This window comes from Artemia franciscana, chromosome 13 (assembly GCF_032884065.1).
Source record: "Artemia franciscana chromosome 13, ASM3288406v1, whole genome shotgun sequence".
In the NCBI taxonomy this organism is placed as follows: domain Eukaryota; kingdom Metazoa; phylum Arthropoda; class Branchiopoda; order Anostraca; family Artemiidae; genus Artemia; species Artemia franciscana.
This window is the reverse complement of record NC_088875.1, coordinates 44,907,410-45,051,588: the sequence shown is the minus strand read 5'-3', so window position 1 is coordinate 45,051,588 and position 144,179 is coordinate 44,907,410. Positions and strand designations below refer to the sequence as shown.

The 144,179-nt window shown below is 34.1% G+C and overlaps 2 protein-coding genes across 2 annotated transcripts; one reads left to right on the top strand and one right to left on the bottom strand.

The window, feature by feature from the left end:
* The first annotated feature begins 37,552 nt into the window (after nt 1-37,552).
* Nucleotides 37,553-38,194, top strand: LOC136034335 (uncharacterized). Its single transcript, XM_065715468.1, has one exon. It carries the CDS (start codon nt 37,553-37,555, stop codon nt 38,192-38,194), a length of 642 nt encoding a protein of 213 aa, XP_065571540.1.
* Nucleotides 38,195-66,414: 28,220 nt separating this feature from the next.
* Nucleotides 66,415-143,291, bottom strand: LOC136034985 (uncharacterized). The gene is made up of 11 exons (XM_065716554.1): nt 143,185-143,291; nt 127,647-127,889; nt 124,546-124,708; nt 119,487-119,629; nt 114,234-114,443; nt 111,082-111,298; nt 106,078-106,232; nt 91,819-92,058; nt 86,035-86,141; nt 75,894-76,035; nt 66,415-70,380 (listed from the first exon to the last, which is right to left on the bottom strand). The coding sequence occupies exons 1-11, from the start codon at nt 143,231-143,233 to the stop codon at nt 70,217-70,219; spliced, it is 1,833 nt and encodes a 610-aa protein (XP_065572626.1). The 5' UTR covers nt 143,234-143,291; the 3' UTR covers nt 66,415-70,216.
* Nucleotides 143,292-144,179: the final 888 nt, after the last annotated feature.

Here is a 144,179-nt window from a genome sequence, read left to right as displayed (position 1 = left end):
TGAAATCTCCCGCAAGCAATATTAATGTGCTGCCAAAGGGTTTCGACTTCCCTCGCAAATCTTTCAAGCATTGATCCAGAGCCTCGAGCGATTTTTTGTGTGCCATTGTGCACTCATCCCAAATAATAAGTTTGCATTGCTGCAATACTTTACCCATCCCAGATGATTTGGAAATATTGCACGTGGGAGTTTCTGTAGAATGCAAATTCTGAGGCAATTTCAAAGCGGAATGAGCAGTTCTTCCACCAGGCAGCAATGTTGCGGCTATTCTGGACGACGCAATTGCCAACGCTATATCATTTTTTGATCGAATTGATGCCAGAATCAGTTTTATCACAAACGTTTTACCAGTACCTCCTGGCGCATCCAAAAAGAAAATTTCTCCAACGTTGTTATCGACACAATGCATTATCGTATCATAAATGTCTTTTTGTTCTGACGTTAACTTGGAAATGTTATTTTGTACATGCGACAATAGATCACTCGTACTGTAACTTTGTTCACGATCCAATTCTACACATGTCGAAACAGCAGCGATACGGTTAGGTGAAGGCATTCCCAAATCCTGAAGAGGTTTGTTTGCCATACGTACGCACAAATCTTCTATAATAACTAAAGTGTAGTTATAAATTTCTGATGTAAAATCAGAAGTCCTGTCTGACGTCTCTAACTATTTTCGATGGAGTATATCTTCGGACATTTTTGACTTATATTTTTCCCATAACTCTGTAGGAGCTGATGGAGAGCAAGTTGTTAAAATGATGCCAAACAATGCACGAATTTGACTTGGAGTTGACGTTTCGCACGCGTCATTGATGCAGCTATCCCAGTGATGGTCATTCTCCAATAAATTCAGAGCTTGGCATGCACTACGGTAAGTGTCATGTATAGTACCGTTTACAGTTCTCAAATACTCAAAGGATGTCGGACCGGGTACATTCACCAAAAGCAAGCGTAGAAAGAAGCATTCATGTTGATTGGGGTGAACGGTGTAGAGTCTTCCTATCGTGGTATCTTTGAAGATGGTAGGTTGGCCGTCGACTGACTTACCCTGTTTTCGACGTTCAAATACTTTATTTTTAGTATTCCACGTGTAATACGAAGGCACTTCAGTATATAGCAGTTTTTTTGCAAAAGAATCATTTTTGCAAAGCGAAAAGAAACCGGTTAACTTTGTATCCAGTGGATTCAGGGCTCTTTGTTGCACGTTGGTTTCCGAGAAATAAACACGTTGACCATTCTGTAAATGTACCGCTAAATGAACAACAGCTGGACTACGTTCATGTATCGGAAATGAAAGAATTCGCCAAACAGCTTCATTACTGCTTATGTATCTTCCAGCCTGATATTGTACGATTTCGTCGATATCTTTGATTTCGGGCTGCAAGCCAAAAACTGCCATGTCACTGCCTTTGTTGACGTATTTACATATGTATTTGATTGCCTTTACGGAGTTACAGTATTCAACGTTTATGTGTGCATTAAATGTTTTTGATAATAACGGGGAATATGAAATAACCCACTGGTTATCTACTTCGATGGTGGTACCGTTACGCTTCTTTATTATTGCTCTTTTACCGCCATCTTCAGTAGATCTTCTTCTATATTGTGGGTAACTATCATTGCCAGTAATTGTGTTGGATACTAAAAGTCGAGGATATTGCTTTGAGCACCTTCCTTTGGCCATGCATGGTGAATTTTCGTTCAGTGCACCGCAAGGTCCATGTATCATATTTTTTACAATAATATCATGTAACCCCTTATCGACATTTTCATCAGGTATTTCAGCGGAAATCACATCATCAATTTCGTTCGAAGTAATTTTTTTATGTAGCCAGATTATTATATGTGCGTGTGGCAAACATCGTTTTTGCCATTCCACTGAGTACATTCAGCATCGTACTGACCCAAACACTTCAAAATTTACTATGTAGTTTATCAGTGATTTCAACTTTTGCCGGAAGACACGGGCCGTAATGTCATGTCTATGAACCGCCGATTGTCCTTGAAGTAAAAGCTGCAGTATCTCGTCCCAAGATTGATTACATGTAAATGTAATAAATAAATCTGGACGACCATAGAGACGAACATTCGCAATAGCATCTTGAGCATATTCATGCATATGACGGAGACTGCCAGCATATGACGAAGGTAAAATTGTTAATCTTCCAACGTTTGTGGTATTACCGTCATTTATTACTGCATCTCGCAAATGAATGTATTGTTCAGAGCGGAGCTTGGTCTGATTCAGGCGGATATATAGCAAACGTTCTGATTCAATTTTAGCATACATATCAACGACGAATTGGTGAAACAATTGACAGCATTTTAAAATATAATTTTCTTCATCCTGCCGAATCATTAGTCTATAGGAATAATAATGCATTGCACTGCATTTCTTATTCATTTCTTTGTTAGTGGCTGGATTCATCAATTTAATATTAAAGTGATAGCCGTCGGCTCCATCCCAAAAAATGATAGGATATTGTAGGGCATCGTAGCATCGATGAGTTTCAGCAATTCCTAACAACTGAGCGTTTCGCTTATGAAGAATAATATCTCGAGGTAAAAACTGATCACCGACCATAACGATTGCCACTTCGTCGATAGTTGGAGCATTGTATCTACGCACATGTTGGCCAGGAGGCGTTTTGTCAGCGGAAATAACAATTTTATGCGTATCAGTAGGCATCAAATCGATGGCTGTTTTTGACAGACGCACTAAATTATTATTTTCGTGGAAAAGATGTTGCACTTGGGAAACGATTGTCCTTTCAACGTTGGGAGAAATTTCGCAACGTGCATTCAATTCAGAATTTCTATCACTGATGAAGTACAATTGTAAAAATTTATGATTCTCGCCTGAGAATGGTAGAAGGGACCCTGCTCTATGATAAATTTGCTCTTTTACTTTGAAAGTAGACATAAATTGATCTGGATTTTCGATTTGGGCCCCAAACGACGTCATTTGGAAATATGAGTCATATTTTCTGATTTGTGACAAAAAACGCTTAGATTCTGACGTAGTTCCAGTAAGGAAAGTCTTCAATGGCTCTGGCGGTGCAGCCAATAGAGGAAGTTTAACTTTTCCTGAGGCGCAACACATTCCCATTGTTTCACCATTGAATTTCAACGCCTTGCAATAGGGATAAATTTTAGACATAGTCCCGATTTGAACACATCTACTCAAGCTATAATCATCGACTGGGCTGTACCTGAATGCCAGGCGATAACTTTCAGGTTGCTCTGATTCCTCGGCACCCTTTCTTTTCTTACTTTCTCTATCAGCAGCAAGCCTGATTTCTTGCTGTTCTTGTGATTCCTCGGCACGCCTTCTTTTTTCACTTTCTCTTTTAGCAGCAAGTCTGGTTTCATGTTGCTCTGGTAGTTCCTCGGCATGCCTTCTTTTTTCACTTTCTCTTTTAGCAGCAAGTCTGGTTTCATGTTGCTCTGGTAGTTCCTCGGCACGCCTTCTTTTTTCACTTTCTCTTTTAGCAGCAAGTCTGGTTTCGCGTTGCTCTGGAAGTTCCTCGGCACGCTTTCTGTTCTTTCTTTCTCTATCAGCCTCAAGCCTGTTTCCTTGCTGTTCTTTTGATTCCTCGGAACGCTTTCTTTTCTTACTTTCTCTATCAGCCTCAAGCCTGTTTCCTTGCTGTTCTTTTGATTCCTCGGCACGCTTTCTTTTCTTACTTTCTCTATCAGCAGCAAGTTTTTTGGCATAGACTCTTTGAGCAGCTTCCTCGGCTGTTGCCATCGTAAGTTCATCAGTCATTTTACAGTTAAACATTAATAGATTTCTACGTGAACGCATGTCTTAAATATCTTTAATGACGTCACCATCATAACAAAAATGACGACAACTAACTTCATGACGTCAGTCAACACACAAACATGACGTCACCCGACAGACAGACCCACACATCCACAGACAACTTATATATATATATATATATATATATATATAAATATATATATATATATATATATATATATATATATATATATATATATATATATATATATATATATATATATATATATATATATATATATATATATTCCGAGAGATATATCTGATATGAGACTTTCATTCAGTCTCAGAGAGATGAATATCTCTCTCAGAGATATTCATCTGTCTCAGACTTCGGTATATACCTTTTTAACCTATCTAAGACTCTAGTAGATCTCCTATAAGTTCGGCAAAAGTACCATTTTCTCGGAAAATTCCTTTTCTTGCATCTCCAACTTTTGAATAAAAATTTTAAACGTTGAAATTGATAGCTTGCCCCAAAACTAATGGAAACAAAACAAAGGAATAAAATATTTAAAATGAAATGATGGAATGTAGAATATCATCATAAAAAATCAATGATTTGAATAAAATCCATAAAATACTTTATTATTTTCTCTCTGAACATGGCCTATATTCTACTTTGGGGTCAAAGACAACTTTTAACAACCTTGCCATACATTCCATCATTGATATTACTGGGTTCATTGACTTTATCTGTTTATAAACTAACGATGGTACTAGCAACGTTTGCCGGCGCTTGGTTTTTCATGAATTCATCTTTATAATCCTTGGTGATAGTGTATGTCAATGTCCTTTTTATTTTACTTGCGTTTTCATCGTCTATTATGAAATTATTTTTACATAGATTGTAGTTTCGGCACATAGACAAGATATATCGTATGACATTTTTGTTGGAGTAGGCATGTATTCTTTTGAATGCTAATACAAGAAAGATAGTGATAGGATCGATCAACGGATAATGTGTTACCACCAACAGTGGCAAGAAGTTGACCTACGTTTTTAACTAAAAGTTTTACGTTCGTATTCTCTTTTTGTGCATTCATCTCTGGAAATGTTACCAGCATCACTAATGTTGAATTTTCGGTATTGCATAGGAAATTAACACCATTTTGTTACTATTAAACAGACCTTAATGATGTTAAGACTGTTTTAATTTTGGTTTTAGTTTTTAATTTTCACACATTTTATTTTTAGTTTGACTTTACATTTATATTTCGCTCTGCTGATTATGGCTCTTAGATATACAGCCGAAATATTCAGCTAGTAAATTTCGCTATCTTAAAATTATTCCACGATGTTTTACCTTGTTCATAGTTATATGTTACATTCCCTTTCACGGATAATTAGCCAGATTCGTTTGAAAACATGTTCGGTTATTGACCTCATTACGATACTACAGTTACCCTTCTTCTAATTCTAGTAGTAGTAGTAGCCTAATAATAACAATAATTTATTTTCAAAAAACCAGAAACAAAATCTGGTTTTCAAAAAACCAGAAACAAATTGCTGGCACACCAAGAGCGTCGGTTTTGAAGGTGTTCTGCTAAAAAAAAAAAGGGGGGGGGGAAATCACAACACATATACGATATAAGGAGTTTGAGAGTGAAACCGTGTACTAAAAAAAGATTTTACATAATTGTTTAACATATAATATAACTACATAACATCATGATCCCGAAGCAAAATATTAAATAGCAATTACAAACGCTTAATAAATAAATAATGTCTCTTTTTACCCATGCAATATTATCATTTTCAACTTTATTCAATCGCAATCTGTTTCAAAGATATACTTACCAAACAATCCCTAACGTTGACAAAAACCCCGAATGGACTAATGCATAATTCCTTAATACTTGGGCTAAGCTTTTCCTTAAGCTTATCCCCTCTATGCATAGCTGAAAAGCAATCTTTCTTGAAACTAAGTGAGGAGCCTCGATATCTCCTCTTGTCCGATTACCTGGACTGTACGCCAATAGCGAGTAGCCTATAGTTTGTTTCTTAAAATACCGATAGTAAGTTTCTGTGTCCAGCACACTGGCCCGAATGTCTGGAGCATTGTAGGCTGTATCCTAAACATAATTTTAAAAAAAGTATGACTCTGAAAGAATTTCTTTGAAGTCACTCTTTCTATCTTATTTTCTTGGGTATTGGCATTTTAATTATTTCTTTCAGATAATTTTATGCTCATTTCTGCCTTCGGACATGTGTAATGTAAACATTCTGGCGTTAAACCTTGTGGTAATGAACATCTCATATGTCTGTTTTTTCTTATGCCATAGGACATGAACATCAGAGCGTTTTATGAATTATACTAGCATATCTTATCACCAAATTCATAAAACTAAGTTGAAACTCCTGATTTTGGAAAGAAAAAATGTTTCCAATTGATTAACAGTGGGTTCGAAACGATTTCTTCTTACTTTAATCCTTTTGATTGGTTGAAGTCCGCTTTGGAAAAAGCTGATTTTTAACACTGAAGTCTCAGTTTGTATAAAACAAAAACAGTTGAGACTTACACTCTCTCCTCTGCTTCTTCTTAAACAAATGCTGGAACATCTTAGTTTCCACTTTTTTTACCGAACAGAAAACAAAACAAAAATCAGTCTTTTCAGTTGATCATTTCAAAAATTTGCCTGCATATTGATTTGTATAGGTTCTGCAAAATCATGAGAAGAGATCAACCTCTAGATTGCCTCTCAATGTATCCAGCTTTGATATTACCTCCTCCAGTGTATCCAAAGTCACTTAGAGCTTAGGCTATAGATGAACACTTTGAAAAGTCTTTGACCTACTGAAAAAAAATACTATATAAATGCAAAAAAAAACTTAAGAATGGCAGAAATCATAAAGCCCACGCTGATCATCAAAATTACTAAGTAGTTAAAACCAACACCCTCGTCTCTCTTTTTTTTATGAACAGATACTAGATCATTTAAGTTTCCACTGATTATTTGTTGTTCATAAGAAAACAGAAGCAGGTCTTTTTAATCGGTCTTTTAAACCAATTGGCTGCGTATAGGTTCTATAAAACTATGGCTTCGTAAAATCTGTAGATTTTAAAATCTAAAGGATCTATTCCTACTACAGACCAGATAGGCTGTAGAATATAAATATAAATAATCAATACTTTTTCTTAATCAGTGTCAAATAGCAGCTCTTTTACATTTTGAAATTCATACAAACACGCACTTTTGGTATTTGGTTACTATAATCTGTGGTTTGTTTGGTACTACTTTGCAGCAATTACTGCATCCCATTTAGACCCATGCACACATTCTTTAGACCATTCAGTATTTTTGAACCCATTCATCTACCCTTAACTTAAAAACGACCAACACTTAATTATTTTCCCAGTAGGGGAGAGGGGGGCGAAACCATACGGGGGCGAAACCGTCCGTTGGACCTCTCGTCCAAAGTCTTTGAACTAATACATTCAGAAAATCACTGCTAGATGCCATTCATGTAGCACACATTAGGCGGAAGTTTTGAATATTTGATGCCAAAGACTACTGAGATAAGAGGTAAAGAAGTTTTTATATACTCTCTGGAAATTTTGACACCTATAGTCCTCGTCAAATATTTTCCAAGCTATTTTAGCTACAGGTTCGTAAGTTAGAAGGATCATAAGAGGTATGTTTCCGGTATTTTCCTCGTAATTTTCATCAAGAAATGTCTGGCGGTTTCCAAAAAAAGGTAAATTTTCAAAATGGCGTCAATAAGGGGTGACTCCGGACAGTTTTTTGGGGGCGACTCCGGACACATTTCGTGGTGTCCGGTTTCACCCCTTGCTGATGGAAGTATCTCCGAGTCTGGAATTGAAGTAGCTAGGTCTAGGAAATTACCAAATATTTCAATTTTATTATAGACAAGGAATAAGAACTTATTAAATTCAACTTTCAAAAAACAAAAACAATATTATGCCCAAACAGAGAGCAGAGCTCGTAAGGCTGGGACAGTATAAATGCATAGAAAAAACACAACATCTCGTCATAAAAAAAAACATACAAGATACAAGTTAACAGAGGAGGTCACCCCAGCGCGAGAATCCCACAACAAAATATATATTAAAATCTATTATTCATCAATCCAGACACCCAGGCAAAGAACTATTTTTGAAGTATGTTTTCTCAAAGAAAATCAGCTCACAAAACTTTGGGACATTTCTCTCTCCGTGCTTGACATTTTAGATTTTGATTTTACAGATGGTTAGCACCTATATTCGAAAAGGGGGTGGCCCTCCAGATCCAGAATTATTGAAGCGTGCTGTGAGACAAGTCTTAAATGAGAATTCATCTTTCTGATCAGCCACGGAAGAATTTTCTTTGAAGAAGTCTACCCTTGTGGATGCCGTGAAACGCTACAAGAGTAGAATGCAAGATCTTGAGAAGGGTAGCCCAAGTGCAAACAATGATAATGATAGTGTTCGAGAGAGTTCCAAGTTCGTTTTTACTCCCAAACAAGAGAGAGATCTTGCTATATACCTCGAAAACTGCTCAATATTGAAACACGGACTAAATCCAAATGCAACAAGAAAGTTAGCCTACCAATGGGCAACAACTCTGAAGCTCAAATTCCCACCAAGTTGGGAGCTGAATGAAGGAGCAGGATTTGACTGGTTTAAAGTATTTATGAAGCGTAATGCCAATTTGTCCATTAGAAAACCGGAAAATACAAGCCAGGCTTGTGCTGCCGGCTTCAATGCCACTGTAATTGGTGCCTTCTTTCGTAATCTTCAGGGACTGTATAGCAAGTTACAATTTCGTCCTGGTAGGATTTGGAACTGCGACGAAACAGGAGTACCCACAGTTTTTCAGGCTCCAAAGGTGATTGCTAAAAAGGGGACAAAACAGGTGGCATAGACCGTGTCGGCAGAAAGAGGGGAAAATACCACAATGCTGTGCTTTGTGTCTGCAACTGGTCAGACTATTCCATCAGCGTTTGTTTTTCCAAGAGTCAAGGCTCCTGAGAGAATGTATCAAGATGGACCACCAAGATGCATTGGCTTAGCCCATCGCAGTGGATGGACGACCTCGGAAAATTTCGTTTGTTCATTGTAGCACTTCCAGAAAGAAGTTAAACCTAGCAAAGAGAATCCTGTTTTGCTCTTGTTCGACAATCATGAAAGACATATTTCAATTGAAGTAGTTTCCTTGAGCAAAGATAATGGCATTCATCTTCTGTCCTTTCCTCTCCATTGCTCTCATCGCATTCACCCCCTTGATGTTTTGGTTTATGCACCATTCAAACATGCCATCAGGGAGACATTAGAAGTGTTAGTGAACTTCAGACTGACGAAGAATTTTCTCCTGGAAATTTGTGCTTGTGAGGTTTATGGCGAAAAAAAAACTCTGATAAACATCAAATTTTTGAACATCAAAACATCAAAAACATCAAATTTTAAACATCAAAAGATTGCAACACTATATTTGTGAGATTGAAGAAGTGAGTGGCAGATTAGCTAAAATAAACTACCTCCGCAAATCAAGTGAAAAGTCCATCTTCCCAGAATGGCCTGATTTTACTGAAACTGATTCTGATGATATAATTATGAAGTTGCCTACTCCTTTTGCTGCAAGAGGGACAGGGCGATCAGGCAGTCAAAGGCCTTGTATTTGGGTTGTGACTTGTCTTGCTATGCCATAAAATAATAATGTGAAATACCTTTAGAGTTCTTTTGATATTTCAGTTAATTCTGCTACTTTTATATTATCTGAATGCAGTGTTTGAATCGTTAACTAATAGATGTCTGAAAATGCCCCTCATGTGTCCGAATTCGCCCCACGGTAGGGGCGACTTCGGACACTTTAAGACGTCATATGTTTTTGGGTCTCACTGAGAAACGACTTGATGGAAGTCATTGAAAAAAAAATCCTAAGAAAGATGAATATTTAAGCTTTCTGTTCATGTAAAAACAAAGTTTGTATCTTTAGAAGAATAACTTATAGGGGTCAAAAACTCAAAAACGTACGGTTTCGCCCCCCTCTCCCCTACTTGGAATTACATACTCAAATATTCCGATTAGCCAAAATCATACAATAAAGGCAAAACCATAGTGGGGCTTCCTCTACACGGTAACTCAAGCCTTGAAACCCCATCAATAACAGACTTGGATCCTTAGGCTCTCGCAAATATGTGAGATCAACCTTAGGACTGCGTCTCCAGCTACATCTCATATAATCGGCTTTGGCTTTACACGTCTAGCAGTCTACACCTAAAGTCATTTAGATCTCAGCCTATAGATTAAGATTTGAGAGAAGTAAACCAATGAGAGTGACTAAGTAACACCAAACAGCACCAAAAACTATCCTCGGTGAAAATCTAATAGATGATAGAATTAGAAATAAGAAGTGGTAGTGTAGTTCGTTTTTCCCCTACCCTATATTAGGTGCAATTGAGCGTACCTGACAGATATCTGGAAGATTACATTTGCATGAACAATTTACTGAGGTCCAGAAATTAAAAAACCGCATTATTGTGGAAATCAAATAGACAACGTATTTGTGGGGAAAAATTATCTTCAAAAAGCACGGACACAAAGCAGTTTTTCACTTCTTTTTTTTTTTGGTTCGATTCACACTTAATTTTGTTTCCCTTGAAAGAACTTAGGATAAAAACCCTTAAAATTCTTGTCGGGTTGACCATGTTGAATGCGGAAACAACTGTTGGAACCCACTGCGAACAAAGTTAAAGCATGTTACTGGAAAAAATATCTAGGATTGACGGTTTGATTTTCCAATCGTAGGGAAATCAATAAAAATTAAATCCTTCCGATGGATTTTTCCTACAAATGATAATTCTTTTATCCATGACTAGAAAAGGAGCATATTCGCTACCATTGTATTTTTTTTTGTGTGTGAGTTTAATATTCTTCATCATTTGGCTTTATCATAAGCATCATTTGGTTATATCATAAGAAAAGGGAGATAATTATAAAAAGGTGTATAAATGGGTATCCTAAGCATGAGTATGGGTATAGAAGGCCTGAATATTTGGAAATCTATTAATCAAGGTTTTGGGTGTATTTATCAACTATCTCTTAATATTTAATGAATTCCATAGTTCGGCTGTAGTTCATCAAATGAAGTACCATTGAAAATTACAATGTAATATTGATGGGCAATCAACACTAAACTTCAATTTAGATTCCCTAAAGAAGAACTTATGAGGTCGCTTCTGTGTATTGAGTTTCTCCACTGGCTTGCCTTAGGTGAGTTCTCTTGTTTTAAGGGGTATATCTAGATTTACCCTTGGTTGAGATGGATTCTTCATGCAAATGAGAATTCCTAGTCGAACTCTAATTTAAAATCAGATTAAGATGAGAAAAACCTACTGATACAGGCAAACTTTAGTTGAGTCCACACAGTCCTTTGTAGATGAAAAACTGCTAATGAAACTATTTAATGCCCCACAGTTTTTTAATACCCTAGATGACCTTATTATTAAAGGCAAAATTCGGATGAAGCTGCACTCTCCTTTATAAAACACAAACTATCAACAATCTAGTTGATAACTTTAATTCCCTAAACAAGAACTATTTAATGACCTAAACAAGGAGGGGCCAGGGATTTTCAACACCCCCTGAAATGTTTTTTCGATTCGTAAAAACGTAACAAAACTGAATAGAAACAAATTTCATATGCGCTTTTTGAAATTTTTGGAAACCCCCTCCCACCCCCCAAAAATCCTGTATAACCTCCCTCCCCCCACAAAAAGATCCTGGATAAAGCCCTGGCTCTAAATGTGCAAAGCTAAATTCAGGTGAAACTGGAATTTCTTTTGTAAGAAAAACCCTGTTTTTTTTTTAATACCCCCAATGACATTACTATAAAACATGACATTCAGTTGAATCTGCTATTTCCTGTATTCTGGAGGCTATTAAAATACCATAAATGACATTTTTTTTGCGTCAATTTAGGTGAAGCTACAATTTCCCTTGAAAAATAAAAACTATTGAATATCCTGGATCCATTCTATCCCCAAATAACGTTATTTTGTATCCTAAATGAAGTTTTTCATCTCCCTAAATGGATTAAAAGCAATTTAATACCCTAAATTATAATTCCACAATCCGATTGTTAATTTTACAATAGGATTGAGATGAAAATCGTTTTGCGAAAAAGCTGATATTAAGGTGAAGCCACACTTCATTAAAAAAAAAAGTATCCTGGAGGCACGTACTAACCTCTCTTTACAGAAAACTGATTAAAATTTTGGCGTCACTTTAGATCATTTTAGGTATTTTTGCTTCATTTTTGGTCTTTTTTTTAGTCAATTTGGGTGAAGCTACAATTTCCTTTGTAAAATAAAAACTACTGAATACCCTGGATCTATTTAATCCTAAATAACGTTATTCTGTATGGTAAATGAAGTTTTTTAACTCCCTAAATGGATTAAAATCTATTTAATACCCTAAATGATAATTCCACAATCCGATCGTTAGCCTTACCATAGGATTGAGATGAAAATCAGCTTTCCGAAAAAGGTCAAATTAAGGTGAAGCCACACTCGTTAAATTAAGTATCCTGGAGGCACGTACTTACCTCTCTATAGAGATAAACTGATTAAAATTCTCTGACATATTCAAACACTAACAAAAGTTCGTGTTTTCCTTTATTCTTATGCACAACTTTATAAAAGTAAACAAATCCCTGAATGTCATGAAGGTTAGTCAGTTAAAAGATTCTTTAGTACCTTATATATTTTCAAAGAAGTTTCTGGAGCTGTTTCTTCAAAATGAGCTCCAAGGTCACACAAAATTCGAAATACGCACAAAATGGTTCATAGCACAAAATTTTTCTAAGTGGTTCCAAGACATCCAATACCTTCCCCTATATCCTTTAGTTCGTAAGTTTAATTTCATGAATTGAATAATAGTTTGAAAATCTATTTATCAATAATTTGAAAATCTTGTGGATTCATGAGCAAGTAACATATTTGTTGCAATTTTCACTGGACAGTCAAAAAGAAAACATAGAAATGTAAGATATTACATTATATAGTTAATTAATAAAAAACTTTGTTTCAGGGGCGGCTTGAAAATTATCTTAAAGTTAAATCTACGGGGCAATAGTTCAAATTTTTCCATAGTGGTTCATTGTTTTTTGTTTGACAAGTCAGTTCAAGGCTGCTTTCATTTTGAAATTTGAAAATCTAATTTTGAATCTAATTTTGAATTTTGAAATCAAAATTTTAAAACCTATCTATCAATAAATTGAAAATATTGTAGATTCATGAGCAAGTAACATATTTATTACAGTTTTCAGTGGACAGTCTTATGAGCCAGCTTTATTTTTTGTCGCATATTTGCGGCTGGCACTTTTTTAAGGTTTAAAAACGACTTGTCGGGAATCACAATCACATTGTCGGGAAAGGGCTGCTTTCATTTTGAAATTTGAAAATATAATTTTGAATTTTTAAATCAAAATTTTAAAATCTATGTATCAATAATTTGAAAATCTTGTAGATTCATGAGAAAGTAACACATTTGTTACAGCTTTCAGTGGGCAGTCTTATGAGCCAGCTTAATTTTGAATCTAATTTTGAATTTTGAAATCAAAATTTCAAAACCTATTTTAAATAATTTGAAAATCCTGTAGATTCATGAGCAAGTAACATATTTATTACAGTTTTCAGTGGACAGTCTTATAAGCCTGCTTTTTTTGTCACATATTTGCGGCTGGCACTTTTTTAAGATTTAAAAACGGCTTGTCGGGAATCACAATCACATTGTCGGGAAAGAACTGCTTTCATTTTTAAATTTGAAAATCTAATTTTGAATTTTGAAATCAAAATTTTAAAATCTATGTATCAATAATTTGAAAATCTTGTAGATTCATGAGAAAGTAACATATTTGTTACAGCTTTCAGTGGACAGTCTTATGAGCCAGCTTAATTTTGAATCTAATTTTGAATTTTGAAATCAAAATTTCAAAACCTATTTGAAATAATTTGAAAATCTTGTAGATTCATGAGAAAGTAACATATTTGTTACAGCTTTCAGTGGACAGTCTTATGAGCCAGCTTAATTTTGAATCTAATTTTGAATTTTGAAATCAAAATTTCAAAACCTATTTTAAATAATTTGAAAATCTTGTAGATTCATGAGAAAGTAACATATTTGTTACAGCTTTCAGTGGACAGTCTTATGAGCCAGCTTAATTTTGAATCTAATTTTGAATTTTGAAATCAAAATTTCAAAACCTATTTTAAATAATTTGAAAATCCTGTAGATTCATGAGCAAGTAACATATTTATTACAGTTTTCAGTGGACAGTCTTATAAGCCTGCTTTTTTTGTCACATATTTGCGGCTGGCACTTTTTTAAGATTTAAAAACGGCTTGTCGGGAATCACAATCACATTGTCGGGAAAGAACTGCTTTCATTTTTAAATTTAAAAATCTAATTTTGAATTTTGAAATCAAAATTTTAAAATCTATGTATCAATAATTTGAAAATCTTGTAGATTCTTGAGAAAGTTACATATTTGTTACAGCTTTCAGTGGACAGTCTTATGAGCCAGCTTAATTTTGAATCTAATTTTGAATTTTGAAATCAAAATTTCAAAACCTATTTGAAATAATTTGAAAATCTTGTAGATTCATGAGAAAGTAACATATTTGTTACAGCTTTCAGTGGACAGTCTTATGAGCCAGCTTAATCTTGAATCTAATTTTGAATTTTGAAATCAAAATTTCAAAACCTATTTGAAATAATTTGAAAATCTTGTAGATTCATGAGAAAGTAACATATTTGTTACAGCTTTCAGTGGACAGTCTTATGAGCCAGCTTAATTTTGAATCTAATTTTGAATTTTGAAATCAAAATTTCAAAACCTATTTGAAATAATTTGAAAATCTTGTAGATTCATGAGCAAGTAACATATTTATTACAGTTTTCAGTGGACAGTCTTATAAGCCTGCTTTTTTTTTGTCGCATAATCGTGGCTGGCACTTTTTTAAGATTTAAAAACGGCTTTTCGGGAATCACAATCACATTGTCGGGAAAGAACTGCTTTCATTTTTAAATTTGAAAATCTAATTTTGAATTTTGAAATCAAAATTTTAAAATCTACTTATCAATAATTTGAAAATCTTGTAGATTCATGAGAAAGTAAACATATTTGTTACAGTTTTCAGTGGACCGTCTCATGAGCCAGCTTTATTTTTTGCCGCATATTCGCGGCTGGCACTTTTTTAAGTTTTAAAAACGACTTATTACAGAAGTTTTTAAAATCACCTGTAAAAAATCAAAAATCTTAAGTTTTAAAAATCACCTATATTGCAAAATAAATCTAAAAATTAATCATGCAAAAAACCTACAGGGGTATTTGGATTTATTTCCTAAAATAAAGCGTTTTTCTCATAAGAATCCTTGGATGGGTCAAACCTCACAAAATGCATTTGGAGAAATTTCACAAAACCAGGCAAGACTGCTGAAGCATAAAGCAAAATACTGTGATGCCTCAAAACGATGAACTATGTGATATACATAACATCGCTGACCACATGCCTTTTTGTTCATAAATAAAACGAAAATATAGAAATATATGATATCAGATTATATATTTAATAAATAACAAGAGGCTGCTTTCAGAGGCTGCTTAAAAATTGTCTGAAAGTTAAATCCTCGGGCAATAGTTAAAATTTTGTTACTGTATTACAGTGTTTTTCTGTTACAGTGATTTTTGTTGTATATTCGCGGCTGGCACTTTTTTAGTGTTTAAAAACGACTTGTCGGGAATCACCCATATTACAAAATAAATCTGAAAATTAATCATGCAAAAAACCTAGAGGAGTATTTGGATTTATTTCCTAAAATAAAGCGTTTTACTCATGAGAATCATCGGATGGGTCAAACCTCACAAAATGCATTTGGAGAAATAAAACCAGGTAAGACTGCTAAATCATAAATCAAAATATTGTGTTACCTCCAAACGATGTTCTATGTGATATCCATAATATTTCAGACCACATGGCCTTTTTGATCATAAGTGAAATGACAACATAGAAATATACAATATCAGATTATATATTTAATTAATAAGAAACTTTGTTTCAGAGGCTGCTTAAAAATTATCTGAAAGTTAAATCTACGGGGCAATAGTTCAAGTTTTTTTGTTTTGCAAGTCAGTTTAAGGCCACTTTCATTTTAGTATTGTTTAATTGGCAGTGCTTAAGTATGCCACTAGCATGGGCACCCATAAGAAATTTTTTTGCGGGGACTACCTGGTCTAATCGACACTTCCAATGTTGTATAGCAGAAATCTCAAAATAAAATATAGGGCAGAGTCATTCAGCCAAGGGCTGGCACCCCTACCCCCCATTATGGGTGCCCATGGCCACTTGGTAAGTGCACTGTTTCTTAAGACTGTATGTATATTTGTGTTGAAATAAAGTTAAATAAGAAGGCCAAAGACTTCGATGAATCTCTCATTGCCTTCCCAATACCACCTGTACGTTGTTTTCTATGGCACTTGGTATCTACCAAGTGACATATAGCGATCGAAAATTCTGTCGGTCGGTCTGTCTCGGTTTTGCTAGTTTATGCACTTCCAGGTAAGGTAGGACGATGAAATTTGGCAGGTGTATAAGGAATCAGATTAAATTAGAAATTGTTGTTGCCCCAATTCGACCATCTGGGGGGGGAGGGGTTAAATCGAAAAACTAGAAAAAATGAGGTATTTTTAACTTACGAACGAGTGATGGGACCTTAATGAAATTTGATATTTAGAAGGATGTTGTGTCTCAGAGCTTTTATTTTATATTCCAACCGGATACGGTGACACTGAGAGGAGTTGGGGGGAACCTAAAATCTTGAAAAACGCTTAGAGTGGAGAGATTGGGATGAAACGGTTGGAAAATAGGCACAAGTCCAAGATACGTGATTGACATAACTGGAACGGATCTGCTCTATTTCAGGGAGTTGTGGAGGGGTAATTCAGTTATTAGAAAAAATGAGGTATTTTTAACTTATGAAGGAGTGATCGAATCTTAATGAAATGTCATATTTAGAAGTACCTTGTCACTCAGATCTCTTATTTTAAATTCCGACTGGAGCTAGTGTCATTGGGGGGGGGGGGGGGTGACGGAACCGTAAATCTTGGAAGACGCTTAAAGTGGAGAGATCAGGATAAAACTTGGTGGGACGAACGGGGATCAGATCTTAATGAAATTTGATATTTAGAGGAATCATGGGCTTTAGAGCTCTCATTTTAAATTTCGACCAGATCTGGTGACGATGGGGTGTTGGAGGGGGAAACCGGAATTCTTGGAAAACGTGAAAATTGAGGTATCTTTATCATACGAATGGGTGATGGGATCTTAATGAAAATTGATATATAGAAGGATTTTATGTCTCAGATGCTCCACTTTCAATTCGAATCGGATCCGGGGATATGGGGTGTTGGAGGGGGGAAACAAAAATCTTGGAAACCGGAAATCTTGGAAAACGCTTAGAGTGGAGAAATTGGGATGAAATTTGATTGGAAGAATAAGCACAAGTTATATATACGTGATTAATACAATTGGAACGGATCCGTTCTCTTTTGGGGAGCCGGGGCGTGTTAATTGGGAAAAAATAGAAAAATTGAGCATTTTCAGTTTAAGAGCAGGTGACCGGATCTTAATGAAATTTAATATTTAGAAGGAACTCATGTCTCCGAGCTCTTATTCCAAATACCGACCAGATCTGTTGACATTGGCGGGAGTTGGAGGGGAACCTGGAAATCTTTGAAAACGCTTTGAGTGGAGAATTTAGGATGAAACTTGGTGGGTAGAATAAGCAAATGTCGTAGATACGCGATTGACGTAACCGTATTGGATCCACTCTCTTTGGGGGAGTTAGTGGGTGGGGTTCAGTGCTTTGGCGAGTTTGGTACTTCTGGACGTGCTAAGACGATAAAAATTGGTAGGCGTGTCAGGAAGCTGCACAAATTGACTTGATAAAGTCGTCTCCCCCGATTTTACCATGTGGGAGGCTGAAGGGAGAGGAAAAATTAGAAAAAAATGAGGTATTTATAACTTCCGAGTGGGTGATAGGATCTTATTGAATTTTGATATTTAGAAGGACCTCGTGACTCAGAGCTCTTAATTTAAATCCCGATCGGCATTAAGCCTCCGATTTTCCTTTTAAATCCGTCTATTCATTCTTATAATTTTGCTAGAGCTCGTACCATATGAGCTCTTGGCTCTTCCGGCCTCGTCACAAGTGCCACATGAGCTCTTAGCTCTTGTTAGAACATACTGGCTTTCCATTAGGGCTGCAGCGACGGTTGCAACCTGGTAAAGAGTGAATCACGTCTCATTATAAACGAATATTTTGAAAAAACTGCCTAGTGAGAAATAATGCTATTTGTAGCTGATTCAGGAATGATAACTATAATTTGGATAACCTTAAGAGTAAAATGTTACTGCCAATATACATTTTTATAGGATTTCCGAAAAAGAGCCTGAAACCCCGCAAAACGGTATTGTTTAGACATGAGAAGGAAACCTTTGGAATCACTATACTTTAAATATTCTCACTATAGCCCCCCCCCCGTTCTTGAACTACAAGAACAATCACTTTTTGCATGGAAAGCACTGATGTCTCTATTTTTTCTTCTTTTTCCTTCTCCGTCTCTAGTGGGGCAATGGAACAACCTCGAGTAGCGTTTCCCAAACTATGGGCCGCGACCCCCCAGTGGGTCTCGAGCGATAGTTAAGTGGGTGGTGGTAACGAGCATTCATATTGGTAATACTCAGATTCCGTAGTGATGAGTAGTGGTACGTATTTGTTCTAATTGAAATGGAAAAAAGTACAAGTGATGCAAGAAAAATACAGTGAATACAAGAAGAAAAAAAGAAAAATTATCGACTTAGATAATTTTTATTACTTACATAACTACACCTGAAAGTTGTTTTTTTACAAAGTTTTTTCAATAGGAAAAATGTGTTTGCTTCCGATTTTTCTTCACTACAGTTTCAGCATCACTTCAACTTTATTTACTTTTAATCGCAGTGAGTTTCATGCATCCAATTTATTTCTGTTATTAGTTTTAATGTAAAGCATAGCCAAAAATCTTACATCATACAGGTCTAAGGTAGTAAAGAGGAGGGAGGCTTTCATAGCTTCATCAAACAGGTATGGGTAGTTATCAGCAACTGAGAGCCAGTATTGCGATTTTTAGAGGTTTTGCGAGTTCATGGTGATAGAGTAGATCTGAAAATTAGTGTTAAGAAGACTAACTCGCTAAAGCTAAGAATAAGTGACGATGAAAAGGTAATGTTGGGTAACGAAAAGATTGATCAAGTGGACAGCTTCACTTACCTTTGTAATATTATTAGTAAAGACGGTGGTAGTAGCGAAGATGTTAAAACTAGAATAGCCAAGGCTCAGGGTGTTTTTTTGGCAAGTTTGGAAGAATAGCAGAATAAGACTGCAAACCAAGATTAGAGTATTGGAAGCTACAGGGATGACAGTGGTCAAATATGATTCTGAAGCATGGGTGCTCAAAAAAATGAATGAAGCTAGATGTTTTCCAGGGGAATTGCCTACGGATTGTTTTGGGTACCTTGCTGAGTGACTGTATTTCAAACAATAGGTTGTAGAAAAACTATGGATCAGTTCCGCTTTCTCGGGCTATAATGAGAAAAAGATTGAGATGGCAAGGGCTTGTTCTGTGGATGAAGAATGTCAGACTGCTGAAGATGGTTCTTTTTGGCCTACCGTCTAGTGCTAAATGGAAAACAGGTCGTCCGTGGTTATGGTAGAAGGATATCATGAAGAAAGATCTAAGGGAAATGGGAACTTCCTTTTTGGGTGTTAGGAGGGAGGCTTTGAATGGATTAGGATGGAGGAGGAGCGTACGTATCTATGTTGGCCTCAGGCCACTTTGTGCTGCGGTGAGTTGTTAGTAGTAATAAAAATAGTTTACGGTTCTGTTTTTCAGCAACGCGTCTTCCGATAAATCAATGAGTTCTTCACTTTCTTTTGTTGACATACCAGTTGGTATGTCGTCTTAATATGGGTTACAAATCCAACTCAATGAATCAAACTTTTTCATCTCTTTCCAAAAATGGTCGTCAAAATTATTTTTTAACAGTAATAAATGACTAAAAATTACAGACAGGACGTTCGTCTTAGGCTGCACTTTGTTTTCAATAATAAAGGTTTCAAGTATTTCATAACAATCATACTTGCCATTATCAATTCAACTTTTCGATGGCATAAGGTTTTTATGAACATTCTTAAACTACAAAAATATCTGATCCGTTTGAACCTTGCAAATACAAAGTAAGTTCGATTAATTTTGTAAGAAATTTCCGCCAAATAAGTGACCTTGAGAATGAATTTGGCTTCCAATATCTAAGTTGTCAGAAGGGCGTATCTGAAATATCCCAGGCACGGCTGATGGCATTTAGTTGAAGCTTTCAGAGAATATTAATGGGATATTGAAATAAATCAAAAGCCACTAAATAGAATTATTAGATTAAAATTATAAATTATAATTCTTATTCTAGGAACATAAAAAACCGGAGAAATTAATTAAAGGGTAGGAATAATTATTTTATTTCAAAAATTTTCGAAAAAGAAGTTGTTCAAAGAAAAATAAAAAACATTTATCATGTTTTTCCCAGAAGCACTTCTATGGGAATGGTATGAATGATTCAAATCTCTAGCCCCCCCTGAAATACAGGTTATGCTTAACTAAATACCTGGCAATAAAAAATGAACAGAAATTAATGTAAAAACAGCTTTCAGGAAAAGATATTTTCCGAAAAAAAAAAACAACAAAAGGCCATATTAAACTGAAGATCAGCAGATATAAATCCTAAAATAATTCAAACTCAAAATAACCAGAATTTACAATTAAAGGATAAATGAAGCCCAAAATGAACATAAATTAAATAAACAATCATAGCAAAACAAACTTACATGAGGTACTAATGTAAATGAAAAAATAAATTTTAAAACAAGTAAAACTCAAATTAAATATGAAAATTTAGCTGAATAGGTTTTTTTTTATATTAATATCGTCCCAGAGAAGAAGAAACCTCTTATTTGATGTGCTACTACTCAGTTACTACTTCGGGCCGCCACGCTCAGTGCCAGGCAGGGGAGGGGTATCCCGAAGGTCCTACCGAACGGATAACTTTTATCTATACATAAGAACTTTGAGAACATTTTATCTTATAGGATACTCTCACCAAATAAGAGACGAATTCTCCTAAAGCAAAAGTCGCTTCAAACCTTCCAAAATCTTGACCTAGCCTAGAGCAAAATTGTAGGCGCGGTAGACTGTAGGGAACTTACATATTATCTCTCAAACGTATGAAAATGAGCCCAAAGCTCACCGGAAAAAAGGAAACAAACCAAAAGTATGGCCTCTGCCCTCTGACATTCTGGCCAATCATGACAATTCACAACTGTAAAATTTATCACCAACAATGGCTGGTTAATCGAAACTGAAAGAAGACCATGCAACCCAGGTTTTTTGGTGTCTGGATTTGCAGGTGAGTGAAATTCTAGCTGTTTTTTTTTTCTGTCTCTCCCATTTAGCTGCCTTATTCGCCCAACACGTAAAAGATTATCGCAGGAAAAAGGAAAAGGAAGAAACAAGGTTAGAGGGACTTGTACAAGAAAAAGAGAAAATTTTGCTGATAGTTAGGGCCAGGAGCCCATCAAGAAAATTAGAGTGGAATTGATAGATTATGAGAGAACACAAATCTGATAATTAGAGTCGGGGGCTAAGATGTACATTTTGCACTTTGAACAATAGCTCATAAATAATTGAACTTTTGGCTACATTCCCTCAAAGATGCAAAGATTTTTGTAAGACAAAATTACATATTATTAAAAGTAAATTTTTGGTAGAATCTATTCAGATTCAAAGAAAAACCTATATTTGATGTCCGTTTTTTAACAAAAATTCATGTTTATTTTTATAGTTTCATCGCCTAACTTGGACGCATAAGTGAAAGCTGACTTTAAAATAAAGTTCTTCGTATGGCAGTAAAGAGTGAAATTGAAACTCATAACAAAAAAATTAATACTTTGCAGCTTATGTAACATATATCTGAAAAATATTTCAAATACACTGGCCCGTGATATTTCCCTCTATTCATAGAATTTTGAAAAACTATTGGTTTGCTCAAAACTAGGCTTGCTTGAGTTTCTTAGAAAACAAAAATTGTATATTAAAGTTTTAATGATTTCATGGCCGTTAAAAGACTGTCGAGAGATTTATAAATCAGTCTTTTAGCTTCTTCAGGATACTGTAGGATCTGTTTCTAATCATGTTTGGATACGTTGGTTTTGTGTTTTCAGTAAAGGGCTAGTTGATTTGAAATTGTTTTTCCGATATATATTGCATAATCTCCGAAGGAGTAAATTTTATTCCTTCTAAGCTTCAACTTTGCTCCATACTTCATTATAAAAGTTGCTTTTTAAGATTAATTTATAAATAAAAGGAAAATTTAAAGATGCATAGCATGGGGTAAAACATTTAGTTATTTAAGCCAAAACGTTTTGATACAGACTATACTGCTTTCCTATTATTAGACTATATTTTGTTATACTATATAGACTTATATAGACTATATATATATATATATATAAATATATATATATATATATATATATATATATATATATATATATATATATATATATATATATATATATATATATATATATATATATGTATATATATATATATATATATATGTATATATATATATATATATATATATATATATATATATATATATATATATATATATATATATATTCAGAAATAAAATGAATCATCAACTATATATATATATATATATATATATATATATATATATATATATATATATATATATATATATATATATATATATATATATATATATATATATATATAAATATATATATATATATATATATATATATATATATATATTATTGTTATAGACTATATTTTTTTGCGCTGCTTTCTTATTTATAGCTAAAACTAGCCAAAAATCTATAACAGGCATACAAACATATAGAATTTGTCTTTTTTTGTGAGGAACAGGAAAAAAAATATTTTGTCTCCTTCCCTAAAATACATAACTCTGTCCCCAATATTTTAAAGTTTCAACTTGACCACCCCCCGTCCCTACCCAACTGTGAGACAAAAAGGGTGGACGCACCAAAATATAAAATTCATCATCTTTTAATTGCATTAATTTAAAAAAAAAGTTTTGCCCAAACGAACAGAAATAAAATGAATCATCAACTCAGACCTTATAGACACAGAAATTGCGACAAACAGAAATAGGGTTGACACTAATCTAGAATGTGTTTCCAATAACTGACTGTTGAGGTTTAACCCCTGTTTCTGTTCTTTTACACATAAATAACCTGCTTTGTGTAATTACAATCGCTTAGATTTACCTATAAATATAATTTTCAATGACAAGTTCAAGTCTCGTTGCTAAGCTATAGTTGTTTAGCAATAAGTAGGCTTGAAAGCTAAATTCTGTTTTGGTCTTCCTGTTCTTGGCTATTGAAAGACAATATCAAACAGTTCGTGGTAACGAACTGTAGTAAGGAGCGACCCGGCTCAATAGTAACCGAAACTCTAAAAAATGGAATTTTGATACCAATAGTTACATCAGAAGAATTACATTTAATGCTGATTTTAAATATGAAAGTTTCGTCAAGATCAGTCTTACCCATCAAAAGTTACGAGCCTGAGAAAATTTGCCTCATTTTTGAAAATAGGGGAAAACACCCCCTAAAAGTCAAACGATCTTAACGAAAATCACATCATCAGATTCAGAGTATCAGAGAACCTTGATGTACAAGTTCCAAGCTCCTATCTACAAAAATGTGGAATTGCGCATTTTTTCCCAGAAGACAAATCACGGATGCGTGTTTATTTGTTTTTTTTTTGTTTTAGTTGTTTTTTCGTTCTAACGGAAATTAAAAGTTCTAGTCCCCTTTTTAAATGACCAAAAAAATTAGAGGGCACCTAGGCCCCCTCCCACGCTTATTTTTCCACAAAGTCACCGGATTTTATATACCATTTTATATACCATTTATATACCATTATATACCGGATTTTATATACCATTTTATATACTATAGTCGAAAAACCTAATAATTATGTCTTTGGGGACGACTTATTCCCCTCCAGTCCCCGTGGGAGAGGCTGCAAGTTACAAACTTTGACCTGTGTTTACATATAGTAATGGTTACTGGGAAGTGTACAGACGTTCTCAGGGGATTTTTTTTGGTTTGGAGGGGGAGAGTTGAGGGGAGGGGTTACGTGGGAGGATCTTTCCATGGAGAAACTTCTCATGGGGGAAGAGACTTTCAATGGAGGGGGTGCAGGATTTTCTATTATTATTTAAAAAAGCAATGAAAAAATAAATATGAAAGGTTTTTTCTACTGAAAGTGAGGAGCAGCATTAAAACTGAAAACGAACAGAGATTATAACGCATATGAGGGGCTTACCTCCTCGTAATACCTCGCTCTTTACTCTAAAGTATTTTTAGTAATTACAAATACTTATTCTACGACCTTTGTGATTCAGGGGTCATTCTTGAGGAATTGGGAAAAACGCTAAAGTTTTTTTTACTGTTTTAAAAAGTAGAGTTAAAAGAAAGGTTCAAACTTTAGCGTAAACAGCGGGGTGTTGAGGAGGAAAAGCCTCTTTCATATACGGAGTAATTTCTGTTTTAAGTTTTAATGTTGCTCCTTACTTTCATTTTAAAAAAACTTGTTTTTGTTATTTAATTATTCAAAAGAAGCCAGGGAGTTGAACTTTGATTTAGCGGATTGACCAGGCTCATTATATGGACCCTTCCTATAGAAAGTGTTTTTGTACAGAAGTGGTGTTGTATTTTAGAGTATCCATTGAGACCCCATTTAAGGAGTCTATTTCTTCAAAGTTGATATATGTATGTGTTTTGTCAAGTAACCTTTCGAAGAATATAAGTAAGCTATTTTCTACAGCCGTGTGAGGTTATTTTTCCAGGAACCAAGGCAGGGTAGGAAAAGAGTTCGCGAGAAATACAGTCACTAGTATATCGATAGGGTGGCCCGTTTACCCTCCAAAGAGATACTTAGAGATATTAGCGATGACCCAGGTTGGGTGCACCCTTGGCCTAACGTTTGGCCCGTTTTATAGTTCGATCGCGTTACCATGCCTTGGAGCAGGGTATACCGTAAAAAGGTACTAACATACTCTATATTTCCAGTAGAGTAGTGAGAAACGCAAGGCATCCCATTATAATGCTTAGCACCAGCTTTCCCGTCCGTGGTGCAGTGCCATTTCCGCACCAAGCCGTAGCAGCAGTGCAGAAGTACCAAACCGTATCTAGTAGTAGCAGCGCCAAAACCAACAAGTACCGAGAATTATATTCAAGAAAAGGGGAGAATTTTTTCTCTTTTCAAATTAGAATTTTTAAATTTATCCGTTTTGATAAGTCTGTGCTGTTCTGCTTCATAGCTGGGGAACACAATTGAAACTTCTAGGGTTTTGTTGGGTGTAAGAAAGTTGATTTCGGATTTTATGCTGGAAGAGAATGACAAAAAAAAAAATTGTGAAGAAGAAAAAATGAAGATCTTTTTTTTCATTTTGTCAGGCATAGCCATTGTAGTCTTAGAAATTATTTCAGCCGAGAAAAATTTCCCCAGTCCTCAATGGGGTATACATAACTGTTCTTTTTTATGCCTACCATCCAAAAGGCCTTTTAGCTGTTATACGTATGACTGTAACATGTAACTGTATTGCTTACTATGGTCTTGATACTGAAAGAGTTGATTATTTGATTTGCATCATCTTGAGCAATATCATAAAGCCACTTTCCACCTTTGTATCTTTTCCTAAGACCATCCCATCTAGTCAATAAGGATGAACGATTTTTTATCCTTGAAGTATTAAAATTTTTCTCCAAGAACTCATGGAAGCAATCTACGGAAAACATACGAAAATCCCAATTAAGTGCTTTTTGATTGATTCAACTTCTCAGTCCAGTTGAAAAAGAGGAAAATAAAATTATATTTTCTATATTAGCTGATTCAGAGACACGACTTTACTTAGCATGTAAGCGGATATGGATTTATTTGCTTTTGCTTTCTTTTTAGTTGCACAATATTGCAAAATACATGTAGGTTGCCTATTTTCAGGGAACCATTGAGCGTGGTAAGGGCCCGAATAAATTTTCTGAGATGCCCTTTGAAGAAAAACATAGAAAATGCCAAAGTTTGAAAAGGTTGAAACGATTAATAAAGTTTTAAAAAGGTTGAAACGATTAAAAATCGTTGAAACGATTGGAAACCCAGGGTTTCCATCACACGTGCTACAACTAAAAATTGGCGTAACAATAATCATGCTGCGAAATATTAACCCACCAAAGCTTTGCAACGGCACGCGACATGCTGTAAAAAAAACAACAATGGAAAACGTAATAGAGGCAACAATCTTGACACGGCCTTCCGAGGGTGAGGCTGTTCTTATTCCTCGCATTCCCATGATTCCAACGGCCTTTTCAATTTAAAAGACTGCAATTCACTATTCGATTAACATTTGTAATCACCATCAACAAAGCTCAAGGGTAATAATTAGAAAAATGCGGTATGGATCTTAATACAGATTGTTTTTCCCATGGAAAATTATATGTTGTATTCTCAAGTGTCGGTGAACCTGACAATCTATTTATATGCACAGACAATGGGACTGCGAAGAATTTTGTATATCCACAAGTTTTACGCAATCGAAAATTAGCACCTTGTAGTACTTGATTAGCACCTTGTAATTTACGTATATTTATTACAAATAAAAACGGTCGTAAAAAAAACTAAAAAGTTTTAATTGCCTTTTTAAGTAACCAAAATTGGAGGGCAACTACACCTCCTCCGCCACCCCTTTTTATCAAAATCGTCCGAACAAAAATATGAGAAAGCCTTTTAGCCAAAAAAATAATATGCGAATTTCGTCCTAATTATTCATGTGCGGTGAGCCAAAATCAAAACAAGTATTAATTTAAAAACGTTCAGAAATTAAATAAAGAACAAATTTTTTAACTGCAAGTAAGGAGCAACATTAAAACTTAAAACGAACAGAAATTATTCCGTGTAAGAAAGGGGCTGTCCCTCGTCAACGTCCCACTCTTTGCACTAAAGTTTGATTCTTTGTCACAACTCTACTTTTTAAAGCAATTAAAAAACTTTAGCGTAAAGAGCGGGACGTTGACGAGGGGACAACCCCTTTCATAAACGGAATAAGTTTTGTTCGTTTTAAGTTTTAATGTCGCTCCTTACTTGAATTTTTTAATTAATTTTAACAAGGGGTTAAAACAATTTAAATGTATTAAAAAAGAAAACTTAAAATTGAAGCTTAGTAGAAATCGTTGTTAGAAAAATATCATTACCGAATTTCTTTTCTTATAAGTATAACCAATGTCTTTTTAGGACATAATTTTCTCATATTTCAGTATGTTATCATTGTTTTTTTGTGTTTTTTTGTTTTTTTTTTAGTAGATATTTGGACTGCTCGATTCTGGTACTTTTCTCGGTTTATATTTCTTTTATTTTGTTTTTTTGAGACCATAACTTTTCAAGGTTTAAAATTCAACCCATAATATCACCCGCCGAGTACTTAGAACTTAACAAAACTAATTTTTAAATTTTCAGGTATTTATCTAGTTTGAATTAAAAAATAAAAATTGTTGCCCAGACACCATGAATATTTTTGCAGTTGACATAACAATTTTAGCCAGTCTGAACTGAAAACTAAAATAATAAGAAATTGAATCCTTTTTCTAAGGCAAGATATCACAACGTCTTGTGCTTTATTTCCATGGAACAAAAATCAAAATAAATTTTATTTTAGTTTTCAGTTCAGGAATCGTTAAAGTTATTATGTAAACTGCAAAAATATTTATGGTGTCTGAGCCGTATTTTCATTTTTTAATTGTAACTAGAAAACTACTTGAAATTTCTTTAATTGGTTTTGTCATTGTTCGATACAATAAACTCGATACGTCATACCGATCCTTTATGTAGTACCCTTTCCATTTTGCATTAAAAAAAGTATATTAGCAATGAATGTTAAAGAACTTCATTTTGAAATAGGGGAAAATGACTTGCACTAAAGTTTGATTCTTTGTCACAACTCTACTTTTTAAAGCAATTAAAAAACTTTAGCGTAAAGAGCGGGACGTTGACGAGGGGACAACCCCTTTCATAAACGGAATAAGTTTTGTTCGTTTTAAGTTTTAATGTCGCTCCTTACTTGAATTTTTTATTTAATTTTAACAAGGGGTTACAACAATTTAAATGTATTAAAAAAGAAAACTTAAAATTGAAGCTTAGTAGAAATCGTTGTTAGAAAAACATCATTACCGAATTTCTTTTCTTATATGTATAACCAATGTCTTTTTAGGACATAATTTTCTCATATTTCAGTATGTTATCATTGTTTTTTTGTGTTTTTTTGTTTTTTTTTTAGTAGATATTTGGACTGCTCGATTCTGGTTTCTTTTATTTTGTTTTTTTGAGACCATAACTTTTCAAGGTTTAAAATTCAACCCACAATATCACCCGCCGAGTACTTAGAACTTATCAAAACTAATTTTTAAATTTTCAGGTATTTATCTAGTTTGAATTAAAAAATAAAAATTGTTGCCCAGACACCATGAATATTTTTGCAGTTGACATAACAATTTTAGCCAGTCTGAACTGAAAACTAAAATAATAAGAAATTGAATCCTTTTTCTAAGGCAAGATATCACAACGTCTTGTGCTTTATTTCCATGGAACAAAAACCAAAATAAATTTTATTTTAGTTTTCAGTTCAGGAATCGTTAAAGTTATTATGTAAACTGCAAAAATATTTATGGTGTCTGAGCCGTATTTTCATTTTTTAATTGTAACTAGAAAACTACTTGAAATTTCTTTAATTGGTTTTGTCATTGTTCGATACAATAAACTCGATACGTCATACCGATCCTTTATGTAGTACCCTTTCCATTTTGCATTAAAAAAAGTATATTAGCAATGAATGTTAAAGAACTTCATTTTGAAATAGGGGAAAATGACTTGATACCTAGTTCACTAGAGATTATACGTTCTCTAAGGCCAAGTTGGAATGTAGAAACCGTAACTGTAAAGCTTTTTACAAATGGCACAACTAATAGGCTGTTGGGAGTATCTGAAAAAACGGATACGAATAAAGATGACATGATACTTATTCGTGTTTATGGGGTGGGCACAAATTTGATCATCAATCGACAGATTGAAATCAATAACCTATTCAGGTTGCAGGAAGTGGGTATTGGGTCAAAGTTATATGCCACCTTTAAGAATGGGCTAGCTTACGAATACATCAAAGGTGAGAAACTAGATACTACTTTATGTTGTAGTGAAAAGATTTATCCCAAGATAGCACATCAACTAGCTAGATTTCATGCAGTACCCCTGGAATCGGATGAGAGAAAGCCACATTTATGGAAAAAATTGCGGCTGTTTTTGAACTTAAAACTTTGCAAGTTTTTACAAGAACAGCAAAAGGAGAAATTTCAGAAGATTTTACCGACGAATGAGTTGGAAAAAGAAATTTCTTTGTTAGAAGGAATTTTGTCAAGACTAGGGAGTCCTATTGTTTTCTGTCACAACGACCTTACTCCTGATAATATTTTATATGATACTATAAGCCTTAGATTGTCGTTCATTGATCTTGAATATGCTGGACCAAACTACCAGGCGTTCGATATTGCGAATCACTTTAATGAATTTGCAGGTATTAGAACCGTAGACTATAGGCTATATCCCAATGATGAATTTCAAACTGAATGGCTGAAAATCTATTTGCATCGCTACAAAAGTATCATATTAAATTCCAACGAAGTTTCTGTGTCAACTGAGGAAATTTCAACATTGAGAAGACACGTGGATCTCTTTAGCTTAGCATCACATTTCTTTTGGGCTCTATGGGGATTAATACAAGCAACTAAATCGACCATTGATTTTGATTTCTTAGAGTATGCCATTATAAGATTTGATGAGTATTTTTCAAAGAAGAAAATCTTGCTAGAAGATTGCTAGGTTTTTTTGGGTAAGATCAAGTTTGGCTTCTCAAACCTAGTGCTTGTGTGGGGAGGGGGGTAAAGAAATGATGTGGTAATTTTTACATTCCCAGTATATTTTATATAATATATCACAAAAACTGCTACTTCTGTAACTAGCACTACAAAGGCTGATGAATTCTAAGTGTAAATGTGAGGGATATCCGGGAGAACGGGCTAATCGAACATTCCCTGTGTCCCTGTCGTCATTTATATATCCCCCTGTGCCCCCCGGCGTCCCCGTTGTTGTTGTTTCCCTGTGTCCCGGTCGTCATTTGTGTCCCGGTGTCCCAGTCTGTAATTTCTCTTTGAGTGTCGCGGTCGTCATTTATATTCCCTGTGTCTCGATATCCCGGTGGTCATTTTTGTCCCGGTCGTCATTTGTGTTCCGGTGTCCCGGTCTGTCGTCATTTATATTCCCTGTGTCCCGGTCGTCATTTGTGTCCCGGTGCCTTGTTGATGGTGATTGCTAATCGAACATTCCTTGTGTCCCGGTCGCTTTCTCTTTGAGTGTCCCGGTCGTCATTTATATTCCCTATGTCCCAGTGTCCCGGTCGTCATTTTTGTCCCGATGTCCCGGTGTGTAATTTCGTCAATCAACAAACATGACGTCAGTCGACACACAAACATGACGTCACTCGACACACAGACAACTTATTTTTATATATATAGATGTCCCGGTGTCCCGGTCGTCATTTGTGTCCCGATGTCCCGGTGTGTAATTTCGTCAATCAACAAACATGACGTCAGTCGACACACAAACATGACGTCACTCGACACACACACACACACACAGACAACTTATTTTTATATAGATAGATAGATATCACAAAAACTGCTACTTCTGTAGCTAGCACTACAAGGGCTGATGAATTTTAAGTGTAAATGTGAGGGATATCCGGGAGAACGTTTTGCAAAGTCCCCATTTGCGCGCTACTACCTTGCCACTACCGCAGCAATCTGATTAATTTTTCAATTACTATGGACTAGAGTTCGTTCTTTACGATTATTAAGATAAGCCATAAAACAGTTTGCTGTGCCCTTCTAGCTGCGAGGTAAGGTAAATGTCTGCTTTCGTTTCAAGTGGTCTAAAGTGCGTATTACTGCATATAGCAAGGTTCTGACGATCACATATTGTTTCATTGTCATTATTAGAGAAGCGCATCCATTTCTGGTTGACCCTCCTCCTTCGCAGCAATCATGATTAGTTTTTCAGTTACTCCGGACTAGAGTTTTTTTTTTTAATTTAGATGAGCCAAAAACTGCTTTCAATGGTTTTCCAGTACCCTGCTAGCTGCGGAGATAAAAAAAAAGAAAAGAAAAAAGATATCCTTATGGAGATATCGTAGTTCAAGCAAATTTTCTTGTTTTTCAACATATTTTCTTTGTTGTTCAAACCAAGAAACTTATTTTTAAGAAACTTAAATTATTATAAGTTTATTTTGAGTTCAGATCTGACACCATTTTTAGGAGTTATGGGCTACTGTATTTCTTAGCATGGGATGGAATCGTCACTTACTAGGTTACTAGCTACCGCTGCAACCCACATCTACCAGTGCTGAAGTCTAAATGTAAATGTACAGTGTTCACTTCTATATACCAGTATTTAGTTCTCAATATGAATGTACAAGGGTTCAGTTCTATATTTAAACGACCTGTCGATTCTAGATGTAAATGTACCAGTGTTCAGTTCCTCTTGTAGTTTTCAGTTTTCATTTCTGTATATAAGTGTATCAGTTTTTATTTCTATTGGCGTATCTACCAGCACTCAGTTCTATATATAAGTGTACCAGTGTTTGGTTCTAGATACAAAAATGCACAGTGTTAAGTTCTATGCGTAATTATTTCATTATTCAGTTTTGTATGTTATATTACTCAAAGACCATAAATATTTTAGTAATTTACATAATATCTTAGTGATTTTGAACTGAAAACGAAAAAAAAACGTTTATTTAAAATTTTAGTTACTATGGGCTATAGTTCGTCCTTTATTGTAATTTATTAAAATTTACAAGTGGAAACATTTATTTGTTTTGTCAGCAAAGAAAAAATTATTTTCTGGTCTTGAAAAGGCATGGGGGTTGTGAGCTTTACTCATGTCAGTTTCTTCTTCTTTTAAGTGTTACTTGATTATTTGTTGTAATTTGTTTGTTTTGGATTTCATTTATTTATTGATGGTGATATGTGGTAGTTTTATACTGAGTAGTTTGTTTTATTTGATTTCTGCTCATTTTTGTCTAAGGAGGTTCATTACTTTTCTTCAAAAAACCTATTTGGGGAAAGAGTTTGTAAATGAAATATTTCTAAATAAAACATTAATAGATAGCTTAAATGCTTTTTACTAAATATACTCTTATATGGGGCAGTTTTGTCCTTGTACTGAAAATACTGATATCAATAACGTCCATATTCGGTTTTACTTTAGTCTTACATATGGGCAATCGTATTTTTTATTATGGGACATGATCGTGTCTTAGTAGATTGCTAGCTACCACTGAAACGCAGTTTGCAAACAGGAAAAATCCTGTGGCTTTTCTTATTTGGAATAGTAAGAGACGAGCTTCAGAAAATGAGGCATCAAACTAAGCCCACTTGGTGCCAGGGTTTGTTCTTTACTAGGTTTCAGCCATCTCTGCAGCCTTTACAGCATTCGTCTCTATTTTGGATTTCTCCGGATCGTGCAGACATAGTTTATTAAAGATTTATCCGAGACCTAACTTTATTGGATTCTCCTTCAAATATGGTTGCGCGAGAATAGAGTCAATGCCACCTATTGAAAAAACCTTGTACATAATAAGAGTATCGACAGACTTAGTTCCCAGCTTTATCTTTGTTAAGAAAATTCCCCCTTTTCTACATTTCTCTCTCGTTGGTTAAACCTTATATTTGGCACTGAAAAGAATAAAAATAAATTTTAAAAGCCTTCGTTAATCATTTCGTATTGTCAAGTTTTTTGCATTGGAAAATATGGATGTGGCCAGAATCCCTTGTATTTTTATTCGGTCAAGGAAACAAAACGGAAATATTGCCTCAACACTTCGCTCGGCTCATAATCTATTGACCTTTTCTAGAAGAGGAGAAACTGTGTCAAAGACAAAGCATAAAAAAAAGTTGAGTAGAACCATATGGCTGGCGAATAAACTATCTTTCTATGCGTTAAATCTGTGTCTCAATTTTTCTATCCCAGAGTGTAAAGTTGTATCAGTGTAAAGTGAAGTGAATTGAAATGTTGCAGCACAGCTGAGTTATCTCACCATAAACTGCCGAATTCGATCTCTGCAAAACTTAGTTTTGATATATTATCAAGAGACTATTATTTTTATTATTATTAAGAGAGTGGAGCCACTATCAGTGGGTCGAGGATTCAGAGAATGAGGTATCAAACCAAGCCCCTTATGGGCCGGAGTTTGTTCTTGGCTAGGTTTCAGCCATCTCTACAGCTATGATATCGATGAAACTTACATAATCCCAATTTATCCGGGTTACAGCGGTAGCTAGAAACCTAGTAAGAGACGATCACATCCCATAGTAAAAATGAAATCGGTCATAATTAACCAGAACGAACGTTCTCTATGTAACTTAAATTAATGAGTCTCCGATGTTACAATGGTAAGCATACAAATTGTCACGCGGGAAACCGGTGTTCGATTCTTCGTCAGGAAAAACCTTTATTATTTTGAATTTACAACAATATCTTTAAATTTAAAATTAAAAAAAGCCAAAGGGTTCAGTTCCTTTGGACTTGAGTTTACTTTTTAGTATAATACTGCTGAAACCTCGATTCAATTATTATTGGCCGTGTTGATCTTTTACTAGATTACAGCTAATTTTAATGTGGTTTAGAGTTCGCTCTTTATTACTATTAAAAAGCGCTTAGATGTGCCAAGTTTTATATGTTAATAATATATGCTATAACACGTGATATAGGAAATGCAGGTTTTCGTAAGAAATTCATTATACTTTCACGTTTTTTTTTTAATTAGAAAAGGTTTTTAACCCCATAAATTTCCTTTAAAATGAGCCAGTAAACAGCTCTCTACGATGTTCCAGTGTCCTGCTATCTGAGGAAAAGAAAAAAGAAAATAAAAAAGATGTTGTACATGCAGAATACCGTGGTTGAATCTACTTTTTTATTTTTAAGCGAAAGTATTTCCTTGTTGTTCAAGCCAAGGGAAAGTCAATGATTTCCTCTATGAGGGTATTAGACAAAGCGACTCTAATACTGTACTTATTTTTTTGATTTGACTCTAGTTTTAGGAGTTATGAGCAATTTGTTTTCTACCATGGAACGTGATCGTCTCTTACTAGGCTGTTAACAAACTCTGCAACAGTAAAAATATATAATTTTCAGTTTTTATTAGATATTTTAGTTACTATGAGCCAGAGTTCATTCTTGAATGTAATTATTATAAAATCCTTTTTTAGATAAAAAATTAAACAACACTCTACGATGTTCCAGTGCCAAGCTATTTGAGAAAAAAATGCCGTTTATGCAGAATATCGTGGTGCAGCCACTTTTTTTTACTTTCAAGCCAATATATTTCCCTTGTTGTTCAAGCCAAAGAAAGATAATTTCCTTTATATAGGGGTTTCAGACAAGGCAGTTCTAATAGTTATTTCATTTTTTGATCTGCCTCTATTTTTAAGAAATATTAGTAATTATAGTTTTCACCATGGGATGTGATATTCTCTTACTAGGTTGCTAGGCACCACTGCAACCAAGATTTTCTTTATAAGGGTTTCGGACAAGGTGGTTCTAATGGTTACTTTACAGTTCAATTTATCGTTTAGGTAATACTATGACCAAAATCTCGGTCTTTACCATAATTTTTAAAAACCTCAATTTCTTTTAAAATGAGATATTAAACAGCTCCCTATGATGTTCCAGTGCCCCGATATCTTCGAAAAAGAAAAAAATACAGAAAGAAAAAAGATAATGTTGGAGCTTTTCTTTCTTTGAAATGTACGAGACGAAACTCAATGAATCAGGCAGCTAAGTAAGTCCAATATATGTAATGATTTGTTCTTCATAACATTTTCTATTACAGAGCTATAAAAAATTACAGTTTTTCGTACAAAATACTTTTTTTCGAAGCTATTATTAGTAATTATCAAAAGTTTTTAAATACATCAATTCCCTTTCAAATGAGCCATTAAACAGCTCTCTATGATTTTCCATGGGTGAGCTAGCCGAGGAGTAAGCGGAGAAAAAATTCCCTCGATGCAGAATATTCCATTTCAAGCCACTTTTCTTTTTTTCAAGCCAACATATTTTCTTTGTTATTCAAAACAAAAGACTATATGTTTAATTTATAGGAGTTTCAGACAAGGTAGCTCTAATAGAGTACTTCGTTTTTTGATCTGTTTCTATTTTAAGAAGTTATAGAGTATTTCATTTTTACTATGGAACGTGATCGGCTTTTACTAGGCTGCTATCTACCGCTGCAACCCGAATATACAAATAACTGTTTTTCGTAGAAATGAATCCTTTTTTAAATTCTTTTTCAATTACCAAAGATAGTAGGTGTACCAATTTCCTTTAAAATGAGCTGTTACATCCCCGTACATATCATGTTATATTTTAATATTCGGACGTGATTGTCTCTTACCAGGCTACTAACTACCGCTGCAAACCTGATTACAATAAAAAATATAGATCCCTTATGTAAAAATTGAAAAGAATTTTAACTTCTCATCTATGTTTTACGTTTCAATTCATTTTCCTCTATAAATATTTAAATAGTGCTACACCATTATGTTGAAAATTGCATTTCAGTTCAATATTCAAGTTACTATGGACTAAAGTTGGTTATCTACTACAGTAGACCGAACCTTTATCAGTTCAGAATGAAGAGCTCGTCCGGAATGAAGCAGACCTTGGTCTGCTGACCACGTGTCACTGGATATGGGGGAATCCCCTAACTAAACGCTCCCCGTAAAGGGTGGCCTTGACCTCACAAGGTGGGTGGAGCCCACCCTAAGGACATTCAATAGTTAGACTCCTCTAGCTAATCAGGTCCCAGGCCTGGGGACGCTTGCGTTCCTCTATAACTAATTGCCGAACTTACAGAAGTGCAGTATTGGGTAACACCGACCACAGGCTTGTCGTCTCTAACCTTAGACTACGCCTGAAAGCCCAGAAAAGTGACCACCGCCCTCCCAAATTAGACTTGAACAATCTGGCAAACTCCTACACGCGCCGGGTCTATGCTGTCTCCATCTCAAACCGTTTTGACTGTCTTGGTCAAGTTTCGGGATCTGAAGAAGCATGGCAACTATTCAAGGACGGCGTATTGCTTTCGGCCGAAAATACTATTGGTCGTCTGAAGCCCAGAAAAAAGTCCTGGATATCGCAGGAAACTCTAGATATTATTGAACAGCGTCGCAAAGCACGCCTAGCGAAGGACATGGTTACCTACAGACGTCTAAACGGCGTAAAAAATAAATTCCTCCACAGAGACAGAAAGCTGTTCACCGAGAAAAAGGCCACTGATCTCGAGGAGGCCGCCAGAAAGGGTGACACATGCGCTCTATACAAACACCTTCGGGATCTTATAGATGGAAAGCCATCCTCCCTAGGCCCTATCATATCTAATGACGGAAATATTGTCACTGACGAGAGTGCTCAACTGTCCGCCTGGAAGGATCATTTCTCTTCACTTCTAACCCTGGACTGTGTTAGCCAGCCCGACTCTGACCTTCTTCAAGTTGCATCCAACACCCCCAAGGCCCCGTCTGCAAGTGTGCACCACCCTTTCACCTCTACAGAATTCTTGAAATCTCTGAAACAGATGAAAAACAACCGAGCCCCAGGAGTCTGTGGTATCCCTGCAGAACTGCTGAAATATGGTGGGGCAGCGACCCTTCTCTGGCTCCAAGTACTGTTTTCCATAGTTTTTTGTACAGAATGGATTCCAAAAGACTGGCGAGCGGGCATCATTCTGCCTCTCTGGAAACGGAAAGGCAGTCGCAGAATCTGCTCCAACTATCGTGGCATCACACTCCTCTCTGTGCCCGGGAAGCTCTTCGTTATGAACTTCCTTGACCGCTGTACCACTTTCCTCAGAAGCCAACAGAGAATGCAACGGGCTGGCTTCATGCCAGGAAGGTCCACCGTGGAGAAAATATTCACAATACGGCAGCTGATAGAAAAGACTCGAGAATTTCAGCGAAAAGCATATGTTGCCTTTGTGGACTTCAAGGCTGCTTTCGATTCTGTCGACCGGCAATCACTCTGGCTTATACTCAAAACAACGGGACTACCAGCGAAGTACTGTAACCTTTTCGAGCGGCTCCACGAAGGGAATGGAGCTGCGTGCAAGTCAATGGCAGACGCAGCTCATCTTTTAAAATCAATACTAGAGACCGTCAGGGTTGTGCTGCTGCCCAGAACTATTTAATTGTGTCATCGACTATATGATGACTCGGACCATAAACCGCCTCCAGTTTGGGTTGCATTACGGTGATAGAGTACTTTCAGACGCTGATTATGCCGATGACCTTGCTCTTGTCTCCGATTCACCGTTGAAGCTCACAGAAGCCCTACAAATCCTGATGAAGCCTTAAAGATAGGGCTGTCGATTAATTGGCAGAAAACAAAAGTGATGTTTGTTGAACCCCATAACTCGCCGTGTCCCCCGCCAGTCCTAATGGTCGGTGACGAACCAGCTGAGATTGTTGAGGAATTTACATACCTTGGCTCTATCCTCTCAAATGACGGATCAATCCTCAAAGATCTAATGCACCGGATCGCCAAAGCCTCAGCAGTAGTGGGGAGACTAAGTGCCATTTGGAGGAAACCTTCTATCAGCCGTAGGACCAAGATGCGCATATACAATGCTTTGGTGGGATCTGTGCTTCTTTACGGAGCCGAAACTTGGCCGGCCACTCAGTCTGTGATTAGCACCGTTAATATAGCTCAAATAAAACATCTTCGCCGTATTGAAGGACTACGCTGGTACAATTTTGTTAGCAACGTGAACCTCCTGGCGTTAACTGTTCAAACGCCCTTCTCAGTCCAACTCACCCAACGAACACTACGCTGGTACGGACATCTCCTTCGCATGCCCCCCGACACTCCCGCACGAACGATTTTTGACTTTTTTCCCGTGCTGCACGGTGGGAAACGCCCAAGAGGTCGTCCCCCAACCAGATGGAAGGACACGACAGGTGCCTTCTTAGTCATGACAAATATTCAGAAGGATGTCCACATCCTTGCAAGAGACCGGTCCAAATGGAGGCACCATGTAGCATCACTCTCGACGCCGGAAGCATTTAGTCAGGAGTATTAAGTCGAGTAAGTCAAGTTTTAATGCTGAATTGTCCACAACCAATTGTACAGGGAGGGGGATTCTCAGCAGGAATGGAATTGTCTAGAGGGAATTTGACGGAGGGTGCACTTTATTCTGGATGAAATTTCCACGGGGGAGTTTTCCGTGAGGGGGATGGATATATTTCACAGATGGTGAGCAAAGTTAAACGGCACTGTTTAAAAAACTAACAGAAATTCTTCTATATATGAAGGGTTACCTCATCTTCAATACCTTGCTCTTTTAGCTAAATTTTGACTGTTTGTCCATTTTTTCAGGGCGTCAACTGAAAAATAGGGGCCGTTTAATCAGAATAGGAAGATTGTTTACAGTGCTAACAGCCTTAGAGTAAAGAGCAAGGTATCGAGGAGGGGGCAACCCTTCATATACGGAATAAATCTGCCAAAATAATATGCAAATATTGTTTTAATTATCCTGTAAGGTGAGCCAAATTTGAACCTACATTATTTCAAAAAGTTTGGAAATTAAATAATTTTTTTTTAACTGAGAGTAAGGAGTGACATTCTAACTGAAAAAGAACAAAGACTGTTCCGTATATGAAAGAGGCTGTATCCTCCTCAAAGCCTCACTCTTTACGCTAAAGGTTTTACTGTTTTAAAAAGAGTTGTGACAAAGAGTCAAACTTTAGCGTTAAGAGTGAGGCATTGAGGAGGGGACACCCCCTTTCATATACGGAATAGTTTCTATTCGTTTTAAGTTTCGATGTCGCTCCATACTTTCAGTTAAAAACTTGTTTTTCGTTTAATTATATTAGAGAACGAACTCTCAATTAAAGTGAAGCGAACTCTATTATAGTAGATAAAGAACTCTAAATCATGGTTGAAGTGGTAGCTGAAACATCATTGGAGACAAACACGCCACCTATAAACGACAAAATTAGCCTAAACCCCTTAAAATGAAGTCGTATTAAAACACCAAGTACACCATTAGAGCCTCTCTTTCGAAATTCTCTATAAAGGAAATTACAGTAAATTACATTAAAGACTTCGGGTTGCAGCGGTAGCAAACAAACTAGTAAGAGATGATCAAGTCCCATACTAAGTGCGGTTCTAATAGTGTACTTTTTTTTAATTTGACCCTAGTTTTAGGAGTTCTGGGCTATTTTGTGTTTTACTATGGGACGTGATCGTCTCTCAGTAGGTTGCTATCTACAACTGCATCCCGAATTCTATTTTGTCAAAAGATAAGCGTATGTTGTATCATCATGTATATAATTATTAATGTAAAAACTTTAATTACTATTGGCTATAGTTCATTCTTTAATTTAACCCTTTATAATCACAAATGGTTACAACCTTAGAATTCTAAAACACAAAAATTAGACTTCTTAAATTTTATTTTCAACTTATTCAACCTAGTCCACTTCCCAGTTGACTTATATCATACTTATTGATATAAGTATAATAGTATTATAATATAATAATATAGTATTAGTATAATATATAAGCATAATAAAGTATAGTACAATATAAGTATAATATAATAATATAAGTATAATAGTATAATAAATATTATATACTTATTATCATACTCATTTTATCATACTGAGTATGATAAGTTTATATTAAACTTATATCATACTCAACTGCATGGACCCACTCTTCTTTAGTTCTCGCACACAAGGCCCTATCCAGGGGAAAGGGTTAGGGGGTCGAACCCCTCCCCTTGAAATGTTCGTCCGACTCGTAAAAACGTAACAAAAACGAATATATGCAAATTTTGATTCGTTTTTAAAAGTTTTTTTGTAAATCCCATCCCAAACAAATCCTTTTGCTAACCCCCCACCCCGCAGAAAAAAATCCTTGATACGGCCCTACTCGCACACACCGTAATCTTAGTGTCATCAGCAAATAAAACTAATGCTTTCACAGGGATCACATTTATGTCTCCACTATTTCCCGAATCAAGTTGAGTGGAAGATTCGTGCAATGTACAAGCCTTGGCCCGTCTTGGCCACCACATGGTTTTCCACATTTGGCGATGTTCCCCTTTCAACGAAGTCAACATCTTGTACATTAAATCGCAAGAATAATACCTTCGATTCTTTATATATTCATACCTACCAATATTATGCTTCTCTGGGGAGGCAACGCATCATAAATAATATAGTTTGGAAAAGTTTATTCAGCTCTATAAAAGGCCACCAAAATAAATGAAACCCAGAAGAAATATTAATGAATCAAAATTCAGTGAAATGCTATGAAGTTTACAAGGATGTCGTTTCCTTGAGGGGTGCCAATCCTCTAGTTCACCTTGCAGTTTTGTTTGTAGTCACGGTTTTGAGTAGGCAAACATATGCAAAAATCCACCATGACGGCCTTTCAGGCTAGACAGGCATGGTTTGACAGGCAAATGTTCTGATTCAATCTTTGCATACATATCAACGATGTATTGGTGAATACAATTGACGGCATTTTAAAATATAATTATCTTCATTCTGATGAATCATTATTCTGTAGCCATAATAGTTCATTGCGCTGAAATTCTTATCCATTTCTTTGTTAGTGGCTGGATTTATCAATTTAATTTCAAAGTTATAGCCGTTTACTCCATCCCAAAAATGATAGGATATTGTAGGGCATCGTAGCATCGATGAGTTTCAGCAATTCTTCTCAGCTGATTGTTTCGCCTATATGTTTCGCTGATCTCCATGTAAGAACTGATCACCGACGATAACGATTACCACTTTGTTGATAGTTGGAGTATTGTATCTACGCTCATGTTCACCAGTAGGCGTTTGGTCAGCGGAAATAACAATTTTAGGCGTATCAGTAGCCATCAAATCGATTGCTGTTTTGAAGAGACGCACTAAATTATTATTATTATTGTTGTGGAAAAGATGTTGCAACTGGGAAACGATAGTCCTTTCAACGCCGAGAGAAATTCAGAAATGTGGATTCAATCCAGTATTGCCATCACTGATGAAGTTAAGTTGCGAAAATTTTTGATGCTCACCTGAGAATGGTAGAAGGGAGCTTTCTCAGTGATAAATTTGCCCTTTTACTTTGAAAATAGTCATAAAATTAACTTGATCGTCGATTTGGGCACTGAACGACGTCATTTGGAAACTGGAGTCATATTTCCTGATGTTTGATTAAAAACGACTCTATTCAGACGTATTTCCAATAAGCAAAGTATTCTCTGGCTCTGGTGGTGCACCCAGTTGAGGAAGCTTAGCTTTTCCTGAGGTGCAACACATTCCCAATGTTTTGCCATTAAATTTCAATGCCTTGCAATAGGGACAAATTTCAGATATAGTCCCGATTTGAATTAACTCAAGCTACAGTCATCGGAAGGGCAGTACTTGAATGCCAGGCGATTATACATGCGTTGCTTTTGTAATACATCGAGACGCATTCTTTTATTACTAGCTCTGTCAGCCGCAAGCCTGGTTTCGAGTTGCTCTGGTGGTTCCTCGACACGCCGTCGTTGACGTAAAAGCGCAAGCCTCGTTGGGCAGGCATGGCCCACTGATAGTGGGTCCACCCCTCCTCCTAATAATAATAATAATAGTAATAGTCTATTGATAAATACAAAAACTAACTTTTTTAAAGATCGAATGCGGCGGTGTATGGTGAGATAATTCAAATCAGTGCTGCAACATTACAGTTCATTTACAACATTACTTTACACTGATACAACTTTACATTCTCGGGGCAGAAAAATTGAGACACAGCTTTTACGCATGGAAAGATAGTTTATTTGCCAATGGTTCTATTCAAGTTTTTTTACGCTTTGTCTTTGACACAGTCTCTTCTCTTCTAAAATAGGTCAATAGATTATGAACCGAGTGATGTGTTGAGACAATATTTCCGTTCTGATTCCTTAACCGAACACAAAGACAAAAGGTTCTGGCCACATCCATATTTTCTAGTGCAAATACTTGACATTAAGAAATGGTTCATGAAGGCTTTTGACAATTATTTTTATCTTTTGTCAATTTAAGTTTCAAGCTTAAATATGAGTTTGAACCAACGCAAGAGAAATGTGAAAAAGGGGCAAATTTCTTAATTAAGATAAAGCGGGGAACTAAGTCTATCGGCACTATTAATCTATACAAGAGTTTTTGCAATATGTTGAATTGACTCTTTTCTTGCGTAATCATATTTGTTTGAAGGAGAATCCAATAAAGTTAGGCCTCGGATAAAGGTTTAACATACTTCGTCTGCACGGTCCAAAAAATTCCCAGATAGAAACGAGTGCTGAGAAAAAAAATATGTGTAAAATGAAAAAGACTGTTGTGCTGTTGCACCAATTCATGGAAAATGTAGGCGGTGGGAAAAGAGGAAAGTGATTTTTCAGAATTTAAAAATCGACCTGCAAAATATTAAAAAAAATTAAGTGGAGGGAGGGGGCATTTTTGTACCTCTTTATTTTTGTAGAAATTAATTTTTTTTAAACCTGGTGGTTTTTTCACGAAAACACAAAAAATATCCATCCAATCAACCTCCCCCCCCCAGAAGCCTGCCGCGTGCTAATTGATGGGGCCCGGCAACAAAGTACCGGGGGCCTGCCAGGTACTTTTTAATTTTTTAAAAAATAAAAATGAGAAAAAAAGACAAAAACTAAAAAAAATACAAAAAATAAAAAGAAAAAGATAAAACTAAAAATAACTAAAAATTAAAAATAAAAAAAAAGAAAAAAGAAAAAAGAAAAAATATATTTTTCTTTAGTTTTTTTGTTGTTTTTTTCTTGTTCTTTTCTTTTTTCTTTTTACTTTTTTAAATTTTTTCCTTTATTTTTAGTTAATTTTCCTATTTAATTTTTTTTATTTATATATAGATATATCTACAAGATGTGTATTTATTTTTTTTAGTTTTTCCTTTTTTTAAGTTTTTTCCATTTTAGTTTTTTAGTTTCTTTATTTTATTATTTTTTCTTTTTTAGTTTTTTCGTTTTTTCATTTTTTCGTTTTTTTCGTTTTGTAGTTTTTTTTAGTTTTTTTCTTTTTAATTTTTTTTTAGGTTTTTTAGTTTTATTACCTTTTTTTAGTTATCTTTTATTTTTTTATTTTTTTCAGTTTTTTACATTTTTTATAGAAGATAATTTTTTAGTTTTTTTCCTTTTTTAGTTCTCTTTTTTGTTTTTTTTTAGGTTTTTTGTAATTTTTTTCTTTTTTTCAATTTTTTCCTATTTTTTATAGAAGATAGTGGAACAGACGGACAGACCGTATTTTCCTTTTTTATTTTTTTCCTTTTTTATTTTTTTTCCCCTTCAGTTTTACTTTCTTTATAGTTTTTCTTTGTTTTAGTTTTTTTCTTTTTTAGTTTTTTTTTTAGTTTTTATCTTTAAGGTATTTTCGAATATTCTAACCAATTATAAAAATCATAAATTTCTATATGAACGAGCGATTCTGGCAGCCAAGAACAAAGACGTCCACGAAATCAACAATATTATTCTGACCAATATTCAAGACCAGACAGTCAATTACAAGTCAGTCGACACAGTTCTGGAATCAAATGAAGCGGTCAACTATCCATCAGAATTTTTAAATTCTCTGTATCTCTCAGGGATTCCACCACACGTGCTAAAACTAAAAATAGGCGTACCAATAATACTGTTGCGAAATATTAACCCACCAAAGCTTGGCAATGGCACGCGACTTGCCGTAAAAACAATGGGAAACATAATAGAGGCAACAATCTTGACAGGGCCTTCTGAGTGTGAGGCTGTTCTTATTCCTAGCAAGTGCCCCCACCAAATAAGTGTTGGTTACCACCACTAGCTAGTATATATATATATATATATATATATATATATATATATATATTAGTATCACTAATGTCAAAGAGAAATTATCCACTATAATGTTACCAAAAGGGGAACACCAGGAGGAAACACAAGAGCAACGCAAAACCAGGCTTGCGGCTTTACGTCAACGAAGGCGTGTCGAGGAAACACCAGAGCTACACGAAAACAGGCTTGCAGCTGACAGAGATAGTAAAAAAAGAAGGTGTGTCGAGGAATCACCAGAGCAACACAAAACCGGTCTTGCGGCTTTACTTCAATGAAAGCACGTCGAGGAACCACCAGAGCAACGCGAAACCAGGCTTGCAGCTGACAGTAATAGTAAAAAAGAAGTCGTGTCAAGGAGTCACCAGAGCAACGTGAAACAAGGCTTGCGCCTTTACGTCAACGACGGCGTGTCGAGGAACCACCAGAGCAACTCGAAACCAGGCTTGCGGCTATTAAATATATTCCTATAGGCTTTGAACTGTTCGTGATGAGCTAAAGATGATGAAGCCTTGTAAATCTTCCTCAAATAATTTTTCCTTGTCCAGCTTTTATGGAGACCTGAAGTCATCCATGGATTCAGTGGTGCTATCCTTTTCGAAGTATGGGGCGCTGGACCCCAATTGCAAATTTCCAGGATTCCTTCTTTAACTAAATCATAAAAGGAATCAAAAGGGTGGTTAAAATCTGAATCAGAAACCAAACTACCCATGGTACATCAGCCAGACGAGAATTAAGTAGACTTAGCTCAGTATCACCATACGGAAAAATGGAAGATTAGATGGTGATGCTATACGCTGCACTTGATCAGCACTGTTATATCGGGAAATAGCGGGAAAATGATTAGAAATATCACTAACCAGCACCAAATTACCTGACGAAAAAATATTATCGATAAGAGACACTTGTGTTTCAGTAACTCGGGTTTGATATACAAACTGAAGGTACAGTTCCCAAAGAGAGCATCATTGACAAAAAATCAATAGTTGAAGCAGAATTTAGATCTAGCAGGTTGAGGTTAAAATCAACCATAAGAATTAATCCATAGGGATGTTTTGGACTGAGTCCAAAACTTCTTCCAGAATTTTCAAAAACAAAGGAATAGATCCACTGGGGGACTTATAAACCAAACCCACAACTAAATACTTACGCATTGATTTAATCTCAATAAATAGAGATTCAAAGATTCCTTCCTCATTTCTGCTCAAATCATTTCGGACATTATATGCAAGACGATCAGCAATATCAAACAGTTCGTGGTAACGAACTGCAGTAAGGAGCGACCCGACTCAATAGCAAACGAAACTCCAAAAAACGGAAGTTTGATGCTAAAAGATACATCAAAAGAGTTGGATTTTCATGCTGATTTTAAATATATAAGTTTCATCAAATTTAGTCTTTGTCATCAAAAGTTACGAGCCTGAGAAAATTTGCCTCATTTAGGAGAATAGGGGGAAACATCCCCTAAAAGTCATAGAATCGTAACGAAAATCACACCAATCACATTCAGCGTATCAGAGAAACTTATAGCAAAAATTTCGAGCTCCTATCTACAAAAATATGGAATTTCGTATTTTTTGCCGGAAATCAGATCACGGTTGCGTGTTTATTTGTTTTTTTTGCTTTTTTTTCCCCAGGGGTCATCGTATTGAACAAGTGGTCCTAGAATGTCGCTAGAGGGCTCTTTCTAACGGAAATGAAAAGTTCCAAAAGTGACCAAAAAATTCTGGAAAAGTTCCAGAAAAGTGACCAAAAACTTGGAGGGCACCTAGGCCCCCTCCCACGCTTATTTGTTTGCCAAAGTCAACGGATCGAAATTTTGAGATAGCCATTTTGTTCCGCATAGTCGAAAACCATAATAACTATATCTTTGGCGATGACTTACTCCCCCACAGTCCCTGGGGGAGGGGCTGCAAGTTACAAACTTTGACCAGTGTTGACATACAGTAATGGTTATTGGGAAGTGTATAGACGATTTCAGTGGGATTTTTTTGGTTTGGGGGTGGGTTGAGGGGAGGGGGCTATGTGAGAGGATCTTTCCTTGGAGGAATACATCATGGGGGAAGAGAAATTCAATGAAAAGGGTGCGGGATTTTCTTGCATTACTATGAAAAAAAAACAATGAAAAACAAACATGAAAAAGTTTTTTCAACTGAAAGTAAGGAGTAGCATAAAATCTAAAACGAACAGAGATTATTACGCATATAAAGGGTGCTAAAAGTACTTTAGCATAAAGAGCGAGGTATTTACGAGAAGATAAATACCTCGCTCCTTATGCTAAAGCATTTTTAGTAATTTAAACTATTTATTCTACGGCCTTTCTGATTCAGGGGTTACTCTTAAAGAATTGGGACAAAACTTAAGATTTAGTTTAAAGAGCGAGGCATTAACAAGGGGACAAACCCCCTCATATACATAATAAAAATTTAAGAATATAAAAGTTTGTTACGTAAGTTAATTCTTAAGTTACGTATATTTTTTACTAATAAAAACATTCGTTAAAAATTTAAAGTTTTTAGTTGCCTTTTTGAGTAACCGAAAAATTGGAGGGCAACAGGGCTCCTTCCTCGCCCCTTATTTCTCAAAATCGTCTGATCAAAACTAAGAGAGAGCCATTTAGCCAAAAAAAGAATTAATATGCAAATTTCAGTTTAATAATTTATGTGCGGAGAGCCAAAATCAAACATACATTAATTCAAAAACGTTCAGAAATTAAATACAAAAGCTAGTTTTTTTTAACTGAAAGAGAGGAGCGACATTAAAACTTAAAACGAACAGAAATTACTCCGTATATGAAATGGGTTGTCCCCTGCGCAATCCCTCGCTCTTTACGCTAAAGTTTGACTCTTTGCTACAATTCTACTTTTTAAAACAATTAAAAACTTTAGCGGAAAGAGCGAGGGATTGCGGATGGGACAACCCATTTCATATACAGAGTAATTTCTGTTCGTTTTAAGTTTTAATATCGCTCCTTACATTCAGTTAAAAAAACTAGCCTTTTTTATTTAATAAAGCATAAGGCCATCTCTTGCCATCTGTTTCCTATTCAGCCTCTCCATTCTATATCCTGGAATATCTAGAAGGATATCCTTTTTGAATCCAGAAAAGTTTCACATAATCCTATAACATCAGGAGTTACATCACTAACGATCCTTTTCAGCTCACCAAAAGACGAGCAGAGTCCCTGAATGTTAAAATGAAACACAGAGAAAATATCATCTCGTTTAGAGGACGCAGAACCATTTAAATGCGAAACATACTTACTTTTAAAAGCCGAGTTATAATCATTATTCATCTGATTTCTACTTCCAATTGAATTATTAATTATATTTTCAATATCTAAAGGATTATTTTGTAAATCAAGTAAACGATCACCCATTTCTTTGACAGTCTGTAAAACTAGACTCAAACTATCAGCTAGTGATTTCAATGAGATTCCTTCAATGGGACTGGATGCGAGAAAAAACTTGTCAGATTTTTCCTTCTTCCTCTTTCCTCCCATAATACAAAATAGTAATTGAACTCCAAGAAAAAATAGACTGTAGAAATATACTACCACATAAAACTCCTTTAATTACTCGCTTTGCGTAATATTGGCATCTGAATCTATCCAAAAAAAATTCGACATCAAATTAATCTTGCTGAACACTAAATGAATAGTCCGACGTTAAGTAGGAGTATTTACCTCGAATGCATTCTTGTTTTATCAAAACTTTGTGAGAGTAAATCCGGTTTAACATGTTCACTAAATGAATGCTATACGTGAGCCGATAACTACAATTACTTTGAAATGGTAGTGCTAGCAGGTCGGCTTTTTCCCTTTGACCAGAAAGCTTTCCAGTTAATTCTTTTAATGCTAACATATTTTCAAAATCTGCAGCATTATTACAACAATCATTAGACCTATAATACTTTATTCTGTGCTCATCATACTTATGGATTTGGGTGACAATCAGGGTCAAATTTCTGAATTTTAAATAAAACTCTTTTATGCTGTTATGTGTTTAGAATCTCCAAGGGAAAATAACTAGGATTGGGTTAGAAAAGTTTTATTAGCAGTTTGAATTCATTCTAGGGGTCAAACCTTTTCAACTCACCCATTTTGCTCATTAAATTACAAAACAGAACAAATTTTCGCAAATGAAAGTAAAGAGCGACTTTGAAACTCAAAATAAAAAGGAATTATCCTGTATATGAACGGGGTAAACGCCCCACATTCCCATGCCCTCCAACTTTTGTGAAAGTATTTTAAGGTGCAATTTGTGTCCTGTGGTGGCACACTGGGTTGATCTTTGGCTGACAATATGTCGCTCAGGAATTGATCCCAATTGAAACTGGGCCGATGTACGGAACTTCTTGATTGATAAGCCTTTTTGATCAAGAAATGAGCGAATGCATTACACACAGCCAGCTAGTAATTCTAAGAGATTTTTTTTTTACAAATCTTGTGTAAGAAGATCCTAATGAAACTGGAACAATGAAACTGGATCCCAATGAAACTTTAAGAAGATCCCAATTGAAACTGGGCCAATGTAAGGAACTCTATGATTGATAAGCGTTTTTAATAAAGACATGAGCGAATGCGTTACATACAGCCAGGTAGTAATCCTAATAATGTTATTTACCGATCTTCCTTACGAAGTTCGATCTGAAAATTGTACTGTTTAACGTAAATACGACAAAGATAGGCTAATTTATTTTCGAAGAATTAGGCTAAAAAAAAAAGAAAAAAGGGCCCATGAATTGCAATGTACTGTGCGATGCTTGTTTTCTTCATAAAGAGATTGAGAAACATCTTCAAGGAGCTGCAACATTTAAAATTGTAGAATTAAAAAGTAGAATTAAACTAGCAGAATTAAAAAGAAAATTAGAATTAGACTAGTAGACTTAAAAAAAAAGCTATAAAGCTGGTTGAAAGAAGATCCAAATATCTTAATGTTGTAGAAATTATTCTGACAGAAAGGGCCTTAATGAAACACCATTGGTTTCATGCTGGAGTTGGGGTTCTGCTGGTTTTACAAACAGTAAAAGATTGGCATATTTATGCAATAGTTATTTATAGTTATAATGCAATAGTTATTATATTATGCAACAGTTATTAATAGTGTTGCATATTCTTGCAACACTTCCTATAGAATTCCTCATTCAACACTGAGTCATTGCAAAGTATGTTTGCTAAAAAGCATTTGGCCTATTTGAAATGGTCACAATACCATTTCTGTATAGGCCTTCATCAATTTCATCAATGAAATAGGAAATTTCAACAGAAATCAATGAAACAGATCAATCACGAACAATTCAAGCTCATCACGAACAATTCAAGGCCTGGAAATTGATGAAATCAATGAAACAGAAATGGCATTTCATTTCATTGATGAATTCTCAAATTCAAGATAAAACTGATGAATACGATTAGAAGTTCTTGAGATATTATACCATTTGTCAACTTGATGCACATAATTTCTTTTGATTTAGTTCAACGTCCCTCTCAGTATTTCGTGTTGGTGACGGACATTTAAATAGGGCAAATGATGGAGAGTTTGTCAATTCCCCAATCGGTTTTGAGCATCACTCTGAACATGCCCTGTAAGTTTCAACTTAGTACCTTTAGCCGTACTAGCCAACACTGGCCGACACTGGATGCACATAATGTCTTTTGATTTAGGGTATGATATAACCCTTACCTGATATTCTTATAATATGTTTCTCTGACGCTCAATCCTAATGAAATATACCAAAGTAAGATAAAAATATCATACTTTAGAAACAAATTTGGCCTATATATTTACACATTAGTAGGGTGGGGGTAAAGTGTAGCAGGTCTGCATGCCTAACGTGTTAAGTGCAATTATTCTGCACGTTATGTAGTAAGAATTGTTTTCTGACTTCTTGCTATCCAAATACTTTACCAGCAACCCCCCCCCCTTTAATGTGAAAATATATAGCCGAAGTTGTATATTTTCTATTTATTCTCTCACTTCTCTTTGTCTTGTCCTACGCTAAGCTGAAGGAAACTAATGAAAAAAAAAACTACACTATAATGTGTCGACGAATGAACAACTTGAGCGGTAGGAGGTTTATAATGCAAGTACCCGATTTAGTTCGAATTTGTTATTGTTTTAAAAATATATCACGCGCAAGAATAAGCCTTCAGCTTCTTCTTTGCTGGAACCTAATGAAGATCGAACCAAAGGGAATCAGTCAATGCAGTCATTCAAATTTAACATCAAACCCCAGAATTTCAATTCATCAAGAATGAATTCAAGAATTTCAATACCCAAGAATTTGAAAACATTGTCGAAAGACTTGTGTGTTATATCATCTAGTATATGTAGTTGCAGCTATTGCCAAAAATTCTGATGTGTAGTTAGTTAGTAAATATCGTAAAGTTTGTCAAAGTTCAGTTAAGTTAGTTCGTAAGGAATGAATACTAGACTACACTAACCAAAAATTTAAAAATACATTTTTCTTATATAATAGCTGTCAATAAGAAAGAATCACCGTTAGAAGCTGGTTTAGGAATGGTAACTTCTATTTCGGCTAAGGATTTGGATGTTTTTTTTTTGTTTTTTTTTATTGGATTTTGGAAATTTTGCGAAGCAGGTATTACTTAGGTATAAATATTGGAAAGTTTGTCCGGGTAGGTGTGATGTATCGTGATGATTTTCTTAAATAATAAGTTTTAGTGTCTTTTCAGCTTATCTTTTGTTGCTGTATTTCTTGCTTGTTTTGTGTATGTCACCATGTCCCAATTGGCCTTTTGTGTGAATAAATCTATCTATCTATCTATGTATTTATTATTGGTAGAAGTTAATTGCGAAAAAAGTTTATGGAAGGATTGAAAAATAGTCTGAAATCCCTTAAAAAAATGTCGAACCAAATGAAGCTGCACTATTGGAATCACTATAGCTGAAAATCCCGTATCACAGTCCTTCTTCTTGACCGACGAGGAAAATAATTTTTTTTGCATGGGAAGCTCCGATATGCCCTCTTTCATTTTTCTTTTTTATTCGTCAATGATAGTGGGGCATTAAACCATCATAGAGAAGTGTCAAAGGGCTCTTTTTTTATCTTCGTACTTTTCATCAGTATCGAAAATTAAAATTAAAATAAAATATATTTTTTGACAAAACTGCATTTTCAAATACAAGTTGATATAGCACACGTACCTTTTAAAACTTAATCTTTCGAGCAGTGACTGAGATGAATTGGACATGTTTGACTCAGTATTTGACTCATTAGTGTTTCGACTGATTTTTTTAGTCTATGGACTGATTTTTTTAGTCTATAATAGCTATGGACTGATAGTCCATAGCTATTCTAAAGAGTCTTTAAAAATTATTTGATAGCTATGCAACTCTTTAGAAAATTTGTTTAGGCCAAGAATGCATAGTCGAACTAGTAATTGACTCTAGATATGTTTTACCAAATTCGTTCGCAATAACCTAACCATATGCCATATGTGAAGAAGAAGAATATAACAACCCTCGTGAAGCTTAGGAATATATGCAATTTATTCCAAATTTTGAGGAAAATCTGTGCATCTGATCTCGTAGTCTTTTCACAATAAGTAATTAAATAATGAGTGTATCAGTCTAAAAGGATTTTCTAATAGATTTGTATTAACGTTATCTTTTGTTGCTTACAACAATCACATCGAAATAAAAATTACCTTTTAAAAGAGGCCTTAAGCATCTCTCTACGATGTTTCAGCAACCCAGTAGCGGTGAAGAAAAAAACGAGAGAAGTCAATACTTTCCATTCCAAAAAGTGATTTTCCTTCTTGTTCAGGATAAGGGACTGTGATTCTTCTGTATGGGATTTTCAGCTATGACGATTAAAATGTTGCAGTTTTTCTTTATATCTGACACCGTTTTTGAAAGGTTTCCGGCTATTCGTCAAAAATTTTTCTTCTGTCTCTTTTTTTTTCTTTTTTTTTTATGTGTTTGTGCTGTTGCATTGGTGATTTCTCTTTTCATGGTATCATTTCCAAATCAGCTTCAAATGCTGATTATTCCTCACTCCGCAGTTTTATTTTTCAAAGCGTTTTTCTACATTTTCGGTTACTATGGGCTACAGTTCATTCTCTACTTGGTCATATCTGAAGCTGCAATCATGAAGAATTGGGCTTTAAATTTGTATTTCCTATGTAAATATTTGAAAAAGTTTGACAATGACCGTAAGCTCATATTTTACAAAATCCAAAAGGAGCTAACCTAAAGCACTTGAGATCTGGAATATATAAATCAAAACCCGGTAAAACATTTGCAGAGTAAAAAAAACACCTTGGTATTGCGTCAAAAACGACTATATTGAAGGCGTTTGCACCTTTAGAATACCGGCAAAATATAAGTTAACTGTAGTTAAAATTTTGAATTGACTAATTAACTTCTTGCATGGGCGACTTCATATCACGATTTTCATAAAGAGTACTATGGTAGTTGACAAAAAATGGACACACGATTTTGCATAGAACACTAAGGTATTACAATTCTAAAATTATAGAATTATTATTATTGCTATAAGCGTCATCTAATTTAAACGTTAAAACGATTGCCTTCTCATGTAACAATTATATAACTAGATCTCCATATACTGCGGTAGATTTCCAAAGAATCTATTAGGCAACAGGTCATATTAGCTTCTTTTTTTTCTCCTGAATTTTTTTTTTTATTGGATCACGAGAATTGCCTTGTAATGTGACGATTACATAATTAGATTTCCGTCAAATAAGGTTGATTTCCAGCGAATTATTAAGCAACAGGTCGTTTCCTTCATTTTCTCTCTAGGAGGGATATGTATTAGCTTGACGTTCTCCACCAGTGCTTTTCTCTTTCTATGGCAATCACGCTATAGCAGCTTGAAGATTGGTCAACCATAAAAAAAGTTAAGCTTTTAGATAGACGGATAAACAATCTATTCCGGTGAAAAAAAAGGCTATTGTTTTTCAATCACTTTATTTCTTTAACGCACTAAAACTCAACGTTCTTTTCTTCCTGCTACCTGGATATTTTTTTTTTTAAGACTAAAACTGAAAGCCTAAGGCACATTTTGTAATTATGGAAAATAGTTTTTTATGTCAGGCAAATTTAATAAGCTTTATAATTCGCAAGATATACAAAGAAAAATTTATGATTTTAGGTAGGTGGTTATATAGTCTTAATCCAGTGAAAGAGCCGAAAAAAATATAAACTTTATAAGCTTGAAATTTGCTAAACATAAAAAAAAATAAGTCGATAAATAGTTTGTTCCAGTTAAAAAGCGGAATTTTTTTTTTTAATCTCAAAAATCGTTTTTCTTGCAACCCCGATTTTTTTAGAAATGTATTATTTCTAATCATCTTTTTTCTTGAGCACACTAATCCTTAATCTCAAAAATTGTTTTACCTGCAACTCAGTTTTTTTTCTTTTTTTTAAGGGTAAAAAAGGAATCCTAGAGCGACTATGATATATTTTGTAACTATAGAAAAACAGCTTTTTATATCAGGCCAAATATATAAGCTTGAAATTTGCAAATACCCTTGAGCGACTATGATATATCTTGTAGTTATAGAAAAATAGCCTTTTTTAGTGTCAGGCCAATTTTATGAACCAATTTTATAAGCAGATTATTCCAGCTGAAGAGCGATTTGTTTTCTAATCTTTTTTTTTAATATCTTGAACACACTAATCCTTAATCTAAAAAATTGTTTCTCCATCTAATCGTTTTTTTTTTTTCAGACTAAAAATTGAAAGCCTAGGGCAGCTACGATATATTTTGTAACTATAGAAAAATAACTTTTGATGTCAGGCCAATTTTATAATTTTGAAAATTTTACAAATATACAAAGAAAAAATTCTAATTTCAGGTAAGTAAATAAATAGGCGATTCCAGTTAAATTCCAGAATTTTTTTAATCGTTTTTTATTTTTATCTTGAACACACTAATCCTGAATGGAAAAAAAAATTATTAAAACCGAAAAATTATTCTTTTAGACTAAAAATGAAAGCGTAAGACAGTTAGGACATATTTTATTTTATAACTATTGAAAGATGAATTTTTATGTTAGGATCTCCCCACGCTTTTGTTTTTAGTGAAAATTCATTTTTTTGGATAATAGGGAAGCAAATTTTATTTTCATTTGTAAGTAGATTTAGAGATAAAAGCGTTTTTTTCATTTTTTATACTACAATGGTTTTATTTTACTTTTTTTTTACTTTGATAAACACGTAATCAATTCTCCCCTTCAGCCTTAATATTAATGATTCACACTTCTTGCTTACAATTCTGACTAGTCAAGGGCACCGGCAGAACAATTTACAGGGCGAGGAAATTTTGAAAATAGCAGCAGTGGTTGGGTGACAGGAAACAAATTTCAGGATATTTTTGGTTGGAGAAAGTTTATTTTTAATAATTTTAGGAAAAAATCTCAAATAAAAAAGAATAATTAAATTGTATACAAAATGAAACAAAATTCAGTAAATCTTAAACGGCAAGGGTAATCTTAAGATTTAATCTTAAATCAAATTTAATCTTTAAATTTAATGTTAAAAGAAAATCAAACTCAAACATTATAGAAAGATTTATTGCTTCCGTAGATCATAATAGATGCAGACTTGTCTATATGAATTTATAAATATATTATATAAATTTCCTAATATATGAATAAAATAAATATATGAATAATATATATTTATAAATTTCCCTTAACCATAGAATAGTTTATAGAAAGAGTAAAGACTCAAAAGCCATCCTGCCTGCATAGATACCACGTTTAGATTTTATAACGGCCACGTAAAATGCCACGTAAACGGCCACCTCCTTCATAACAGAACAGTTTTCCCCCTTGAAATTAAATCCCTTATATATTCAGACATTAAAAACAATAAAATAGCTAAAGAAAAACAAAATTTAAACTTACTATCCAGTTGTCAAATTGACTCTCTTTCTTTATATTGTCCTATTCAACAAAATAAAATTAACAGGATCAAAAAAAAATTCCTCACAAGATAATCGTATCAAATAATTTGTGATAAAAACTGGATGTAAAAAGTGACTTGGGTCACTACTCACCAAAACTATAGAATTTTCATGACAATTGCTGTACCGGCAGTATTGGCTTTTTACGCTGATTCTAAATATATAAAATTCTTTCAGTTTATTGTTACCCACAAAAAACAAAAATCTTAGAAAATTTGCCTGGAATTTATACATCATATCAGAAAAACCCACCGTAGAGGTTTCTAGCTCCAATCTTCAAAATGCGGGATTTCACTTCTTTTTTTGTCAAACAGTTCGTGGTAACGAACTGTAGTAAGGAGCGATCCGGCTCAATAGTAACCAAAACTCTAAAAAATTGAATTTTGATATCAATAGCTACATCAAAAGAATCGCATTTTAATGCTGATTTTAAATATATAAGTTTCATCAAGTTTAGTCTTAGCCATCAAAAGTTACGAGCCTGAGAAAATTTGCTTTATTTAAGAAAATAGGGGAAAACACCCCCTAAAAGTCGTAGGATCTTAACGAAAATGACACCATCAGATTCAGCGTATCAGAGAACCCTACTATAGAAGTTTCAAGCTCCTATCTACAAAAATGTGGAATTTTGCATTTTTTGCCCGAAGACAAATCACGGGTGCGTGTTTATTTGTTTGTTTTTTTTTTTTTTTTTTTTTTTTTTCCCAGGGGTCATCGTATCGACCAAGTGGTCCTAGAATGTCGCAAGAGGGCTCATTCTAACGGAAATGAAAAGTTCTAGTGCCCTTTTTAAGTGACCAAAAAAATTGGAGGGCATCTAGGCCCCCTCCCACGCTCATTTTTTTCCCAAAGTCAACGGATCAAAATTTTGAGATAGCCATTTTGTTTAGCATAGTCAAAAATCATAATAACTATGATTTTTGGGGATGACTTGCTCCCCCACAGCCCCTGGGGGAGGGGTTGCAAGTTACAAGCTTCAACCAGTGTTTACATATAATAATGGTTATTGGAAAGTGTACAGACGTTTTCAGGGGGATTTTTTTGGTTTTGGGGGTAGGGTTGAGGGAGGGGGCTATGTGGGAGGATCTTTCCTTGGAGAAATATGCCATGGGGGAAAAAAATTCAATGAAAAGGGCGCAGGACGAATCTGGTCACGTTAGAAAAAAATGTCAAATTAAGAGCTTAATATACAATGCTGGGTGTTCGGAGCCTCTCTATTATGGAGTATAATTTGAAAATAACACAACTATACGAGCGATAAAACATGTATACCACAACCATAACTCAACTAACGAAAGAACTGCTAAGAGATAACACAACTATAAAGCGAAAACAGGTGAAAACTAACGGGAAAATAAACGAACTAAGAGGTGGAAGGGGCCCAGAGAAAAAATATAATCCTTTTTCAATTTTGAGCCTAACTTCCGCAAAGGAGTAATAATGTCAGAAGCCCCGAAATACCGAATTATTTTCTTTTCAAACACTTCGTGGTAAGGAACTGTAGTAAGGGGCGACCCGGCTCAATAGTAAACGAAACTCTAAAAAACGGAATTTTGATGCTAAAAGATACATCAAAAGATTCAAATTTTTACGCTGATTCTAAATATTAAGTTCCAATTAATTTAGTCTTTGTCATCAAAAGTTACAAGCCTGAGAAAATTTGCCCTATTTTGGAAAAAAGGGGGAAACATCCATTAAAAGTCACAGAATCTTAACGAAAATCACACTATCGCATTCGGTATATCAGAGAACTCTATAGCAAAAATTTCAAGCTCCTATCTAAAAAATGTGGAATTTTGTATTTTTTGCCAGAAGACAAATCACGGGTGCGTGTTTATTTATTTGTTTGTTTTTTTTTTGTTTTTTTCCCAGGGGTCATCTTATCGACCAAGTGGTCCTAGGATGTCGCGAGAGGGCTCATTCTAACGGAAATGAGAAGTTCTAGTGCCCTTTTTAAGTGACCAAAAAATTGGAGGGCAAATAGGCCCCCTCCCATGCTCATTTTTTTCCAAAAGTCAACAGATTAAAATTTTAAGATAGCCATTTTGTTCAACATAGTCGAAAACCATAATAACCATGTCTTTGGGAATGACTTACTCCCCCACAATCCCTGAGGGAGGGGCTGCAAGTTACAAACTTTGACCAGTGTTTACATATAGTAATGGTTATTGGGAAGTGTACAGACGTTTTCATGGGGATTTTTTGGTTTGGGGGTGGGGTTGATGGGAGAGGGCTTTGTGGGAGGATCTTTCCTTTGAGGAATATGTCACGGGGGAAGAAAAATTCAATGAAAAGGGCGCAGGATTTTCTAGCATTACTATAAAAAAAAACAATGAAAAAATAAACATGAAAACGTTTTTTCAAATGAAAGTAAGGAATAGCATTGAAATTTAAAACGAACAGAGATTATTACGCATATGAGGGGTTCTAAAAATACTTTAGCATAAAGAGCGAGGTATTTAGGAGGAGATAAATACCTCGCTCTTTATGCTAAAATATTTTTAGTGATTTCAACTATTTATTCTACGGCCTTTTTGATTCAGGGGTCATTCTTAAAGAATTGGGACAAAACTTACGATTTAGTGTAAAGAGCGAGGTATTAACGAGGGTACAAACCCCCTCGTACACATAATAAAAATATAAGAATATAAAAGTTTGTTACGTAAGTTAATTCTTAAGTTACGTATATTTTTTACTAATAAAAACGTTCGTTGAATATTAAAAGTTCTAGTAGCCTTTTAAAGTAACCGAAAAATTGGAGGGCAGCTAGGCCTCCTTCCCCACCCCTTATTTCTCAAAATCGTCTGATCAAAACTAAGAGAAAGCCATTTAGCCAAAAAAAATTAATATACTAATTTCATTTCAATAATTTATGTGCGGAGAGCCAAAATCAAACATGCATTAATTCAAAAACGTTCAGAAATTAAATAAAAAAAACTAGTTTTTTTTAACTGAAAGTAAGGAGCGACATTAAAACTTAAAACGAACAGAAATTACTCCGTATATGAAATGGGTTGTCCCCTCCGCAGTCCCACGCTCTTTACGCTAAAGTTTTTAATTGTTTTAAAAAGTAGAATTGTGGCAAAGAGTCAAACTTTAGCGTAAAGAGCGAGGGACTGCGGAGGGGACAACCCATTTCATATACGGAGTAATTTCTGTTCGTTTTAAGTTTTAATGTCGCTCCTTACTTTCAGTTAAAAAAAACTAGTTTTTTTTATTTAATTTTGAGAAGAAACATTGCGATGCTTGTTTACTTGTTTTTTTTTCCAAGGGGTGTATCAAACCGAAGGCCCAAGATAATTGGCAGGGAGCTCATTCAAACTTAAATTTAAAGTTCTTTTTTAAGTGACCATTCAGATTGGGCCAGGGGAAAGTCTTGTTTTCTTCCATTTTAGGGCACCAAACTAAGACTTTACCCCAAAAAGGACGAAATTGAAATCAATTTAAAATTCTAAGAAGCTAATTGATTCATAGGTATCAATAAATATATTTTAGGCTTCGCAGTTGTGGCAGTAGAAGTACTGCCACACGGTGGCAGTACTGGATTCAACCAAGTTGATTCGCTTTATTTTATAATGAAATTAGGCTATATTTGGCGATTTGTAATTGCATATCAGCTATGATAAGGGGGGGATTCATTGTTTAGGTGGGGGTAGGGTATATTCCTAAAAAAGTACAATTTAATGGACAAACTCCTTACTGTTCATGGGGCTTCCGATATATGTTGAAGGACGTAGGGGAGAGTAGGGATCAATTAAAAGGTTTCTCTATACCGCTAAAATGTTACATTCCCATATCTACCAGCCCAGAGGTGGAAAAGGTAAGGCAGGCCATCATCAGCCTCGCCAGGAAATTTCTTTGGGATGGCAAATGCTGCTAGGAACTTAGTTTTCAGCAATTTCAAAATGATAATGTTTTTCTTTTTCTATTCATATTAAGTAATTCTATGTATTTAAACAAATGTATGTAACGTATTTATAGATAAGAAAATCCTATTGTAGAGGTTGTGATGGCTTCAATTATGTAGAAGATCAAAAGTCTCACAGAATTCCCATCCATACAAACATGATACTCCTTTTCATCCAACCGAAATTCTTTAGCAGTAATATTAACAGGGACTTTTTACTAAAATTACTGTCAATCGCAAATTTTAAAGAATACCCAAACTTTATCCAAAATTGAAATTGCAAATTTAAACATGGGACAACTAATCGACGTACAACTATTGATTTGCACACTTAAAAAGCAATTAACCAGGGATTTAAGGGACTGGTACCTCAAATTATATCTTGGTTAAGCCTGAGTGCGATTTGGAAAATAATCGGAAATTAAGTACAAAAAAGAGCTTTTCAACTGAAAGCAACAAACAGATTTGACAACCTCTTTGAACATATTATTTTTTATATGAAGGCGGATGTCTCCTCCTTAGCTCTTTAGTATTTGCTGTGAAGTTTGGCATTTGTCAAAATTTTTAAAGGAAACTTGTCCAAAATTAAAAAAAAGATTTTTCAAAGCACTAAAAAACTTTTGTTTAATGAGCAAGGTGTTGAAGAGGTGGCAGTCCCTCTTATATACAGGGTAGTTTCAATTTATTTTAAGCTTTAGACTTGCTCTTTACTTTAGTTGAAAAACCTTTTCTATTTGTTTAGTTACATTTCATGAAACTGTAAAGTTTTATGAATACAATACTTTTGGTAAAGCAGAAAAAAAAGATCAATATTTCAATGATTGCACTGTTTGGATTTTGATGGGAAATCAAACAGTTCGTGGTAACGAACTATAAGTAAGGAGCGCCCCGGCTCAATAGTAACCAAAACTATAAAAAACAGAATTTTGATACCAATAGATATATCAAAAGAATTGGCTTAATATTCTGATTCCAAATATATATGCTGATTTTAAATATATTTAATTAAGTTTAGTTTTATCCATCAAACGCTACGAGTCTGAGACAATGTGTCTAATTTTCAAAAAAAAAGGGAAAGACCCCCTAGAAGTCATAGAATTTTAATGAAAATCGCACCATCAGATTCAGCGAATTAAAGAACCCTACTGTAGAGGTTTCAAGCTCGTATCTGCAAAAATGTGGGCTTTTGTAATTTTTACCAGAAGAAAGATCATGGATGCATGTTTTTTTCCCCAAGGGTGATCATATCAACCCAGTGAGCCTAGACGGTCGGGAGAGGGCTCATTCTAACGAAAATGAAAATTTCTTGTGCATTTTTAAGTGACCAAAAAAATGGAGGGCAAATAGGCCCCCTCTGACGCTGCTTTTTCCTGAAATCGTCCGATCAAAATTTGGAGATATATAATTTATTCAGCATAGTTGAAAGGCCCAATACCTATGTCTTTGGAGATAAATTCACCCCCTACAAATCCTGGGGAAAATTTTTAAGTTATAAAATTTGCCCGTTGTTTACGCATAATATTTGTTCTTGAGAAGTATGCCTAAATTTTTCGGATGGGGAGGGAAGGACGAATGTTCTACTGGGAGAATTTTGCACGGAGAGAATTTTCCATGGAGAGGAAAGTTTCCAGAGGGTGAACTTTTCTGGGGAAATTTTACACTGAGTGAATTTGCCAGAATTCCTACACAAAACTTACTTGTCTTGGTTTCTCTTTACTGATACAAGTTTAGGCGTAGAGATATTAAGGGTAATCGCCTGGGTTTAATTTTCGCCAAGATTAAATTTTACAGAGGATATTTCTGTGGGGAGGGAGACTTTTCCATGGAGGTGGAGCCAGATATCCTGGCGTTATTTGAAAAAGAGCAGAAATTAATTATAAAAACAACTTTTTTTAAATAAAAGTAAGGAGCAACGTTAAAACTTAAAACGAACAGAAATTATTCTGTATATAAGAGGGGTTGCCCCCTACTCAACACATCGTTCTTTACGCTAAAGTTTAAATTTTGCCCCAATTCTTTAAAAATGACTCCTGAGACACAAGGGTCATTTAATTATAACAATAAGTAATTTTTCAAACTGCCAAAAAACTATAAAGTGGAGAACGAGGTGTTGAGGAGGGGAAACCACTCATATACGTAATAATTTCTGTTCGTTTTAAGTTTTAATGTTGCTCCTTACTTTCAGTTGAAAAAACTCGTTTCTTTTATTTAATGAAAAGACATGAATTAGAGACAAATATTTTTCTAAAGGCAATGGACAAAGTTTTCCAATTAAAGTAGAAGTATATTAAAAATGGAAAAAGTAAGTAATTACATAAAAATACACAAAACAATAGCTTACTTACAAAAATTAAGATATAAACCCCAGCATTCAGTTCCGTTGAGAAATACCTAAACGTTGGACGAATATTTTTAAATAATATTGACATTTTTGAACTTGATTATCAAACACCAAATATTTATTGCCTTTAGATTCAGTGTTTATAAAAAGTAACGCATTATCAAAGTAGTTTGTTCAAAGTAAAACATTAAAACTAAGATAAAGAAAATCCAATAAAACTTTTAAATTTAATTTTGAATACCAAAAACCAATATATTTGACACCTTTATACTTCATAACTGTAAAAAATTACATCTTTTTCAAAGTAAAAACTAGATAAATACAGTTACACCTGGAAAAAAATAAATGATAATAAAACACAAAAACGTATCTGCTCAGGAGGAAAATACAGAAATTCCCAGCATTCCTTTCAGGGGAAACATTTCTGATTATAGTGGCTGATTATACGGTAAAAAGTAATTACTAATAAACAAATACGTATTTAGGATCACCATAAAAACCGGATTCTTTGATTGAAGTTAACAATAGTTAGGCTCATATACTTTTGTTATTGACAAGGATCGTTATTTACTTACCATTCGTTACTATAAAGAATTCGATTTTTTTTTTTTTTTTTTCTTAATCCACACATATCATATAGAAAAATGTTTTCAGAAAACTGGAAATTGGTTACTCAGTCACAGATTAGAACTTATATTTCCCTTCCTGTCATTATTCCTGTCATATTCCTGTGATTCACAGTTCCATGTTTGAATAATCGTATCTATGATGAGTCTGACTCCCGAGTAACGTCAGGTAGTCAGTTAGTAGTTCTATAAATTTTCTAAAAGCCCATCCACAAAAGCCTCTTGCCTGGTGTTAAGTTGAATAAATTAACGTAAAGGAACGTCTTAATATCCCGAAGGTACAGCGGAAGACCAGTGTTTCATAATTAAGATTTGTTTCCCAGTTAAACATTCGAAACAAAGCGCTTCACAGAGTGAAGCGCTACACATAAGATTAGCGCAACACCTAACAGTTTAGTAAAGTTGAATACGGTACAGTAATTGCAGGCAATACACATACGCTAAGAAGAGAATTTTCTAGTTGCTACTAATTGAGAATGTGATACTAATTTCCATGAAGAATGAAAATTTTTAGCAGTAAAAAAAATTACACAGGAAAAAAGAGGCGAAAAATTAGCTATATAAAATTACAACTGTTAGTTATAAATATATTGCAACAAGTACATTACTAGTACAATACAGTATATAGTAAAATAGTACATTATATGTATATCTTTAACTATACAGTTGGTAAGGGTTCGTAACTCCCAACCAATCACTAATATTTAATTAAGAAAACACTTACGTGGCATTACGCAACTGGTACCTGGAGGGTTTATTGCAAATAAGAATAACGCAGTTACTACGACAGTCTACTGATACACCTTTTTGATAACCTGCATGCACAGAGTTTGTTTTGTTTTGTTTCAACGTCCCCTTAATAGTTCCTCAAAGTTTCACCTTTCTACCCTTAGCCTCAGAAGTGGACCACATTAAAACCACTGGAGGCATATGAGGCGCATGAAAACATTTGTATCCACGTTTATACCGGCCTTAAAATTATTATAAAAAGAATATGTTTCTCAAAAGAGCATTATATGCAGAGATATCTACGGTTAGATTTCTCAAGAACCACCGCTGAATTTATGGAGTGCATAGCGGGACAACAAGTTCATTATCAGAAGTGAAGTAACTGTTTAAATTTTTCAATTAAAACACCAAAACATCATTTTTCAACAACAAAAAAGGTGTTTTTCAATATCTAGGGCTAGGGCAGAATCTTAGGAGGCAAAAATATGCATGAACAATTTGGAAACTGCCAAATATAAATTACTCAAGATCATTAATATGATTTTTGAAAAAGGGGAAGAACCTAGCGATTTCAGGAAAACTTTAATTAAGCACCTCTATAAGAAAGGTGATAAGAGTGAGCCAAGTAATAGTAGAGGTATTAGATAAGCTTGGTTTTTGTAGGAAGCAAATTACTTAGCATGACGATACATTTTAGATTTAGAGATATTGTAAATAAAGTTTTACGCGAAGAACAGTGTGGTCTTAGAAAGAAGAGAGGACACGTCGACCAATTTTTCACTTTTAGCCCAATAACTGAGAAGTACCTGAGTAATCAAACCATTTCAGTCCTCAGTTTTTAAATTATAAGCAAGCTTTTGATTCAGCCAATAGGAGAGCTTTAGCGAAGGTCCTATCCTTGTATGATATACCAGATAAAAACATTAAAGTGATAAGTGCTATGTACGAGAATAACATAGCTGCGGTTAATTTCTCAAACCACATTGGCCTGCCATAACATAAAGGAAAAAAACGATCAAAAATCGGGTTTTTAAAGGTCGAATGAAAATACTGAAGAAAACACAGAAAGCGAATATTTCGAGGGAGCAACCACCTCTTCTTCATGCGCGAACAAAAAGTTATCAAAATGAAAGATTTTTAAAGGTTTCAAGAGTTCAGGGCGCATTCTGTTCACAAGAATGAAGAGTTGATACTGGGGAGAAGATCGATCAAGTGGATAGCTTCACTTGCCTATATAGTATTATTGGTAATGACAGTGGCTGCAGTGGATATTAAAATTAGAATAGCCAGGGACCAGGGTGGAAGAATAGGAAGATAAGCCTGGGAACCAAGATTACAATATTAGAAGCTACAGTGACGACAGCGGTCAAGGATGGTTCTGAAACATCGGCACTCCAAAAGACAAATGAGGATTTGTTAGATGTTCCGCCGAGGAAATGTCTATGGATTCTTTTGGGTACCCGTGTGACTAACCGTATTTAAAACGGTAAGCTGTACAAAAACGTGGCTCTATTCCGCTTTCTAAGGGTTTAACAAGAGACAGGTTGAGATGGCTAGGAAACATTCTACGGATGAAGGATTACAGATTACCAAAGATCATCCTTTTCTGCCAACCATCTAGGGCCAAACAAAACAAAATTCGTCCCTTAAGTGGGTAGGTCATAAGAAAGGATATAATGGAAATTTGAAAAGGTGTAAAGAGGGAAGCTTTGAGTAGATCGGGATGGAAGAGGAGCGGGTTGGCTTCAGGAAACTTAGTACTGCAGTAGATTGCTAGTAGTAATATAAACCAACAACAATACTATAAACCAATAGTATAGGCCACTCTATGAAGAGTGGCGGATACAATATTAATAAGGCACCAATATTATAATATATATATATATATATATATATATATATATATATATATATATATATATATATATATATATATATATATATATATATATGGCACATATATATAATATATATATAATTATATATAAAAAGGCACCAAATTAATAAGGCACCAATATTATAAGGGCACCAACAAACTTACGCTCCCCGTTGTTAGTTTACCCCTCCATCCCTGTAATTACTGCAAATTTTGACCTTCTGGGGGAGGGTATGTGCCCCAAAAACCAACCTCTGGTTCCGTCCCTGCCCATAAGCCATAACTTGATCTTTGTTTTTTTGGTCCTTTTTATTTTGACCAAAACATACGACACTAATGTATCAAGGGTAGAGAAAATGCAATCTTATTATTCTAGTTGATTAAGTAGAAATTAGTAAAAATTTTGAATTAAAATTTCAATGAAAAATACCTTCATATGCAGATATACGATTTTGATAATTGTGAGGATCAAATTTCAAAAGATTAATTTCTGCTATCTCAAACAAACCTGCAAGCTTGAACAGTTAAAGCAGCAATGACGATGACAGATCTAATTGTTTGGACTGGACAAGTCAAAACTTACGCAACCATACAGGCTCCATCACAAAAGTAAGAAAAGTCAGGAAACCATTTTAAAGTTAAAAAGACCTGTGTGTGCGGCTTCTGGTGATAGCGGGCAATAAATATAAAAAAAAGTAACATGGATAAAAAACTGTAAGAAAAGGTAAAAAAAATTGTAAAATTGTAACATAAAAAGTGTCTAATTTTCATTTGAAGGTATAATTGTTTTTGGGAATTTGCAGATTGTTAAAATCAACGGATAAAAAATGTTGTCAAATCATTTTATTTCACGGTTTAACGTGTTCACGATTCATTTATTTCGCGGTTCCACGTGGCAACACTGACGCAAATATAATACTACCCTAAGAACTTCAGTAAAATATGATTATATAAATGCAACCATATATGTGTGGTTACACAACCATATATACCTTAGAATTTTAGGAAACTTTGAGAGCTCATTTTTAATGAAAAGGGCCCTCATGCTCTTCTGTTATGCAGTTTGAGTCATACATCTTCGGTTAGTATAGGCGCCAAATTTAAAAAATATAAACTTGTGAAAAAATCGTAAAAAATAAGCTAAAAACATTTGAAACTGAAGAGCTCAACAAGAGCTTTCCTTTGTAGTTGTTGTCTTTGGGAATCAACATATTGTTAATGTTGGAATTTTTATGGAGGAAAAACACTGTCAAACTATTTCATTTCACGGTTCAACATTTTCACGATTCATTTATGTCGCGGTTCCACGTGGCAACACTGGTGCAAATATAATACTGCCTAAAACTTCATAATTGAAACAACAAATAGACAAACTTAGAAAACCACGGTTTTTACGTATGAAGGGACTTAAGATAATTCCAGGGGGAACGGTTGTATTTTGATATCTTGGTACAGTAAATGAAATTGGCTGTTTTTTTTTGTTTTTTTTTTAAGAAGAAGGTCTAATGTCAGTTTTAAGTTTAAGAGCGGGCAATTTTTGTATTTTTTCATTGTACTCTGATTTCTTAAAACATGATTTTTTCCTTTCTTCCTTTATATATTTTGCTCTCAATCACAATCTTTGTACTCATTTCTACTTTCTTAATTATAAGTTTTACCTGTTCTAATACATATTTCGTTCACTTTCCTATTAATCAATAAAGCGATGCTGATAATCAATCTTATATGGTCGAGAACTGTGAAAATATATTTAGTATGTTTTGGATAAGGACTTTCAAAAAACATATTTCACCAGGATGTAGCTGAAATAGTACTTCATATTTCATATCTAATTTTCTCTGTATTGACATAATAACAGCAGTCAAGGTCATATTTCTCCATAATAGAAAAATTCTGTCTTTTTTCCCGTGTATATTAATCATGCTAGTTACTTCCTTAAAAAGTAAACCATTTGTTTAGGTTCTAAGAACGATATCTGGAGATGTACATTTCATAAAAAAAAGGCAATAAAACATTATAAAAAGTTTTAATGGAATAAAGTAAGTGAAATACAAAACAAAATACATGTTAATACATATTAAGGACGGATTCATTCAAATAAATGCATAACTGGCAAATATGAGGCAATAAAATGGACGGATATATTAATATATAAAATACATATTTCAATTAAAACCTTTGAAATAACACTAAACATTCCGCTTTAAATTGTAATTACGATTTTAAAGATGATGAAAATCTATTCTGAAACTTGTTTTCTTCACTTTATTTTAATGAGAGTAAATCATTTTGTCCAGGATATTTTTTCACACTCAGTCAACATTCTATGCGTTTTAAAGCATCTACTCCTCCTCTAACAACACCCCCACCCAGAAATTAATTTCCAGTATGCGTTTTTGGTGGCATTAATCTTGTAACAAACCTAATAGACAAAATATAAGCTCTTTTTTTAGAATAAAATATCGACATGCAGATATATTATAACTTAGGGTTCCCATAAAATTTAGGCCTTTGGTACCCGTATCGGTGCTCGTTTAAATGTAAAAAATCGGGATGGCAGCTTTCTAATTTCGTAACCCAAAGGCATTTTAAGTTGGGACAGAAGCTTCCCAATTTCCTCAGAAGACCAGCAAATAAAATAGATAACGTGATTTATCACCCTGTATTTATGTTGCCATCGATGCTTTCGAGCAAAAAAAATGTATTTCTTACGACAGCACATATTTGGTTCTTCGGGGGAGGGGGACGGGGGGAAAGGGAGTGGAGGTAAAATATTAAACGATAACTGTCCCCTTTTTTTCTATTTGTACTATTGACTTATATTTTCCAAGCAAAATGATTTTTGCAAATAAATATCTGGTGGCAACCCTGTATCCATAGCGGCACTATCATGTCCTGTGCAGTATTGCATGGATATCCCACGCTTTCGTAAAAACAGACAAAACAATTATTAGTTTTTTTATTTACTTTGATTCCAGGCTCCTCGGTCACAGTTTCTGTCTTTATAGGTGGTTTGATACTAATATATCTAATTCTAATTATTTTTATTATTACATCTAGCTGTTTCTTTCACAATTACATTATTTGTAGCACGTTTTCGCTTGTTTTGAAATCTCAAGTCCTTCCTCTCCCTGGGCGTAACAAATACGTCTCCATTTATTTCCAATAGAAAAAACTTGAAAGGGAGAAAACATACCAGCTTACAATAAAGCTTTTTAAATGCATTTCCAATAGTGGAGAGTGGGCTGATGCTCTGCTTGTTAATACGGGCCCAAAGTTTCATCCCCACAGTCGTAAGGTTGGGTAACAGGTTTGCTACCTGTCCATGTAAAGAATACCCAGATCTTTTTTCATTTCCAATAATGTGAGAATTATCCTATACTTCACAATCAAGTCATCAAGGACAAGTTTCATGTAAGTGAACTTTCTTATATTTTCCAGTAGAGTTTGCAAATATACATTTTTTCCAACATTTTATGTTAGAAATGCCCCAGGTACCAAAGATCGGAATTCAGTTTGAGTTTATAGCTTAGTTCGTCGCAAGATAGTTCTGACAAATTCTGGACAAAAAAAAATGTCACGATATACGGGATAAACACCCCATTCCCTCCGTAGGTATGTAAAATGTTTTCTAATTACTGTTTTTAATATATAATTGTATAAAAAGAGAGATTCAACTAGTATTATACAATATCTACATAACTTCAATGCAGTAAAACCATAGAGATATACTATTGAACAGAATGACTACTCTATTGGTCTTTAAGATTATTTTGAAACGTAAATATTCATTTTATGTCAGAAGAAATAACTCAGAATTTTCGTTTAATTCGTTAAATTTATTGCAAAAAAAAGTTCACCGACAGCTTCAATTGTAAAGCATCGAATAATAGGTTTAATAGGAATTAAAGCTTTAATAAGGATTAAAATAACTTGCATCATGATACACGTAATTAATGCCTTTACTTGAGTTTAGTTGTAGGAGGGGGTCGAGAAGGTATAAGATAAACAATATAGTAATGCAGGGATATGGACACTTTAATCCAAAAATTTATACAAATAATAACAAACAGTTTATGCCAAAAGCATTTTTTGGACTAATGTTTTCTACCCTTCTCATAGGCCATGATTTAAGTTTCGTCCGGTATCGAAAGATCATGTGCCATCAAGTCAATGATGACACACGTGCGGACATTAACAGCTGAGGAGTTACTTTATAATGAATATAAAAATATAATTAAAAATATAATTACTAGTAAAATCTCTATGGTTTTATAAAAAGGCCAAAATTATAAGACACCTCAAAATGGTTATTTACAGGATAACCCTTAGTTTACACAATGTGTTGCAATTTGAGCCAAATGCATTGCTTTTGTACAAGTTTTCACGAATGTACCCCCCTCCCAAGAGGACAGCTGCCCCTTTTCTTGTGGGCAAACATTACTTTTATATATTGTTAAAGAATTCTGTAAGCACATTGACACGTCAGGTGGGACAGCCTGTAAGTTGAATAGTAATCCCGCGTATAATAGCCCTTACCAACAATAAAGAAAAACACGGACATGCAAGGACATGAGCAAACTTTTTCATTGGAACTAGGGTTTAGAGAATCCTTCATTTGATTTTTAACATGACAAGATTATTTGTATTCACTTTGATGTCTCTTGATTTTACGAAGTCTTAGTTTCCATTAAGGACTAGTAATACCAGCCAAAACGTGAATTAGGCCTCAATCACAATGAAAATTTCATAATGGTGGGAGAAACCTAATGTGAGCAAATCATAAATTTTCATAAAAATATTCAGCCAATAAGAAGATCCTATTAAAAATTTGATTGGCTCAAATTAGAACTACCCAGCAATAGCAAAATCTCAATGTAAACAGGCCCATATCTAGACCATTACACGTATTGCAGGTCACATAGGTCATGGTTTGCTTAAAAGCATCCCCAATTTGTTGTCATGCTCAACATTAGAATCCAAAAAATCTTGTACCCCCAAATCCCACCATTACACGTAATTTTATTATTTAAAAAGCGAATACTCTGCCACTTTAAAATGTAGAAATTATAGAAATATAACAGAATCGGGGAGCTGAAGAAGCAATTGAATTGACTCAAACAATTGAACATAACTGAAGAATATAACTACCCTTCCATGGAGCGTTTGTTCCAGTATTGAGAGCCAGAGCTTTGTCTCGAGACGCACAATCATTCGAATTCGGGGCAAACATCTTCGTGCAGTAAAGCGCAAGCTAAGGGCTAAAAGCTGCACCAGCGTAAACTAAGGGCTAGGAAAACCAAACACAGTTATTAAAATTATTGCATGGGTTTGTATGGCAAAGATTATAATATAGCTGCTACGAGCACACCTTGTATTATGTCAAAACCATATTATTCCAAGAGGCGAACAAACTAGGATCGAAATACAAACTAGCGTTCTTATAGGCGTAGTGGAAACAAGATTTTTTTTCTGGTTTTATCTGATTTCAGATATGCAGACACTAAAGATTCTTTTCTGTCGGAATCAGAAGATGCAACCACAGAAAAAGTATAAGTTAACACAAAATTAGTAGACAAAATACGGGTCAGATATTTTACAGCGCGTTTACTTAAATTCTTTAAAGAAAATGACTTTGCTTAAGCCCCCCTCCTCCCCCACCCCACCAGTTTCTAAGCCTTTATATTATTCTTTATATTTCATAATCATTTATAAAATTCAACTGTTCTTTAACGAGTCGAAAAAGTCATATACAGTAAAATATCAATCGCCCAAGGTGTGCCCAGAAGTAGCTACGTCACGGTTTTGCTTTCTAATATGCAGCAAATGCAAATAACTTCCAGATTATAACTAACGGAATGGAAAAAGTAAACAATTTTGAAGCACCTGATCGACCAAACCTAAAGACTTGGATGTATGCTTCTTGAGTGCTCCACGGATTCGTTCCATCATCGAAATTCATAGGACATTGATCGCCTAAAAAACAATAAAAAAAGTACTTATCATTCGCTGAGAAGAAACAGAAGAAGAAAGCAAGAGAGAGAGAGAGAGAAAGAGAGAGAGATTTAATAAAAACTATAAGAAAAGCTCTTTGAGTCTTTCGCTCAACGAATGGAAAAAAGAAAAAACAAACAATAGTCGGAAGAAAAAAACAGGAAAAAGAAGCGAGAGAATGTTTTTCCGTTTTAGTAAACATCTTAATTTTATGCATTATTCCTTGCTTTCACGAAAAACAAACTAATACAAAATACAAGCTAAAATGCATCAATCACATTTTCGCCTTCAACCAATACATAATTGAAAAGGCGATGGAAATAGAATATATGGTCGCAAAAAGTAAATCATAATGTAATTATGCATAGCTGACTTGTCTTAGGGGGATGTCATATCAAAGCCTTCCCCTACCTTTTTTACTTTTACGTTGTTGGTTCTATTCAATCAAAACCAGCAAGTGCCTAAGGCAAACAAAAAGTTAAGCTAAGAGGAACAACAGCAAAGGATTATCTAATTTGTTTTATTTCTAAGCTTGTGTTTTCGTAGTTTCTGTCCATGAAATTTGATAATACTAGCATTAAATATCATATTCGACTGTGGGAGTTAAAGAGAGTGAGAGAAAGAGAGAGAGAGAGAGAGAGAGAGAGAGAGAGAGAGAGAGAAAGAGAGAGAGAGGGATATATATATATATTTATATATTTATATATATATATATATATATATATATATATATATATATATATATATATATATATATTAAGTCTTTACTATCTCTGTTGAATATTTAGAAAAAAAAATCAATAACTTTGTCTGTGCCGGCAGGGTCTGATCTTACAAGAAAAAAAAGACTTAAGCCATCTCAAAAACAAGAGCAAAAAATTCCATTCCATCCTCATTTTTGTTGTTTTTATGAGGCTAGATTTGTCGATCAACCAATTTGTAACTAATTGCGTGTTAGTATAACTGTCTAAGCTCTGCAAATTGGGTCGCCTGTCCGAGACTTTAGACAGGCATGCCTTTCCAAAAGCAAATACACAAGTATTTGAGCTACTTTCGCCGAGAGTCATAGTTACTCCCGCCGTTAACCCGTACCGTAAACCCAAACAGTATGAAAAATATAGGTTGCCTCATTCACCTGCGAGTCCAGGAGACTTGTCGGTCACATGTCAATCCCAAAACTCGGTTGCCCGTTTGGGTTTATGGCGCAGGTAAACGGCTGAAATAACTTGACTCTCGGCGGGAGTATACTTGTGTATTTGGTTTTGGAGTCTCGCCGTGTTTCGACCGGCATGTTTTCTTCAAATCTGTCATGGCATATTAATTTTCATACTATTACTTCAACTTAGAGCCGTCTCCAGTAGCAAATAGCTTTCAAAGTGTATCAATGTATATATTTAGCACATGTATCATATTCCCAAGCGATAAGTCGAAAGAGACCTTCTAGCTACGTCATTATCTACTTTATTCAGAAAGCATTCGATGCTTCTATTGTCCAAACAGTCAACAACTTTGTGATTGACGACATAAAATAAAAACATGAAAAGTTCTTTAGATCGTTATTACGACAGTTAAATAAATAAATAAATAACAATTTTTCCACATCAGAGTCAACACATTAGCGCCGACATAGTAAAAAGCGAGGTACTTTCGACATATTTTTGGGGTCACTTCGTATGGAAGGGGTGATTGTAAAAACATAGGAGAATGTCCATTCCATCGAAAGCTGAAAGTTCAATTGCTCATTTTAAGGGCAAAAATTGATTGGATTCCTTCCCTGCCCACGGGCGTCCCTTTAACTCTCATAGTACCGAGTTGAATTCAAGATAGCTATCGTTTGCTTTATCCAGAGAGCTTTCGACTACTCTACTATTCAGGCGGTCAGCAAGTTCGTACTAACGATACAAAATGATAAATTTGCACATAAGCTCAATAAATCGTTAATGCAATAAATAAATAAAAAAAACTCTTTCACATCTGATTAAACGTAATGCCCTTGACTCCATGACCAGCAACCTGGCTTCTACGTTTTATTCTTTTTTGCCACTTCGTACAGTAGTCGTAAAAATTTGGGAGTTGGTCGATTCAACAGAAAAATGAAAGCTTTCAAGTGCTCTTTGTAACAACAAAAACTGTTTGCTCTCAGCTGCTCTCGTGCTCTTTCTTACCCTCGGGCTTCCTTACAACCCCCCTTCAATCAGATTGAATTTCAGATAACTAAATTTAATTTATCCTGAGCTTTCGACTATTCTACTATTCAGGCAATCAGCAAGTTCCTACTGACAAGATAAAATAAAAGTTCGATGGAAAATTTTTTATATCATTATTGCGATAAATAAAAAAAAAAACTCTTTCATATCAGATTCGATGCATTAGCTTTGACTACACGAAGAAAAGTGTTTTGGTTTGAGTGTTTTATGGTTGATTGTGTGTGGCTATGCTGTTTGACCTATGTGATTGTATGGATGAGTAGGGTTAAGGCCTCATTCAAGTGCTGGTCTATATTAATCACTAATTTAGGAAAACAGTCTTCCTTTTCTCCTTCTGTCTCTCTTTTTTTATTTTTTTTTATTTTTTTTTTTTTTTTTTTTTTTTTTTTTTTTTTTTTTTTTTTTTTTTTTTTTTTTGTGTGTGTTTGTGCTGTAGCATTGGTGATTTCTCTTTTCATGATACATATATATATATAAATATATATATATATATATAAATATATATATATATATATATATATATGTATATATATATATATATACTAGCTGTTGGGGTGGCGCGAAGCGCCCCCCAAGCCCCCCCGCGCGCGTAACTCGTTACGCGCCATATTAGTTACGCGCCATTGTAGTTGTGTCCCTGTGTCCCACCTGTGAATAGAGATAGATATAAATATATGTTTTTAACTACGTAAAACATGCGAATATACAACATTCTTCGCTGTCCCATTGTCTGTGCATATAAATAGATTGTCAGGTTTACTGACTCTTGAACATGCAACATATAATTGTCCATGGGAAAAACAATCCGTATTCAGATCTATACCTCATTATTCTAATGATGTGTCCCAGTGTCCCGGTCGTCATTTATATTCCCTGTGTCCCGGTCGTCATTTGTGTCCCGGTGTCCCAGTTTGTAATTTCTCTTTGAGTGTCCCGGTCGTTATTTATATTCCCTGTGTCCCGGTGTCCCGGTCGTCATTTGTGTCCCGGTGTCCCGGTCTGTAATTTCTATTCGAACAATCCCTGGGTCCCGGTCGTCATTTATATATCCCGCCTGTGCCCCCCGGCGTCCCCGTTGTAGTCGTGTCCCTGTGTCCCGGTCGTCATTTATATTCCCTGTGTCCCGGTCGTGATTTGTGTCCGGGTGTCCCAGTCTGTAATTTCTCTTTGAGGTTCCCGGTCGTCACTTATATTCCCTCTGTCTCGGTCGTCATTTGTGTCTCGGTCTGTAATTTCTCTTTGAGTGTTTTTTCTTTTTAGTTTTTTACCTTTTTTCTTTTTTCAGTTTTCTTTTTCTTCTTTATTTTTCAGCGTCACTATGAAGTACATATCGACGAACCTTTGTTTTTTTAACTTAAATCTGGTAGGCATTGATGACCTTATCCAAGTCAAAATCCCAAACCCAATCATCATCGCTATCATTTTCAGTTTTGATATGTTTTGACTCTCGCTGTCCAGGTGGATTTTCATCTAACTGCACGGTTTTGCGTTCTTTAGCCGCAAGCCTGTTTTCTTGCTGTTCTTGTGATTCCCCGGCACGCTTTCTTTTCTTACTTTCTCTATCAGCTGCAAGCCTGTTTTCTTGCTGTTCTTGGGATTCCTAGGAACGCTTTCTTTTCTTACTTTCTCTATCAGCAGCAAGTTTTTTGGCATAAACTCTTTGAGCAGCTTCCTCGGCTGTTGCCATTGTAGGTTCTTCAGTCATTTTACAATTAAACATTTTTCCGTGAACAAATGTCTTAAATACCGTTAATGACGTCACCGTCATAGCAAAAATGACGACAACTAACTTCATGACGTCAGCCGACACAGAACCATGACGTCACCTGACAGACAGACAGACACACAGACAGACAACTTATTTTATATATATAGATATATATATATATATATATATATATATATATATATATATATATATGTATATATATATATATATATATATATATATATATATATATATATCTATATATGTATATATATATACGTATATATACGTATATATATATATATATATATATATATATATATATATATATATATATATATATATATATATATATATATATATATATATGAATTATATACTCCTTAGACTGAGACATGTTTGACCTGCTGGTGTCCCCCCTGTTGAATAATACTAGCGCTAGAGATTTACTTTCCCTAGTTATACACTACCTGTAATCTTGCAGCATCTATTTATCTAACCAGAAATGGGATAAAATACATTGTATATATTAAAACACTTATCCGTCAATTCAGTACAGGACCTCAAACAGAGGTGAAAATTAAAAATGGGCAAAATCGCGCTCTAACTATTCTCCCTGGACGGCTGGTTAAAAGAAGATATAGTATAAAAAAAAGTGGTCTTGGCGACAGATAATAGCTACATATCAAACAATAATGGGCGGTCTAATGGCGGGTTAACATCGATGAGTAAGTTGATTACGTAATGAAGTAACAATATTTATAAGGAACGTAAACTTCATAACCGGGCGATCAGATGATTTTGGGTGTCATTCCGCAACCACCAATACTCATCATGCAAACGTTTATTTAGCTATTGCTAAATTCGTATTATAGATACAATAAATTTTGCACAAACTTTACGAAAGTTAGTTACGGTAAAACTCCTCCAATGGTTTTAACCTATATAACGAAGGATTATGGATTATGAATTATGGATAACAGAGAATTATGGAGGATATCCCAAGACTAAAGGACGGATTAAGAAAAGCATTAACAGACTCTAGAAGAAGACAAAAAAAAACTACAAGCAAATTATCATTTATTGGACTACATGACTCTCATGCGGAGGGGGTTTTAGGGGAGGAATAGAGGGAGCATTTCTCCCGGGCGCACAAATTTTAGGAACGCAAAATTTTAAATACATAATCTAATGGATATACTGATTTTTTGATTTTATTTTAATTACAATAAAGTAGAGGACGCAGTTAATAACGGAAAATAACTAACAAATTATTAATTAGTTAATGTGACAAAAAAAATAATTAAAGAATAATAATTGAAATGATTAATAATAATTGAATAAGTAATTAAAAAATAATAATAATAATAAAAATTCTTAATCAATCAATAAATTGAAAATAATTTTATTAATAAATGAAAATTTTGTCAAAATTTGGTCTGAAACGTTTGTGAGACTCGGGGGCGGGTAGCGCTAATCTAGATTTTACCCCAGGCGCAAGAAAGACCAGAACCGTCACTGCTCTCGTGTACAAGTTGTTGAAACGGTTTATTGAATTTCACGTAAACCTAAAAACTTACGCTCTCTTTCGTATTCCTCCATCTTTAAGGCCACAGCGGCTCCCTCGGTGTAATTCCAGCTGGTTACTTCTTGTCTCACAGAGCAAAATGGGCCTAAGGCTTGAGACAGCAGCACTTTTGTCAAGTCCGCTCGCTGATACACCTAAGAAGAGAAGAAATCAAAATAAAAGAAATAGAGGAATTTATTAAAGATGAAAGAAGAACCGAAATCTAGAAAATTACTTTAGATGTGTAAGTGCGAAGCGTAGGCATAAGAAACGAATCAGAATTCTGAAATTGGGTTTATTTTCGCTTTGAGCTTTTAATTTTCCTAGTTTTCACTTTGGGGTTTTAATTTTAATTCGAGGTTGTTTTTTATTTTTTTTACTATTTTGAGCTTTTGAGAACACAATGCATCAGTCTGGCAAATATTCTTAATATATTAAATATTAAATAAATTATTTCTTTTATTAAATTTATTTTATTTATTTTATTGCATAAATATTTCTTGAATATATTTGATGCGATTGCCTTCATCATGATTATTTGTTTGACAATCTTTATCACCGATTCTTTTTTATTAACAAAAATTTTTTAATTAATCCTTTAATATTTAATTAATCTTTAAATTCGACACAATCCGAAATCAGACAAAAATTAGGAATTGAAAACATCCAGCCCGCCTTTTTTTATTAATAGTATTTCAGGAGCACCTTTTCTGTAAAGTGAATGTTGATAGCCCAAACTGTTTTCGGACCCATTGTACCTTCTGAAGAGCCGCCCAGAAAACCCGTGGTAGACCATCAGGCGATTTGGCCATCTATTTCAGACATAAACTAAGCCAATATTATTGCAAAGTGATGCTAAGATCTTAGAGATAAAATGTGGTGATACTGCATTTATAAACGTTTATTTCCCCTGTAATAGAAAAACTATGCAGTCATCGTCTCGTTTTTCACAAGCCTGTAACCGCCTATAAACACTACTTAGCGACCTTGCAAGATAAAATACCAAATGGGTTCTTGCCGGCGACATGAATACTGACTTATTATCTAATCCTGATCGGCCTGAAATTTTGCTCGATTCACTGTCCGAAGGATTCTATCTGGCTGAGAAAGATCTTCTATTTACTTGTATTCACAACCGTAGTGGTCATACTTCCAACCTTGATCATTTAACTGTGTCATATTCAACTCTATTTTCATTAATCGTTCACGTTGACGACTTTAAAATCGACGAGGGCCATTTACCAATCACATACCAACTATCTTGCCCTATGGTAAGAAATGTGCACCAAAACTCTCCCATTTGGTTCTCAAAGATAAACTGGAAAAATGCCAATGTACTCCTTTAAATATTGACATTGTCCCAGTTATTATCATCTATTAAAGTACCATTCCACTTATTGCGAACATCTATATATACAACTTCGACGCGGATTCGAACTCGTATTATCAGCAAGTAGTGTTCTGCCTCAAGTCTGCCGCTAAACAAGCTATCCCCTCCGAGCGCGTGCAAACACGCACTCGCAATCCCTTAGAGAAGGCTGATCATAAAGAGAAGATGGCTAAACAAAAAGCTAAGTTCTGGCTCCATGTGTGGATAGCCTGTGATCGTCCTTCTTCTGGTTCAGCCCATGAAATAAAGCAGAAAACCAAGAGAATGGTTCAGTTACCATTGAGTCACTATGGAAACAAAAGCAAGTCATTAAGAGCGAGGAGGGCATTGAAGCCCCCTCCTAACTGTCCTCATATTCCCCACTGCTCCCCAAACTGTTGAACCCTCTCCCTCCTAAAAAACATCGATGCAAAAATAATAGTGTTAACAATGTTTATAGACAGTTCATTTAGCTAGGCATTTGCTTTGAATCTCGATTAAAACAAAAAAAAAGATAAGAAAATATTTTGTCAAACTGTTACTGGCAAATCCAAATTTCAAAATTCAGAATTTTAAATTTACTCATTAAAAGCTTTTAGCACAAAAAGATGAAATACATCTAGAAGAGAAAAAAAATCACACTCATACGTCTGAGAACCTTAGAACAGAAATATTTATCTCCTATCTATGAAAAAATGATTCGTAATTTTTCCAAAAATTTGTTGATTTTTTTTCCTCCTATAGACGATCATATCGAATCAGCGGACATATTGAAACATAAGAAGGGAGATCATTAAAGAGCAGATTGAAGTTCTAGCATCTAACTAAAGAGACCGCGCCACAGCTCGGAATGTTGTTACTTAGAGCAATTTCGTCTCCTCTTTACAAATATGACATTTCATATTTCTCCCAGTGATGGTGGCCCTAGTTAGAAGGTGCGTGACAAGAGTAAAAAAACTTTAGCATAAAGAGCGGGGCGTTGAGGAGGAAAAGCCCCTTTCATATACGCAGAAATTTCTGTTCGTTTTTTTTTAATAATGCTAGAAAATCCTACGCCCCCTTCATTGAAACTCTCTTCCCCCATGGCAAATTCCTCCACGGAAAGATCCTCCCACGTAACCCCTTAACTTCTCCCCCCCCCCCAAACCAAAAAATCCCCCTGAAAACGTCTGTACACTTCCAAATAACCATTACTTTATGTAAACACAGGTCAAAGTTTGTAACTTGCAGCCCCTCCCACGGGGACTGTGGGGGAGTAAGTCGTTCCCAAAGTCATAGTTATTAGGTTTTTCAACTATGGTGAATAAAATGGCTATCTCAGAATTTTGATCTGGTGACTTTGGGGAAAATGAGCGTGGGAGGGGGCCTAGGTGCCCTCCAATTATTTTGGTCACTTAAAAAGGTCACTAAAACTTTTAATTTCTGTTAGAATGAGCCCTCTCGTGACATTCTAGGACCACTGAGTCGATACGATCACCCTGGGAAAAAAAATAATAAAAAAACAAATAAACACGCATCCGTGATCTGTCTTCTGGCAAAAAATGCGAAATTCCACATTTTTTAAGATAGGAGCTTAAAACTTCTACAGTAGTGTGCTCTGATACGCTGAATGCGATGGTGCGATTTTTGTTAAGATTCTTATACTTTTAAGGAGTGTTCCCCCCATTTTCTAAAATAAGGTAAATTTTCTCAGGCTCGTAACTTTTGATGGGTAAGACTAAACTCGATGAAATCTATATATTTAAAATCAGCATTAAAATGCGATTCTTTTGATGTAAAGTTTTCCGTTTTTTAGAGTTTTGGTTACTATTGAGCCGGGTCGCTTATTACGTTACCTTGTTACCACGAACTGTTTGATTGGCAAAATCTTGTTTATTTGTCATACATTATCTCCTTCAGATTCAAGTCTTGATTTAAGTTTCAAGCAGTTCTTATTGTTTTTACATATTAAAACAAAGTGGTTCAGCCTTAACTGTTCTCCTCTTATTACTGGACGCTAGTTTATCTGAGGCAATGATATGTGCTGCCTATAGTAAAAAGCCAATTGCCTTCAATGTAATATTTTTCTCCCGGTCACTTCATATGAAAAGGATGACCGTGGATACCCAGATTGGAGGTCCTATGATTGGAAGTTCTAGTGCCATTTTTAAGAGCGAAAAGTGGTTGGAGGAAAACCAGCCCACTCATGTGCTTTTGTTGAGAGGGGAAGAGGTAGATAAAAAAATGATGTGTATACAAGTAATCAAAAAATTATTTCTGCAATATCTTGGAAACTGCTTGACAGATAAGTTGAAACATTCGGGTAGTGTTGGCGAAAAAAAGGGGGAGGCAGGAGCAAAGAAACTTCTAATTTAATATTTAGTGAACAGAGAAGGGGGCTAAACAATTTTTTCCTGACCAACGAGATTTTTCGCACCATAAGATCCTAGAAGACTTTGAAATCTATACACGTCTAAGTAGCGAACTAAACCAAATGACACTAAATAAACCACTGACTTTTAGGGGGTGTTTTTCATTATTTTCTAAAATAAGGCAAATTTTTTCAGGCTCGTAACTTTTAGTGGGTAAGACTAATCTTGATGAAACTAATATATTTAAAATCAGCATTAAAATGAGATTACTTCGATCTAACTATTGGTATCAAAATTCCATTTTTTATAGTTTCGGTTGCTATTGAGCCGGATCGCTCCTTACTACAGTTCGTTACCACGAACTGTTTGATGTGGAATTTTATCTGTGTTTTCTTGTATTATATATTTTTCTTTATTATTTTTTATTCGGTCTCGACCTAAGTATTCTTCTTTTTTCATTGGCTGTGATTTTCTTCTTTTTTTTCTTTGTTTGCGTTTTCTCATTTTCTAATGGTTTCTGAAACACTTTATGGATACATGTAGTAAAGAGGCGGAAATGTTGCATGCTGAAATCAGAATCATACTAGAATTGATGGTACCTATATTTTAGATATTATATCTAAATTATTAAATTGTAGATAAGAGATATCTATATAGATATTAAATATAGATAATACCTATATTTTAGATATTGTCTATTATTAAATTATAGATCATAGATATCTATATAGATAATATCTATACTTCATGTGAGGCCCTAGGGTCCATCTGAATATTATTACCTATATATTAGATATTATCTATATAAGATTAAATAATAGATAATAGATATCTATATAGATATTGAATACAGACAATATCTATATTTTAGATATTATCTATATATTATGAAAATATAGATATCATACATCTATATAGATATGAAATATACATAATATCTATATAGATATTAAATACAGATAATATCTATATTTCATGTAGGGCCCAAGGACCAGGGTCCATCTTCTTTCCCAGTTTCTTCTATACAAACACAACACACGTCTTTAATAGTATAACTATTCAGGCAATGCTCTTTTGGGGGTGGAGTCTTGTAACCTATCTTACTCTAACCTCAAGATCCAGTTTTATAACAAAAATATTATCTATATAGATAATATATATACCTCATGTGAGGCCCTAGGGTCAGGGTCCATCTGAATATTATTACCTATATATTAGATATTATCTATATAAGATTAAACAATAGATAATAGATATCTATATAGATATTGAATACAGACAATATCTATATTTTAGATATTATCTATATATTATGAAAATATAGATACCATATATCTATATAGATATGAAATATACACAATATCTATATAGATATTAAATACAGATAATATCTATATTTCATGTAGGGCCCAAGGACCAGGGTCCATCTTCTTTCCCAGTTTCTTCTATACAAACACAACACACGTCTTTAATAGTATAACTATTCAGGCAATGCTCTTTTGGGGGTGGAGTCTTGTAACCTATCTTACTCTAACCTCAAGATCCAGTTTTATAACAAAAATATTATCTATATAGATATCTATATAGATAATATATATACCTCATGTGAGGCCCTAGGGTCAGGGTCCATCTGAATATTATTACCTATATATTAGATATTATCTATATAAGATTAAACAATAGATAATAGATATCTATATAGATATTGAATACAGACAATATCTATATTTTAGATATTATCTATATATTATGAAAATATAGATACCATATATCTATATAGATATGAAATATACATAATATCTATATAGATATTAAATACAGATAATATCTATATTTCATGTAGGGCCCAAGGACCAGGGTCCATCTTCTTTCCCAGTTTCTTCTATACAAACACAACACACGTCTTTAATAGCATAATCTCTTTTAGGGGGTGAAGTCTTGTAACCTATCTTACTCTAACCTCAAGATCCAGTTTTATAACAAAAATATTATCTATATAGATATCTATATAGATAATATATATACCTCATGTGAGGCCCTAGGGTCAGGGTCCATCTGAATATTATTACCTATATATTAGATATTATCTATATAAGATTAAACAATAGATAATAGATATCTATATAGATATTGAATACAGACAATATCTATATTTTAGATATTATCTATATATTATGAAATTATAGATACCATATATCTATATAGATATGAAATATACATAATATCTATATAGATATTAAATACAGATAATATCTATATTTCATGTAGGGCCCAAGGACCAGGGTCCATCTTCTTTCCCAGTTTCTTCTATACAAACACAACACACGTCTTTAATAGTATAACTATTCAGGCAATGCTCTTTTGGGGGTGGAGTCTTGTAACCTATCTTACTCTAACCTCAAGATCCAGTTTTATAACAAAAATATTGAATGGTGGTGGTTGTCATGTTTTCTATTCAGGAATACTATCTAACAGCCTTGTGAAAAATACAGAGGACGTTGGGTATACTTCATGGGATTTGAATTTGCATTTTATTTTTGTATTGTCCAAAAGTTAGACAATACACTATTTGTTAACTGCCTCTGTTGTTAAATGCCTCTGTTAAAAGTTAACTGACTCTGTTGTATAGGAAACGACTCACTTCTAACCAAATCTATTAGCACGCAACATATATGAGGAAAATCGAAATAAAAGTGACAATCAAAGGTCCTTGTACCTTCACAAGGACGTATTAAGGGTAAGATAAGATAATATTTATTTCAACAAAGCGACTATCACAAACCCAAAAGGGCCGAATTCGTACTTCAGTGTCAGTACAACATCATAAATTGCAATCAATAAAAAGTCAAACGATAAAAACTCGTAAAGTTAAAACAGGGAAAACAAATTTAAACAAAAATGTAGCTAGCAAGAATTACAAAGTTTGCAACTGCAAAATAAACACTCAAACTATAAGATAAAAGTGGAGTGAAAAAAGGGGGGTATTGATTTAAAATTTCAACTATGTGAGTGATTAATGTTCTTCTATATTTATCAGTGAAAAATCTTATTGGGGCAAGAAGAGGGATTTTTCTTGAAAAAAAACGTGGGGGGCGAGTTTGGGGGGGGGGGGGGATAAATGGTAAATATTCACTAGGGAATAGAGAAGTAGTACGAGGGTTATGCACGGCATTGTGGTAAAACGCAAGGAAATCTGTGCTCTCCTTTCCTTATCAGTTGTTTTTTTTAGTACAAATTTATCTTTGTAGTACTATAGAATACATTTATAGTACTTTTATAGTACCTTTATGGTACCAAATGGCTAGTTCTTTAGTTTTTACAGTCATTTTCACTTGATTTTTGGAAGTTGCCTCCAACTTTGCCCCCCCCCCCCAGAATTTGACAGAATTACACTACTGGTTGTTAAAAAACGCAATCCAGTTTCTCCAAAGACCAGAAAATTCCTTTATGTTGTTGACGCACTATTTCAACGCAACCAACATAGCCCATCCAGTAAACACATAAATGAAATAAAATGAAAATAGAATGAATTATAGATAAATTTATATTTATAAGCTTAAATTGGTCAACGTTTCAGTTCTCTCTTTCATCATACAAATTGTTTAACACTGTTTTTGATCATTCTCGCTTTTAGTTTTAAATATATAATACTGGTTGAAAAAATTATTCTGTATTGCAACTTTTTTGGGGATTTTTTTCTATTTTTTTTTTTTTTTTTTTTTTTTTACCAAAACATGACAATTAACAGTCTAATAAAACATCATTTGAATCAGCACAACTAAGCATACTAATACAGCATGTTCAGACAATATATAGTCTGCATAGATAACTTCGAAGACCACACTGCCTTTCCATGACGAAAGTAAAACAGTTCAAAATAGGGATGATACCTTTTTATGGACGGTGAATAGATATAAAATTGTTTAACTGGATATTTCGAACACATATACAGTGTTCATCATCAGCAGTAAAACTGTTTTTGAAAACTTTTTAAGTAATCTTTCTCTGGAAAGGTGAAAGTCACGATTGAAATGATTTCTTGCTGTTTGTTGAATAAAACAAAAATCACTTGCACTCACCTTTTTTGATATATTATTTTCCTGGAAAAGTTTATCTTTCACTAATAAAGCTCTTTTTCTCCTTTTATCTTTAATCAGATGATTTAAAGTCTTGAATTTTTCACTTTTTTCTCCTTTTATCTTTAATCAGTTTTACTGCTGATGATGAACACTGTATATGTATTCGAAATATCCAGTTAAATAATTTTAAATCTATTCACTATCAATAAAAAGGTATCATCCCTATTTGAACTGTTTTACTTTCGTCATTAAATGCAAGGCCCTCATTGAAGATGATTTTTAGGTACCTTTTTTGAACTGCTTCACCCTTATAAACACCCTTCTTTCCATAAACAAGTTGTTTCGTTTAATGGGCTATTAGGTTAATAATGAACTACAGTACAATCTTTTTCACTATTCATTCTATTTAATTCTAGTTTTCATTTTATAAGCTTTTCTAGCTTAGGATCTTTTGTATCGCTCTTCTATGTCACAAAATGAGACATTTACGAGAATGGAATTAAGGAATGCGTCAAAGGTTACCTAGGTATTTGGGAACTGCCTTTAAAAGTTCCAAATAACTATATTATACGACCTTTAGGAGGCATACTTGATATTTTGAAAATTACAAAGAGTAAAAGGAGATAAAACTAATAACAGGAAATAAAAAAAGGCTTGAAAAAGGGTTCATATTAAATGAGTCAAAAAAGATGCTATTACATATAATAGTTAGAAAAGGCCAATTTAGAAGAAAATAAAAAACATAATTCACCCTAAACGCGATCAGCACTACTAGCGGATTAGTCGCCATTTCGCCATTACCCAAACGACTGTGAAAATATTTTGAAATCTTAATCTTCAAGGCAAATAATGAGAACATTCTTTTTTATGAAATAATTATTTAATTTTCCCGTTTTACGCCTAAGATTTGTCGTTTGTCACCTGTGTTAAATACATATTCTGTGCTACCAATGACAATGACGAAGAAAAGGGAATATCCTATGAAGTAGTTCGAGGGGAGCGGCTGAAATAGAGTGTCGTCAGTAGAAGAGGGTTTTGGGGCTTGAATAGTTTATAACAAGATGGTTATACAGGTTATGGCGTCAGATAGGTCATAACGCCACTACCCGACAGGTTATAATAGTACTAGTGGCATTGAGAATTCAACTCTACTCACCTAAACTTTAAAAATTCCATAGAAAATTTAAATTATTTTATTAAAGTTTATTAAAACTTTTGATGAATTTAAAGGTCTACATTCCTTTCTGAAAACTAGAAGTCAACTTACCAGCCCAAGGTTTTCCTAAACTCGGCATAAATCGTACAATCATATTCGATCCACGTCACTCAAGGCAAGAAAACGGGCAATTTATCTTCTAACATCCGCTTATCCCTCCTACCACCAGATTCTAAGCGAAAATTTTCAATTTTGTACCTTGTTTGAACCCAGCTCATATAAGAATTTCAATTTGTGTTACTAGAGGGCCAAGTTGGACACACTGGCTCTCGAGCTTTTGAATATGTGGCACTACTAGTGGCGTTGACAGTACAGCATTACACAGAATAACTTGAGAATTTTAATAGTTAAATTTAAATTAATTATTATTTTAATTCAAATTAGAAATCTAGGCATTTAAATTAAAGCCTAAGTTCTCAACCCCAAATTTTCTGAAAAAAAGATAGACTTAACTCAGTCTCCGGAACATAGGCTAGCTATATATAAAAAGAAAGCTTATTTGCCCTTATAGTAGAAGTGGGTCTTTATCATTGACCAGTAAATAGCTACTACAAGAGAAAAATAAAAAGAGATAACTAAGATAAAATTAATAATTCAGTTCAGTTCATTTTTATATACAACCAAAAACAGATGTTCAACCAAACTGCCAGTGCCCACCTCAAGGGAGGTACAAAGAGCTATAAAGGTATAAAATCAATATAACTAAGAATTTTGCTTAGATTTTTATGATTAGCTATTTCGTTTTGCTAGATGGCACTGGGTGTTTTTTTTTTTTTTTTTTTTTTTTTTTTTTTTTTTTTTTTTTTCTCGGAGGTAAACTCAATTTTTTACTGTTTAAATTTCTCCACTCTTATTAGTTTCCAACTCTCACTTTCTGGTTTTGCCAATACCTTATGCTTTTACTCTTGTGTCGTACATTTTTTTTTCTGTTAAATGAAACTTCATTCATGCGCTACTTAGACACGCAGTGTTTACGATCAGTTGAAGCTATGGATAACCTAGTTTAAAGACAATTACAAAAGGATAAATCCATAAAGCATTTGATTTTTTTTTTCTCGAATGAAATTTCGGAAAGAGGATCAAATTAGTGAAAAAAGAAGAGAAAAAAACAGTTTAAGAAATATTTGAAAAAGGCTTACCCAGCAACGATATTTGCTAAAAGCGTCCAATTCGTCATAAGTGATGAGATACGATCTGAAATTTTCTTTCCAAAAACCTATACACTTTAATTTGTAGTCAGGGTCACCTATTTGAAAAAAAATGTATATATATATACATATATATATATATATATATATATATATATATATATATATATATATATATATATATATATATATATATATATATATATATAATATATAACCAAATAAAAAAAGTTATTATAAATAAAAAAAAATATAAAATTAATTAAAATGATAAAATTAATCAATTAAATTAAATTATTAATAAAATTATTAACAAAACCGTATAAGCAAACATATTCTGAAAATATGGAGAATTCACAAAAATCATGGTCTTCCAAGGAAATGGCAGGCCTTCAGCCCCTCCTCCCCTCCCCCGACGCATTAGCGAAGGCTCCTTTGTTCCATTTTTAATAATGTAGGTAAATATAAACAAAAGTAATTAATACAAAAGGAAAAATAAAAGTATCTGTAGAGTCTTCCTAAAACAAACAGAATAAGTTTAGATAAATGAACGAAGCCAAAATAAACAAAAATAATTTAAGAAAATAAGTAAAAACAACAATAAAATCAGCAAATAACAGTAAAAAATAAGTAAAATAAGCGAGTATATTTTACAAAGCTTTCAGCGCAGTAAAGCAAACCAAAACAACACAAGCTACATAGTATGCAACAACAATAAGCAAGTGCACGAAAAATTTAAGTAAGCAATATGCAGCCAATACATTTTCTAAAAGAAATTTCCTGGAAATTCCTGGACAAATACAATTCCATGGACAAAAAAAAGAGAACACTTTACTCTTCAACAAAATGTAAAGATGTGCGATATTAAGAAACATAAAATAATAATGCAATTATTTCGTTAATCGATATTCGAAATGATTAATTTTTTGTGTGCACACCATTCAATTTTAAATTTCCAGATGGAAGAAATTCTACATGAAGAGGCGTCAAAATTTTTTAATAGAAGAACCTTTAGGAGCAAACTAATTAGGATAAACATATCGTTATTTAGGAGTTTTTCTTGATCCCTTTTGTCATTTCATAATCATATTGAGTATTTAAGATTAAAACTTGCTCAAAATATTGGATCGATGTATCGTGTGAAGAATATTTTTCCTTTTACAATTTTAAAAATAATTTACCACTCTCTAATTACTTCTTATTTGAATTACTGCTCATTTGTATATCTTAATACATTTTGGAAGCAAATAAAACCCTTACAGGTACTACAAAATAGGGCAATAAGAATTTTTGGAATTTTCTTGCATCAATCATCAAAACTTGAAAATGTTTTGGAAACTAAAACATTAAAATAAAACATTATTCAAATAAACATTAAAATAAAACATTAAAATAAAACAAAAAATAAACATTAAAATAAAACATTATTCCTCTTCTTAAATTTGTTAGATTTAAATGATATACGAGTATTAAATACTGCCATATGGCATTTTCAAATCCAAAATTCTAAAAATTATTTCTCTGACAAATCTCTGTTAATTTTACTTCCTCGTTCGGATTGTCGGAGGTCTGGGATGTACCGAATTCCTTTTGTAAGTTCTGAAAGGTCAAGGTTTTCGAGTAGGTACCAAATACCCTTCATTGCAAACAATTATAAGCTGAATGATAAAATTCTGTTTGATCCATCCCAAAAATCTCAGCTAAATTTAAAAAAAGGAAATATTAAAGATTGTTTGCTAAAATTTTTATTATTCACCATTGATGATGGAAAATTAAATTATTTGATCTTCTTATTTGTGTGTTTTGTTTTTGTGCCCCTGTGTCTGGGATGGCCTCCCATGCCCCTCCTGCCCGATATTTATTTATTTACTTATCCCGGTTACTTCTCTTTTATGAGTTTTTTTCTATTTTGTTTGTCTTTTGCCATGTTAAATTTTGGAATCATTATTACGATGAGATGTTGATGTTTTTCTATGTTTTTGCACTGTCCCAGCCTTACGAGCTCTGCTCTCTGTTGGGGCATAATATTGTTTTTGTATTTTTTAAGTTGAATAAAGAAAAAGTTGAAGTTGAAACAAATCCATTCAATAAAACAATTTTCACGGAAAACACCCAAAAATCGACTCGACTAAAATCGGCTTTGGATCACCTGAAATATTAAAACCGCTACTTAAACTTTTCTTACGAAATTTTTTATTAAATTTATAATACTTTTTCCACCACTGATTTTAGATGCATTTAAATTCAAATAATCAATCATCACATCCTCCTACATCAAGCAATTTTCTCCGTTATTTCTAAATATAGAGAATCAATTATCACTCTTTACAAGTCATACCTTTGAAAGTATAATATCCAAAGCATTCAGATAGATTTCTTAAAGATGTTTCTAGATGCCTCTACATTCAGATAACAAATTATTAAGTTATTTTTCAAGCGAGGTTTCTTCTAAACGTAGAAAACTTTTCTTGTCTCTTTTAAAATTAAACTTTTAAGCATACTTATGAAAGTATTTAAGTTCTTTTCCAGTTCTGATTGTGCCTTTTAATTCCAAAAATAAACCGTTAAGTTTTTTTCAAGCAAGGCTATTCCTTAAGGTTTAAAATTCTGTCGTAACTCTTTTAAAATAAACTTTTATCAATATTTAAAGTACACACTTCAAAATTCGAATATACCTTTATCCAGATGGTTTAGATACCTCTAAATTCGAATAATAAAACATCACATATTTTAAAACAAATTACATTTTTTCACAAATCATTGTACTTTTTTTAAACACATATCATTTAAAGCAAGCCTGTTCCTCATTTATAAATGTAGAAAATCTTTCATCACTCTCTTAAATTCAACTTTTAAAAACATACTTTTCGAACTATTGAGATACTTTCTAACATTAATCTTATATACCTTTAATTAAGAAGATAAATCTCAAACTCGTTTTTAAGCAGGCTATTTATAAATTCAAAAAGCCCTTCGTCATTCTAAACATTTAAGGAGTTACCATGGCAACAACAATTTTATTTTATTTATCATGGCAAATATTATTAGTGAAAACAACGAAGGTCTTCTTAATTCATGTGCTGCATGTATTTTTATTTTTATCCTTTTTTTGTATCGTATACCGATGTTTCAGAAATACTGACTTAATTTTCGAATTAGCGGTTGCTTAGGGTTCCTCGTCAAGTTTTATTTTCGGCTTTTCTGAATGTTATCATAAACCACGAAGGGGAGAGAGGGCAAAACAAGCACTTTTTCTGTAGGACGAGCCCACAAAATGTTACAGAATGGTATAGAGACCGTTTGAAAAAGACTTTTTGCTAGAAAGGGGCAATATTTGTCGTCCATACATCATACAATTTTCCTTCATTATATAAAATTGGTCTTCCACGAGGGGGAGGAGGTGTCCAACCTGGCCTTCAGGGAAACTCAGGGACCTTTGTGCTCAATCTCGCTCTATCTTGGAAAAAGATGGACAGTTCCTCGTCCGTAGGCAAGATTCCGACCCTGTTTTAGTGTACCTGATCACTATAATCAACATTATTGCACATCAACGAAACTACATAAACATGGCATAAAGAATAAGGTTTAAAATCTATACTTCATTGCACAAAATTTTGAAATAACTCTTTTCAGTCTTAGTACTTAAAAAGTTATCCAATAACTTAATTGCTAAAGGGAAAAAAATGTCGTGGTAGTTTTCGTAGTTTCATCATTTTTGTCCAGTTAATAGATAAAAACCTAAAAAGGGGATTCGGAGCAATTTTCATAGGAGGTAACGGAGATTTAAAAGGAGGCAACGTATCAAATGGCATAAAGGGTATTCAAAGCAAACGCCCAAGTCCAAAACCCACAGTCTATCATTCAAGGGCGAAATGGAATTTTTCACAGTCTTTTCTCTTACAATTCCTCCACATAAAAAAATCTTGGCTATAAAACATCAGCCAAAAAAGAATCATCTAAAAAAATTTACATGCATAAAAAAAATTACTATTAAATTTTTTTTTTTACTAGGCGGATAAATTTTGAATTAACTTTAGGCGTATGGTTAGATATACTACAAATTGAGGCATCAAAAAAAACATTTAAGGCCATGATTTATCAAAGATTATTAATAATGTTTTGGTGATAATTTGAATTACAATATTTAATTAATAATAAACATAATCTATTAAGAATTATCGTAAAATTGCTACAATACATACCTTCTTGTCAGATAAGCAGCATTACATGTTGATTCAAAAAATTACAGGAGCCCATACCTCCCATATTAGATACGAGATACAACCCCATTTAGGCGTGCGGTTGTATATACTGCAATTTAAGAAGTCAAAATAATATTTAAGGCCACGAATTATAAATAGTCATCAATAACGTTTAGACAATAATTTTAATTATGATGTCTTAACAATGTTTAATAAATCATCATTAATAATTACCATGATTTATCAAAACACTGTTTTGCTGCTACAATACATACCTTCGTATCAGATAAGCGACATAGTGATTCGAAACACAACAAGAGTCACCCTTTTGTGTTTCATCTTCCAAAAGGGGGAAAGAATTATCCCCTATTAAATCCCAACGGACAGTTAGGAATTATATATTTCTGTTAGAAAGCACTTGAATAGTTCAATTAAATAGTTAATGGCCGTGCAACAAAAGCAGTACATTCCAGCACATATTCGTTCACACTTAAAGCTCGTAACGTTTCAAATGGTACAAAAAAACGCACTTCATTGGTATTTTGGTCTTTTCTAGAAGGAGAAGAAGAAATACATCGCTTGACACCACCAGTAGGCCAACATATATTGTTATTCATTCATTCTTAAAGCTCAAAACCTTCAAGACGTTAAAAGAATCTATACTTCGTATGTATTTTTATCGTAAAGGAGGTGTGAACTGCCCCTCACCCGAAACTCCCTTGCACCTTTGGGAAAGCATTTATGCGTTAGAAAACACTTGGCTAATTTGGTGAATGATTAATGGCCATGCATCATTAGCAGGCCTTTCCTGAAAATGTTGACATGACTTCATAAAATTTTGATTTTTAGACAAAAAATACTTCCATAAACCCCCCCCCCCTCTGAAGTATGAAACCCTACCACGAAGTCTGATACATGTAATTAGAAAGCACACAATTAATTTGATAGAAGGGTTAACAACCATGCAACACTTACTGATATTCATGCAATTTAATGCTCGAAGCATTCAAAACCTAACAAGTATTCAAATTTAACACGTATTTTGGTCTTTCCAGGATAGGAAGAAAAACTACCCCCCTCTATTTGGAGCCCCATGCATTTTGGTTTTTTGAAAGAAGGGAACCCCCCCCCCCCTAAAACTGAGTGAGCCCTCATGGATTACACCCATAAGTTAGGAAACACTTGACTGATTTGATTAAATGGTTAGTAGCCATAAAACATTAGCATCACCATCTACACATACTGTTATTCATTCAGCCTCCCCCCCCCCCATGGAAACACAAAAAACTGATGATGAATTACACCTATATGTTAGGAGACACTAGACTGATTTTAATTAAATGGTTAGTGATCATGCGTCATTAGCATCACCATCAACACATACTGTTATTCAATAAAGAATTGATCCCCCCCCCCCCGCAAAAACCCCGAACACTTTGATGAATTATATCAATATGTCAGAAAAAAAAAAACTTAACTGATTTCATTAAATGGTTAATGGCCGTGCAATATTAGAAGCACCTTCCCACACATATTGTTATTCATTCATGCTTAAAGCTCAACGTCATCTTACTATAAATATCAACAGGTCGTCCTTTGTAGTCAACGGACAAACAGTAATTTTCTTTGATTGCAATTTCCTTCTGTTCCGTATCACAGACCGAAAAATCCGAAATATTTTGTTTGCAATAGACATCAGGACGAGGAGATTCAGTAATACCACCTAGGATTCGTGTTTCAAAAGGAATGTCTCCCTTTTGATCGAACTTAAATTTCCCAGCAACGGGACATCGAATTGGAACTGGATCCTTGGCTGAAGAAAAGAAATAATTTAAATAGAAAATGAAATAGAATCCTTTGTTAATTTACGGCGATGATGAATTTCAAAACCTTCGAAGATAATCGAGAAGAAAAGAATTTTCGAAAATGCACTTAATAAAACATAGCAAGAATGAAATAATAAAAATGAAAATATTACAACTCTGCGTCTCACAGCCGTCATCAACTTAGGTTTCCAAAATGGCGTATAATTAAAGAGAAACTTCTTTTCTTTAATATAAGGGTATTTTTTAGAAAATTATTTAGTTTTAATTCCAAAATTGTCCCAACTCTAAATCATTTTTGACATAGAAATAAGAAAATATAACAGAAAATGCTGCGCCTCAAGGAAAATGACCAATATTTTTTGGAAAAAGTAGATATGGCATTGATAACTTAACATTAAAATAGCGACGAAGACCACACTGCCTTTCCATAACAAACAAATACAACGTAGAGACAATAGGGAAAATTTCAAGACAGTGGAAATTATTTCTGTAGATATTTCGGCCCTATGTCCAAGGGCCGTCTTCAGCACAATAGAGAAACTATATATATATATAAAAGAACTTACATCAAATTGTGAGGATTAAAACTGAATAATTAAAAACACTTTTTAAAACTTTTTTTAAAAATAGCCCTAGCATCCTTACTTCAACGAAGTTCAACCAGGACTGGCGAAAAGAATGAAATGAGAATATAAGCTCATTCAAACTGAAGAGAATAAAATGATTAGATGCAATTTCTTAAAGCTAATCTTGCTTGTTTAGCAGCCTGTCTCAAAGGCCTTTTCGTAGTTGGTTCAGTACTATTATAAATCGGTTTAGTAAAATATTTTGTTAGATCATTTTTAATTAAATTTGAGTATAAAGAATTTAGTGAGTATTCCCCCAAGTCCCTGTTCAAAGAAATATTATTATTTATTTTGAGATTAATTTCGATTGATTCTCGAACCACCTGTTTTATTCCCAAATCATTACTAATGAGTAATGAATATTGTCTCTACGTTGTATTTGTTTGTAACTTAACATTGATCTCAAAAGTAATGCTTAAGTTTGAGAGTAGAAAAATCCAATCAGTAGCAAGACAGAGTCGCTTTCTTACAGCATTTTAAGACCGTAAACATGCAAATAAAAAGCTGAATTTCTTTAATGAAAAACAGTGTTTCCTTGGCATATGTTCCCAACTTGTAATTCATGGACGCCCAAGGAAGATTTTTGGTTTCAAATATCAAAAACTTTGGATAAGCGAGACGGAAGACCCATACAGTGAACCCCTCCATAAATCCATTATTAAAAATACTTATTAAAGATGCTCAGTCTTCTTGAGTTTTTTTTATATGCTCAAAATAAATAGCGACGAAGACCACACTGCCTTTCCATATTAAACAAACACAACTTAGAAACAATAGGGAGTTTTTTTCAAAACAGTGGAATTCGGTTCAATGAATATATCAGCTCATATTCAATATATATATATATATATATATATATATATATATATATATATATATATATATATATATATATATATATATATATATATATATATATATATATATATATATATATATATATATATATATATATATATATATATATATATATATATATATATATATATATATATATATATATATATATATATATGGTGTTGTGCTGAAAATGGCCCTTGGGCATAAGGCCAAAATATTCACTGAATTGAATTCCACTGTCTTGAGAAAATTTCCCTAATTTTTCCAAGTTATGTTTGTCTGACGTTCAAAATAAATATGATTAGGAAACCTCCGGAGTTCGAAAGCGAGAATATAATACGAAAAAGAATCAAATATAGCCGTTTTTGAAAAATGCTGCTTCTGTCCAGCCCTTTCATTCACTGGTCACGTGAGTATGCCGAAAAATCTATTGTTCATTTAGCACTTTTGCCAATTCGTGTTAGCAAATCTTAAGGTTTTACTGAAATGCTTTCATAGATTCCAAATTCCATTTACCCCATGAAATTCCCAAGCCCATAATCCCACAAAATTCCTAATTTCCAATAAAATCTACAGAATCCCAAATGCCCAGTTAATCACTATACCGTGTCAATCAAGAATTCAATTTAGGAGCAAGTTCTTTGATGTGATTGGTAAAAAAGAGGAGCTACATTCAAAGCTAAAACCTGAACACCCACCATCTAAAAAAACGGATTTTTTTTTTCTTTTAAGGATAGATTTCAACATATAAAATTCTGTTATAATTTCAAATTCTGTTATAACCAAAAATACGATTAGGGAAACGAAAATTTTCAGAGCAAAAATCTAAATCTTTCGAAATGTTCCATAAATTTGTTAAAACCGATGCCAACTATAATGAAGGAGATTTACATCTATAAATAGTATAACTTTCAATTCCTTAGCATTCTCCCGAGCTTAAAAGTAGTTTTGAAGACATCTTTCCAGCTATTTCTTTAGATAATAGGTCCACTAAAGATTCTTTTTCCATCAAAATTAAAAAGGAAGAAATTTTAATCTTAGTTAACAAGAACTCAATAATTTAATCGATATTACATGTAATATCGGTCTGTAAAGTTTTGGATTGCAAAAAATTTCAAAACCTCGCACCGGTCAACGGTCAAACAAGTTTAGGAAGCATTATACTAAGTTTTAAGATTTACAAGAATCTCACCTTTTGCCATTTTTGACAACTTTTTGGGACACCAACACTGGATCCCGAAATCCGATATAATGCGTATTTACTGAAAATTTCCTGTATATCCTGCCATTTTCTGAAATTAATGGTAGCATACCTACGGCAACTTTGAATTTTTGTTGGGGAGGGGGGCAATTTTCCTAAATCCTCACAAACGAGCATATACTATTGTTCCTTTTAAGAGGTTACCAATTAGAGATTGCAAGCTATTAATTCAGTTATATGGTTGAAGATAACTCGTACATGTTTCTTGTTTGAGTTTCCACAAGAAAGGCCCAACCAACCTTGAGCAATATCACTGTTTGTTCTTTTGAAAAAAAAACTTCTTCCATTCAGCTATTTTTGTCTTTATCCTAGGTGTTTCGTCGTCAGTTTTTTAACTTTTAAATCCGTTTGAATTATATATAATATATATATATATATATATATATATATATATATATATATATATATATATATATATATATATATATATATATATATACTAGCTGTTGGGGTGGCGCTTCGCGCCACCCCAACACCTAGTTGGTGGGGGCGCTTCGCGCCCCCCCCAAGCCCCCCCGCGCGCGTAAGTCGTTACGCGCCATATTAGTTACGCGCCATTGTAGTTGTGTCCCTATGTCCCACCTGTGAATATAGATAGATATATATATATATATATATATATATATATATATATATATATATATATATATATATATATATATATATATATATATATATATATATATATATATATATATATGTTTTTAACTACGTAAAACTTGCGAATATACAACATTCTTTGCTGTCCCATTGTCTGTGCATATAAATAGATTGTCAGGTTTACCGACTCTTGAACATGCAACATATAATGGTCCATGGGAAAACAATCCGTATTCAGATCTATACCTCATGATTCTAATGATTGCCCTTGAGCTTTGTTGATGGTGATTGCTAATCGACCATTCCCTGAGTCGCCATCGTCATTTATATATCCCCCTGTGCACCCCGGCGTCCCCTTTGTAGTTATGTCCCTGTGTCCCGGTCGTCATTTATATTCCCTGTGTCCCGGTCGTCATTTGTGTCCCGGTGTTCCAGTCTGTGATTTATCTTTGAGTGTCCCGGGCGTCATTTATATTCCTTGTGTCCCGGTGTCCCGGTCGTCATTTATATCCCCCTGTGCCCCCCGGCGTCCCCATTGTAGTTGTGTCCCTGTGTCCCGGTCGTCATTTATATTCCCTGTGTCCCGGTCGTCATTTGTATCCCGGTGTCCCGGTCTGTATATACATTCGTTTTTTAGTTTTGTTTTTCTCCTTTATTTTTTTCCTTTTTTCTTTTTTTTCTTTTTTAGTTTATTTAGATTTTTAGATTTTTTAGTTTTTTTATTAGTTTTTAGTTTTTTTGTAGTTTTTACCATTTTTTTAGTTTTTTTAGTTTTTTTTTTTACTTATGTCCTGGTCGTCATTTATACTCCCTGTGTCCCGGTCGTCATTTGTGTCTCGGTGCTTTGTTGATTGCTAATTTATATTATATTTATATTTATATTTTTTATATTTATTAATATTTTTTTAGTTTTCTTTTTCTCTTATCTTTCAGTTTTTTCCTTTTTTTTAGTTTTTTCTTTTTTAGTTTTTAGTTTTTTTTTGTTTTTTACCTTTTTTTAGTTTTTTTAGTTTTTTTAGTTTTTTTAGTTTTTTAGCTTTTTTAGTTTTTTTATTAGTTTTTAGTTTTTTTTTAGTTTTTGCCTTTTTTTAGTTTTTTCAGTTTTTTTTAGTTTTTAGTTTTTTACCTTTTTTTAGTTTTTTTTAGTTTTTTAGCTTTTTTAGTTTTTTTTCTTTTTAGTTTTTTTTGTAGTTTTTACCTTTTTTAGTTTTTTTTCTTCTTTTGTATTAGTGTGAAATTATTCAGACGTCATATGCGGACAAACACGATGTCACTCGACAGACAGACAGACAGACATAACCCACAAACAACTTATTTTTATATATATTTATTCATATTTTTTTAGTTTTCTTTTTCTCTTTTATTTTTCAGTTTTTTCCTTTTTTTTAGTTTTTTTCTTTTTTAGTTTTTAGTTTTTTTTAGTTTTTTACCTTTTTTTAGTTTTTTTTAGTTTTTTTAGTTTTTTAGCTTTTTTAGTTTTTTTATTAGTTTTTATTTTTTTTGTAGTTTTTGCCTTTTTTTATTTTTTTCAGTTTTTTTTTAGTTATTAGATTTTTACCTTTTTTTAGTTTTTTTTTTAGTTTTTTAGCTTTTTTAGTTTTTTTTCTTTTTAGTTTTTTTTGTAGTTTTTACCTTTTTTAGTTTTTTTCTTCTTTTGTATTAGTGTGAAATAATTCAGACGTCATATGCGGACAAACATGACGTCACCTGATCCACACACAGATCCACACACAGACAACTTATTTTTATATATATAGATATATATATATATAATAAATATATATATATATATATATATATATATATATATATATATATATATATATATATATATATATATATATATATATATATATATATATTGTATGTGATTGTATGGATGAGTAGGGTTACGGCCTCATTCAAGTGCTGGTCTATATTAATCACTAATTTAGGAAAACAGTCTTCCTTTTCTCCTTCTGTCTCTTTTTTTTATGTGTTTGTGCTGTTGCATTGGTGATTTCTCTTTTCATGATATATATATATATATATATATATATATATATATATATATATATATATATATATATATATATATATGTGTGTAGTATTTGAAGTATTCTTCTTCGCTGATGACGGCTGTTACAGACATATGAAAAATATTCCAACTTGTAATTATTTCGTCGTTGCTGTTTTCTGAAAAATGCCATTTCCTGAATTCTTTCTTTCTCAATTATAGGATACGCTTTTCTTGCTGGTTTGTCCCTATTAATTTCGATATCAATAAGGAAGCCAAATAGATAACAATAAATACTAAAAAAAAAAACACACTAGAAATATTAATAATCAGAATACTGAAACCTATAATAAAATATACAACAACAAGAGACACAAATAGCTTCATCATCAAAATTGCGTAAACTTAAAAGCTTAAAGCTATACAATTATCCTCATACGGCTAAAAGAGGAAAAATAATGACTGCAGATCAAATCTACTTCGAAATGACTAAAACTATATTTCATACATATCTACTTAATAAATAAAGAAACATTCCCCTATAGGGGGTGTCATAGAATTTGTTACTATTTTGTTCGATATTTAAACACTGTTCTTTGCCAGCATCAAACTTTAAAACCGTTGAATAAGTGTCCATAAAAGATTAGTTGACACTCTATTCCAGTACTTTTTTAAAATAAAAAAGTACATATCTGTAGTTCTTCCATTAATAGGGACAAGAGGGGGAGGCAATTTGCTTCAGTTGCGATAGATTAAATCTATACTTGGTTCTTTGCTTCAGTTGCGACAGATTAAAAAAAAAGAGTTATACTTGGTTTTATTGCAAATATCAAACAATTAGCCAGAGGTTTGATGCTGTTACGTGTCCAAAAAGGCGAGCTACAAACTAATTACAGATTAGCGAGTTTAATTATAGACTTAGGTCACGGGTGTGAATTATTTTCTTTCATTTGTTCTTTTTAGGTCTGTCGTAGCACAGTGGACTGATGTTCTGCTTGGTAATACGGAGTACCCGGGTTCGATCCCCGCTGCAGCAAGGTTGGGCGACAAGCTTACTACTTGTTCCTGTGAAAAACCTTTCAGCAACTGAAACGTCGACTCGACGCCCTATGCGCCAGCAATGGCCTAGGAGGATCTTTATCCTTATCCTTTTTAGGTACTTTCTACCGATTGCATTTTGTTTTCCAAATTGCAGTTCATCAATTGTGTTCCTTATAATTTTTCGATGATTGTTTTTATTACAAAAGTTGTCTAGGCTTTATTTATTTAATTAGGTATATATAAATACAAATTATCTGGAACTTCTTTTTAGCCTATCTTTGCTGTTTTTGCTGGGTTTTTTTATCGTATCCTTTGTGAAACAAAAACATGTTGCAAGCAAATTGGAATCATACAAGAAAATTTAAAAAATTCCTGCCTTGGTCAAACCATCGAAATATTTTGGAAAGTGAACACTGTTTCAATTCTAATCGACTCAAAATGTTTTCAATCAAAAATTTTTGGAGGGCCCTTAATGAGGTAAATTATAAAAATCTGGGGTTAAATGCTAGAGTGAGAATTACCTCTAACCTCTTTAAAGGTATCGTGTAGAGTATTCTGGTGAAACAAAAAGAATCGTCATTAATACATCTCGTTATTATTGTAAAAAAAAACTAATATAGACGGTTACGAAACGGATAGACGAATGGAAACGGTAGAGACGAAGGATACAAGAAGCGATTGTTCTCATAGCAGCATGCTGGCTGAAATTTGGCAAGACTTTCAACTTTCATTAGTTAGAACACAAAGTGTTGTGACTCGGCAGTAAAATTTGTCAGTTTATAAATAATTACCAGACGAATACGGATAAGAAACGGATGAAAGGATAAAAACGGGTATTGACGGAGGCTAGCAGACGGAATTGTTCTAATCGCAGCATGCTAGCTGAAATTTGCAAAAGCAATAGAATTTCAACTTTAACAAACCATTTTCTTTCTTTGTTAATTTGGCGGTGGAACTTGTAACTTGATAAATAGTTTCCCCAATAATTCATTAAACAGTTTTGGATTAGTTAACTTAAATAGTTAACCAAACCAAATTGAAAGCTCTAATAACAATTTTGATGCAATGGTGAAACAGCAATCCGGCCTCTACTTAATAGAATTAAAGGAATTAGAAAAAGATTATACAATAAACATGTTCTTCTCCCAGGGTAGCAAATATATTAACTTTGGGGCATGATAACATACCCAAGCAATATAATAAATTAATATATTTTATGCACTTACATTAATATTTCCAAAAAGTCACTTAAAATTCATTTATTTGGTTTATTTGAAATTATTTTCTTTAAGTACTAAGGAATTTAAAGAATAGAAACATCAATTTAATACATACAATACATCAGTTTGCTATGTTGCTTCAAAGTCATATCATGTTTTCCAATAATTCATTTTAATTATCAATATGCATGGTTTTAGCCGCGTATTTCTCAGTATTTTATTTTCTTCATTTTTATTGTTTTCATGTTGTCTTAGTAATAACTATTTACGTCGTTTTCTTTCCTTTTCTGAAATTAATTGTTCTACTACTAGCAAGAGTTCTACAAACTACGTCTCTTTTATAAAAAAAGAAAAAAAATACACTAAAATCTAAGAAAATTGCACCATGTCTACCAATTCACACTCCAGTGCTTACTGCCAACCTACAACTTACTATAAATATCCACAGGCCGACCTAAATGATCAACATCAGCACAATAATCAACGTCAATAAAAAGGTCGCGTTGCTCTGTGTCACATACATACGCAACAGACACGTTGTTGCGACAATTTACTTCTGGCCGAGGAGCGTCGGTTATACCTCCTCGGATCTGTTGCGAGAACGGTAAATATCCTTTTTGGGCGAAGCTGAACATTCCTGCTACAGGCCATCGAATGGGAGTTGGATGTTTGGCTAATAAAATAAATCAACTTCTCTTATAGAGCTGTTTATGGAAAGTATAGGAAGAATGAGAAATATTCGAAAATTCATATTAAAGAGACAACAAATTCCTGTAAAATTTTATTGAAGAAATATCTGAAATTATTTGTCTCCCGAGGGCATAATGTACATACCTCTATGAAGTTTTTCACGCATTTTTGTTTCTAGCTATTTTATGTTTTTGATGTCAAATTGTTTTACCTTCTGTTAGATTTATTGTACTGTTATACTATTTTTATTTCATCTTTTGCTGCTGTCGTTTTTTTCTTTTTTTTTTTGTTTTTTTTTTTTCTTTTTCAAACCCTTCCTCTTTTTTCTCAGTTATTGGGGAAATAGTGCGAATGTTTGTCGTAACTTATTTATAACAGCAGAAGTATGATGATCGATAGAAAGAGTACTTCCCTTCTTGGTTCCAAAAGAAAGCTATTTTAGGGAATTTAAGGATACTCTATATGCTTTTAAATAAAATGTTATTCTTTGAAATAGGAAATTTAAATTTAGGAGAATAGAAAAGAGTGGTAAGATATATACAAGTATATACTGTATGCACACAGGCACATAATATATATATATATATATATATATATATATATATATATATATATATATATGTATATATATATGTATATTTCATTTAAGGTCAATACGATACCTTAAGAAATCACCCTACCTCGTCCCTTATAAATTGTTAGCTTATATCTTAAAATAATTTAGAACCGATTCGGTATTCTTGCCATAACTCGTTGAGTTTGGTAAAGAGATCCAGATAAACGAAACAGAATACGACACCAATTTTTCCCAAAAATTTTAGAAAAACCCATTGAAGTTCCTTCATTTTGGGCCGGAGAGGAAGATCTTTGGTTTTAAAGAAACTTAGATCGTCAGAAAATGTAAGTTCTTTTCCGTAAACCCAGCCCCCGAACAGAGATCCTGAATACGGCCCTGCATTTGAGTAATAGGGCCGCTTTGGGAGCCTCTGTGGCGCCATCCGCTTTGACTGAAAAACTTGCGGACAAAAACGATAATAAAAAACCACCGTCTGTTCAGTGAAATTTTAAAGTCAAACCACAAATTCTCGACATTTTTCGATGATAGCTAGTCCCCTGAGAAAATTCGCTTGACCGTCTTTGAGAAGGTCACCCGAAAATCAAGCACACAAAATGATTTTTAAGGAATCGTATCGCCTTAATTTCCATAGAGTAGCTGTTATAGAACTATAGTCTAAGCGGTTCTAGGCATTTATCCCCCCGGAAAATACCCCCCCTTAAACAAAAATACCAGAGAGGGGGTATTTTCGCGGTGTATATAGGCAGGAATTACTTTTCACGAGGGGGGGGTATTTTCCAAGGGGGTAGGTCTAAGCAGCTATGACCTAGAAATAAGTTTTTGGTGGCATTATTACGCCACTATACACGCGTTATACGCGTGATAAAAACGAAAAAGAAAACATATTCTACTAACAATTTCAAATTTTAAAAAAAACAACAAATTTTAATTCTTTCTAAAAATTATTCCAAATATCAAAATGCAAGTTTTTATTCAGAAACATAGAAAAATCTAACAAACGGCAGACGTATCTTTTTCATAATTTAATATAGAAAATGTATGCAATCAAGTAAACTAAGAAAGTGGCAAACGTTTAAACAAGGAAATTGAAAACTTTGCAATTAATTTCCCGAATAGTCAATGAAGGTAAACAAACAGCGACTTTCTAAACGATAATTGAAAACGCTTTTAAAACAAACAACATTGGATCTCCCTTGGAAAACAAGCAAACCAATAAATTAAAATGAAACTACTCAACATGCAAATGAAGAGCTGCTCCAAAGAATCTCGAAAGTCTATTTTTTGAGCATTTTAATCCAAGCTTTGAGTCGGTTTAGCTACCCATGTGCAGCAATAGTTGTCTCTCTCATGCTACTTAGGGGTTGTTAACCCTACCTACAGAGCTTCAGGGTAGTGAATACCGTAAGGTACTGGTACTAGATCACTTTGAGGACCTGGAGGCATGACTTAGATGCTTAAATCGAAAGATTTGTCATTCATTTCCTGAATAACCAATGAAGATAACAAGCGCCGAGTTTCTACATGATAGTTGAAAATAGTCATAAGACAAAAATTAGAAGTACCCCCTGGCACGTACGCAGGGGGGGGGCCTTCTGCCCCTCCCCCCGAAATTTTGTGAACTGTTTAATTTCCCCATGGTTTCTTGGAATTTCTGGCAAAAATAGGACATTTATTAAGAATCTAGATACATGTTTGAACCCTTTTTTGGGGGATTTTACAGCATACAATTATCCGGTCAAGTCACTGCCCAATTATTAATCCATTTTCTGTCTAACGTTTTACCCTCTTGATAGTAATTAGCAATTGTACTGTTATTTTTTTTTGTAAAGAGAGTTTGCTTTCCACAGCAAAATAGAGTTATCCTTGATATTAGGGCGTTTATCCCCCCTTTTCAGGATAAAGTACAGCTTTAAATGGATCAATTTTAAAAACTATCATTTTTCATTAAAATCTACGTTTTTGCAATAGAAGAACCCCCCACCCCCCCGCAGCACCCATATCGCAAAGTTAATCTGTATTTTCCGATATACGTGCTTTTTGCATTACTAAATAAAAAAGTGCTACTTTATATCTGCTGTTTCGAAGGTTTTGGACCCCCCGAAAAAATTCCTGCGTACGTGCCTGAGTACCCCTTTTCGAAATTAAGCACAATATAATTGCCTTATGAGTCTTTGGGGGTATAGTAAAACGTAATATTGGATGTATAATCCATGATAAATAAATATTAGCTATTATATTATTATATTTCGTATAAATTTAATTTTTTATTAAACAGGCGCTATGCTTATCATGTTTAATGCAGTAAGTTGTCATTTTCAGGACCTCTAAAATCTAAGGAGGAAATGTGCCTCCTCCTACCCTTCCCAGTCAATCCTATTTCTTAAAACTTTGCCCTAATGACCGCTACCTGACTAAAAAGGAACGCGGAATTTTATTGTTTTTAATTAATTATCTTTTCTCTAAATTTGAGTCCCTTTGAATCTTTCCAATGTTTGTAAATTTAAATGATCTTGAATTGAAATATTTGCGCTGTGGTGATCTTGATCTCTTGATCTCGTTAATGGTGGATTGGTCTCTGCTCGGTGATATGAGGCCAGAAATGGATCCCAGATTAGAAGTGATATATTTAACTTAAGCTAACAAATGTGTAATTTGAAGCCATTGTTCTTCCGAATACTTTCGATTCTGCTTTGGCTGAGCACATTTCCAATCACTCCTATCATTTTATACTGCTTAAGGACGCCTCGATTACTTCTAAAGATAGAGTTTTCAACAATGGACAATGGAAGCCACATATATATAACCAAAAAACTTTTCTGACTTTATGATAAATAAAGACAAGGAAATCTAAAGGCAATAGATATTTTGCTAAGAACACGTCACTCACAAAAGGGGTCAATCAAATTCAATGACAAAGCGAAAAGCTGCCTCGGTCTCTCTTTTTTTTGCCAATAAGTCTCTCTTTTTTTTATTTTAATCTTATTTACTTTCTGGATGCGACAGAAAAAGCAGAAATCGCATATTTTGTTACTACTTGGATTGTTCAGAAAGTAACAATTGTAGTTTTGGTTTGTTGTAATTCAGATTTCAATAATTTTTTATCTTCCTGCTTTTTAACTTCTCTTCTTGTTTTTTTCTCTTTTTTTTGTTTCCTTATTTCACACCTGTCAAAAACTCCTTGCTTACTCCTGCAAAGAATCTGCGATTGTTTTTCCCTTTAATTTTTTTCCCTGCCATAGATTTTTTTTTTTTCGTGGTTGGTCAGTCCAGCTTTATATGTCCTACTCATTAAACCTGTAATCGATTTTCTTATTTGTTTACTAAAATAGTTCATCATTTGTTAATTGTAAGAAATTCGTTTAAGTTTTTCACCCTAAGAACTAAAATCTAGGATTAAAATTTAAATTCTAGGCAAAATTAGAAATTCCGGTGATATTTTTGAAAAGCCGCAGTTTTGCGCTATACTTTTTTTACGATTCGTTTATTAAAAATTGGGGGGGGGGGGGTTGAAAGTGAGATATATCCAGAGTTCAGATTCGTTTATTCAACATTAAATTTGCAACAAAAACAAATTCAAAAAACAACTTCAATAATGTCTCCGTATTGTACTATGACCAGGTAGTAACAGGGGGATAAAAAAAGGAAATATAAAAAAATGTATATACGAGAAAAAAAAGTATTATTAGCAAAGAGAGAGTTGAATTCAGACTTCAATAGTGGAGAATGAGGAATATGTAAGGGGTTGGAAGTGTGACGATTATAAGAAGGCTCATCAAAAATAAAGAATATGTTATTACACAGGGTATCAGGAACGTGGCCATGCAATTGTAGAAGAATGAAAGAACCACACGACAGAAAACAGAGAAAATAAAAAAAGCGAGAGCTTAAATGTAGAACGGTTAGTTGCATGAATAATCGTCCTTGCTTTATCATTAAGTTTAGAAAAGTGGCACCAATGACGACGGAAGGGTAGGTATCCAAATAATGGGGCAATATGAAACACTGATCTAAGCAGTAGGGAAAGATTCTAAGGCCTGACCCTGGAAATATACGTTTCAGCTTTTTAAGGACTCCCGAGATTCCTGGAGACTTTCATTTTGACCAAGTCAGTTTTCTTCTTCTTCTTGTTTGGATTATTATGGAGACGATTTCACCAAAACCTAATCACCTTGTTTTGTCTTCCTTTTTCTTATTTTACTTTGAATTTCCTTTTAAGTTTCCCTAATCTTTTTTTTTTTTTACCAGCAGTGTTTCTTCTTTGGTCACAGTTGTGACCAAATTCTATAAAACGAATCTTAACTAATGTTACTGCTTAGGCTTTATCCTAAAAAACTGAATAAAACCGATTCAGAAATATACATAAGAAAAGAAACATACCCAACAGAAGGTCACATATAAATTCAGCCCTATCAGGAAATCTCGCCCAAGAACAGACAGTTCTGTAAGTCATATGTACTCAGGGCAACGCAAAGCATTACAGAACCAACCACAGCAAACTCTGTTAGAGAGTCGTAGAAGTAAAGGTTGTAGGGTTTTCTTCGTCTTTTTTTTATTCTATTTTGACTTTTACCTCTATTTTTTACATTGAATACTTAAATATTTTCAATTTCCTTCTTTGGCAGGAAACATACATTTGACGTGTCTTTAAATATATTTAGCTGCCAACCAAGGTCTTTAAAACGAGCCTTAACTAATATCAATGAGTAGGCTTGTAGGCTTTATCCGATAAACTAAATAAAATCAATTCAGAAATAAAAAAAGGAACATACTTAAGAGAAGGACACACATAAATTCAGCCCTACCAGGAAATCTCGCCCAAGAACAAACAGTTCCGAAGTCATATGTACTGACGAGAACGCAAAGTGTTACAAAACCAAGCACAGCAAACTCTGTTAGAGGGCCGTAGAAATAAGGGTTGTGGGGTTTTCTCCGTCTTTTTTTAATCTATTTTGAATTTCACCTCTATTTTTTACACTGAATACTTAACTATTTTTATTTCTTTTTTGGCAGGAAACATACATTTGCCGTGTCTTTTATTATATTTAGCTGCCAACCAATATCTTTAAAACGAACCTTAACTAATCTCAATGAGTAGGCTCTGTCCTATAAACTAAATAAAACCAATTCAGAAATATATAAAAGAAGAGAAACATACTTAACAGAAGGTCATATCTCCATTCCGCCCTACCAGGAAATCTCGCCCAAGAACAAACAGTCGAGAAGTCATCTATGCTCAGGGCAACGCTCTTTCTGTATCTAATAATGTTGTGATGACGCGGTACAAAATCAAAGCAAATGAAGTCCTTTTGGCTAAAAGTAAACAAGATAATCCGATTAATTGAGGGATAACTCTAAAGCTTAAACTTCAATTGAAATTTGGTAAACAATTAAGAGCGTCAGAGATGAAAACTAACTAATCAAAGGCAATGCTTCTGCACTGTCTAAGTAAAGAGTCATGCACTTTCCAGGTATTATTATCGTTTTTTATTCTGGCCACTTGACATGGGAAAACATAGGAAAAAATCCATGACCAAAACACCTTTAGTTAAAATAGAATATTGAGTTTTATTTCTCGGAAAATTTTGTAAGAACTTACACATTTACATCTATCAAGTGCTTTGATTCTACAATCTAAAACGTAGTGCGATCTAAAAAAAAAACAATCCAAAAAGAAGATCATATCGATTTAGCTTCTGAGTAGCTCAATCAATGAAAAGGGGAAGTTGAAAAAAAATCCAATATCTAAAATCAAAACAAATTGTGGGTATGTGTCATGACTAAGAAACCTTAAATGAGGTGTCCGAAAAGCCTTACCACATTAGCCTTACCACAAAAGCCTTACCATGATTTAAAACATGTGGTTGTCTTCTTTAAGTAAATTAAACATTTAAGACTGGTGCCAAGATGTGCAAATTGTTTCTGCTGCTGGCTTTAATGAAAGGTAGCAAATGGAGTGTCAAGAAACAAATCCTTTTTTTTTTCTTTTTATCAGAAGGATTTTAGCTTCTTCGGGTAAAGCAAGCCCTGACCGCCAAAAACAGTGCACAGCAACTTAACCTTAGGCTAGAACCTACGATTTTGTTCTGGGAGTTGGAGGTCGGCATTTAAATTTGTTTAGTTTTCCCTCACCTTTCAGGAATTCACTGAGCAAAAATGCAAAAAAGCTAGAAAACTTGCACAAATACATATTTTCAAGATGCACACTTCCTTTTTTGCCAAAAGTCATTTGACTAACTCCCCCTGATATTGGTCGGATGGATGACCACAAATACTCGTGGCTAAAAATTTATTTTTTATATTTGCGAGACCCCACTCAAAAAAAACTTAGTTCTGCCTTCTTCTATGGATTGAAACTGTGTACACCAATCTTATTCTGTATCACGATAGCCCCTAGATAGGGGAGCTCAAGCCCCCTTACCCCTCCCCTCTTTAAGCCACAGACCAGGTTCAACAAAACGTAGTATCAGAGGCTACACTGGAAATTTTCCTAACGAGTGATGCAAAAGTTCAATAGTCAACTAAGATTTTTAATTCACCACTGAAAGCTCATATCTACAAAAATGAGAAAATTAGCATTTTTCTTATGCGTGCTTCATTTTTTTTCTCCAGGGTGATCGTATAGAACTAGAGACTCATTCGAACGAAATTTAAAAGATCTAGTGCTCTTTTAAAGTGACTAAAAAGATTGTGCCACGGGAAAGTGGCGTTTTCTACCATCTCACGGCACGAACTTGCCCAAAAGCGGACCGAGTTGCTATCGATTGAAAATTCTGAGATAGCAAATCAATTATAGTTTCAAAAAACTATACACTGAGCCTCCCATTTGAAAAGGAAGTAATGCCACATGGTGGCGTAATTGTTTTAAAAAGTCACGTAGTCCACACAAGATAAATGGTTAATATGGATCTTAACGCTTAACTATAACGATTTAACTTATAACGATTAACGATTTAACTATGTTGAATCACTTGATTTTTCATGAAATTATGTTTAGTGATGTATAATTGTACATCAGCTATTATAAAGGAGGGCAGGTTGGTTTTGTGGGCGGAGGAGGTGTGGAAGTGCCTCAAAGAGTGCATTTTAATGCCTAAATATCCTAAATGTCATTGAGTCAACAGATAAATATAAAGTTAGTTTTAAGGAAGAAGGGGTGCTAGAAATTGATATGTAATTCCCCTTGATTCCCGAGAACATTTTTGGTCTATGTTTTTATCATTCCTGCTAGGAGGGGAGGGGGTAGTGCCTTTTCAATTGTCACAATAGTTTCATACATAAAATTGAGTATAACATTTACCTGTCTACCGGCACAAAGGTGTAAAAGGCGAGGTAGGGCATCTTGAACCTCGCCAAATTTTCTTTTTGGGGGGAAGGGGGCACGTGCTACCAGGAGTTTTTTTAAAGCAATTTTACTGTTGATATTTTTCCCATATTTATATGCAATGTTTAAATGTATTTTAACATATGTCAAAATAAAGAGAGAAAAGTCTCAAAATAAAGAAGAAACAAAGGGTGTGCGGCCAGTAGAAGGAAAGAAAAGACGAACTGAACGATGGATCTTTCGCCTGTATAAAACTAGGCGTCTTCAGTGGAAAATACAGAAGAAACTAATTAAAAGAGAAAAGTAAAATCTAAAACTAAAAACAATCAAAAATATAAGAACAAACCAATATCTATATGTACAATTAATATTATTGTGATGAAGACCACAGGGTATTTATATGCACAATTACAAGTAACTCTCGTGAACACACAAAAGCAACTGCACAAAAAATAAGAAGATATATTTGAAATCAATTGTTTTGTTGTGAAATAATCTTTCTGTTGGCATCCAATGTTGCTATCCTTCTTAATCTAGTATTTACCAGTCTCCTGGTGATTTTGCAAGACCTCATTACAATTACTAACCGTGTGTTCGTTAAAAGAATAATATCACAAACTCAGTCAATATTTAAATTTCTCTTGTCTCTGTTTATAGAAAGATTAGAAAAAAATGTTGTTTTTTTTTGTTTTAATGGCTTCTCTAGCCCATTGTGTTAAGCCTCACTGCATCCACCGTCTTTACTAATAATACGAATAATATACATATATCGTTTAATATTTAATTTATTATTGTATCGGATATTTCTGTTGTTGAACCTCTTCTAAAACAGGAAAGTCCCAGCACTTGTTCATTATATGTTGAAATGGCTTTTCTTAAATTTCAATATACAGTCTCATCCCTTGCTACTTTCAATTTCTTCTCCTTTCTTTAACCTAAAGTAAAACGGTTCAAAATAGGGATGATACCTTTTTATTGACAGTGAAATATAAAATTATTTAACTGGATATTTCGAACACATATACAGTGTTCATCACTGATATGATATGAGTTTTACTGCTGATGATGAACACTGTATATGTGTTCGAAATATCCAGTTAAATAATTTTATATTTCACTGTCAATAAAAAGGTATCATCCCTATTTTGAACTGTTTTACTTTCGTCATGGAAAGGCAGTGTGGTCTTCGAAATTATTTTCTTTAAGCTGTACCGAGAAAGGTCAAGCAGATTTTCAATCAATTCAACCTTCAAAATAAACACTTTGACAAATGCAATTTTTTGTTATTTAAATGCAAATTTATAAATTTAAAAAACATTCGGAGTATATCAAAGTGACTCTTGCCAAATTGTTTCCAGCTGCGTCACTAGACTTCTTTATCTTTTATTTTGGAAATACAGAGGATTTATCTCTGCAAGTATAATATGCACTATATTGTCTATTTGGAATATGAAGTACAAAACATTAACTGGAGAGAAGTATTCTTCTCATTTTTCATCTAGTATTTCACCGAAATGAACAGCACAGAGTTCATATTCAAAGTACAAGGAAATATATCCCAAAGCTTGAAAATCAAAAATAATGCATAAGCATGAAGTTAGGTTCTGAAAGAGTCGAATTTAGCATCGCTAGTCAGAATTCAACCGACGGAAACAAATTATTCATTTGGGCAATTTCCTTTCTTATTCGCTGTAGAAATTTAATATTTACATTTTGAAATTTACTATTCAAAAACTTCACTTTCAGTGGACATTTACATCAACATAAAATATTATGCTAAAAATTGATGAGAGGCAGTTACGAAGGCCATGGGCCCACTTCGCTTCTCCGACTATACTGAATGAGAATCTAAGGAAAAAACTTAGTTTAATACGTGCTAAGACTAATTACTTTATAACCTCTACTGTTTAATGTAGAGATTATGGATGTTAGGGCAGAGGTCATTGAAGTGGATGTATTGCCAAAAACGGTTCTTTTCGATCATCTATCTAGGACCAAACAAAAAGTAGGTTGTCCTGTATGGGGTTGGAAAACGGCATAAAGAATCATTTAAAGGAAAATATGACTTTTTGGGAGGAGATGTAAAACTAAAAACCTCTCGTTTTTTGACAATTGGTAACTGATGGGAGTTTGATATAAAAAAAAAACTAGACGCATATTACTAAACAAATAATAAAAAAAAATCTTGCTAAATTAATTGAAGGCCGTTAATATCCTTAAAAAGTTACTTTATATAAAATATAATAATTTGTATTGGTTAAGGGGAAACTTAAAATACCAATCATATCTTAGAAGTTATAAAAACCGTAATAAGCAAAACATCTTTGGGACAGCGCTGGAAACAATTCCTCCTCCTCCCGCCAAAAAACAAACCGCCTCTCTCCTGTAAAAAAGAAAAAATATTGGCTGTTGGCATCATTTGCCCATTCCTCACTCCCTTTATCCTTGCTATGTAATCTGCCAGCTGTCTGACTCTTCCATTCCCTAGAATGTCCTCCAGCTGAAGATTCAATATATGGTAAATCTTCAGCTGATATCTTTTACTGGCTAGATATTGTTCTATATGATGCTCCTTGTTTCCATGGTCATTTTACATGGTCATGGTCATTTTTTTTTGGGGGGGGGGGGGGGGAGGATCAGCCCTCCTTATTTGGGCAAGATGCTTCTCGAAATTCTTCATTCTATGGAATTTTGGCAAGCACCTTGGTAAAAGATTAGAGGATACAACGTTTTCACAAGGACGCTTCAACAGATTTGATTCGAAACAACTTCGATTACACATTACAGCTCAATCTTTCCAGCTGATTCACCCAAGATTAGAAGAAAAAAATGACTTACCAGCCGTCAACGTTCTGTCTCGTCATCAAGAACCGGGTGCCTCTCTGCTCCCTACAGACATAAATAGTCTGTCTGTATCTGCCAACATCGGGGTGCCAGGTTTCAATTATGTGCGTCTGATTTATGACAACATCGGCATCAATATTAGCCGTATTGATCCAGTCGCCAGTGAAATTTTGAGGCAAGTTACAACCAGGAACAACAATTTCATTTTTCACTGAAATAAAATTAGCAAAATATACTACAACTTGAATAAATGATTTTGTGTTGATGTTATTATCCTGTATAAGAGTAGTGGTATATACACCAGTATATAGTAGTGGCATATACTGTGAATCGTTCAGCGTTAATTAGAAAGAGTTTGTTTTTTATTTTAATGACGTTTTTTAAATTTGTTTGATTTATTTTAGTAGTTATTTTTTACAGTCTTTTTTTATTATCCTATTTTACACTGTTGACGGTCCAGCAGAGATTTCTGCCGAAATATTTGCATTTCATTTTCGTTTTTGCTGGCTGTAAATACCCTCATTTTTCTCCTTTTTGAGTCTTATTTTTTCATATTGTCACTTCCCCTAATGAAAAATAAACAAAATAAGACTGCAAGGAAAACAGAAAAGAATGAGAAAGCAAAGAAAAGACATAAAAGTTTGACAACTAGATAAACAATGAGTTGTATACCACATTTACTTTTAATGAAATATCTTACTCTTATTTCCGAACTTAAAAATTGCCCGTAATGGTGCATTTTCATGGCCTTTCCTTACAGTTAAAATACTTCATGCGATCATAAATATTCAAAAATAAAACAAAAAAAGACAAAATAATGGGTTGAGTCAGAAATTCAATAAATCTGATTGGTTGACTGTAAAAAACCTCCAATAGCTAATAAGAAAAATATCGAGATAAATAACCTCCGATAAGAAAAACAACGAGAGAGATATCCCTGGAAGCATGGAGAGGGGTTAGATGCTTCGCTAACTTTTACTAACAGTCGTATCCAAAATTTTGACAGTGCACGTTTGAGGTAATCATCATCAGTTAAATTATGTGGCCATTTACAACCGAGAGCTAAAATTTTGTTTTCCTCTCAAATAAAAACAAAAAATTTAATTAAATTCTAGATAAATCATTTCAAATTGACATTGAACTGCGATAAAGTAGTTAAGAAATATCAGAGAAAAAATACGACAGATAGATTTTATGAAATTTTCATGATTTTCGTCACAATAAATGCGCGGAACCAAAAAGAAATTTTTGTATCGTTTTATAGCGACATTATGTTGTGAAGGAACGGCATGAGAAAATTCACTTCAAAGGGAGTGGAAAAAGACTCAATTTCGTTCACGAGAACAAGATTACAAGGTAAAGTAAAAAAAAATCATTTAAATATGAAGGATACAAAAAACATAAAACCCAAAACCATAGATCATTGTAATTAATAACAGAGCCACTACTTATTTATTATGGTGAAACCACGAATTTTGACACCATCTAGCGATCTCACACTGAACTGACAACATTACTAAACTACCATAATAGAAGAAGAAACAAACTATTAATTACCATAACTTAAAATAAGTTAGATATTTATATGGATAAAAAAATAATCATTTATATAGGTAAATTTACATATTTTATTTATTTACATTATTTATTTGTTTAGTATATTTATTTATGTAAATAAAAAATTAATAATTAATAAGAATAATTCTGATTAAATAAATCAACAAATATAATTGATTAATTTATGAAGAGATAAATTAACATAAAACATAACATATATTTAACTAAGAATTTTTACAGATCAAAAGCGGTGTCAAATTCAACAAATCAGTTTTGCTGATTTTATTTTCTCGGTTAAACGTGGCAACACTGTCGAAAGTACCCTTAAACTTGATAATATTGAAATAACTAATTGAAAAATCACGGAAAATCGCAATTTTTAGGTATGATAAATCAAAAATGGGTCCAGGGGACAGAGACCATTTTTATTTTAATGATCTTGGTATTTAAAAAAAGTCATCTTTCAACATTAGACATAATACTATATTTTTTCAACAATTTCTACCTTCACAAAACAGTAGCTCAGCTAGGGTAACTCAAAAGCTGTTAAGGTTTAGGCGATACTAGAGTACAAGAGATACTAGATCTTTTGATCTGAAGGTTGTTAGGCCTCTAAGCACGAAAAATTCTTCATTTCCCAACTTGTAAATTTTCGTAAATAACGACGAAGATCTTTTCATCCTACAAACAATAAAGACGCTAATAAGGTAAGGACAGTTTAAAGACAGTAAAATGCAGAAGAAGACTAATTAAATATTGTGTGTAATAATTATACCTAATAATTACACAATAATGCTACCTACAAATTATATTATTGATGCAATTACACTTAATGGCCTCCTCATGCAATACAAGAAAGTAGAATAAAAATAAAATTCAATTTAGGATAACAGGACGAGAAAATTGCAAATAAATCACACAATAAATAAGCTCTAAAGTCATTGCTTTATGCAAGTTCAGCTAAAACTACCAAAAACATCAGTCATACGTAGAAAATTATATTAGATGCAAGTTTTTATTATTATTTTTGCCTTTTTGTCACCTAGGCTTCTATGTATTTTAGACACAGGTTGATAAGTAAATCTTTTATAATACATTAAATCATTCTCAATCACCATTTATCATAAATCGAATTTAGCCTTTATTTCACTTCGATTACTTCGGACCATTTACTGCTACAAGGTTTCAAGAAATAAAGCATAACGCCTAAAGTTCTAATGCCAAACTTTGGTCATACATCTGGGTATTGAGTCAAGTTTTGAATAGATTGAAACGGAAGGAGTAAAAAGAACAAAAATCAAACGAACATTTTGCCTGTATAAAACAAGGCGTCTTCAGCGTAGAGCAAAAAAGACGAAAAACCAAAAACTTATGTCTACAACTAAAATAATATAATATACAATCTATATATAACATGAACTCTCAGTCGTCTTCCTTACAATTGAATACAGTATGTTTTTATTCAGTAGAGAAGTAAATATATAAATTTCAATATACAAAATGGCCGACCAGCAATTGGTTCAACCAGACTTTTTTGTTTAGATGTTTTAAAATTTATTTAAATATGCCGTAAAAGATCAAAAAGTCACCTGGTGTCAATCGAAATCGAACGGGACTTTGTTCCACAGATTTTAATTTGTTGCATTCTGGTGTGTCTGACTGTCCCATATATAAATCATCATCTCTGTTTTTCAAAAAGCATCGATATTTTTCATCCTTACGAGATTCTTTGGTATTTGCAACGGCGAAAAAATGATTCTTACCAACGAACCAATCACCAAGGCAACTATACTCTACACCTTGAAGAAAATAATAAATTCAACTAGTCATTCTTCCTCATAAAAAACAATATTTTTAATTAACAAAAGTTTACATTGTAAATAATACACAGACACACTTAAGAAATAAACCATGTCATGGAAGAAAATTTTGCCATTAACTTTTCAAAAGGGACAAAGCACTTAAATCTTTTCCTCCAGAAGGACAAACTTTTTTTTTCACGAGTCAGATGAAAGTTCGATAAATTACGCGTGGCAGCTGTCATAAAAATAATAAATGACATGAAAAAATGCTGTCATCAGGATAAACGGATTATAAAAATTTAGTATAATACACTTATATTTATTGCATTATAATTTATAACTTTAAATTTTATAATTTTATCATTTTGCCAAATTTATGGATTTGTATTGATAGGATTATTGTGTTGCGAGAGCAAAACTGGTTTTGTCTTTTTTTTTTTCTAGCCCCCGATTTCAGCTTATTCCTAGAAAGTGGTAAGGGTCTTATCTCTGCGTTTTTTACGGAAAGTGTGGACCTTCTCAGCTTGAGAAGGCCAAGCTTTCCTTTGAATCTGTACTTGTCTTTCACAATCAACAGATAGTTAATATTTCTGCCTCGCACTGTTTACGCTTACATATTCTGGTGTGCCCATAAAGATAGAAAAAAAGGCGTATAAGCTCTATTCCCACAATTTCAGCTTTTTATTTCTTACTCCCATTCTAATAATTTCCAATCTAAAAATTGGCGTCGCTCCTGAATAGCACCAATTCATAGTAGAGATATCTTTCTGGTGAAACCTAATTGTTGAAATAAGGTCTTTTGTCTGTTTTATTTTATAATTTATTTATCAATTTACAGCCATGTTTTCACTAAATGAACTATTGTATTATATGAGATGTTGTATTGCACAAGAAAAATAATCCCTTTATAATGTTATTAAATAAGAAAAGATGTTTTTTCAACTGAAAGTAAGGAAAAACATTAAAACTTAAAACGAACGAATTATAATACCTATAAGAGGGGGAAGGCTCCTCCTCAACACTTCGCTCTTTGCGCTAAAGTTTTTTAGTACTTTTAAAAAAAGCTTCTTGTTCTAATTAAACGACCCTTGTGTTTCAGGAGTCGTTCTTAAAGAATTGGGACAAAATTCAAACTTTAGCGTAAAGAGCGAGGTGTTGAGGAAAAGCAACTCCCCTCAAATATCTATAATAATTTCTGTTCGTTTTAAGTTTTAATGTTACTCCTTACTTTTAGTTGAAAAAAACATGTCTTTTGTGCCAAATATAAAATATCGGAGAAAATTTTTCAACAATTTTTAACAACATACACCCTTTTAAAATCTGAACACAGATAGCAGTGTTTAATTTAGTTATATACCTCCTCTAATAGACCTGAAAAATAAAAACTTGATACCACTCGCAAAAAAATCTACCTATGCTCCTTGACAGCTTGTATACACTCACACTCTTTTGATTTGGTTAAATCTTAAGAGCATAAGTAGTAATAGAAGTAGCCCCGAAAGTTGGAACATAATACCCTTCGTCGTTCTTGGGATACTGTTGAGATGTCTTATTGACAATCAAAATTTCAACAATAATAATTTCTCTTCATTTTAAACTTTAATGTTACTCCTTACTTTCAGTTGAAAAAGCTTGTTTTTCTTAATTTAATTTCTCTTTTTTTTAAAATAATGCTTCAGAATCCGGCGCCCCTTCATGGGAATTCTCTTCTCCCATGATAAATTCCTCCATGTAAAGATCCTCTCACGCAACCCCCTCCCCACTACCAGCAAAAATCCCCCCTAAAAATGTCAGTGTACTTCCCAATAAACAATACTATATGTAAACAATGGGAAAAGTTCATAACTTGCAGCCCTTCCCACGGGGACTTTGGGGGATTAAGTCGTCCTCAAAGACATAGTTATTAGATTTTTTGACAATGCAGAACAAAATGGCACTCTTGAACCTTTGGTCCGATGACTTTGGGAAAAAAGAGCGTGGGAGGGGGCATAGTTGCCCTCCAGTTTTTTTAGTCACTTAATAAAGGACACTAGAACTTTTAATTCCCGTTAGAATGAGCCCTCTCACGACATTCTAGGACCACTGGGTCGATACGATCACCCTTGGAGAAAAAACAAAAAAACAAATGAACACACATTCATGATCTGTCTTCTGGCAAAAAATTCCACGTTTTTGTAGATAGGAGCTTGAAACTTCTACAGTAGGGTTCTCTGATACGACGAATCTGATGGTGTGATTTTCATTCAGATTCTATGACTTTTAAGGGGTTTCCTCCTTTTTTCGAAAATAAGGCAAATTTTCACAGGCTCGTAACTTTTTACGGGTAAGACAAAATTTGATCAAACTTCTATATTTAAACTCAGCGAAAAAATGTAATTCATTTGATGTATATATTGGTATCAAAATTTTGTTTTTTAGAATTTCGGTTACTATTGAGGCGGCTCGCTCCTTACTACAGTTCGTTACCACGAACTGTTTGATTTACCGGAATCCATGACTTGATATTAATTAATAACTATCAATTAGATATAGTTTCAATTTAATTTTAGAATGCAAAATGGAAGATTGTGAAGCTACATAACGTTCATAAATGTTCTGAAATATTGTTTTTTTGGAGAATATCTAAATCGTTCAGCATAGATTCTAGGACATTGCAATTTTGCTGGATATCGTCTTAAACTATGCCTATTCTGAACAAAACAAATTAGCGAAAAAGTAATAGAGCCTAAAGCAAACGGTGATAATTCTATCTAGATCGCTCAGCATAGATTCTAGGACATTGCAATTTTGCTGGATGTCGTCTTAAACTATGCCTATTCTGAACAAAACAAATTAGCGAAAAAGTAATAGAGCCTAAAGCAAACGGTGATAATTCTATCTAGATCGCTCAGCATAGATTCTAGGACATTGCAATTTTGCTGGATGTCGTCTTAAACTATGCCTATTCTGAACAAAACAAATTAGCGAAAAGATTCTTTAATTTGTTTAAGTCTAAAACGATACAATAGACTGGAACGACGAGATCAACTGGCAATATTCTCAAAAATGTATGTAGACTCTTAGTAGGGGATTTATCAGGGAGTGTCAATTAGAAGGGAAGGAATGCTTTTAATTTACGAAGTGCTTTAATGTATATATCTAGACGTTACGATGCTAATGAAATTTGCGAGAAAGTGGATGCCCTAGCAACTAGATTTAGAGTTCGATCCGTGTCAGTAGTAACTTTTCCGTGAAAGAGTCTTTCATTGAAGTGAGACGTTTTGAATCGTAATGTGTGTTTTTTCTTTTTTATTGTTTGACACGAGTGTGTGTCCAAGAATAGAGGTTTTTCTCGTTTTTTCTTTCTCTTTAAATTTTTTTGTTTCTGCCGTCATATTCCTCTTACTGCATTTTATGATGTTATGGGGTTTAAATAAATAATTGTGATTGCTATTATTTTGATATATGCTATATGTTGACATGTATTTACACATCACATTGAGAGTCACTGAAAAGAACGCAGAACATAATTTATTTCTTTTGTACAAAATTTTAAGCCAAAAAAATGACGAAAAGTTTACGAGTTACAACATTTTTTCAAGTAAAGTCTCTTTTTCTCGGTGCTTCCTTGCTATTACTTGAAGTCAAATATATGGTTTTTTTATCATGAAAAGACTGACAAAGGTTACTAATTTTAATTAAAATTCTTAAATTAGGTCAAAGACGTCTGTTCCGTCTAGCTAGGTTTAATAGAAGGGAACAATTGCAAAATTAGAAGCTAGAACATTTTTACAGTGAATAACACAACGCCATCTAATATATCCTACAACTGATACAAATGTCAGCTGTGTGCACCTTGAAGGATATAAAGAGGATAACACATAAGAAAGAAGGAAATTTTTGAAAGGAATTATAGAAATCTACGAATCTATCTGGATTCTTATTCCATTTCGGCTTTAGCCAAAAGCTACATTAAAAAACCATACTATAAAAACATAAATCAAAAATAAGGGCTTGATAATATTTATCTCTGATAGCTTAGATTTTCACAATTTGCTTGGTCCAACAATTGGACCAATCCTATCTTGGACCACAATTGGTCCAATTTCATACTAAATCGTTGCACGTATCTTTTACGTTGCAATAAGCAACCAACAACCAAAAATCGGAGAGGGAAAGTAAGATCACACTTTTCTTCTTTTTTTAAGCCTATCTAACAACTTAGCCTATCTTTTTTTATAAAACCCATCTACTGCTACTACTAACAACTCCTCACTGAGCAAAGCCATTTATGGCCAAGACAGCAGTGCAAAGCTGTGTCAGCTTCCGGGCTACAGTTAGCTTGGAACAGGACGGTTTCCAAGTAACATGTGAACTTCAGATGTCCGGTGAGGCAAAAAACGCCGGATCCTGGTGCAAGATGAAGAAAAAGACAAGACAGTCTGAATCAGTTTCTAGATTTTCTAAGTGTGTCTTCATTCACAGAAAATGTATAGAAGAGGGGTGTCCGTATTACCCATGTGTCCATATTGCCCCGATCTCCTCTATGCCTAGTGGACGCGTCCTCGTTCGCAATGGGCGGACTAACGGTTTTTACGGTTGGCCGTTAGACCAAGTCCACGGGGTAATTTTTTTGTAAATCCATTTATTTTTAAATTCAAATCAAATAGTTGCGGGCATCAAGTCATGGCTAATTGTAGAAAAAGCCAAGACGGATAGTTCAATTGAGTGAGAGGCAATCCTGGCATTAATCCCCCCTTATTAGGATTCCATAAAAATTGTATAAAAATGATTGTATACAAATGATCCTGCTACAAGATGAAGAAAAAGACAATACAGTCTGTGTCAGTCTCTGGATTTTCTAGGTGTCTTCATTCACAGAAAATCACCAGCCTATCGCTCAAAGAAAAGCTATCAGATTGCTTAAATACACTTTTTTTCGTAATTAACACATAATCCAAATTTCTCTACAAGAGGGAGACGGGAGTCTCACGTCCTAACATGACCTTGGGGACTCCTCTCTCTCCCTCTCCTATTAAACGAACTATAAAAAAAACTTACTTCCATCAAAAGACTCTTTAATAGTTTCACATTTTCTGTAGTTAATTGTGAATTTTTGATTGGAAATTAAGAACTGAGACCCTGCCGTCTGACAAGATTCAATCATAGCATTTGGATGATCACATTCTCCAGTGTTACGGTACCTAAAAATAAAAATAAAAACTGTTATGGGGATCCAAAGTACTTTCAAGGTAATTTTTTTTCAGCATACGTACACAAAATCATGTTGGTTCACAGGTAGAGACAAGACCGACCCTTAAGAGGGAAATAACGAAGGCGATGTGGGGGGTTCAGTTATTCTAGGGGTGGGGTGCAACAGCTGTTAGTTTAGTGGGATTCCCCTGTCCTATTCATCATCCTGTATGCATATATGTTGATGATGATAGTTAACAAGTGACATTTGTCATGTTGTAGTCCAGAAACAAAGCCAAGAGAGAAAAAATACAATGAAGATGATTCTAATTTCCAATAATTTCTTTTATCAATATTCAATTAACTCATAAAAAGTCATCTTTTAGAATTTCACAAAATTTGAAGAATTTCACAAAATTCACATTGTAGTATTTCACAAAATTCACAACAATTTCAAAATAGTTTTGTTTGTTCTGTTTGTATTGTAAAACCACAAACTGGTTTTACCAATATTGGTTTAAGTTGTTTCAGGTTATTTGCTTAAAAGGTTTGATACTGATTTCAACCTGTTTCTCTGTAGAAAAAATTTACATCACATCACATATAGATTTTCAACGACTAAGCATAATTTAACACAAATTACAATCCATGAAACTCTGCATTGAAAGATCAGGCAGAAACTGATATATATGTTTGTAAAAGAAGTCCAAGTCAGGACACAACCCTCAACAGATACCATCATCAGTCATTGCCCCCTTCACACTCACTCCGACCCCTTCCAATTATGTACAATCTAAGTCCTTGGATTATTTTTATCTTATTAAGAGGTAACAAGTCTATCTTTTTTTAAGAAAGCTCTGTTGTACATGGATTACTTGTACAATTTGGCCCCACTCCACCTGGGATGATAAGCATCATTACATCCCTAGTGCAATTTTTTTAGGTTTTCTGGGAAAAGAAGATTCGAAACATATAATTATGCTATTTTGGTCTGATGAAAAGTGGGGCTTAAAAGAGAAACGATTAATATTCATAAAATGTAATATTTCAGTTAATCTTCAATGATTAAAATTCAATCATTTTGAACCCTTCTCTAGATCAGTGATTTCCAAAGTGGTCCAGCCAGGGGTGCACAGGAAGCTTGACGTGGGTCTACGTTGGTGTGACAAAAAAAAAATGGGGATTTAAATTAGTAAAAGGAGGTCCTCAAAATTATATCTGGTTTCGATAGTGAATAACTAAAATGTTGGCTTGACTTCACCTATTAATATAGGCAGATATTATTTTAAGAAGCTCAGCGACTGTAAAAACTTGCATATTTTATATTTACTTCAACATGTCAATACTTGCAAAGTACTGCCACTGCCGTCGCCACCTTCCCCAACGTTTGTTTAGACGCGCAAAGGGACGAAATACGACCTGTAGTCAATGTGCTTGCAATCTTGCATGAACTTGTTTGATTCTTCACCAATATAAATACGAAGGCTAAGGATAAACGTTTTTCGTTTGTTTCCGAATTTTTGAAAAAAAAAAGTAAAGTGAATCGATGTTTGTGCTTGTCAGTGTCGGAAAAAGTAAGTAATCACCTGCCTGTATGCTATAACTTCATACTTTTAATTTCTTATTTAACGATTTATTTTACACGTAAAAAAAAAAAAACAGAAAATGAAATCGGCTCAGTCGTTTTCACAAAATTCTATTATCGATCTTGGCGACTTATTACTTTTAAGATAAAGAATCAATTTGCTCACGGTTCTTTATTTATTTCATAGCGATAATTAATTTATTAATTGCATCGCCCCTTTTCTGTCCAAATAGCCATATCCTGTTATAAAGTGAAACTTTATTGAGATGAAAGTCGATTGGCATTCTTTCTAGTTAGATCTTTTATTATACGTAGTTACCTAGTTTACTTGGTATTGACGATGTTAGTAAGACCGACACAAATTTACTAAACCAATATATTTTTTTAAGTGTATAGGTAGGTAATTGATACGAAACATGGCTGAATCCAAGAAAAAATGTTGACAATACAGTATTGATTATTTAAAATTTGGTTTTCTACCATCAAAAGCAGACAAGTAGTTGCCTATATGCCTTTTATGCAACAAAGTCTAGACCAATGACTCTATGAAACCATTGAAGCTCGAAGATCATCTAAGAAGGTGTCATCCTGATAAAACAGATAAAGATTTGGAATATTTTCAAAAATTGAAGGAAAAAAATTAAGAGAGGCCCACTGTGCACAGTATGTTTACTTCAACGTCTGAAAGAAACGATGATGGCTTGCGGGCATCTTACAATATCTCTTTACTTATAGCGAAATCTGGAAAACCACGAAACATTGGAAAACCTTTACTTATAGCGAATTATTATATATAGCGAATATACTATTATATTCGAATTTTATATAAAGCGAATATTATATATAGCGAATTATAGTAATATAGCGAGTATTATTTATAGCGAAAATCTGGAAAACCACGAACACATAATTTCACCAGCTGTTGAAGAGGTTTTAAAAACTGTTCTGCGCAAATCTCTACTCGACATACTCGAAAGAAGATCTTTGAGTAACAACACTGTACAAAGCCTTACCCGGTAATGAAGCATTATTATTGGCATATGTTCGATTTGTTATGGACCAAGAAATTCATGAAGAGTTAATATTCACGAAAACCTTAAAAGACGGATGCGAAAGGTGAATCAATATTTATTGTCCTAAAGAAAAATCGATTCCATTCACAAACGTTATTTTGGTGGCAACAGATGGGGCTCCTGCATGGTCGGGCGATATCGTGGGTTACGAAGCCATCTCAAAAATTATACCAGAGGTAACTGCAATTCACTGTGTCATCCATCGACAACATCTAGTAGCGAAAAATTTATCTTTCAACATCTAGTAGCGAAAGGAACACGACAAACACTCTCTTTTTAGTCCTCTAAAGTAGAACACACCGCCCTCGGGTCACTTTTGCCGTGCCTTAGAAATCGTTATGACTCACCAAATTTAACCAGCTTTTACAAAATATAATGGCTAAACTATAGAAAACAGTGCATTCCAAATATATCCTTTTTCCTTCCATACACATATTCAAAAAGTAACTGTCAAGGTTATACTACTAGCACAAACAAATCAGTGCAGCACACACACAGCTACGCATGTTCCTTATCCATCCAAATCTATTCAAAGCTTCCCTCTTTAAACCCTATTAAGAAGTTCCTATTTCGCTTAAATATTTTCTTACAACAACCTTCCACCCCATTTGAGGATGACCTGGCTTTGTTTGGACCTAGAAGGTTGGTCGAGAGGGACAATATTTTGGAGATCATGGAATCAAATGGGAAGTCAAAACGCTCCTAGACTCAGATTATGCAAGCAACCTGATTGTCCTAAAAAAAATGTTAATAACATGAATGAGTTTTTGGAGGTTTTGAGAGTTTAATTTGCAAGAATGATTTTGAGAATTAATTTTAGGAAGACTAAGTCACTCAGACTAGGAATAAATGGAGGTAAAGAAATTATATTTGGTAGCGTGAAGATCGATTAAGTAGATAGCTCTCTCACCCGGGTAGTATTAGTAAAGATGGTGGATGACGTGAAAATGTAAAAAATGGAATAGCCAATGATAATTAAATTATTTTTTATTCTTTGTTTGCTTTAACTAATTAATTTATTTATAACCTACAAAGAGAGTTTGAAGGTGGAGGAACATTAAAAAAAAAGACACAAGGAAAAAAAGCATAATTAATTTTAAAATCAGATAAAACGTTGCTAAAAAGATAAAAGCGATAGAATTTTAGCCATACCCGAGAGTTTCCTATGTTACTCAGAGGAAACCAGCATTTTGTCCAAAGTGAAACCACACGACACGTCAGACAAGAACAATACAAAATCAAAATGACAAAAAAAAATTAAAAACAAAGCACCTTCAAAAGAAGGAAGCTAAGAAGATAAAAAGGGAAAGCAACAAGGGACTGACCAAAAAAATTCCACAATAAAGCCCCGAAAAATCTAAACAAAAAATCGAAAAAAACCTAACAATGGGAAACAGAATTAAGGCACTGAAGACACAAAGGTCAAAGAAATTGGAGTAAAGTTTGTCTATTATATTTCCTCAGTTTGCAACAATCTTAAACAATCGATCTGGATTTCATTATTTTGGTCCGCTGAGCCACGATGTGCAGAGTCCGTGGAGGTTATGTTGGTCCTACTCACCCTTTACTTAATAATCCCTATTTTTCTTTTCTTTTTTTTCTCTTTAAATTAAGGACAGGCTGAGGGATTTATTCTATCCTATATTGCACAGTAATAGCTTATAACAAAGAGTACTGCTAAATCATAAGAGTCGGATCTTCCGTGATTAAACATGGAAAGATAGGAATTGGAAACTACTAGCACCAAACGCAGCAAAGTGGCTAGCGAAAGCGTTAAAAAAGTCTTTAAATAAGTAAAAAATTTCAAACTGAACTAAATAATTGATATGATGATGACAGAGGACTAGCCTAGTCTGCATATTTATAGCATTTAAAGGTCGGGTCTCTGTGAAAGTAATAAATAACCCGTACTGGTTTTGGGTTCAAGAACAAATTTAACTCAATAGGCCTATCCAGGCTGCACAAAATAGGTCTAGATTTAAACTGATAGGCCTATTAGTTAAATAGTTTTGGGGTCTTTACCATCTGTATTTCAAACTGCCTGAAAAGGCAAGTATTTGGCTGTTTAGTGTAGGCTAATATACAGTTTAATTGATATATATAAGTCTAAGCCTTATAATTTCGCCAGACGCTAGATGGTGTTGGCGATTTTTTTGCACTAAAGCGAGTTTCCACTCTTATCAGTAACCCATACTCTTTAGCCAATAACTTAAAACTAAGAATAATAAAAGGGGAGATAAGCACGCTGTTGGAAAAAGAAAATGAAGACCTGTCTTGGTAAGCGAATTGCCAAACACCCTCTAATCCAGAACGACAATTGACGGGAACAAAATTCTCCAAGAATAAAGTTATTAGCTGCATGTCTGGTGTAACTGATCTACATACATTCTCCAAAGTTGGCAATTCATTCTGGCGTAGATTTATGCATCCAGCTACAAATAAAAAAAAGGAAATTAGAAGCCTCTATAATTAGTACCCTAATTTATAAAACTAGCAGCAATTTAATGAAATCAGTCAATGTAAAAGTAGAAACGATTTCTGTACATTTTTTATGGTTTTGAGGACAGGAGTCAAACTAACGCAAACCCACTCTCTAATTTGGATAAAAAGGAATGTAACTAAAGGAAAGGAAAAGGAAAGTAAACCTATCACAAGGAAGGTAAATCCTGATAGGCAAGATTATTGCTGAATATCTGATCTTTGGCAAGCAGATTGTATAATAAACTGACATTCTTCAAACATTTTGAATTCTGAACAAAGTCAATAATGATTAAAAAACTGTTTGGGACAAATCATCAAGTTTTACTGACATGTCTGTTTATTTGAATGAGTATATCTTTATTTTAAGATTTTACAAAGACATCATTTTTTCACTTGAAATTCTTTTTCAGATCTTCATCTGGACAATAAGAAAAGGGGCAGGGGGAAGACTTATTTTTGACAAAAAAGAAACAGAACAGATACAAAAGAGAGAATAATAAGGACTTTCTTTTTCCCAAGACAGCGAATGACAGTCTTTCCCAAGACAGTTCATTCAATGTGTTGGGAAAAAAAAAGTCTTCGTTATTCTCTCTTCTGTATTTGTATTATGGAAAGGCAGTGCGGTCTTCGTCATTATTTAGAACAGAACAGACAAAAAAAAAAACAGAACAGAAACATAATCAATTGAGGTTTGATAAACAGGCACTAGCTACAGCCTGCTTTGTATCAAAAGAATGTACAGAAGATTTAAGCTACGAAGCTTTAATATGCTGAATAAGATGATGATGCAACCTTGCTGAACACTGCACATTTGTGTGGTATCTAACAAGAAAATCTGATTCACAACTTATTGAAAAGTGCAAAAACGAGCATAAAAATTTGTTACTTACTTTAAGTATTTGCCTTATGAGTTATGCAATTCAGGAGGGATAGATTAAACCTAGTCGATACATTTCGAATCATTAAGGATATTGATAATTTATCTTTTAGTGATTTCTTTCAGTTTAGCCATTATTCCCTCACGTGGCAGCAGTTTTGTCTTTTAAGGGAATGCGCTACTTTTAGTGATACATTTAGTTGTTATTCCCGTTTTAAAAATTTGAATGGTGGTCAGTTACAGGATCACCAGTCATTAACACTGGTATACCAATGTTTAAATGGTGTTTCAACAGCTTGTTTTGTGGATGTTTTTTCTATTAATTCTGATTAACATTCTTATCCTACTAGGAATGCAGATAAGCTATTAAATGAGAAGATAAATACAGTGAGATCAGATCGTGTTTCGTGACGTAAGTGTAACCCTCGGGAATAGCCTCCCGGACAGCATTATGGGCTCTGAATCAGTTTCTTCACTTAAATCACAGGTCAAAAAGTCGAGATACAGAATGAGAGCAGGTGCCTTGTGAAGGTTTAGTCTTTTTTTCTCTTTCTTCCTTTTCTTTTTTCTTCTTATTATTTTTCTTCATTTTTTAGTGTATTTACTTATGTTATTGATTAAGTGAATTAATTAATCAATTGAGTCACACACACAGGTTATTTGACCTTCTAGTAGTAGCTATGTTTGTTTAATTTCATTTGTTGTTTTGTGAATCGATCAATAAAGGAATCTCATCTCATTGTCACTTATCTTCTAATTGCAGATTTCTTTGTTCTTCCCTTTCATTTCTGATCTGTTTTGATCCTTGTTGTCGCAAGTCTTCTAACCGTATATATCCTTTTTCTTTACTTTTGTCTTTGATTCGTTCCGATTCTCGCTGGCGTTTATTAATTAAGCGCATATTCCTTAGTTCTTCACTTTCGTCTTTGATTCGTTGTAATCCTCGTTGTCACAAAATCTTCTAGCCGCAAATTTCTTTGTTCTTCGCTTTCGTTTTTAATTCTTTACAATTCTCGACGTCGCTTATCTTTTAACCACATATTTCTTTGTGCTTCACTTAGATGTTTGACTCGTTGTAATCGTCGTTATCGCAAGTATTCTAATGGTATATTTTATAGTTCTTCATTTCTGTTTATCAAGGCTTCAGACATTTTTCAATGCCCTTTACCTTAGCTGTTTGGATTGGTCTTGTCCAATTTGATAGTCTAGGTTGTCTATTTTCACTCATTGTGAATTTAGCTTTCAGGTCGTCCTCTTTATTTTGTCTCATTTTGAGGTCCAGGTTGTTCATTTGGAGCAATTTTTAATTTACGCTTTTTGTCCTCTAGGTATTATGAAACTGCTTAAAACTCTGTTTGTAAATACTCACTACACTAGTTATTTTATACTGAGCTATGTTTAATTTGGATAATTTTTTTAATGTTAACATGTCAGACTAATTAACTATTTGAATATTTAAAGGGGTTTAAGGATTTTTTTTTGCAATTACCCTTTTTAAGCTAATGTACATGCCAGGCTAATAAACGGCGTTAAGGAAAATTTTAGTTTTACTGATTTTGAATGTCTCAAGGAAAATTTTTGCAACTGTCATTTAGAATGAGTTTTTCTTTTTTCTTTTCTTTTTAGTCGTACGACATCATTTATGGCTGGAACATGTATGCAGCATTAATGGAAAGCGAATTTCCAAAATTAAGGCTTTGAATGAATTTTCTCAAACTCATGACCTATCTAGATCGTTTTTTCAGATCAGACAAACCCAGGATACCAATTTTCCAAAAAAAAATATGGAGCTGTTTTCACGAAAAAATAAATATATATACAATTATTGCTCGTTCAGAGAGAGTAGATAAGTATAATGATAACAAAATAATAATAACAATATCTATTTATTAGAGTTGTTGTTGTTGAACAGCTCTGAGCACAGCATTACATTTCATGTCTTCAAGCAAAATAACAATTTTATTTTTTAATAAACAACAAATTTAAAGAAATTAAAAAAAAACAGAACTTACATTCCACTTTCTCCAAAATATTTACAGTCCTGACATAGAACTTCACACAGTGATAACAACTTGATGTGTCCTCTTTAAAAACCATGTTGTATTCTGCAGCAGAACTATTTGAAGCCACGCAATAGCCTCTTCCGCTCATCGAGTCAGCATTGATCTCAGTTGTGTGGTACACTCTGTTTTCACGATAAAACCATGTCCCTCTTAGAGTAAGAGGTATATTACAGTCCCTTGCAAAGGCACTACCTGAAAGAAAGAATACTTGATTTAAAAATAATAGGGTCAAGTTGGTTCAATTAGATCAAGTTAAGGCAAAATTTCATACAGAGCTGTGTAGATAAATCCCAGAAAAATTTGGTCAAACCAGACTGATTCACTTCAAACCTACCTTACAAAAGAAAACGTCTGAAATTTACATCTAAAATATAAAAAAACATCTAAAAACTAAAAACATCTAAAATCAAAAAAATTGGTCAAACCAGACTAATTCACTTCAAACCTACCTTACAAAAGAAAACATCTGAAATTTACATCTGAAATCTAAAAAAAAAAAACATATAAAAACATCTAAAAATCTAAAAACATCTAAAATTCCCCAAAAAAAATTGGTCAAACCAGACTAATTCACTTCAAACCTAAGTACCTTACAAAATAAAACGTCAGAAATTTGACTGAAAAGAGGAATATATGGAAGGGGTTATAACTATTCCTGAAGGGGGAAAGGTGTCACAGTGCAAAACAAGTGACAAAGTCTATGGCAGTCTTCAGTTTTTGGAATGGAGGAGGGTCCCTCAGACTATTCTCGGAGGAACATTCTTGTCTAAGTACACCAGCATTACTGAAACATCATTTTAAATAAGCAACAGCATTAATGATATATGGAAAGATGGGGGAATACCCTCCTAAAGATGGGTACAAAGAAACCTCCCCCCTTCCACGATAAACTAGAAATAAGAAGGACAAAACATAGAGAAACCCCTCCTTCTTAAAGTTTTGACTTTGTGTCTATGCTATGGAGGACACTAAAATAAGTTTTGTTTTGGGAGGAGGGATTTTTATTAATGTATTGAAAGGTTCAAATCCTTTAGATTTTCCTGGAAATCTTTGGCTGGATTTACCTTCAAACACCTACCCTATAGCACACACAAGTTCTTACGTTATCATAGGCGGCGCATTATTGCTGCATAAGTAAAGAGTGATGTGGGCACAATGTATTTTTTTTAGACCAGGGCACTTGGTACCAAATGAAATGTCGTAGAAACTTCAAAAAGGGCTCCTTCAACTGAAAATTGAAAGAGGTAGTGCCTTTTTTAATATCAAAAGTGACAGAAGGGCAAGAAACCCCCCTCCCATGCCCATCATTTCCCCAAACAGATCCAATCAATATTTTGAGATAGCCATTTTTTTTAACTTAGTTAAAAGGTTCGGAAATTATATCTTTGAGGATGACAATCCCAACAGCCCTAAGGGCAAGAGTTGCAAGTTATCTAATGGGGGCATATAAGGTTTTCATAGAAAGAGTGGTTGTAGGAACTTCAGAGGGGGCTCATTGGATTGGTAATCAGAATTTCTGGTACCCTTCTTCAAATTCAAAGTGATCAGAGGGCGGATAAAACCTCAAGATTTATAAATCAGCTATAAATCTAGCTAAGTTTTATATAGAAAGGGTTGTTGTATAAGCTTTGGAGAGTTCTCATTGAATTGGTAATCAGGAGTTCTGGTGCTCTTTTAAAGGTTCAAAGCGATCAGAGGATGGATACCCCCCTCACACATCTCATATTTTCCGAAAATGCATCTGACAGAAATTTTGAGATGCCATTTGTTGTCATGAAAACTTCAAAAAAGGCTCATTCGATTTGAAATTCAAAGGACTAGTGCCTTTTTATAAGTCAAAAGTGATTGGAGGGTAACAAGACCCCCCCCCCCTCCACGCCCATCAATTCCCAAAACACGTCTAATCAAAATTTTGAGATAGCCATTTGTTCAGTGTAGTTAAAAGGTCTGAAAACTATGATTTTGAGGAAGACAGCTTCCCCCCACATCCCTCAGCACAAGAGTTGTAAGTTATGACCCAAGAAGCATATAATATTTTTTTATGGAAAGGGAGGTTGTAAAAACTCCGGAATGAGCTCATTTGATTGGAAATGTATAGCTCTAGTTCGCTGTTAAGAGTCAAACATGATGTAGAGCAGCTAGCCACCCGCCCTCTCTGACATCCTCTTTTTTCTGAAACGCATTTAATTGAAATTGTGAGATAGCCATTTTTGGGACCAATAGTTCAAAAATAATACAACAATGTCTTTAGGGTCCCCCCCCCAGAGCCCTCACGTTAAGGCCTGTAAGTTAGGTAATTCTTTCATTGCCTACATATAGTATATGTTATTGAGAAAGGTATGCATGTTTGAACTTTATCATAGGCAGCGCAATGGATTTCAAGAAAAAGTAAATCAGAACATATATTTAGACTGATTTTTCATTTATAAAAAAAAAAACTTGTTGTATCAGGGTTGCCACTTCAACTCTAGAAATTCATAATTTTTTAGGTTAAGTAGTAATAGTAGTAATAAGCGTAACCTTGCAGCAACGTACTGGATTGATAAAGAGAAAACATTTTCAGAATGTCCTGTCCATCTCCCTTTAACTCTTTATTTATAAATAATTACGGTCCCGTTCCTATTGCTACCATGATTACCGAAAATAAAAAAAAAATAAAAAAACATGAAAACCAGCAATAATATTAAGAGTATTTTACAGGACACTCCAATTTTCATAGCTGACATATATTAACAGACAAAACTAAACAGTTAACTTCATTGACATAAAAAAGACAAAGGACACTACTAAGATTTTCCTAACTGTTGATGTTTAACAAATACTAGAATAAAGAAATCTACGCTAAAATATAAAAAAAAACGAAACATACAGTAAATAAGAGCGTAAATTTGGAATAATATAGTACTTTGCTACTTTAACTGTATTGGGATCATTATTTGAAAACAATGAATAGGCTAACATTCCTTATGAGCAAAGTAAAGGCAACAAAAGAGGCACGGCGGAACAATGGCTTTCAGCAAACATTAAATCAGAACGTGAATCTAGAATGACGTTTCATTAAAAAAAAAATGTCATATCAGTGTTGCCAAATTGCCAAATGTTTTCCAAAATCGACTTATATAGACTTAACTTTATAAGTAGTTTACTTATAAACCAACTGAAGTCACGACGGTATGATAAAAAGACAAAAAAATTAATCTATTGAGAAATCTATTTCCAAAAGCTTGTTCCAAGTTTTTCGGTCTTTAGTTTAAAGCTCAAAATGAAGAGTTCTGGCTTAGTTTGCATGAATTTACTTTAATCTTAGAAGAAAGGCTTTGAATATCTTTTGAGTCTTCAATGGGAAAGTGGGGTTTTCAGTCTATCTTTAAGTGTCACCCTCCAGCAACATACCCCCCCCCCCCTCCCACATCGTATTTTGGTTGAACTTTTAAGTACAAGGGTATTGATGTGAAACTTTTAGGGAACATTTAGGAGAAGTTTCAATTAAACGAAATAGTTATATGAATCCAGGTTTTCAAAAGAGCATATAAGCAATATCATAGGTAGCACCACTCTATAATTACTAGAAATATAATTGAAACTTGTAAAGGAGCTAATTCTATTTAAAAGTAAAAGGTATAGTGCCCTTTTTTGCTTGTTTAAAAGGTTTTTACTAGATATACAAAGGATGGAATCCTCCCCTTGCACTCCAACTATAGCGTGAGTGTCTGTTACCCTTTTTGAGAGTAATAAGAGCTTGGAGGGCAAGCAGCCTTTCTCTCAAGCCAATTCATTTTCTAAGCGCATCCAGCCCAAATTTTGAGACAACCATTTTGTTCGGCATAGTAGAATGCTCCAGCAACTATGTCTTTAGGGATATTGGGCATGTCAACCCCACACAATTATGCAATTGGTACATTTTGCTTTAAAACTAAGTGTTACTTTAAACTAAATCAAAAGGTATTACGTTTAAAGCTGCCAATAAGACACCTTAGCAATATATCAAAAACAACTAGGGGTATTAATTTGAAAATTTTGGAACTACTACTATTACTACTTATGCTCTTACAATTTAAATAATTAAAAAGAACGTAAGTGTATCCAGGTTGTCACAGAGTATATATAGAATTTTTTGGGAGTGATATTAAGTTTGATTTTTCTGGTCAACTTCAGGAGTTATAAAATAAAAATAAAAACTGTTTGTGTAAGGATTAAAAATTGAAGAAAGTTTCTCTAACATACATATATCAACCCAAACCATGAATTCTTAATATATAAATGAAACTCAAAACGAACAGAAATTACATTAAATAGCCAAGTCAAACTCAAAACAAGCAAAAATTAACATGAGTAGGGCTGACAACCCCTATGCCTTCTCAAGACCAAAACACAATTTGCACTAAACTGAAAAAAACTAACAAATGACCGTGGATTGTCAGTTAAATTGACATATAGGCCTACTGACAGTCCCTTGTTAAGGTTTTGGTAATCTTTCATTCATGAAAGTAAGAAAGCTGAAAACATTTCAAATATTTTTTTTCAGTAAAATGCAAATTGCATTCTGGTCTTGAGAACGCATAGGGGTTATCAACTCTACTCATGTTAATTTCTGTTTGTTTTGAGTTTCATTTATAAATTGATTGTGACTACGTAAGCTGAATCGTTTATCTTCTGCATTTGGGGAAACCTGTGCAGAAGAGAGCGATAACAAACACGAAGAGCCGTATTGGTACCGGCGGGATATCCATCCTTAAACTGCTGGGGATAGGCGATTTGAGTATCCGCGCTTCCCACAGGTCCCCCAAGTTCTGAAAACCCCGTGATAAATTGATATCTGTTGGCTGAAAGCTTTTTTTCCCCCGCATTTTTTTCCAGCGTTTTTTTCTCATATCATGCCGCCACCTAGTGAAATTAAGGCCACATCAAGTAGAAGACCAAAAAGGACTCATATAAGTCCGAAAAAAGGATCCGACAATTGTCTTGCCTGCAATATTGCATTAGAAAATGATTCTTATGCCATTCTTTGTGATGGGTGTGACAAGTGGATATGTACCGAGTGTCTAGACATGCCTGAACCTGAATATCTGCTTATCAGGAAAATCTCCCGACGTGTAGATATTTGTATCAAGTGCCCAGCATGTAAATACGGATCAACATCTGTTAATACTCACAATCCTAGTGTTGAGAATATCGTAAAAGCTACAATAAATAGCATGAAAAATGAGATCATTGATAAAATCCCATCTCAAGTGGCCATTCAAGAAATTGTCCAAGCATCTTTAAAAGACTTGGAAACATCATTAAAAGCTGAAATCTCACAAACTGTCAGTGAGATAAAATCACAGGTGTCAGCACTGGAAACCCGGGTGTCCGAAAAATGCTCACTCTCTGAAATGCGTTCCGAAGTCCAGACGGTAGTTCTTCAAGAGACAACAAGCATCAAAGCCAATCTTACCCAGCATCTTGATAGTGAGATCCAGTGCCACTTTTCTGAAGAAAGGGACAGACAACGTAGAGCCCTTAACATTGTTGCGTTTGGGATCCCTCCGCAACCCAATGGATTAAGTCTTATATTGATCAAAAGTATAAGCTCAGAGACGTTCACATCAATAATGTGAGAAGACTTCCGATCCCTACTAACTCTCTGCCATCTGCACACCCTCCTCCTGTCCTTTTTACTGTCCCAAGCCTGGGCATCAAAAGGTCAATCATCAACCGCTCCCGCGAGCTCCACGAGGATATACAATTTCGTGGTGACGCATCCAAGACAGAGAGAAACAGGAGGAAGGCTTTAGTTGAGGAGTTGAAAAGAAGAATAAGCTCAGGTGAGCTCAACCTCATGATCTTCAAGGGCCAAATCGTTCCAAAAAACGAGGCTGCTCATCGCAGTTGGGAAGCGCCACCCCGGTCCCCTCCAAAGCAATCCACGATGGAAACCTAGTTATATCATCGCATCCTCATGTAAATAGTTTTGTTTCCCCAGTGCTTCGTTTTGATAAATCGTCAGTTGATATTTCTTGTGAAGCTTCATCCAATCCTTCTCCAAATGTTTCCCATTTCAATTTAAGAGCAATTTCTGCTAATGTTAATTCAAAATTCAAATGTTATATCTAATAATTTGCTCGTGTCATGTCAGAATTCAGCGGATTCAAGTTTTTCAAGTACTATATCTGATATTACCTCTGAGTCTCAACAGCCAAATTTCCCGAGTCAGAAGCCCCTTTCTGAAAATACTTTCCGTGTTCTTTCAAGCAATGTTGACTGTGTGACAAATAAGCTTGTAGAATCCGGGGTGCTTCTTAGGGAGGAAGCAGCAGATATTGCGAGTTTTGTTGAATTGTTACCGAAACATAGTTTTTTGGCGGTTACTGAAACATCCCTACAGATCTCGGGATATCAGCTATTTAGCAACTTGGAGCACTCAAATTGTCGAAGAGGAGTTGGTGTTTATGTAAGAGATGGTATCCAGGTTAGTGTTGTAAATCCTACTATGCTTGATATATCTTTGATAGAAAGTGTATGGCTTGATATCTCCATTGCTGTCTTGGGTGCGTTTATCGAAGTCCAAGTGCTCCTTCCCTTGAAGATAGTGAATTGGCCCTCAAAACTATCATTGATGAAATGACATCTTCAATTTCCCTTCCTAGCTCATTTGAGTTAATAATCACTGGAGACTGGACATATTTCATCTAATAGTAGAGACTCACCTTTTTTATCTTGCCTATCAAATAATTTTCTTCATCAGACTATTGATAAGCCTACACGCTATAGAGCTGATCAGAATCCCTCGCTGTTAGACCTTGTCATTTTGCGTGATACTGATTCCCTCATTCGTAATGATTATTTACCGCCAATTGCTAGTAGTGACCACCTAGTTATTCTGTCTGTGTTGTCCCTAAATAGTCGTCGTCAACCTAAATTTCGTCCTCAGACTTTCACCGACTATGAGGCAATACAGCAGGAACTTTCATCTGCAAACTGGTCAATGCTTATCACCAGTGACATCAATGAGTCGTGGCTAAATTTCAAAAAAACTCTTCTTGCTCTTGAAAAGAAACATTCCAGGGTTATTTTTAGGAAACAGCCCAAAACACTTCCCTTCCTCACTAAGGAAGTTAAGAAGCTGATTAACCAGAAATCTAGAGCTTGGAAACAGTATATGAAGAAGAGGAACCAGGAGACCCTGTCATTTTACAAGGCAGTACAGAATCGTGTAACAGATTCTGTAAAAAAAACGGAAATCTGCCTACGAGGAAAATTTGGCTTCTGAGATCAAGTTAAACTCAAAATCTTTTTGGACACATGTCTCTTCTAAAAACCCAAATCATCATACTATTCCTGACCTTGTTGACCACAGTGTATTACACTCATCTCCAATAGATAAGGCTGACATTCTAAATGCACAATTTGCTTCTGCCTTTACCCAAAATTCAGGCACCTCCTCATCAGATCCTCCATTGTATGAAGTGCTTTTCCCTATGCCTGATCTGTCAGTAGGTGAATTAATGGTTTTCAATAGCCTTGAGAAGCTTGATGTAAATAAGTCAAAGGGACCAGACGGTGTTCATCCACGTCTTCTTAGGGAGTGTCGAAAAGCTCTCAGCTACCCCCTGTGCATGCTGTTCCGGTTATCTCTTCAAAATGGGGAACTACCGCATGATTGGAAAACATCTTATATAACCCCGATCCATAAAAAGGGACGAAGAGACTCAGCAGAGAATTACCATCCCATAAGCATCACCTCTGCAGTTGTTAAGGTGCTTGAGAGATTTGTTAATAAAGCTCTAATTGAACATCTTGAGGTCAATAATATCCTTTCCACATCACAACATGGTTTCAGATCTGGTAGATCTGTGGACACTAACCTTATCCAAACATATGAATTAGTGACTACACTGCTTGATGAGGGTTTTCCTGTCGACATGATTCTTCTTGATCTGTCCAAAGCATTCGACAAAGTTTGTCATGAATTCCTCATAATCAAATTGAGGGCTGCAGGTGTCAACGAAGGTGTTGTACAGTGGATTATGGGCTTCCTTTCTGAAAGATCACAGAGTGTCAGAGTTTTTGATTTGCAAGGAACTCCTCATTTCTCTTCTCCCACAACTGTATTAAGTGGCGTGCCCCAGGGCACTATTCTTGGACCAACACTTTTCAACTTCTATGTTAACGAATTACCTACCCTTCTTTCAAATCTTATTACCCTTTATGCTGATGACTCAAAACTAGTTGGAAAAGCGGCTACTCCCTCTGACCAGCAATCAATTCAAACAGATCTTGATAGTCTAGAAAGATGGGCTAACATGTGGCTTCTGACTTTCAATGTTGACAAATGCCATGTAATTCATTTTGGCAAAAATAACAAGCATCATAAGTATTTCCTTCAAGACAACTTCCTTTCTGCTGTTTCTGATGAAAGAGATCTTGGGGTTATTGTAGATCACCAATTAAAGTTTAGCAGCCATGCTAAGTCTGTTTCATCTTCTGCAAATAAAACCCTTGGTATCATAAAAAGAACCATCTCCAGCTGACACCCTAGAGTTCTTATGAAGTTATATAAGGCGCTTGTACGTCCACGCCTGGAGGTTGGAATGTCATTGGCAGCCCCTTTCTTCAAAAAAGATAGGAAGTTGCTTGAGGATGTCCAGCATCGTGCCACTAAGATGGTTACCAACATGAATAAATTTCCATACGAAGAAAGACTACGTCGTTTGAAGCTGCCAACGCTTACATACCGACGGAAAAGGGGTGACATTATTTTAACCAAAAAAATCCTCTCTAAAAATACCCTTCCCGGTCTCTTTGCACAGCCCTTGCATTCTGGTACTAGAGGACATTCTTTGAAGCTCTCGATGCAGCGTTCCACGAGTAGACATAGAAGCCACTTCTTCAGCCAAAGAATCATCAATATGTGGAACCAGCTCTCTGAAGAAACAGTTTCTGCTACTTCAATTGACATGTTCAAGTCCCACCTTGATAGGGAATGGCTCTGCCAGGAGTTCCTTTACAATTGGGAAGCTGCAGAGTTCTCCACAAGAGTCTAATCTAACAGCCACAATCTACACCAAACGAATTCTTTTTTTTTCTCATGGAGCATCACAAGGATGGATAATCCTTATATCGCTCCAAGCTGCAATTTAAGGTAAGATTTAAGGTAATAATCTTTTTCATAGAAAGAAAATATTGTATATCTTTTCAGTTTTCTTCTATAAGACTTCATAATATGGGTTGCTATTTGAATGTTGGAGAAACTTTTTCAACAATTTTTAATCCTGACACACACATTATTTATTAACTTAATTTTATAGCTTCTGAAGTTGACCAGAGAAATAAAACTTACTATAATTCCCAGAAGATTCTATCTATGCTCTTTGACAACCTGGATACACTTACACTCCTTTTATTTATTTAAATTGTAAGAGCAGAAGTAATAGTAGTAATATCCTCGAAGTTTCAACTTAATTGCCAATTGCCCCAGTTATTCCTGATAGACTGCTGAGGTGTCTTATTGGCAACACAATGCCTTTTGATTTATTTTAAAGTAACATTCAGTTTTAAAACATAATGGGCCAATTGCATAATTGTGGGGGGCTAATATCCCTGAATATCCCTGAAGACATAGTTGCTGGACCATTCTACTATGCTAATCAGAATGGCTGTCTCAAAATTTTGACTGGATGCATTTGAAAAATGAATAGGCTTAAGAGAAAGGCTGACTGTCCTTCAATCTTTTGTTACTCTTAAAAAGGGCACAAGACACTCGCGCTGTAATTGGAGTGCAAGGGGGAGGACTTCCCCCTTCATATATCTAGTAAAAACATTTTAAACAAGTAAAAACAAAGTGAAAACATTTTAAATGTGTTTTGTTTTCAGTAAGTGCAAATTATGTTCAAGACTTGAGAAGGCATGGGTGTTGTCAGCCCTATTCATGTTAATTTTTGCTTGTTTTGAGTTTGACTTGGTTAGTTATTGTATGATTTAAATAAACATATACATTTAAAATATTTTAACCTTTTTTAACTTTAATAAATTAAAAACTATTGAAACTCTAAGGAATGTATATAAGCATATGTATAGTAAACTGACAATCCACAGCCATTTTTTTTAGGTAAGTCCAAATTATGTTCAGGTCTTGAGAAGGTATGGGGGTTGTCAAAGACATAAAATCTAGACCTTTCAAGTACACTAAACAAAATGGATATCTCAAAATCTTGATTAGATGTGTTTTGGGAACTAATGGGAGTGGTGGAGGCTTGTTGCTCTCTAATCACTTTTGACTAATAAGAAGGGCACTAGCCCTTTCAATTTGCAACTGAATGAGCCTTTTTTGAAAATTCTATGACAACAAATGGCCATCTCAAAATGTCTATCAGATGTATTACAGAAAAATATGCGTTTCGACTTTCGACTTTCGATATTACTTTCGACTATTAGAAAGGACACTGGCCCTTTCAATTCCCAATTGAATGAGTTGTTTTTGAAGTTTCTATGACAACAAATGACCATCTCAAAATTTCTATCAGATGCATTTTGGGAAAATACTAGGTTTGTGGGGAATGGAAGGGTATCCACCATCCAAACACTCTGAGTCTTAAAAAGGACACTAGAACTTCTGATTACAAATCCAAAGAGCCCCCTCTGAGGTTTATACAATCACCCTTTCTATATATACCTTATACACTCCCAGGGCATGATTTACAACCCTTGCCCTGAGGGATGTGGAGGGTTGTCTTCTCAAATACATATTTTCCCGATCTTTCAACTACATTGAGCAAAATGGCTACCTCAAAATTTTGATTGAATGTGTTTGGGAAAGTGGTGGGCATGGGAGGGGGGCTAGTTGCCCTCTAATCACTTTTCACTATTAAAAAGGGCACTAGCCCTTTCAATTTCCAATCAAATGAGCCCTTTTCAAAGTTTCTATAACAACTCCTTTGATACAAAGTGCCCTGGTCTAAACAAAAAATAAATAAATAATACATTGTGCCCACATTGCTCTTTACTTAGGGAGCACTATTGCACTGGCTATAAAAAACAAGAGCTAAGAGCTCATATGCCACGTGTGATGAGGTCAAAAGAGCCAAGAGCCAAGATCTCATATGGTATGAACTCTAGCAAAATTCTAAGAATCAATAGATTGCTTTAAAATGAAAATCAGAGGCTTAATGGCGGTCGGGATTTAAAATAAGAGCTCTGAGTCATGAGTCCTTCTAAATATCAAAATTCATTAAGATCCAATCAGCCATTTTTTCTGATTTTTCCAAATTAACAAACTCCAGCTCCCTCAAAGAATACGTATCAATTACGTCAATCTTGTATCTTTAACTTGTGCTTATTCTTCTCATCAAGTTCCATCCTGATCTCTCCACTCTAAGGGTTTTCCAAGATTTCCAGTTTCCAAGATTTCTGTTTCCCCCCTTCAACCCTCTATGTCCCCGGATCTGATTCGAATTGAAAATGGAGCATCTGAGACATAAGATCCATCTATATATCAAGTTTCATTAAGATCTGATCACCCATTCATAAGATACCATGAGTTTCATGTTTTTGAAGAATTCTGGTTTCCCCCTCCAGCTCCCTTCAGTGTCAGCGGATCTGGTCGAGATTTAAAATGAGAGTTCTAAAGCACAAGGTTCTTCTAAATATCAAATTTCATTAAGATATGATGACCTGTTCATAAGTTACAAATACCTCATTTTTTCTAATTTTTCCAAATTACTCCCCCCCCCCAAAAAAAAACTCCACCAAAGAGAATGGATCTGGTCTGTTATGTAAGTCACCTATCTTGGACTTTTGCTTATTCTTCCCACCAAGTTTCATCCTGATCTCTCCACTTTAAGCATTTTCCAAGATTTCCGCCCCCTCCCCTAATGACACTGGATCCGTTCAGGATTTAAAATAAAAGATTGGATTTTCAAAGTCCTTCTAAATATGAAATTTCACTAAGATAGGATCACTCTTTGTAAGTCAAAAATACCTCATTTTTTTTCCAATTGACCCCCCCCCCCAACTCCCCCAAAGAGAGCTGATCCGTTCCAGTTATGTCAATCCTGTATCTAGGACATGTGCTTATTTTTCCCACCACGTTTCATCCCAATCCCTCCACTTTAAGCGTTTTCTAAGATTTTAGGTCCCCCCCCACTTCCCCTTCACCAGATCCGGTTGGGGTTTAAAATAAGAGCTCTGAGACACAATATCCTTATGAACATCAAATTTCATTGAGATCTGATCACTCCTTTGTAAGATAAAAATACCTCATTTTATTTATTTTTTTAGAATTAACCCTCCTCCCCCAAAGAGAGTGAATCTGTTCCAGTTATTTCAACCACATATCTAGGACTCAGGATTATTTTACCACCAAGTTTCATCCTGATCCCTCAAATCTAAGCATTTTCCAATATTTTAGGTTCTCCTTAATGTCACCAGATCCAGTTGGGATTTAAAATAAGAGCTCTGAGACACAATATTCTTCCAAACTTCAAATTTCATTAAGATCCAATCACTCCTTTGTAAGTTATAAATACCTCATTTTTCCTAATTTTCAGAATTAACTCCCCCCCCCCAACTCCCCCAAACAGAGCAGATCCGTTCTGGTTATGTCAATCATGTATCTAGGACTTCTGCTTATTTTCCCCACCAAGTTTCATCCCAATCCCTACATTCTAAGTGTTTTCCAAGATTTTAGGTTTCCCCCCAATGTCACCAGATCTGGTTGGGATTTAAAATAAGAGCTCTGAGATACAATATCCTTCCAAACATCAAATTTCATTAAGATCCCATCACCTGTTTGTAAGTTAAAAATACTTCATTTTTTCTATTTTTTCTGAATGAACTGACCCCCCACTCCCCCCCAGACGGTCAAATCGCGAAAATGCCTATTAATAATTTAATCTGGTCTGATCCCTGATATATCTGCCAAATTTTATTGTCCTAGCTTACCTGGAAGTGCCTAAAGTAGCAAAACCAGGACAAACAGACTGACAGAATTAGCAATTGCTATATGTCACTTGGTTAATACCAAGTGCCATAAAAAACTGAAAAGATATAAAATTTTATTTTTTCATGAAAAATGACTATATCCATATAAAATAAACAGAAACGAATTTTTAAAACTTTTGCCACAAAACTAATTTTTCAAAGAAAAATAGAGCTCTATTTAGCAAAAAATCAGCAGAAATAAAGTTAAATAATCTTCCAAGCATAAAACTATCACAAACCACTTTCAATAAATAAATGAAACTCAAAACAAACAGAAATTACAATAAATAGCCAAGTCAAACTCAAAACAAGCAAAAATTAGCATGAGTAGGGCTGATAACACCCATGCCTTCTCAAGATCAGAAAATATAATTTGTGCTTTTATTGCATAATTTGTGTTTTTGTTTGTTATACAAGATGTGCTTGCTGGTTTTGAAAAGAGAATACCATCAATGTCTAAGGAATAGGTTAGAGAATCAGATTGTTAATTTCAAGGTATATTGAGGGGATTTTGAAGAGAGATTGGAAAGCAACCAGTATCCCCACTCTCCTTGAACATTTTAGGTGCCCCTCTCCTCTACAATGATCAAAATTTTGTAATTGTCAATTTGTTTGACTAGTTGAAAGGCCTAAAAGCTATGCCTCCAGGGATGTCATGCCTCCTATGGCCCCAGAGTTGAGTGTATTCATGTGAAACTTTGGAGAATGTGGAAGAGTACATTATATGAAATCAAAAGACAATATGTACCATTTATCAAAATGAGGATCTGCAATATTTTAATAACAGCTGAGGGTGTTTAGTTGTTATTAACTTTCAGGGTGTTCAAAAGTAATTGAAGGGCAAAGGGTCATTGTCCTTTCTAGATGCCCTACCCCCAAACACTGATAAAAGTTCTGAAATAGCCACTTTGCTGAAAATACTCAAAAGATATAACTATGGTTCCAGGGATGCTGTGCACCTATTAGCCCCCAGGGAAATGACTGTAAATCATACAAGTTGTCTACAGGTTATATACAGGATTTATAAGAGGCAACAGTTAATGTTTCCTCTCAGAGTAAAGAGCCTCTGTAGTAAAGAGAAACAAGGCTACAATGTTTTATTATTTATTTATTGTTTTTCCAAAGGCATATCATATGGATAGAATGGTGGTATAATATAAACTTTGGAGAAGGCTTGTTTTTTTTATTAGAAATCAGAAGTTCTAGTGCCCTTTTTAAGAGTAAAAAGTGATCAGTGAGCAATTGGATATGACAACCCATATCATGCACTTTTTGCCCAAATTCATGTTATTAGAATTTTTAAATTGCCATTTTGCTGAAAATAGTCCAAAGGTCAAATACCTATGCTTCTGGGTTTGACAGCCTCCCTCTTCCTCAGCCCTATGGGCAAGGGCTGTAAGTTATGCAAGTTGCTCATTGTTAACAAATAAGGTTCATCACAAGTTCTACTCCCCTTTTTATGAGTCAAATGTGATCTCAGAGGGCAATTCCCTCCCCCATACACTATTTCTCTGAACACTTCCAATTACAATAGCCATTTTGTTTAAAAGAATCCAAGTTTAAAAGGTTCTGTGCTTGGAATCTCCCCCCCCCCTTAGAAAAGAGGGCAAGGGCACAAGGCCAAAACATAATTTGCATTTTGCTGAAAACAAAATATATTTTAATAACAGAGTACAAATATATAGCCTAAATTTGTTTCTAAGGTAAGGAAAAAACTAAAAAAAAAATAGTTCTCTAGTTTTACACATTCTAAATGTCAGTGAGTGGCATATAATACACAAGAACCAGAATTTTTTATGGAGACAGAGAAAATTATGGTGTATGATATTTATGGATAGTATATGGCTTACAACTGAATTAGATTACATTGTTAATTGTGATTCAGAAAACTATTGATATTTATAGCTGTAAGCTATACTAAGTTATGTATGTTACTTTTCTGCAAATTTTATGTAGCCTAGCCTATAAAAATACTTTTTGCTGAAAGATAAACTTTCAAATACAAGTTGTGCTGATAAAGTCTTGGCAGCCTTTGGGATTCTACTACAGGCAGCTTTGGAACTTTCTGTACACTTGACTAAGCCTAGGCTATGTCTATCTCTTAGCTATCTCAATTTTCTGTTACCCTAATCAGAAAATTTACCACTAGCCTTTAAAAGGTATTTCTAGTGTGTAAGAAAGTTTCCCTTAGGAAACTGGAAGTAGGCCTACTACACAGAAACCATATTTTTTAAAGAACATCTGATTTCTGATCAATAATAAATAACATAGGCCTAACCCATTATGGGGAGACTGGGACACAATTATTATGGCAATGACCATTATAGTTGGAAAGAATATTGATCAAGAATCTAATCGTACACGGAGTTTTTCTATGTGGTTTCCCCATAAAAGATAGATTTGCTTAGATTATACGCCTAACCAAGACAGCCTAAGCCCATGATCAATTCAGTGCTAGTACTTGTCACCTGTCATTATTTGTTTACGTTACCCATCTAAAAAAATAGTTATTTATATATAGATTTACCTAGGTAAACTAATACGAGAATCTTTATGTAATTATGCTCCCCAGTCATCTTTTCCTTTAATTTTAAATCTTCTATTTCTTCGATAAGCAAACGATTAGATTTTCTATTTGTAGCTTCTTTCAAGCAGTGTTTTTATCGCTTTAATCACTTCTCATTTATTGAAAACCAGTTGTGGTTGGTACACAGACAAATGTATTATAAGCAGATGAGTAAATGTCTTATCTTGGGATCATAGGCAGAACAATGGTGTTGCTTAAGTAAAGGGCGAAGTGATAACAAAGTCTTATTTGTTTTTTTTCTGACCAAAGCACTTCGTACAGAAGGAATTGTCGCAAAAATATCGAAAGGAAATCATTCGATTAAAAGTTTTAATGTTCTTTTCAAGAGTCAAAGGTAATTGATGTGGAATCACCCTCCTCCCCACAACCTTTATTTCTACAAATACATCCAATCAAAATTTTGAGAGCGTCATTTTGTTCATCAAAGTTGAAAGGTCCAGTATTTATGTCTTTGGGGATATCAACCCCCAGTCCGCCCATTGTTTACATACGGTATTTTTTATAGAGGAAGATGGGCATGTTTGACCTTTAATTTCAAACAGACAAAGGGCATTCAGGTGAGCCTTTCAGAGAATGTTGAGGGGAGTATAAAACTAAATATAAAAAAAGGTTATATATATACAAGTTGTCAAAAAGACGTAACCAAGGAGTAACTGAGTATTTTGATTTGGAATTTTCGGAAAATGATAAGACAGATGATCAAAATGACCAAAAAGGCAACTTTTGTACGATACTACTACTAATGCTACTACAGCTGCGGCTACTACTACTTTTACCCCTGAAATTACTTTATCGGTACCAAGTTTTGCAAAGGCTTAGGATACTAAAGTTAACATCTGAGGGAATGTTGAAGGAAAGTTGAACTGAATCAAGGCATGCTATGTGACTACAGATTGTCACAAGGAAACATCAGCAATATTTTGGAACGGCTTACC

Excerpts from the sequence above, each read along its gene's own strand:
- LOC136034335 (XM_065715468.1), top strand. The coding sequence starts at position 37,553 with ATGGTCGGTGACGAACCAGCTGAGATTGTTGAGGAATTTACATACCTT.
- LOC136034985 (XM_065716554.1), bottom strand. The coding sequence starts at position 143,233 with ATGACTGGGGAGCATAATTACATAAAGATTCTCGTATTAGTTTACCTA. Across the intron at positions 114,444-119,486 it reads TAAAGAGTCTTTTGATGGAA|GTGTAGAGTATAGTTGCCTT; the intron begins GTAAGTTTTTTT and ends ATTTTCTTCAAG. Across the intron at positions 92,059-106,077 it reads GAGATATGACCTTCTGTTAA|CCAAGGATCCAGTTCCAATT; the intron begins GTATGTTTCTCT and ends TCTTTTCTTCAG.